Here is a 142,012-nt window from a genome sequence, read left to right as displayed (position 1 = left end):
CAAAGGATTCTGGGTAACAGAACCTGGTCCCAGCCACACAAGTCACCCCATCTTGGATTCCCCTAGGTCTCTAGTTTTCAGAAATGCACAGGTTTGGTAGGTTTCCCTAGGTGGCGGCTGAGCTACAGGCCAAAATCTACAGGTAGGCACTTTGCAAAAAACACCTCTGTTTTCCTTCAAAAATTTGGCTGTGTCCACGTTGCGCTTTGGGCCGTTTCCTGTCGCGGGCGCTAGGCCTACCCACACAAGTGAAGTATCATTTTTATCGGGAGACTTGGGGGAACGCTGGGTGGAAGGACATTTGTGGCTCCTCTCAGATTCCAGAACTTTCTGCCACAGAAATGTGAGGAACATGTGTTTTTTTAGCCAAATTTTGAGGTTTGCAAAGGATTCTGGGTAACAGAACCTGGTCCCAGCCACACAAGTCACCCCATCTTGGATTCCCCTAGGTCTCTAGTTTTCAGAAATGCACAGGTTTGGTAGGTTTCCCTAGGTGGCGGCTGAGCTACAGGCCAAAATCTACAGGTAGGCACTTTGCAAAAAGCCCCTCTGTTTTCCTTAAAAAATGTGGCTGTGTCCACGTTGCGCTTTGGGGCGTTTCCTGTCGCGGGCGCTAGGCCTACCCACACAAGTGAGGTTTCATTTTTATCGGGAGTCGTGGGGGAACGCTGGGTGGAAGGACATTTGTGGCTCCTCTCAGATTCCAGAACTTTCTGCCACAGAAATGTGAGGAACATGTGTTTTTTTAGCCAAATTTTGAGGTTTGCAAAGGATTCTGGGTAACAGAACCTGGTCCCAGCCACACAAGTCACCCCATCTTGGATTCCCCTAGGTCTCTAGTTTTCAGAAATGCACAGGTTTGGTAGGTTTCCCTAGGTGGCGGCTGAGCTACAGGCCAAAATCTACAGGTAGGCACTTTGCAAAAAGCCCCTCTGTTTTCCTTCAAAAATGTGGCTGTGTCCACGTTGCGCTTTGGGGCGTTTCCTGTCGCGGGCGCTAGGCCTACCCACACAAGTGAGGTTTCATTTTTATCGGGAGACGTGGGGGAACGCTGGGTGGAAGGAAATTTGTGGCTCCTCTCAGATTCCAGAACTTTCTGCCACAGAAATGTGAGGAACATGTGTTTTTTTAGCCAAATCTTGAGGTTTGCAAAGGATTCTGGGTAACAGAACCTGGTCCCAGCCACACAAGTCACCCCATCTTGGATTCCCCTAGGTCTCTAGTTTTCAGAAATGCACAGGTTTGGTAGGTTTCCCTAGGTGGCGGCTGAGCTACAGGCCAAAATCTACAGGTAGGCACTTTGCAAAAAACACCTCTGCTTCCCTTCAAAAATTTGGCTGTGTCCACGTTGCGCTTTGGGGCGTTACCTGTCGCGGGCGCTAGGACTACCCACATAAGTGAGGTATCATTTTTATCGGGAGACGTGGGGGAACGCTGGGTGGAAGGAAATTTGTGGCTCCTCTCAGATTCTAGAACTTTCTGCCACAGAAATGTGAGGAACATGTGTTTTTTTAGCCAAATTTTGAGGTTTGCAAAGGATTCTGGGTAACAGAACCTGGTCCCAGCCACACAAGTCACCCCATCTTGGATTCCCCTAGGTCTCTAGTTTTCAGAAATGCACAGGTTTGGTAGGTTTCCCTAGGTGGCGGCTGAGCTACAGGCCAAAATCTACAGGTAGGCACTTTGCAAAAAACACCTCTGTTTTCCTTCAAAAATTTGGCTGTGTCCACGTTGCGCTTTGGGCCGTTTCCTGTCGCGGGCGCTAGGCCTACCCACACAAGTGAAGTATCATTTTTATCGGGAGACTTGGGGGAACGCTGGGTGGAAGGACATTTGTGGCTCCTCTCAGATTCCAGAACTTTCTGCCACAGAAATGTGAGGAACATGTGTTTTTTTAGCCAAATTTTGAGGTTTGCAAAGGATTCTGGGTAACAGAACCTGGTCCCACCCACACAAGTCACCCCATCTTGGATTCCCCTAGGTCTCTAGTTTTCAGAAATGCACAGGTTTGGTAGGTTTCCCTAGGTGGCGGCTGAGCTACAGGCCAAAATCTACAGGTAGGCACTTTGCAAAAAGCCCCTCTGTTTTCCTTCAAAAATGTGGCTGTGTCCACGTTGCGCTTTGGGGCGTTTCCTGTCGCGGGCGCTAGGCCTACCCACACAAGTGAGGTTTCATTTTTATCGGGAGACGTGGGGGAACGCTGGGTGGAAGGAAATTTGTGGCTCCTCTCAGATTCCAGAACTTTCTGCCACAGAAATGTGAGGAACATGTGTTTTTTTAGCCAAATTTTGAGGTTTGCAAAGGATTCTGGGTAACAGAACCTGGTCCCAGCCACACAAGTCACCCCATCTTGGATTCCCCTAGGTCTCTAGTTTTCAGAAATGCACAGGTTTGGTAGGTTTCCCTAGGTGGCGGTTGAGCTACAGGCCAAAATCTACAGGTAGGCACTTTGCAAAAACCACCTCTGTTTTCCTTCAAAAATGTGGCTGTGTCCACGTTGCGCTTTGGGGCGTTTCCTGTCGCGGGCGCTAGGCCTACCCACACAAGTGAGGTTTCATTTTTATCGGGAGACGTGGGGGAACGCTGGGTGGAAGGAAATTTGTGGCTCCTCTCAGATTCTAGAACTTTCTGCCACAGAAAAGTGAGGAACATGTGTTTTTTTAGCCAAATTTTGAGGTTTGCAAAGGATTCTGGGTAACAGAACCTGGTCCCAGCCACACAAGTCACCCCATCTTGGATTCCCCTAGGTCTCTAGTTTTCAGAAATGCACAGCTTTGGTAGGTTTCCCTAGGTGGCGGTTGAGCTACAGGCCAAAATCTACAGGTAGGCACTTTGCAAAAACCACCTCTGTTTTCCTTCAAAAATTTGGCTGTGTCCACGTTGCGCTTTGGGGCGTTTCCTGTCGCGGGCGCTAGGCCTACCCACACAAGTGAAGTATCATTTTTATCGGGAGACTTGGGGGAACGCTGGGTGGAAGGAAATTTGTGGCTCCTCTCAGATTCCAGAACTTTCTGCCACAGAAATGTGAGGAACATGTGTTTTTTTAGCCAAATTTTGAGGTTTGCAAAGGATTCTGGGTAACAGAACTTGGTCCCAGCCACACAAGTGACCCCATCTTGGATTCCCCTAGGTCTCTAGTTTTCAGAAATGCACAGATTTGGTAGGTTTCCCTAGGTGGCGGCTGAGCTACAGGCCAAAATCTACAGGTAGGCACTTTGCAAAAAACACCTCTGCTTTCCTTCAAAAATTTGGCTGTGTCCACGTTGCGCTTTGGGGCGTTTCCTGTCGCGGGCGCTAGGACTACCCACATAAGTGAGGTATCATTTTTATCGGGAGACGTGGGGGAAAGCTGGTTGGAAGGAAATTTGTGGCTCCTCTCAGATTCTAGAACTTTCTGCCACAGAAATGTGAGGAACATGTGTTTTTTTAGCCAAATTTTGAGGTTTGCAAAGGATTCTGGGTAACAGAACCTGGTCCCAGCCACACAAGTCACCCCATCTTGGATTCCCCTAGGTCTCTAGTTTTCAGAAATGCACAGGTTTGGTAGGTTTCCCTAGGCGGCGGTTGAGCTACAGGCCAAAATCTACAGGTAGGCACTTTGCAAAAAACACCTCTGTTTTCCTTCAAAAATTTGGCTGTGTCCACGTAGCGCTTTGGGGCGTTTACTGTCGTGGGCGCTAGGCCTACCCACACAAGTGAAGTATCATTTTTACCGGGAGACTTGGGGGAACGCTGGGTGGAAGGAAATTTGTGGCTCCTCTCAGATTCCAGAACTTTCTGCCACAGAAATGTGAGGAACATGTGTTTTTTTAGCCAAATTTTGAGGTTTGCAAAGGATTCTGGGTAACAGAACCTGGTCCCAGCCACACAAGTCACCCCATCTTGGATTCCCCTAGGTCTCTAGTTTTCAGAAATGCACAGGTTTGGTAGGTTTCCCTAGGTGGCGGCTGAGCTACAGGCCAAAATCTACAGATAGGCACTTTGCAAAAAACACCTCTGTTTTCCTTCAAAAATTTGGCTGTGTCCACGTTGCGCTTTGGGGCATTTCCTGTTGCGGGCGCTAGGCCTATCCACACAAGTGAGGTATCATTTTTATCGGGAGTCGTGGGGGAACGCTGGGTGGAAGGAAATTTGTGGCTCCTCTCAGATTCTAGAACTTTCTGCCACAGAAATGTGAGGAACATGTGTTTTTTTAGCCAAATTTTGAGGTTTGCGAAGGATTCTGGGTAACAGAACCTGGTCCCAGTCACCCCATCTTGGATTCCCCTAGGTCTCTAGTTTTCAGAAATGCACAGGTTTGGTAGGTTTCCCTAGGTGGCGGCTGAGCTACAGGCCAAAATCTACAGGTAGGCACTTTGCAAAAAACACCTCTGTTTTCCTTAAAAATTTTGGCTGTGTCCACGTTGCGCTTTGGGGCGTTTCCTGTCGCGGGCGCTAGGCCTACCCACACAAGTGAGGTATCATTTTTATCGGGAGACGTGGGGGAACGCTGGGTGGAAGGAAATTTGTGGCTCCTCTCAGATTCCAGAACTTTCTGCCACAGAAATGTGAGGAACATGTGTTTTTTTAGCCAAATTTTGAGGTGTGCAAAGGATTCTGGGTAACAGAACCTGGTCCCAGCCACACAAGTCACCCCATCTTGGATTCCCCTAGGTTTCTAGTTTTCAGAAATGCATAGGTTTGGTAGGTTTCCCTAGGTGGCGGTTGAGCTACAGGCCAAAATCTACAGGTAGGCACTTTGCAAAAAACACCTCTGTTTTCCTTCAAAAATTTGGCTGTGTCCACGTTGCGCTTTGGGGCATTTCCTGTCACGGGCGCTAGGCCTACCCACACAAGTGAAGTATCATTTTTATCGGGAGACTTGGGGGAACGCTGGGTGGAAGGAAATTTGTGGCTCCTCTCAGATTCCAGAACTTTCTGTCACAGAAATTTGAGGAACATGTGTTTTTTTAGCCAAATTTTGAGGTTTGCAAAGGATTCTGGGTAACAGAACCTGGTCCCAGCCACACAAGTCACCCCATCTTGGATTCCCCTAGGTCTCTAGTTTTCAGAAATGCACAGGTTTGGTAGGTTTCCATAGGTGGCGGCTGAGCTACAGGCCAAAATCTACAGGTAGGCACTTTGCATAAAACACCTCTGCTTTCCTTCAAAAATTTGGCTGTGTCCACGTTGCGCTTTGGGGCGTTTCCTGTCGCGGGCGCTAGGACTACCCACATAAGTGAGGTATCATTTTTATCGGGAGACGTGGGGGAACGCTGGGTGGAAGGAAATTTGTGGCTCCTCTCAGATTCTAGAACTTTCTGCCACAGAAATGTGAGGAACATGTGTTTTTTTAGCCAAATTTTGAGGTTTGCAAAGGATTCTGGGTAACAGAACCTGGTCCCAGTCACCCCATCTTGGATTCCCCTAGGTCTCTAGTTTTCAGAAATGCACAGGTTTGGTAGGTTTCCCTAGGTGGCGGCTGAGCTACAGGCCAAAATCTACAGGTAGGCACTTTGCAAAAAACACCTCTGTTTTCCTTAAAAAATTTGGCTGTGTCCACGTTGCGCTTTGGGGCGTTTCCTGTCGCGGGCGCTAGGCCTACCCACACAAGTGAGGTATCATTTTTATCGGGAGACGTGGGGGAACGCTGGGTGGAAGGAAATTTGTGGCTCCTCTCAGATTCCAGAACTTTCTGCCACAGAAATGTGAGGAACATGTGTTTTTTTAGCCAAATTTTGAGGTGTGCAAAGGATTCTGGGTAACAGAACCTGGTCCCAGCCACACAAGTCACCCCATCTTGGATTCCCCTAGGTTTCTAGTTTTCAGAAATGCATAAGTTTGGTAGGTTTCCCTAGGTGGCGGTTGAGCTACAGGCCAAAATCTACAGGAAGGCACTTTGCAAAAAACACCTCTGTTTTCCTTAAAAAATTTGGCTGTGTCCACGTTGCGCTTTGGGGCGTTTTCTGTCGCGGGCGCTAGGCCTACCCACACAAGTGAGGTATCATTTTTATCGGGAGACGTGGGGGAACGCTGTGTGGAAGGAAATTTGTGGCTCCTCTCAGATTCCAGAACTTTCTGCCACAGAAATGTGAGGAACATGTGTTTTTTTAGCCAAATTTTGAGGTTTGCAAAGGATTCTGGGTAAAAGAACCTGGTCCCAGCCACACAAGTCACCCCATCTTGGATTCCCCTAGGTCTCTAGTTTTCAGAAATGCACAGGTTTGGTAGGTTTCCCTAGGTGGCGGCTGAGCTACAGGCCAAAATCTACAGGTAGGCACTTTGCAAAAAACACCTCTGTTTTCCTTCAAAAATGTGGCTGTGTCCACGTTGCGCTTTGGGGCGTTTCCTGTCGCAGGCGCTAGGCCTACCCACTCAAGTGAGGTATCATTTTTATCGGGAGACGTGGGGGAACGCTGGGTGGCAGGAAATTTGTGGCTCCTCTCAGATTCCAGAACTTCCTGCCACAGAAATGTGAGGAACATGTGTTTTTTTAGCCAAATTTTGAGGTTTGCAAAGGATTCTGGGTAACAGAACCTGGTCCCAGCCACACAAGTCACCCCATCTTGGATTCCCCTAGGTATCTAGTTTTCAGAAATGCACAGGTTTGGTAGGTTTCCCTAGGTGGCGGCTGAGCTACAGGCCAAAATCTACAGGTAGGCACTTTGCAAAAAGCCCCTCTGTTTTCCTTCAAAAATGTGGCTGTGTCCACGTTGCGCTTTGGGGCGTTTCCTGTCGCGGGCGCTAGGCCTACCCACACAAGTGAGGTATCATTTTTATCGGGAGACGTGGGGGAACGCTGGGTGGAAGGAAATTTGTGGCTCCTCTCAGATTCCAGAACTTTCTGCCACAGAAATGTGAGGAACATGTGTTTTTTTAGCCAAATTTTGAGGTTTGCAAAGGATTCTGGGTAACAGAACCTGGTCCGAGCCACACAAGTCACCCCATCTTGGATTCCCCTAGGTCTCTAGCTTTCAGAAATGCACAGGTTTGGTAGGTTTCCCTAGGTGGCGGCTGAGCTACAGGCCAAAATCTACAGGTAGGCACTTTGCAAAAAACACCTCTGTTTTCCTTCAAAAATTTGGCTGTGTCCACGTTGCGCTTTGGGGCATTTCCTGTCACGGGCGCTAGGCCTACCCACACAAGTGAAGTATCATTTTTATCGGGAGACTTGGGGGAACGCTGGGTGGAAGGAAATTTGTGGCTCCTCTCAGATTCCAGAACTTTCTGCCACAGAAATTTGAGGAACATGTGTTTTTTTAGCCAAATTTTGAGGTTTGCAAAGGATTCTGGGTAACAGAACCTGGTCCCAGCCACACAAGTCACCCCATCTTGGATTCCCCTAGGTCTCTAGTTTTCAGAAATGCACAGGTTTGGTAGGTTTCCCTAGGTGGCGGCTGAGCTACAGGCCAAAATCTACAGGTAGGCACTTTGCAAAAAACACCTCTGCTTTCCTTCAAAAATTTGGCTGTGTCCACGTTGCGCTTTGGGGCGTTTCCTGTCGCGGGCGCTAGGACTACCCACATAAGTGAGGTATCATTTTTATCGGGAGACGTGGGGGAACGCTGGGTGGAAGGAAATTTGTGGCTCCTCTCAGATTCTAGAACTTTCTGCCACAGAAATGTGAGGAACATGTGTTTTTTTAGCCAAATTTTGAGGTTTGCAAAGGATTCTGGGTAACAGAACCTGGTCCGAGCCACACAAGTCACCCCATCTTGGATTCCCCTAGGTCTCTAGTTTTCAGAAAAGCACAGGTTTGGTAGGTTTCCCTAGGTGGCGGCTGAGCTACAGGCCAAAATCTACAGGAAGGCACTTTGCAAAAAACACCTCTGTTTTCCTTAAAAAATTTGGCTGTGTCCACGTTGCGCTTTGGGGCGTTTTCTGTCGCGGGCGCTAGGCCTACCCACACAAGTGAGGTATCATTTTTATCGGGAGACGTGGGGGAACGCTGTGTGGAAGGAAATTTGTGGCTCCTCTCAGATTCCAGAACTTTCTGCCACAGAAATGTGAGGAACATGTGTTTTTTTAGCCAAATTTTGAGGTTTGCAAAGGATTATGGGTAAAAGAACCTGGTCCCAGCCACACAAGTCACCCCATCTTGGATTCCCCTAGGTCTCTAGTTTTCAGAAATGCACAGGTTTGTTAGGTTTCCCTAGGTGGCGGCTGAGCTACAGGCCAAAATCTACAGGTAGGCACTTTGCAAAAAACACCTCTGTTTTCCTTCAAAAATGTGGCTGTGTCCACGTTGCTCTTTGGGGCGTTTCCTGTCGCAGGCGCTAGGCCTACCCACTCAAGTGAGGTATCATTTTTATCGGGAGACGTGGGGGAACGCTGGGTGGAAGGAAATTTGTGGCTCCTCTCAGATTCCAGAACTTCCTGCCACAGAAATGTGAGGAACATGTGTTTTTTTAGCCAAATTTTGAGGTTTGCAAAGGATTCTGGGTAACAGAACCTGGTCCCAGCCACACAAGTCACCCCATCTTGGATTCCCCTAGGTATCTAGTTTTCAGAAATGCACAGGTTTGGTAGGTTTCCCTAGGTGGCGGCTGAGCTACAGGCCAAAATCTACAGGTAGGCACTTTGCAAAAAGCCCCTCTGTTTTCCTTCAAAAATGTGGCTGTGTCCACGTTGCGCTTTGGGGCGTTTCCTGTCGCGGGCGCTAGGCCTACCCACACAAGTGAGGTATCATTTTTATCGGGAGACGTGGGGGAACGCTGGGTGGTAGGAAATTTGTGGCTCCTCTCAGATTCCAGAACTTTCAGCCACAGAAATGTGAGGAACATGTGTTTTTTTAGCCAAATTTTGAGGTTTGCAAAGGATTCTGGGTAACAGAACCTGGTCCGAGCCACACAAGTCACCCCATCTTGGATTCCCCTAGGTCTCTAGCTTTCAGAAATACACAGGTTTGGTAGGTTTCCCTAGGTGGCGGCTGAGCTACAGGCCAAAATCTACAGGTAGGCACTTTGCAAAAAACACCTCTGTTTTCCTTCAAAGATTTGGCTGTGTCCACGTTGCGCTTTGGGGCATTTCCTGTCGCGGGCGCTAGGTCTACCCACACAAGTGAGGTATCATTTTTATCGGGAGACGTGGGGGAACGCTGGGTGGAAGGAAATTTGTGGCTCCTCTCAGATTCTAGAACTTTCTGCCACAGAAATGTGAGGAACATGTGTTTTTTTAGCCAAATTTTGAGGTTTGCGAAGGATTCTGGGTAACAGAACCTGGTCCCAGCCACACAAGTCACCCCATCTTGGATTCCCCTAGGTCTCTAGTTTTCAGAAATGCACAGGTTTGGTAGGTTTCCCTAGGTGGCGGTTGAGCTACAGGCCAAAATCTACAGGTAGGCACTTTGCAAAAAACACCTCTGTTTTCCTTAAAAAATTTGGCTGTGTCCACGTTGCGCTTTGGGCCGTTTCCTGTCGCGGGCGCTAGGCCTACCCACACAAGTGAAGTATCATTTTTATCGGGAGACTTGGGGGAACGCTGGGTGGAAGGACATTTGTGGCTCCTCTCAGATTCCAGAACTTTCTGCCACAGAAATGTGAGGAACATGTGTTTTTTTAGCCAAATTTTGAGGTTGCAAAGGATTCTGGGTAACAGAACCTGGTCCCAGCCACACAAGTCACCCCATCTTGGATTCCCCTAGGTCTCTAGTTTTCAGAAATGCACAGGTTTGGTAGGTTTCCCTAGGTGGCGGCTGAGCTACAGGCCAAAATCTACAGGTAGGCACTTTGCAAAAAACACCTCTGCTTTCCTTCAAAAATTTGGCTGTGTCCACGTTGCGCTTTGGGGCGTTTCCTGTCGCGGGCGCTAGGACTACCCACATATGTGAGGTATCATTTTTATCGGGAGACGTGGGGGAACGCTGGGTGGAAGGAAATTTGTGGCTCCTCTCAGATTCTAGAAATTTCTGCCACAGAAATGTGAGGAACATGTGTTTTTTTAGCCAAATTTTGAGGTTTGCAAAGGATTCTGGGTAACAAAACCTGGTCCGAGCCACACAAGTCACACCATCTTGGATTCCCCTAGGTCTCTAGTTTTCAGAAATGCACAGGTTTGGTAGGTTTCCCTAGGTGGCGGCTGAGCTACAGGCCAAAATCTCCAGGTAGGCACTTTGCAAAAAACACCTCTGTTTTCCTTCAAAAATTTGGCTGTGTCCACGTTGCGCTTTGGGGCGTTTCCTGTCGCGGGCGCTAGGCCTACCCACACAAGTGAGGTATCATTTTTATCGGGAGACGTGGGGGAACGCTGTGTGGAAGGAAATTTGTGGCTCCTCTCAGATTCCAGAACTTTCTGCCACAGAAATGTGAGGAACATGTGTTTTTTTAGCCAAATTTTGAGGTTTGCAAAGGATTCTGGGTAACAGAACCTGGTCCCAGCCACACAATTCACCCCATATTGGATTCCCCTAGGTCTCTAGTTTTCAGAAATGCACAGGTTTGGTAGGTTTCCCTAGGTGGCGGCTGAGCTACAGGCCAAAATCTACAGGTAGGCACTTTGCAAAAAACACCTCTGTTTTCCTTAAAAAATTTGGCTGTGTCCACGTTGCGCTTTGGGGCGTTTCCTGTCGTGGGCGCTAGGCCTACCCACACAAGTGAAGTATCATTTTTATCGGGAGACTTGGGGGAACGCTGGGTGGAAGGAAATTTGTGGCTCCTCTCAGATTCCAGAACTTTCTGCCACAGAAATGTGAGGAACATGTGTTTTTTTAGCCAAATTTTGAGGTTTGCAAAGGATTCTGGGTAACAGAACCTGGTCCCAGCCACACAAGTCACCCCATCTTGGATTCCCCTAGGTCTCTAGTTTTCAGAAATGCACAGGTTTGGTAGGTTTCCCTAGGTGGCGGCTGAGCTACAGGCCAAAATCTACAGGTAGGCACTTTGCAAAAAACACCTCTGCTTTCCTTCAAAAATTTGGCTGTGTCCACGTTGCGCTTTGGGGCGTTTCCTGTCGCGGGCGCTAGGACTACCCACATAAGTGAGGTATCATTTTTATCGGGAGACGTGGGGGAACGCTGGGTGGAAGGAAATTTGTGGCTCCTCTCAGATTCCAGAACTTTCTGCCACAGAAATGTGAGGAACATGTATTTTTTTAGCCAAATTTTGAGGTTTGCAAAGGATTCTGGGTAACAGAACCTGGTCCCAGCCACACAAGTCACCCCATCTTGGATTCCCCTAGGTTTCTAGTTTTCAGAAATGCATAGGTTTGGTAGGTTTCCCTAGGTGGCGGTTGAGTTACAGGCCAAAATCTACAGGTAGGCACTTTGCAAAAAACACCTCTGTTTTCCTTCAAAAATTTGGCTGTGTCCACGCTGCGCTTTGGGGCATTTCCTGTCACGGGCGCTAGGCCTACCCACACAAGTGAAGTATCATTTTTATCTGGAGACTTGGGGGAACGCTGGGTGGAAGGAAATTTGTGGCTCCTCTCAGATTCCAGAACTTTCTGCCACAGAAATGTGAGGAACATGTGTTTTTTTAGCCAAATTTTGAGGTTTGCAAAGGATTCTGTGTAACAGAACCTGGTCCCAGCCACACAAGTCACCCCATCTTGGATTCCCCTAGGTCTCTAGTTTTCAGAAATGCACAGGTTTGGTAGGTTTCCTTAGGTGGCGGCTGAGCTACAGGCCAAAATCTACAGGTAGGCACTTTGCAAAAAACACCTCTGCTTTCCTTCAAAAATTTGGCTGTGTCCACGTTGCGCTTTGGGGCGTTTCCTGTCGCGGGCGCTAGGACTACCCACATAAGTGAGGTATCATTTTTATCGGGAGACGTGGGGGAACGCTGGGTGGAAGGAAATTTGTGGCTCCTCTCAGATTCTAGAACTTTCTGCCACAGAAATGTGAGGAACATGTGTTTCTTTAGCCAAATTTTGAGGTTTGCAAAGGATTCTGGGTAACAGAACCTGGTCCGAGCCACACAAGTCACCCCATCTTGGATTCCCCCTAGGTCTCTAGTTTTCAGAAAAGCACAGGTTTGGTAGGTTTCCCTAGGTGGCGGCTGAGCTACAGGCCAAAATCTACAGGAAGGCACTTTGCAAAAAACACCTCTGTTTTCCTTAAAAAATTTGGCTGTGTCCACGTTGCGCTTTGGGGCGTTTCCTGTCGCGGGCGCTAGGCCTACCCACACAAGTGAGGTATCTTTTTTATCGGGAGACGTGGGGGAACGCTGTGTGGAAGGAAATTTGTGGCTCCTCCCAGATTCCAGAACTTTCTGCCACAGAAATGTGAGGAACATGTGTTTTTTTAGCCAAATTTTGAGGTTTGCAAAGGATTCTGGGTAAAAGAACCTGGTCCCAGCCACACAAGTCACCCCATCTTGGATTCCCCTAGGTCTCTAGTTTTCAGAAATGCACAGGTTTGGTAGGTTTCCCTAGGTGGCGGCTGAGCTACAGGCCAAAATCTACAGGTAGGCACTTTGCAAAAAACACCTCTGTTTTCCTTCAAAGATTTGGCTGTGCCCACGTTGCGCTTTGGGGCATTTCCTGTCGCGGGCGCTAGGCCTACCCACACAAGTGAGGTATCATTTTTATCGGGAGACGTGGGGGAACGCTGGGTGGAAGGAAATTTGTGGCTCCTCTCAGATTCTAGAACTTTCTGCCACAGAAATGTGAGGAACATGTGTTTTTTTAGCCAAATTTTGAGGTTTGCAAAGGATTCTGGGTAACAGAACCTGGTCCCAGCCACACAAGTCACCCCATCTTGGATTCCCCTAGGTCTCTAGTTTTCAGAAATGCACAGGTTTGGTAGGTTTCCCTAGGTGGCGGCTGAGCTACAGGCCAAAATCTACAGGTAGGCACTTTGCAAAAAACACCTCTGCTTTCCTTCAAAAATTTGGCTGTGTCCACGTTGCGCTTTGGGGCGTTTCCTGTCGCGGGCGCTAGGACTACCCACATAAGTGAGGTATCATTTTTATCGGGAGACGTGGGGGAACGCTGGGTGGAAGGAAATTTGTGGCTCCTCTCAGATTCCAGAACTTTCTGCCACAGAAATGTGAGGAACATGTGTTTTTTTAGCCAAATTTTGAGGTTTGCAAAGGATTCTGGGTAACAGAACCTGGTCCGAGCCACACAAGTCACCCCATCTTGGATTCCCCTAGGTCTCTAGTTTTCAGAAATGCACAGGTTTGGTAGGTTTCCCTAGGTGGCGGCTGAGCTACAGGCCAAAATCTACAGGTAGGCACTTTGCAAAAAACACCTCTGTTTTCCTTCAAAAATTTGGCTGTGTCCACGTTGCGCTTTGGGGCATTTCCTGTCACGGGCGCTAGGCCTACCCAAACAAGTGAGGTATCATTTTTATCGGGAGTCGTGGGGGAACGCTGGGTGGAAGGAAATTTGTGGCTCCTCTCAGATTCCAGAACTTTCTGCCACAGAAATGTGAGGAACATGTGTTTTTTTAGCCAAATTTTGAGGTTTGCAAAGGATTCTGGGTAACAGAACCTGGTCCGAGCCACACAAGTCACCCCATCTTGGATTCCCCTAGGTCTCTAGTTTTCAGAAAAGCACAGGTTTGGTAGGTTTCCCTAGGTGGCGGCTGAGCTACAGGCCAAAATCTACAGGTAGGCACTTTGCAAAAAACACCTCTGTTTTCCTTCAAAAATTTGGCTGTGTCCACGTTGCGCTTTGGGGCATTTCCTGTCGCGGGCGCTAGGCCTACCCACACAAGTGAGGTATCATTTTTATCGGGAGTCGTGGGGGAACGCTGGGTGGAAGGAAATTTGTGGCTCCTCTCAGATTCTAGAACTTTCTGCCACAGAAATGTGAGGAACATGTGTTTTTTTAGCCAAATTTTGAGGTTTGCGAAGGATTCTGGGTAACAGAACCTGGTCCCAGCCACACAAGTCACCCCATCTTGGATTCCCCTAGGTCTCTAGTTTTCAGAAATGCACAGGTTTGGTAGGTTTCCCTAGGTGGCGGCTGAGCTACAGGCCAACATCTACAGGTAGGCACTTTGCAAAAAACACCTCTGTTTTCCTTCAAAAAATTGGCTGTGTCCACGTTGCGCTTTGGGGCATTTCCTGTCGCGGGCGCTAGGCCTACCCACACAAGTGAGGTATCATTTTTATCGGGAGTCGTGGGGGAACGCTGGGTGGAAGGACATTTGTGGCTCCTCTCAGATTCCAGAACTTTCTGCCACAGAAATGTGAGGAACATGTGTTTTTTTAGCCAAATTTTGAGGTTTGCAAAGGATTCTGGGTAACAGAACCTGGTCCCAGCCACACAAGTCACCCCATCTTGGATTCCCCTAGGTCTCTAGTTTTCAGAAATGCACAGGTTTGGTAGGTTTCCCTAGGTGGCGGCTGAGCTACAGGCCAAAATCTACAGGTAGGCACTTTGCAAAAAGCCCCTCTGTTTTCCTTCAAAAATGTGGCTGTGTCCACGTTGCGCTTTGGGGCGTTTCCTGTCGCGGGCGCTAGGCCTACCCACACAAGTGAGGTTTCATTTTTATCGGGAGACGTGGGGGAACGCTGGGTGGAAGGAAATTTGTGGCTCCTCTCAGATTCCAGAACTTTCTGCCACAGAAATGTGAGGAACATGTGTTTTTTTAGCCAAATCTTGAGGTTTGCAAAGGATTCTGGGTAACAGAACCTGGTCCCAGCCACACAAGTCACCCCATCTTGGATTCCCCTAGGTCTCTAGTTTTCAGAAATGCACAGGTTTGGTAGGTTTCCCTAGGTGGCGGCTGAGCTACAGGCCAAAATCTACAGGTAGGCACTTTGCAAAAAACACCTCTGCTTCCCTTCAAAAATTTGGCTGTGTCCACGTTGCGCTTTGGGGCGTTACCTGTCGCGGGCGCTAGGACTACCCACATAAGTGAGGTATCATTTTTATCGGGAGACGTGGGGGAACGCTGGGTGGAAGGAAATTTGTGGCTCCTCTCAGATTCTAGAACTTTCTGCCACAGAAATGTGAGGAACATGTGTTTTTTTAGCCAAATTTTGAGGTTTGCAAAGGATTCTGGGTAACAGAACCTGGTCCCAGCCACACAAGTCACCCCATCTTGGATTCCCCTAGGTCTCTAGTTTTCAGAAATGCACAGGTTTGGTAGGTTTCCCTAGGTGGCGGCTGAGCTACAGGCCAAAATCTACAGGTAGGCACTTTGCAAAAAACACCTCTGTTTTCCTTCAAAAATTTGGCTGTGTCCACGTTGCGCTTTGGGCCGTTTCCTGTCGCGGGCGCTAGGCCTACCCACACAAGTGAAGTATCATTTTTATCGGGAGACTTGGGGGAACGCTGGGTGGAAGGACATTTGTGGCTCCTCTCAGATTCCAGAACTTTCTGCCACAGAAATGTGAGGAACATGTGTTTTTTTAGCCAAATTTTGAGGTTTGCAAAGGATTCTGGGTAACAGAACCTGGTCCCAGCCACACAAGTCACCCCATCTTGGATTCCCCTAGGTCTCTAGTTTTCAGAAATGCACAGGTTTGGTAGGTTTCCCTAGGTGGCGGCTGAGCTACAGGCCAAAATCTACAGGTAGGCACTTTGCAAAAAGCCCCTCTGTTTTCCTTCAAAAATGTGGCTGTGTCCACGTTGCGCTTTGGGGCGTTTCCTGTCGCGGGCGCTAGGCCTACCCACACAAGTGAGGTTTCATTTTTATCGGGAGTCGTGGGGGAACGCTGGGTGGAAGGACATTTGTGGCTCCTCTCAGATTCCAGAACTTTCTGCCACAGAAATGTGAGGAACATGTGTTTTTTTAGCCAAATTTTGAGGTTTGCAAAGGATTCTGGGTAACAGAACCTGGTCCCAGCCACACAAGTCACCCCATCTTGGATTCCCCTAGGTCTCTAGTTTTCAGAAATGCACAGGTTTGGTAGGTTTCCCTAGGTGGCGGCTGAGCTACAGGCCAAAATCTACAGGTAGGCACTTTGCAAAAAGCCCCTCTGTTTTCCTTCAAAAATGTGGCTGTGTCCACGTTGCGCTTTGGGGCGTTTCCTGTCGCGGGCGCTAGGCCTACCCACACAAGTGAGGTTTCATTTTTATCGGGAGACGTGGGGGAACGCTGGGTGGAAGGAAATTTGTGGCTCCTCTCAGATTCCAGAACTTTCTGCCACAGAAATGTGAGGAACATGTGTTTTTTTAGCCAAATCTTGAGGTTTGCAAAGGATTCTGGGTAACAGAACCTGGTCCCAGCCACACAAGTCACCCCATCTTGGATTCCCCTAGGTCTCTAGTTTTCAGAAATGCACAGGTTTGGTAGGTTTCCCTAGGTGGCGGCTGAGCTACAGGCCAAAATCTACAGGTAGGCACTTTGCAAAAAACACCTCTGCTTCCCTTCAAAAATTTGGCTGTGTCCACGTTGCGCTTTGGGGCGTTACCTGTCGCGGGCGCTAGGACTACCCACATAAGTGAGGTATCATTTTTATCGGGAGACGTGGGGGAACGCTGGGTGGAAGGAAATTTGTGGCTCCTCTCAGATTCTAGAACTTTCTGCCACAGAAATGTGAGGAACATGTGTTTTTTTAGCCAAATTTTGAGGTTTGCAAAGGATTCTGGGTAACAGAACCTGGTCCCAGCCACACAAGTCACCCCATCTTGGATTCCCCTAGGTCTCTAGTTTTCAGAAATGCACAGGTTTGGTAGGTTTCCCTAGGTGGCGGCTGAGCTACAGGCCAAAATCTACAGGTAGGCACTTTGCAAAAAACACCTCTGTTTTCCTTCAAAAATTTGGCTGTGTCCACGTTGCGCTTTGGGCCGTTTCCTGTCGCGGGCGCTAGGCCTACCCACACAAGTGAAGTATCATTTTTATCGGGAGACTTGGGGGAACGCTGGGTGGAAGGACATTTGTGGCTCCTCTCAGATTCCAGAACTTTCTGCCACAGAAATGTGAGGAACATGTGTTTTTTTAGCCAAATTTTGAGGTTTGCAAAGGATTCTGGGTAACAGAACCTGGTCCCAGCCACACAAGTCACCCCATCTTGGATTCCCCTAGGTCTCTAGTTTTCAGAAATGCACAGGTTTGGTAGGTTTCCCTAGGTGGCGGCTGAGCTACAGGCCAAAATCTACAGGTAGGCACTTTGCAAAAAGCCCCTCTGTTTTCCTTCAAAAATGTGGCTGTGTCCACGTTGCGCTTTGGGGCGTTTCCTGTCGCGGGCGCTAGGCCTACCCACACAAGTGAGGTTTCATTTTTATCGGGAGACGTGGGGGAACGCTGGGTGGAAGGAAATTTGTGGCTCCTCTCAGATTCCAGAACTTTCTGCCACAGAAATGTGAGGAACATGTGTTTTTTTAGCCAAATTTTGAGGTTTGCAAAGGATTCTGGGTAACAGAACCTGGTCCCAGCCACACAAGTCACCCCATCTTGGATTCCCCTAGGTCTCTAGTTTTCAGAAATGCACAGGTTTGGTAGGTTTCCCTAGGTGGCGGTTGAGCTACAGGCCAAAATCTACAGGTAGGCACTTTGCAAAAACCACCTCTGTTTTCCTTCAAAAATGTGGCTGTGTCCACGTTGCGCTTTGGGGCGTTTCCTGTCGCGGGCGCTAGGCCTACCCACACAAGTGAGGTTTCATTTTTATCGGGAGACGTGGGGGAACGCTGGGTGGAAGGAAATTTGTGGCTCCTCTCAGATTCTAGAACTTTCTGCCACAGAAATGTGAGGAACATGTGTTTTTTTAGCCAAATTTTGAGGTTTGCAAAGGATTCTGGGTAACAGAACCTGGTCCCAGCCACACAAGTCACCCCATCTTGGATTCCCCTAGGTCTCTAGTTTTCAGAAATGCACAGCTTTGGTAGGTTTCCCTAGGTGGCGGTTGAGCTACAGGCCAAAATCTACAGGTAGGCACTTTGCAAAAACCACCTCTGTTTTCCTTCAAAAATTTGGCTGTGTCCACGTTGCGCTTTGGGGCGTTTCCTGTCGCGGGCGCTAGGCCTACCCACACAAGTGAAGTATCATTTTTATCGGGAGACTTGGGGGAACGCTGGGTGGAAGGAAATTTGTGGCTCCTCTCAGATTCCAGAACTTTCTGCCACAGAAATGTGAGGAACATGTGTTTTTTTAGCCAAATTTTGAGGTTTGCAAAGGATTCTGGGTAACAGAACTTGGTCCCAGCCACACAAGTGACCCCATCTTGGATTCCCCTAGGTCTCTAGTTTTCAGAAATGCACAGATTTGGTAGGTTTCCCTAGGTGGCGGCTGAGCTACAGGCCAAAATCTACAGGTAGGCACTTTGCAAAAAACACCTCTGCTTTCCTTCAAAAATTTGGCTGTGTCCACGTTGCGCTTTGGGGCGTTTCCTGTCGCGGGCGCTAGGACTACCCACATAAGTGAGGTATCATTTTTATCGGGAGACGTGGGGGAAAGCTGGTTGGAAGGAAATTTGTGGCTCCTCTCAGATTCTAGAACTTTCTGCCACAGAAATGTGAGGAACATGTGTTTTTTTAGCCAAATTTTGAGGTTTGCAAAGGATTCTGGGTAACAGAACCTGGTCCCAGCCACACAAGTCACCCCATCTTGGATTCCCCTAGGTCTCTAGTTTTCAGAAATGCACAGGTTTGGTAGGTTTCCCTAGGCGGCGGTTGAGCTACAGGCCAAAATCTACAGGTAGGCACTTTGCAAAAAACACCTCTGTTTTCCTTCAAAAATTTGGCTGTGTCCACGTAGCGCTTTGGGGCGTTTACTGTCGTGGGCGCTAGGCCTACCCACACAAGTGAAGTATCATTTTTACCGGGAGACTTGGGGGAACGCTGGGTGGAAGGAAATTTGTGGCTCCTCTCAGATTCCAGAACTTTCTGCCACAGAAATGTGAGGAACATGTGTTTTTTTAGCCAAATTTTGAGGTTTGCAAAGGATTCTGGGTAACAGAACCTGGTCCCAGCCACACAAGTCACCCCATCTTGGATTCCCCTAGGTCTCTAGTTTTCAGAAATGCACAGGTTTGGTAGGTTTCCCTAGGTGGCGGCTGAGCTACAGGCCAAAATCTACAGATAGGCACTTTGCAAAAAACACCTCTGTTTTCCTTCAAAAATTTGGCTGTGTCCACGTTGCGCTTTGGGGCATTTCCTGTTGCGGGCGCTAGGCCTATCCACACAAGTGAGGTATCATTTTTATCGGGAGTCGTGGGGGAACGCTGGGTGGAAGGAAATTTGTGGCTCCTCTCAGATTCTAGAACTTTCTGCCACAGAAATGTGAGGAACATGTGTTTTTTTAGCCAAATTTTGAGGTTTGCGAAGGATTCTGGGTAACAGAACCTGGTCCCAGTCACCCCATCTTGGATTCCCCTAGGTCTCTAGTTTTCAGAAATGCACAGGTTTGGTAGGTTTCCCTAGGTGGCGGCTGAGCTACAGGCCAAAATCTACAGGTAGGCACTTTGCAAAAAACACCTCTGTTTTCCTTAAAAATTTTGGCTGTGTCCACGTTGCGCTTTGGGGCGTTTCCTGTCGCGGGCGCTAGGCCTACCCACACAAGTGAGGTATCATTTTTATCGGGAGACGTGGGGGAACGCTGGGTGGAAGGAAATTTGTGGCTCCTCTCAGATTCCAGAACTTTCTGCCACAGAAATGTGAGGAACATGTGTTTTTTTAGCCAAATTTTGAGGTGTGCAAAGGATTCTGGGTAACAGAACCTGGTCCCAGCCACACAAGTCACCCCATCTTGGATTCCCCTAGGTTTCTAGTTTTCAGAAATGCATAGGTTTGGTAGGTTTCCCTAGGTGGCGGTTGAGCTACAGGCCAAAATCTACAGGTAGGCACTTTGCAAAAAACACCTCTGTTTTCCTTCAAAAATTTGGCTGTGTCCACGTTGCGCTTTGGGGCATTTCCTGTCGCGGGCGCTAGGCCTACCCACACAAGTGAAGTATCATTTTTATCGGGAGACTTGGGGGAACGCTGGGTGGAAGGAAATTTGTGGCTCCTCTCAGATTCCAGAACTTTCTGTCACAGAAATTTGAGGAACATGTGTTTTTTTAGCCAAATTTTGAGGTTTGCAAAGGATTCTGGGTAACAGAACCTGGTCCCAGCCACACAAGTCACCCCATCTTGGATTCCCCTAGGTCTCTAGTTTTCAGAAATGCACAGGTTTGGTAGGTTTCCATAGGTGGCGGCTGAGCTACAGGCCAAAATCTACAGGTAGGCACTTTGCATAAAACACCTCTGCTTTCCTTCAAAAATTTGGCTGTGTCCACGTTGCGCTTTGGGGCGTTTCCTGTCGTGGGCGCTAGGACTACCCACATAAGTGAGGTATCATTTTTATCGGGAGACGTGGGGGAACGCTGGGTGGAAGGAAATTTGTGGCTCCTCTCAGATTCTAGAACTTTCTGCCACAGAAATGTGAGGAACATGTGTTTTTTTAGCCAAATTTTGAGGTTTGCAAAGGATTCTGGGTAACAGAACCTGGTCCCAGTCACCCCATCTTGAATTCCCCTAGGTCTCTAGTTTTCAGAAATGCACAGGTTTGGTAGGTTTCCCTAGGTGGCGGCTGAGCTACAGGCCAAAATCTACAGGTAGGCACTTTGCAAAAAACACCTCTGTTTTCCTTAAAAAATTTGGCTGTGTCCACGTTGCGCTTTGGGGCGTTTCCTGTCGCGGGCGCTAGGCCTACCCACACAAGTGAGGTATCATTTTTATCGGGAGACGTGGGGGAACGCTGGGTGGAAGGAAATTTGTGGCTCCTCTCAGATTCCAGAACTTTCTGCCACAGAAATGTGAGGAACATGTGTTTTTTTAGCCAAATTTTGAGGTGTGCAAAGGATTCTGGGTAACAGAACCTGGTCCCAGCCACACAAGTCACCCCATCTTGGATTCCCCTAGGTTTCTAGTTTTCAGAAATGCATAAGTTTGGTAGGTTTCCCTAGGTGGCGGTTGAGCTACAGGCCAAAATCTACAGGAAGGCACTTTGCAAAAAACACCTCTGTTTTCCTTAAAAAATTTGGCTGTGTCCACGTTGCGCTTTGGGGCGTTTTCTGTCGCGGGCGCTAGGCCTACCCACACAAGTGAGGTATCATTTTTATCGGGAGACGTGGGGGAACGCTGTGTGGAAGGAAATTTGTGGCTCCTCTCAGATTCCAGAACTTTCTGCCACAGAAATGTGAGGAACATGTGTTTTTTTAGCCAAATTTTGAGGTTTGCAAAGGATTCTGGGTAAAAGAACCTGGTCCCAGCCACACAAGTCACCCCATCTTGGATTCCCCTAGGTCTCTAGTTTTCAGAAATGCACAGGTTTGGTAGGTTTCCCTAGGTGGCGGCTGAGCTACAGGCCAAAATCTACAGGTAGGCACTTTGCAAAAAACACCTCTGTTTTCCTTCAAAAATGTGGCTGTGTCCACGTTGCGCTTTGGGGCGTTTCCTGTCGCAGGCGCTAGGCCTACCCACTCAAGTGAGGTATCATTTTTATCGGGAGACGTGGGGGAACGCTGGGTGGCAGGAAATTTGTGGCTCCTCTCAGATTCCAGAACTTCCTGCCACAGAAATGTGAGGAACATGTGTTTTTTTAGCCAAATTTTGAGGTTTGCAAAGGATTCTGGGTAACAGAACCTGGTCCCAGCCACACAAGTCACCCCATCTTGGATTCCCCTAGGTATCTAGTTTTCAGAAATGCACAGGTTTGGTAGGTTTCCCTAGGTGGCGGCTGAGCTACAGGCCAAAATCTACAGGTAGGCACTTTGCAAAAAGCCCCTCTGTTTTCCTTCAAAAATGTGGCTGTGTCCACGTTGCGCTTTGGGGCGTTTCCTGTCGCGGGCGCTAGGCCTACCCACACAAGTGAGGTATCATTTTTATCGGGAGACGTGGGGGAACGCTGGGTGGAAGGAAATTTGTGGCTCCTCTCAGATTCCAGAACTTTCTGCCACAGAAATGTGAGGAACATGTGTTTTTTTAGCCAAATTTTGAGGTTTGCAAAGGATTCTGGGTAACAGAACCTGGTCCGAGCCACACAAGTCACCCCATCTTGGATTCCCCTAGGTCTCTAGCTTTCAGAAATGCACAGGTTTGGTAGGTTTCCCTAGGTGGCGGCTGAGCTACAGGCCAAAATCTACAGGTAGGCACTTTGCAAAAAACACCTCTGTTTTCCTTCAAAAATTTGGCTGTGTCCACGTTGCGCTTTGGGGCATTTCCTGTCACGGGCGCTAGGCCTACCCACACAAGTGAAGTATCATTTTTATCGGGAGACTTGGGGGAACGCTGGGTGGAAGGAAATTTGTGGCTCCTCTCAGATTCCAGAACTTTCTGCCACAGAAATTTGAGGAACATGTGTTTTTTTAGCCAAATTTTGAGGTTTGCAAAGGATTCTGGGTAACAGAACCTGGTCCCAGCCACACAAGTCACCCCATCTTGGATTCCCCTAGGTCTCTAGTTTTCAGAAATGCACAGGTTTGGTAGGTTTCCCTAGGTGGCGGCTGAGCTACAGGCCAAAATCTACAGGTAGGCACTTTGCAAAAAACACCTCTGCTTTCCTTCAAAAATTTGGCTGTGTCCACGTTGCGCTTTGGGGCGTTTCCTGTCGCGGGCGCTAGGACTACCCACATAAGTGAGGTATCATTTTTATCGGGAGACGTGGGGGAACGCTGGGTGGAAGGAAATTTGTGGCTCCTCTCAGATTCTAGAACTTTCTGCCACAGAAATGTGAGGAACATGTGTTTTTTTAGCCAAATTTTGAGGTTTGCAAAGGATTCTGGGTAACAGAACCTGGTCCGAGCCACACAAGTCACCCCATCTTGGATTCCCCTAGGTCTCTAGTTTTCAGAAAAGCACAGGTTTGGTAGGTTTCCCTAGGTGGCGGCTGAGCTACAGGCCAAAATCTACAGGAAGGCACTTTGCAAAAAACACCTCTGTTTTCCTTAAAAAATTTGGCTGTGTCCACGTTGCGCTTTGGGGCGTTTTCTGTCGCGGGCGCTAGGCCTACCCACACAAGTGAGGTATCATTTTTATCGGGAGACGTGGGGGAACGCTGTGTGGAAGGAAATTTGTGGCTCCTCTCAGATTCCAGAACTTTCTGCCACAGAAATGTGAGGAACATGTGTTTTTTTAGCCAAATTTTGAGGTTTGCAAAGGATTATGGGTAAAAGAACCTGGTCCCAGCCACACAAGTCACCCCATCTTGGATTCCCCTAGGTCTCTAGTTTTCAGAAATGCACAGGTTTGTTAGGTTTCCCTAGGTGGCGGCTGAGCTACAGGCCAAAATCTACAGGTAGGCACTTTGCAAAAAACACCTCTGTTTTCCTTCAAAAATGTGGCTGTGTCCACGTTGCTCTTTGGGGCGTTTCCTGTCGCAGGCGCTAGGCCTACCCACTCAAGTGAGGTATCATTTTTATCGGGAGACGTGGGGGAACGCTGGGTGGAAGGAAATTTGTGGCTCCTCTCAGATTCCAGAACTTCCTGCCACAGAAATGTGAGGAACATGTGTTTTTTTAGCCAAATTTTGAGGTTTGCAAAGGATTCTGGGTAACAGAACCTGGTCCCAGCCACACAAGTCACCCCATCTTGGATTCCCCTAGGTATCTAGTTTTCAGAAATGCACAGGTTTGGTAGGTTTCCCTAGGTGGCGGCTGAGCTACAGGCCAAAATCTACAGGTAGGCACTTTGCAAAAAGCCCCTCTGTTTTCCTTCAAAAATGTGGCTGTGTCCACGTTGCGCTTTGGGGCGTTTCCTGTCGCGGGCGCTAGGCCTACCCACACAAGTGAGGTATCATTTTTATCGGGAGACGTGGGGGAACGCTGGGTGGTAGGAAATTTGTGGCTCCTCTCAGATTCCAGAACTTTCAGCCACAGAAATGTGAGGAACATGTGTTTTTTTAGCCAAATTTTGAGGTTTGCAAAGGATTCTGGGTAACAGAACCTGGTCCGAGCCACACAAGTCACCCCATCTTGGATTCCCCTAGGTCTCTAGCTTTCAGAAATGCACAGGTTTGGTAGGTTTCCCTAGGTGGCGGCTGAGCTACAGGCCAAAATCTACAGGTAGGCACTTTGCAAAAAACACGTCTGTTTTCCTTCAAAGATTTGGCTGTGTCCACGTTGCGCTTTGGGGCATTTCCTGTCGCGGGCGCTAGGTCTACCCACACAAGTGAGGTATCATTTTTATCGGGAGACGTGGGGGAACGCTGGGTGGAAGGAAATTTGTGGCTCCTCTCAGATTCTAGAACTTTCTGCCACAGAAATGTGAGGAACATGTGTTTTTTTAGCCAAATTTTGAGGTTTGCGAAGGATTCTGGGTAACAGAACCTGGTCCCAGCCACACAAGTCACCCCATCTTGGATTCCCCTAGGTCTCTAGTTTTCAGAAATGCACAGGTTTGGTAGGTTTCCCTAGGTGGCGGTTGAGCTACAGGCCAAAATCTACAGGTAGGCACTTTGCAAAAAACACCTCTGTTTTCCTTAAAAAATTTGGCTGTGTCCACGTTGCGCTTTGGGCCGTTTCCTGTCGCGGGCGCTAGGCCTACCCACACAAGTGAAGTATCATTTTTATCGGGAGACTTGGGGGAACGCTGGGTGGAAGGACATTTGTGGCTCCTCTCAGATTCCAGAACTTTCTGCCACAGAAATGTGAGGAACATGTGTTTTTTTAGCCAAATTTTGAGGTTGCAAAGGATTCTGGGTAACAGAACCTGGTCCCAGCCACACAAGTCACCCCATCTTGGATTCCCCTAGGTCTCTAGTTTTCAGAAATGCACAGGTTTGGTAGGTTTCCCTAGGTGGCGGCTGAGCTACAGGCCAAAATCTACAGGTAGGCACTTTGCAAAAAACACCTCTGCTTTCCTTCAAAAATTTGGCTGTGTCCACGTTGCGCTTTGGGGCGTTTCCTGTCGCGGGCGCTAGGACTACCCACATATGTGAGGTATCATTTTTATCGGGAGACGTGGGGGAACGCTGGGTGGAAGGAAATTTGTGGCTCCTCTCAGATTCTAGAAATTTCTGCCACAGAAATGTGAGGAACATGTGTTTTTTTAGCCAAATTTTGAGGTTTGCAAAGGATTCTGGGTAACAAAACCTGGTCCGAGCCACACAAGTCACACCATCTTGGATTCCCCTAGGTCTCTAGTTTTCAGAAATGCACAGGTTTGGTAGGTTTCCCTAGGTGGCGGCTGAGCTACAGGCCAAAATCTCCAGGTAGGCACTTTGCAAAAAACACCTCTGTTTTCCTTCAAAAATTTGGCTGTGTCCACGTTGCGCTTTGGGGCGTTTCCTGTCGCGGGCGCTAGGCCTACCCACACAAGTGAGGTATCATTTTTATCGGGAGACGTGGGGGAACGCTGTGTGGAAGGAAATTTGTGGCTCCTCTCAGATTCCAGAACTTTCTGCCACAGAAATGTGAGGAACATGTGTTTTTTTAGCCAAATTTTGAGGTTTGCAAAGGATTCTGGGTAACAGAACCTGGTCCCAGCCACACAATTCACCCCATATTGGATTCCCCTAGGTCTCTAGTTTTCAGAAATGCACAGGTTTGGTAGGTTTCCCTAGGTGGCGGCTGAGCTACAGGCCAAAATCTACAGGTAGGCACTTTGCAAAAAACACCTCTGTTTTCCTTAAAAAATTTGGCTGTGTCCACGTTGCGCTTTGGGGCGTTTCCTGTCGTGGGCGCTAGGCCTACCCACACAAGTGAAGTATCATTTTTATCGGGAGACTTGGGGGAACGCTGGGTGGAAGGAAATTTGTGGCTCCTCTCAGATTCCAGAACTTTCTGCCACAGAAATGTGAGGAACATGTGTTTTTTTAGCCAAATTTTGAGGTTTGCAAAGGATTCTGGGTAACAGAACCTGGTCCCAGCCACACAAGTCACCCCATCTTGGATTCCCCTAGGTCTCTAGTTTTCAGAAATGCACAGGTTTGGTAGGTTTCCCTAGGTGGCGGCTGAGCTACAGGCCAAAATCTACAGGTAGGCACTTTGCAAAAAACACCTCTGCTTTCCTTCAAAAATTTGGCTGTGTCCACGTTGCGCTTTGGGGCGTTTCCTGTCGCGGGCGCTAGGACTACCCACATAAGTGAGGTATCATTTTTATCGGGAGACGTGGGGGAACGCTGGGTGGAAGGAAATTTGTGGCTCCTCTCAGATTCCAGAACTTTCTGCCACAGAAATGTGAGGAACATGTATTTTTTTAGCCAAATTTTGAGGTTTGCAAAGGATTCTGGGTAACAGAACCTGGTCCCAGCCACACAAGTCACCCCATCTTGGATTCCCCTAGGTTTCTAGTTTTCAGAAATGCATAGGTTTGGTAGGTTTCCCTAGGTGGCGGTTGAGTTACAGGCCAAAATCTACAGGTAGGCACTTTGCAAAAAACACCTCTGTTTTCCTTCAAAAATTTGGCTGTGTCCACGCTGCGCTTTGGGGCATTTCCTGTCACGGGCGCTAGGCCTACCCACACAAGTGAAGTATCATTTTTATCTGGAGACTTGGGGGAACGCTGGGTGGAAGGAAATTTGTGGCTCCTCTCAGATTCCAGAACTTTCTGCCACAGAAATGTGAGGAACATGTGTTTTTTTAGCCAAATTTTGAGGTTTGCAAAGGATTCTGTGTAACAGAACCTGGTCCCAGCCACACAAGTCACCCCATCTTGGATTCCCCTAGGTCTCTAGTTTTCAGAAATGCACAGGTTTGGTAGGTTTCCTTAGGTGGCGGCTGAGCTACAGGCCAAAATCTACAGGTAGGCACTTTGCAAAAAACACCTCTGCTTTCCTTCAAAAATTTGGCTGTGTCCACGTTGCGCTTTGGGGCGTTTCCTGTCGCGGGCGCTAGGACTACCCACATAAGTGAGGTATCATTTTTATCGGGAGACGTGGGGGAACGCTGGGTGGAAGGAAATTTGTGGCTCCTCTCAGATTCTAGAACTTTCTGCCACAGAAATGTGAGGAACATGTGTTTCTTTAGCCAAATTTTGAGGTTTGCAAAGGATTCTGGGTAACAGAACCTGGTCCGAGCCACACAAGTCACCCCATCTTGGATTCCCCCTAGGTCTCTAGTTTTCAGAAAAGCACAGGTTTGGTAGGTTTCCCTAGGTGGCGGCTGAGCTACAGGCCAAAATCTACAGGAAGGCACTTTGCAAAAAACACCTCTGTTTTCCTTAAAAAATTTGGCTGTGTCCACGTTGCGCTTTGGGGCGTTTCCTGTCGCGGGCGCTAGGCCTACCCACACAAGTGAGGTATCATTTTTATCGGGAGACGTGGGGGAACGCTGTGTGGAAGGAAATTTGTGGCTCCTCTCAGATTCCAGAACTTTCTGCCACAGAAATGTGAGGAACATGTGTTTTTTTAGCCAAATTTTGAGGTTTGCAAAGGATTCTGGGTAAAAGAACCTGGTCCCAGCCACACAAGTCACCCCATCTTGGATTCCCCTAGGTCTCTAGTTTTCAGAAATGCACAGGTTTGGTAGGTTTCCCTAGGTGGCGGCTGAGCTACAGGCCAAAATCTACAGGTAGGCACTTTGCAAAAAACACCTCTGTTTTCCTTCAAAGATTTGGCTGTGCCCACGTTGCGCTTTGGGGCATTTCCTGTCGCGGGCGCTAGGCCTACCCACACAAGTGAGGTATCATTTTTATCGGGAGACGTGGGGGAACGCTGGGTGGAAGGAAATTTGTGGCTCCTCTCAGATTCTAGAACTTTCTGCCACAGAAATGTGAGGAACATGTGTTTTTTTAGCCAAATTTTGAGGTTTGCAAAGGATTCTGGGTAACAGAACCTGGTCCCAGCCACACAAGTCACCCCATCTTGGATTCCCCTAGGTCTCTAGTTTTCAGAAATGCACAGGTTTGGTAGGTTTCCCTAGGTGGCGGCTGAGCTACAGGCCAAAATCTACAGGTAGGCACTTTGCAAAAAACACCTCTGCTTTCCTTCAAAAATTTGGCTGTGTCCACGTTGCGCTTTGGGGCGTTTCCTGTCGCGGGCGCTAGGACTACCCACATAAGTGAGGTATCATTTTTATCGGGAGACGTGGGGGAACGCTGGGTGGAAGGAAATTTGTGGCTCCTCTCAGATTCCAGAACTTTCTGCCACAGAAATGTGAGGAACATGTGTTTTTTTAGCCAAATTTTGAGGTTTGCAAAGGATTCTGGGTAACAGAACCTGGTCCGAGCCACACAAGTCACCCCATCTTGGATTCCCCTAGGTCTCTAGTTTTCAGAAATGCACAGGTTTGGTAGGTTTCCCTAGGTGGCGGCTGAGCTACAGGCCAAAATCTACAGGTAGGCACTTTGCAAAAAACACCTCTGTTTTCCTTCAAAAATTTGGCTGTGTCCACGTTGCGCTTTGGGGCATTTCCTGTCACGGGCGCTAGGCCTACCCAAACAAGTGAGGTATCATTTTTATCGGGAGTCGTGGGGGAACGCTGGGTGGAAGGAAATTTGTGGCTCCTCTCAGATTCCAGAACTTTCTGCCACAGAAATGTGAGGAACATGTGTTTTTTTAGCCAAATTTTGAGGTTTGCAAAGGATTCTGGGTAACAGAACCTGGTCCGAGCCACACAAGTCACCCCATCTTGGATTCCCCTAGGTCTCTAGTTTTCAGAAAAGCACAGGTTTGGTAGGTTTCCCTAGGTGGCGGCTGAGCTACAGGCCAAAATCTACAGGTAGGCTCTTTGCAAAAAACACCTCTGTTTTCCTTCAAAAATTTGGCTGTGTCCACGTTGCGCTTTGGGGCATTTCCTGTCGCGGGCGCTAGGCCTACCCACACAAGTGAGGTATCATTTTTATCGGGAGTCGTGGGGGAACGCTGGGTGGAAGGAAATTTGTTGCTCCTCTCAGATTCCAGAACTTTCTGCCACAGAAATGTGAGGAACATGTGTTTTTTTAGCCAAATTTTGAGGTTTGCAAAGGATTCTGGGTAACAGAACCTGGTCCCAGCCACACAAGTCACCCCATCTTGGATTCCCCTAGGTCTCTAGTTTTCAGAAATGCACAGGTTTGGTAGGTTTCCCTAGGTGGCGGTTGAGCTACAGGCCAAAATCTACAGGTAGGCACTTTGCAAAAAACACCTCTGTTTTCCTTCAAAAATTTGGCTGTGTCCACGTTGCGCTTTGGGGCGTTTCCTGTCGCGGGCGCTAGGCCTACCCACACAAGTGAAGTATCATTTTTATCGGGAGACTTGGGGGAACGCTGGGTGGAAGGAAATTTGTGGCTCCTCTCAGATTCCAGAACTTTCTGCCACAGAAATGTGAGGAACATGTGTTTTTTTAGCCAAATTTTGAGGTTTGCAAAGGATTCTGGGTAACAGAACCTGGTCCCAGCCACACAAGTCACCCCATCTTGGATTCCCCTAGGTCTCTAGTTTTCAGAAATGCACAGGTTTGGTAGGTTTCCCTAGGTGGCAGCTGAGCTACAGGCCAAAATCTACAGGTAGGCACTTTGCAAAAAACACCTCTGCTTTCCTTCAAAAATTTGGCTGTGTCCACGTTGCGCTTTGGGGCGTTTCCTGTCGCGGGCGCTAGGACTACCCACATAAGTGAGGTATCATTTTTATCGGGAGACGTGGGGGAACGCTGGGTGGAAGGAAATTTGTGGCTCCTCTCAGATTCCAGAACTTTCTGCCACAGAAATGTGAGGAACATGTATTTTTTTAGCCAAATTTTGAGGTTTGCAAAGGATTCTGGGTAACAGAACCTGGTCCCAGCCACACAAGTCACCCCATCTTGGATTCCCCTAGGTTTCTAGTTTTCAGAAATGCATAGGTTTGGTAGGTTTCCCTAGGTGGCGGTTGAGTTACAGGCCAAAATCTACAGGTAGGCACTTTGCAAAAAACACCTCTGTTTTCCTCCAAAAATTTGGCTGTGTCCACGCTGCGCTTTGGGGCATTTCCTGTCACGGGCGCTAGGCCTACCCACACAAGTGAAGTATCATTTTTATCTGGAGACTTGGGGGAACGCTGGGTGGAAGGAAATTTGTGGCTCCTCTCAGATTCTAGAACTTTCTGCCACAGAAATGTGAGGAACATGTGTTTCTTTAGCCAAATTTTGAGGTTTGCAAAGGATTCTGGGTAACAGAACCTGGTCCGAGCCACACAAGTCACCCCATCTTGGATTCCCCCTAGGTCTCTAGTTTTCAGAAAAGCACAGGTTTGGTAGGTTTCCCTAGGTGGCGGCTGAGCTACAGGCCAAAATCTACAGGAAGGCACTTTGCAAAAAACACCTCTGTTTTCCTTAAAAAATTTGGCTGTGTCCACGTTGCGCTTTGGGGCGTTTCCTGTCGCGGGCGCTAGGCCTACCCACACAAGTGAGGTATCATTTTTATCGGGAGACGTGGGGGAACGCTGTGTGGAAGGAAATTTGTGGCTCCTCTCAGATTCCAGAACTTTCTGCCACAGAAATGTGAGGAACATGTGTTTTTTTAGCCAAATTTTGAGGTTTGCAAAGGATTCTGGGTAAAAGAACCTGGTCCCAGCCACACAAGTCACCCCATCTTGGATTCCCCTAGGTCTCTAGTTTTCAGAAATGCACAGGTTTGGTAGGTTTCCCTAGGTGGCGGCTGAGCTACAGGCCAAAATCTACAGGTAGGCACTTTGCAAAAAACACCTCTGTTTTCCTTCAAAGATTTGGCTGTGCCCACGTTGCGCTTTGGGGCATTTCCTGTCGCGGGCGCTAGGCCTACCCACACAAGTGAGGTATCATTTTTATCGGGAGACGTGGGGGAACGCTGGGTGGCAGGAAATTTGTGGCTCCTCTCAGATTCTAGAACTTTCTGCCACAGAAATGTGAGGAACATGTGTTTTTTTAGCCAAATTTTGAGGTTTGCAAAGGATTCTGGGTAACAGAACCTGGTCCCAGCCACACAAGTCACCCCATCTTGGATTCCCCTAGGTCTCTAGTTTTCAGAAATGCACAGGTTTGGTAGGTTTCCCTAGGTGGCGGCTGAGCTACAGGCCAAAATCTACAGGTAGGCACTTTGCAAAAAACACCTCTGCTTTCCTTCAAAAATTTGGCTGTGTCCACGTTGCGCTTTGGGGCGTTTCCTGTCGCGGGCGCTAGGACTACCCACATAAGTGAGGTATCATTTTTATCGGGAGACGTGGGGGAACGCTGGGTGGAAGGAAATTTGTGGCTCCTCTCAGATTCCAGAACTTTCTGCCACAGAAATGTGAGGAACATGTGTTTTTTTAGCCAAATTTTGAGGTTTGCAAAGGATTCTGGGTAACAGAACCTGGTCCGAGCCACACAAGTCACCCCATCTTGGATTCCCCTAGGTCTCTAGTTTTCAGAAATGCACAGGTTTGGTAGGTTTCCCTAGGTGGCGGCTGAGCTACAGGCCAAAATCTACAGGTAGGCACTTTGCAAAAAACACCTCTGTTTTCCTTCAAAAATTTGGCTGTGTCCACGTTGCGCTTTGGGGCATTTCCTGTCGCGGGCGCTAGGCCTACCCAAACAAGTGAGGTATCATTTTTATCGGGAGTCGTGGGGGAACGCTGGGTGGAAGGAAATTTGTGGCTCCTCTCAGATTCCAGAACTTTCTGCCACAGAAATGTGAGGAACATGTGTTTTTTTAGCCAAATTTTGAGGTTTGCAAAGGATTCTGGGTAACAGAACCTGGTCCGAGCCACACAAGTCACCCCATCTTGGATTCCCCTAGGTCTCTAGTTTTCAGAAAAGCACAGGTTTGGTAGGTTTCCCTAGGTGGCGGCTGAGCTACAGGCCAAAATCTACAGGTAGGCACTTTGCAAAAAACACCTCTGTTTTCCTTCAAAAATTTGGCTGTGTCCACGTTGCGCTTTGGGGCATTTCCTGTCACGGGCGCTAGGCCTACCCACACAAGTGAAGTATCATTTTTATCGGGAGACTTGGGGGAACGCTGGGTGGAAGGAAATTTGTGGCTCCTCTCAGATTCCAGAACTTTCTGCCACAGAAATTTGAGGAACATGTGTTTTTTTAGCCAAATTATGAGGTTTGCAAAGGATTCTGGGTAACAGAACCTGGTCCCAGCCACACAAGTCACCCCATCTTGGATTCCCCTAGGTCTCTAGTTTTCAGAAATGCACAGGTTTGGTAGGTTTCCCTAGGTGGCGGCTGAGCTACAGGCCAAAATCTACAGGTAGGCACTTTGCAAAAAACACCTCTGCTTTCCTTCACAAATTTGGCTGTGTCCACGTTGCGCTTTGGGGCGTTTCCTGTCGCGGGCGCTAGGACTACCCACATAAGTGAGGTATCATTTTTATCGGGAGACGTGGGGGAACGCTGGGTGGAAGGAAATTTGTGGCTCCTCTCAGATTCTAGAACTTTCTGCCACAGAAATGTGAGGAACATGTGTTTTTTTAGCCAAATTTTGAGGTTTGCAAAGGATTCTGGGTAAAAGAACCTGGTCCCAGCCACACAAGTCACCCCATCTTGGATTCCCCTAGGTCTCTAGTTTTCAGAAATGCACAGGTTTGGTAGGTTTCCCTAGGTGGCGGCTGAGCTACAGGCCAAAATCTACAGGTAGGCACTTTGCCAAAAACACCTTTGTTTTCCTTCAAAAATGTGGCTGTGTCCACGTTGCGCTTTGGGGCGTTTCCTGTCGCAGGCGCTAGGCCTACACACTCAAGTGAGGTATCATTTTTATCGGGAGACGTGGGGGAACGCTGGGTGGAAGGAAATTTGTGGCTCCTCTCAGATTCCAGAACTTCCTGCCACAGAAATGTGAGGAACATGTGTTTTTTTAGGCAAATTTTGAGGTTTGCAAAGGATTCTGGGTAACAGAACCTGGTCCCAGCCACACAAGTCACCCCATCTTGGATTCCCCTAGGTATCTAGTTTTCAGAAATGCACAGGTTTGGTAGGTTTCCCTAGGTGGCGGCTGAGCTACAGGCCAAAATCTACAGGTAGGCACTTTGCAAAAAGCCCCTCTGTTTTCCTTCAAAAATGTGGCTGTGTCCACGTTGCGCTTTGGGGCGTTTCCTGTCGCGGGCGCTAGGCCTACCCACACAAGTGAGGTATCATTTTTATCGGGAGACGTGGGGGAACGCTGGGTGGAAGGAAATTTGTGGCTCCTCTCAGATTCCAGAACTTTCTGCCACAGAAATGTGAGGAACATGTGTTTTTTTAGCCAAATTTTGAGGTTTGCAAAGGATTCTGGGTAACAGAACCTGGTCCGAGCCACACAAGTCACCCCATCTTGGATTCCCCTAGGTCTCTAGCTTTCAGAAATGCACAGGTTTGGTAGGTTTCCCTAGGTGGCGGCTGAGCTACAGGCCAAAATCTACAGGTAGGCACTTTGCAAAAAACACCTCTGTTTTCCTTCAAAGATTTGGCTGTGTCCACGTTGCGCTTTGGGGCATTTCCTGTCGCGGGCGCTAGGTCTACCCACACAAGTGAGGTATCATTTTTATCGGGAGACGTGGGGGAACGCTGGGTGGAAGGAAATTTGTGGCTCCTCTCAGATTCTAGAACTTTCTGCCACAGAAATGTGAGGAACATGTGTTTTTTTAGCCAAATTTTGAGGTTTGCGAAGGATTCTGGGTAACAGAACCTGGTCCCAGCCACACAAGTCACCCCATCTTGGATTCCCCTAGGTCTCTAGTTTTCAGAAATGCACAGGTTTGGTAGGTTTCCCTAGGTGGCGGCTGAGCTACAGGCCAAAATCTACAGGTAGGCACTTTGCAAAAAACACCTCTGTTTTCCTTCAAAAATTTGGCTGTGTCCACGTTGCGCTTTGGGGCATTTCCTGTCGCGGGCGCTAGGCCTACCCACACAAGTGAGGTATCATTTTTATCGGGAGTCGTGGGGGAACGCTGGGTGGAAGGAAATTTGTGGCTCCTCTCAGATTCCAGAACTTTCTGCCACAGAAATATGAGGAACATGTGTTTTTTTAGCCAAATTTTGAGGTTTGCAAAGGATTCTGGGTAACAGAACCTGGTCCCAGCCACACAAGTCACCCCATCTTGGATTCCCCTAGGTCTCTAGTTTTCAGAAATGCACAGGTTTGGTAGGTTTCCCTAGGTGGCGGTTGAGCTACAGGCCAAAATCTACAGGTAGGCACTTTGCAAAAAACACCTCTATTTTCCTTAAAAAATTTGGCTGTGTCCACGTTGCGCTTTGGGCCGTTTCCTGTCGCGGGCGCTAGGCCTACCCACACAAGTGAAGTATCATTTTTATCGGGAGACTTGGGGGAACGCTGGGTGGAAGGACATTTGTGGCTCCTCTCAGATTCCAGAACTTTCTGCCACAGAAATGTGAGGAACATGTGTTTTTTTAGCAAAATTTTGAGGTTTGCAAAGGATTCTGGGTAACAGAACCTGGTCCCAGCCACACAAGTCACCCCATCTTGGATTCCCCTAGGTCTCTAGTTTTCAGAAATGCACAGGTTTGGTAGGTTTCCCTAGGTGGCGGCTGAGCTACAGGCCAAAATCTACAGGTAGGCACTTTGCAAAAAACACCTCTGCTTTCCTTCAAAAATTTGGCTGTGTCCACGTTGCGCTTTGGGGCGTTTCCTGTCGCAGGCGCTAGGACTACCCACATAAGTGAGGTATCATTTTTATCGGGAGACGTGGGGGAACGCTGGGTGGAAGGAAATTTGTGGCTCCTCTCAGATTCTAGAAATTTCTGCCACAGAAATGTGAGGAACATGTGTTTTTTTAGCCAAATTTTGAGGTTTGCAAAGGATTCTGGGTAACAAAACCTGGTCCGAGCCACACAAGTCACACCATCTTGGATTCCCCTAGGTCTCTAGTTTTCAGAAATGCACAGGTTTGGTAGGTTTCCCTAGGTGGCGGCTGAGCTACAGGCCAAAATCTCCAGGTAGGCACTTTGCAAAAAACACCTCTGTTTTCCTTCAAAAATTTGGCTGTGTCCACGTTGCGCTTTGGGGCGTTTCCTGTCGCGGGCGCTAGGCCTACCCACACAAGTGAGGTATCATTTTTATCGGGAGACGTGGGGAAAGCTGTGTGGAAGGAAATTTGTGGCTCCTCTCAGATTCCAGAACTTTCTGCCACAGAAATGTGAGGAACATGTGTTTTTTTAGCCAAATTTTGAGGTTTGCAAAGGATTCTGGGTAACAGAACCTGGTCCCAGCCACACAATTCACCCCATATTGGATTCCCCTAGGTCTCTAGTTTTCAGAAATGCACAGGTTTGGTAGGTTTCCCTAGGTGGCGGCTGAGCTACAGGCCAAAATCTACAGGTAGGCCTTTTGCAAAAAACACCTCTGTTTTCCTTAAAAAATTTGGCTGTGTCCACGTTGCGCTTTGGGGCATTTCCTGTCGCGGGCGCTAGGCCTACCCACACAAGTGAGGTATCATTTTTATCGGGAGACGTGGGGGAACACTGGGTGGAAGGAAATTTGTGGCTCCTCTCAGATTCTAGAACTTTCTGCCACAGAAATGTGAGGAACATGTGTTTTTTTAGCCAAATTTTGAGGTTTGCGAAGGATTCTGGGTAACAGAACCTGGTCCCAGCCACACAAGTCACCCCATCTTGGATTCCCCTAGGTCTCTAGTTTTCAGAAATGCACAGGTTTGGTAGGTTTCCCTAGGTGGCGGCTGAGCTACAGGCCAAAATCTACAGGTAGGCACTTTGCAAAAAACACCTCTGTTTTCCTTCAAAAATTTGGCTGTGTCCACGTTGCGCTTTGGGGCATTTCCTGTCGCGGGCGCTAGGCCTACCCACACAAGTGAGGTATCATTTTTATTGGGAGTCGTGGGGGAACGCTGGGTGGAAGGAAATTTGTGGCTCCTCTCAGATTCCAGAACTTTCTGCCACAGAAATATGAGGAACATGTGTTTTTTTAGCCAAATTTTGAGGTTTGCAAAGGATTCTGGGTAACAGAACCTGGTCCCAGCCACACAAGTCACCCCATCTTGGATTCCCCTAGGTCTCTAGTTTTCAGAAATGCACAGGTTTGGTAGGTTTCCCTAGGTGGCGGCTGAGCTACAGGCCAAAATCTACAGGTAGGCACTTTGCAAAAAACACCTCTGCTTTCCTTCAAAAATTTGGCTGTGTCCACGTTGCGCTTTGGGGCGTTTCCTGTCGCAGGCGCTAGGACTACCCACATAAGTGAGGTATCATTTTTATCGGGAGACGTGGGGGAACGCTGGGTGGAAGGAAATTTGTGGCTCCTCTCAGATTCTAGAAATTTCTGCCACAGAAATGTGAGGAACATGTGTTTTTTTAGCCAAATTTTGAGGTTTGCAAAGGATTCTGGGTAACAAAACCTGGTCCGAGCCACACAAGTCACACCATCTTGGATTCCCCTAGGTCTCTAGTTTTCAGAAATGCACAGGTTTGGTAGGTTTCCCTAGGTGGCGGCTGAGCTACAGGCCAAAATCTCCAGGTAGGCACTTTGCAAAAAACACCTCTGTTTTCCTTCAAAAATTTGGCTGTGTCCACGTTGCGCTTTGGGGCGTTTCCTGTCGCGGGCGCTAGGCCTACCCACACAAGTGAGGTATCATTTTTATCGGGAGACGTGGGGGAACGCTGTGTGGAAGGAAATTTGTGGCTCCTCTCAGATTCCAGAACTTTCTGCCACAGAAATGTGAGGAACATGTGTTTTTTTAGCCAAATTTTGAGGTTTGCAAAGGATTCTGGGTAACAGAACCTGGTCCCAGCCACACAATTCACCCCATATTGGATTCCCCTACGTCTCTAGTTTTCAGAAATGCACAGGTTTGGTAGGTTTCCCTAGGTGGCGGCTGAGCTACAGGCCAAAATCTACAGGTAGGCACTTTGCAAAAAACACCTCTGTTTTCCTTAAAAAATTTGGCTGTGTCCACGTTGCGCTTTGGGGCATTTCCTGTCGCGGGCGCTAGGCCTACCCACACAAGTGAGGTATCATTTTTATCGGGAGTCGTGGGGGAACACTGGGTGGAAGGAAATTTGTGGCTCCTCTCAGATTCTAGAACTTTGTGCCACAGAAATGTGAGGAACATGTGTTTATTTAGCCAAATGTTGAGGTTTGCGAAGGATTCTGGGTAACAGAACCTGGTCCCAGCCACACAAGTCACCCCATCTTGGATTCCCCTAGGTCTCTAGTTTTCAGAAATGCACAGGTTTGGTAGGTTTCCCTAGGTGGCGGCTGAGCTACAGGCCAAAATCTACAGGTAGGCACTTTGCAAAAAACACCTCTGTTTTCCTTAAAAAATTTGGCTGTGTCCACGTTGCGCTTTGGGGCGTTTCCTGTCGCGGGCGCTAGGACTACCCACATAAGTGAGGTATCATTTTTATCGGGAGACGTGGGGGAACGCTGGGTGGAAGGAAATTTGTGGCTCCTCTCAGATTCTAGAAATTTCTGCCACAGAAATGTGAGGAACATGTGTTTTTTTAGCCAAATTTTGAGGTTTGCAAAGGATTCTGGGTAACAAAACCTGGTCCGAGCCACACAAGTCACACCATCTTGGATTCCCCTAGGTCTCTAGTTTTCAGAAATGCACACGTTTGGTAGGTTTCCCTAGGTGGCGGCTGAGCTACAGGCCAAAATCTCCAGGTAGGCACTTTGCAAAAAACACCTCTGTTTTCCTTCAAAAATTTGGCTGTGTCCACGTTGCGCTTTGGGGCGTTTCCTGTCGCGGGCGCTAGGCCTACCCACACAAGTGAGGTATCATTTTTATCGGGAGACGTGGGGAAAGCTGTGTGGAAGGAAATTTGTGGCTCCTCTCAGATTCCAGAACTTTCTGCCACAGAAATGTGAGGAACATGTGTTTTTTTAGCCAAATTTTGAGGTTTGCAAAGGATTCTGGGTAACAGAACCTGGTCCCAGCCACACAATTCACCCCATATTGGATTCCCCTAGGTCTCTAGTTTTCAGAAATGCACAGGTTTGGTAGGTTTCCCTAGGTGGCGGCTGAGCTACAGGCCAAAATCTACAGGTAGGCCTTTTGCAAAAAACACCTCTGTTTTCCTTAAAAAATTTGGCTGTGTCCACGTTGCGCTTTGGGGCATTTCCTGTCGCGGGCGCTAGGCCTACCCACACAAGTGAGGTATAATTTTTATCGGGAGTCGTGGGGGAACACTGGGTGGAAGGAAATTTGTGGCTCCTCTCAGATTCTAGAACTTTCTGCCACAGAAATGTGAGGAACATGTGTTTTTTTAGCCAAATTTTGAGGTTTGCGAAGGATTCTGGGTAACAGAACCTGGTCCGAGCCACACAAGTCACCCCATCTTGAATTCCCCTAGGTCTCTAGTTTTCAGAAATGCACAGGTTTGGTAGGTTTCCCTAGGTGGCGGTTGAGCTACAGGCCAAAATCTACAGGTAGGCACTTTGCAAAAAACACCTCTGTTTTCCTTCAAAAATTTGGCTGTGTCCACGTTGCGCTTTGGGGCGTTTCCTGTCGCGGGCGCTAGGCCTACCCACACAAGTGAAGTATCATTTTTATCTGGAGACTTGGGGGAACGCTGGGTGGAAGGAAATTTGTGGCTCCTCTCAGATTCCAGAACTTTCTGCCACAGAAATGTGAGGAACATGTGTTTTTTTAGCCAAATTTTGAGGTTTGCAAAGGATTCTGGGTAACAGAACCTGGTCCGAGCCACACAAGTCACCCCATCTTGGATTCCCCTAGGTCTCTAGCTTTCAGAAATGCACAGGTTTGGTAGGTTTCCCTAGGTGGCGGCTGAGCTACAGGCCAAAATCTACAGGTAGGCACTTTGCAAAAAACACCTCTGTTTTCCTTCAAAGATTTGGCTGTGTCCACGTTGCGCTTTGGGGCATTTCCTGTCGCGGGCGCTAGGTCTACCCACACAAGTGAGGTATCATTTTTATCGGGAGACGTGGGGGAACGCTGGGTGGAAGGAAATTTGTGGCTCCTCTCAGATTCCAGAACTTTCTGCCACAGAAATATGAGGAACATGTGTTTTTTTAGCCAAATTTTGAGGTTTGCAAAGGATTCTGGGTAACAGAACCTGGTCCCAGCCACACAAGTCACCCCATCTTGGATTCCCCTAGGTCTCTAGTTTTCAGAAATGCACAGGTTTGGTAGGTTTCCCTAGGTGGCGGTTGAGCTACAGGCCAAAATCTACAGGTAGGCACTTTGCAAAAAACACCTCTATTTTCCTTCAAAAATTTGGCTGTGTCCACGTTGCGCTTTGGGCCGTTTCCTGTCGCGGGCGCTAGGCCTACCCACACAAGTGAAGTATCATTTTTATCGGGAGACTTGGGGGAACGCTGGGTGGAAGGACATTTGTGGCTCCTCTCAGATTCCAGAACTTTCTGCCACAGAAATGTGAGGAACATGTGTTTTTTTAGCCAAATTTTGAGGTTTGCAAAGGATTCTGGGTAACAGAACCTGGTCCCAGCCACACAAGTCACCCCATCTTGGATTCCCCTAGGTCTCTAGTTTTCAGAAATGCACAGGTTTGGTAGGTTTCCCTAGGTGGCGGCTGAGCTACAGGCCAAAATCTACAGGTAGGCACTTTGCAAAAAACACCTCTGCTTTCCTTCAAAAATTTGGCTGTGTCCACGTTGCGCTTTGGGGCGTTTCCTGTCGCAGGCGCTAGGACTACCCACATAAGTGAGGTATCATTTTTATCGGGAGACGTGGGGGAACGCTGGGTGGAAGGAAATTTGTGGCTCCTCTCAGATTCTAGAAATTTCTGCCACAGAAATGTGAGGAACATGTGTTTTTTTAGCCAAATTTTGAGGTTTGCAAAGGATTCTGGGTAACAAAACCTGGTCCGAGCCACACAAGTCACACCATCTTGGATTACCCTAGGTCTCTAGTTTTCAGAAATGCACAGGTTTGGTAGGTTTCCCTAGGTGGCGGCTGAGCTACAGGCCAAAATCTCCAGGTAGGCACTTTGCAAAAAACACCTCTGTTTTCCTTCAAAAATTTGGCTGTGTCCACGTTGCGCTTTGGGGCGTTTCCTGTCGCGGGCGCTAGGCCTACCCACACAAGTGAGGTATCATTTTTATCGGGAGACGTGGGGGAACGCTGTGTGGAAGGAAATTTGTGGCTCCTCTCAGATTCCAGAACTTTCTGCCACAGAAATGTGAGGAACATGTGTTTTTTTAGCCAAATTTTGAGGTTTGCAAAGGATTCTGGGTAACAGAACCTGGTCCCAGCCACACAATTCACCCCATATTGGATTCCCCTACGTCTCTAGTTTTCAGAAATGCACAGGTTTGGTAGGTTTCCCTAGGTGGCGGCTGAGCTACAGGCCAAAATCTACAGGTAGGCACTTTGCAAAAAACACCTCTGTTTTCCTTAAAAAATTTGGCTGTGTCCACGTTGCGCTTTGGGGCATTTCCTGTCGCGGGCGCTAGGCCTACCCACACAAGTGAGGTATCATTTTTATCGGGAGTCGTGGGGGAACACTGGGTGGAAGGAAATTTGTGGCTCCTCTCAGATTCTAGAACTTTGTGCCACAGAAATGTGAGGAACATGTGTTTATTTAGCCAAATGTTGAGGTTTGCGAAGGATTCTGGGTAACAGAACCTGGTCCCAGCCACACAAGTCACCCCATCTTGGATTCCCCTAGGTCTCTAGTTTTCAGAAATGCACAGGTTTGGTAGGTTTCCCTAGGTGGCGGCTGAGCTACAGGCCAAAATCTACAGGTAGGCACTTTGCAAAAAACACCTCTGTTTTCCTTAAAAAATTTGGCTGTGTCCACGTTGCGCTTTGGGGCGTTTCCTGTCGCGGGCGCTAGGACTACCCACATAAGTGAGGTATCATTTTTATCGGGAGACGTGGGGGAACGCTGGGTGGAAGGAAATTTGTGGCTCCTCTCAGATTCTAGAAATTTCTGCCACAGAAATGTGAGGAACATGTGTTTTTTTAGCCAAATTTTGAGGTTTGCAAAGGATTCTGGGTAACAAAACCTGGTCCGAGCCACACAAGTCACACCATCTTGGATTCCCCTAGGTCTCTAGTTTTCAGAAATGCACACGTTTGGTAGGTTTCCCTAGGTGGCGGCTGAGCTACAGGCCAAAATCTCCAGGTAGGCACTTTGCAAAAAACACCTCTGTTTTCCTTCAAAAATTTGGCTGTGTCCACGTTGCGCTTTGGGGCGTTTCCTGTCGCGGGCGCTAGGCCTACCCACACAAGTGAGGTATCATTTTTATCGGGAGACGTGGGGAAAGCTGTGTGGAAGGAAATTTGTGGCTCCTCTCAGATTCCAGAACTTTCTGCCACAGAAATGTGAGGAACATGTGTTTTTTTAGCCAAATTTTGAGGTTTGCAAAGGATTCTGGGTAACAGAACCTGGTCCCAGCCACACAATTCACCCCATATTGGATTCCCCTAGGTCTCTAGTTTTCAGAAATGCACAGGTTTGGTAGGTTTCCCTAGGTGGCGGCTGAGCTACAGGCCAAAATCTACAGGTAGGCCTTTTGCAAAAAACACCTCTGTTTTCCTTAAAAAATTTGGCTGTGTCCACGTTGCGCTTTGGGGCATTTCCTGTCGCGGGCGCTAGGCCTACCCACACAAGTGAGGTATCATTTTTATCGGGAGTCGTGGGGGAACACTGGGTGGAAGGAAATTTGTGGCTCCTCTCAGATTCTAGAACTTTCTGCCACAGAAATGTGAGGAACATGTGTTTTTTTAGCCAAATTTTGAGGTTTGCGAAGGATTCTGGGTAACAGAACCTGGTCCGAGCCACACAAGTCACCCCATCTTGAATTCCCCTAGGTCTCTAGTTTTCAGAAATGCACAGGTTTGGTAGGTTTCCCTAGGTGGCGGTTGAGCTACAGGCCAAAATCTACAGGTAGGCACTTTGCAAAAAACACCTCTGTTTTCCTTCAAAAATTTGGCTGTGTCCACGTTGCGCTTTGGGGCGTTTCCTGTCGCGGGCGCTAGGCCTACCCACACAAGTGAAGTATCATTTTTATCTGGAGACTTGGGGGAACGCTGGGTGGAAGGAAATTTGTGGCTCCTCTCAGATTCCAGAACTTTCTGCCACAGAAATGTGAGGAACATGTGTTTTTTTAGCCAAATTTTGAGGTTTGCAAAGGATTCTGGGTAACAGAACCTGGTCCCAGCCACACAAGTGACCCCATCTTGGATTCCCCTAGGTCTCTAGTTTTCAGAAATGCACAGGTTTGGTAGGTTTCCCTAGTTGGCGGCTGAGCTACAGGCCAAAATCTACAGGTAGGCACTTTGCGAAAAAAACCTCTGCTTTCCTTCAAAAATTTGGCTGTGTCCACGTTGCGCTTTGGGGCGTTTCCTGTCGCGGGCGCTAGGACTACCCACATAAGTGAGGTATCATTTTTATCGGGAGACGTGGGGGAAAGCTGGGTGGAAGGAAATTTGTGGCTCCTCTCAGATTCTAGAACTTTCTGCCACAGAAATGTGAGGAACATGTGTTTTTTTAGCCATATTTTGAGGTTTGCAAAGGATTCTGGGTAACAGAACCTGGTCCCAGCCACACAAGTCACCCCATCTTGGATTCCCCTAGGTCTCTAGTTTTCAGAAATGCACAGGTTTGGTAGGTTTCCCTAGGTGGCGGTTGAGCTACAGGCCAAAATCTACAGGTAGGCACTTTGCAAAAAACACCTCTGTTTTCCTTCAAAAATTTGGCTGTGTCCACGTTGCGCTTTGGGGCGTTTCCTGTCGCGGGCGCTAGGCCTACCCACACAAGTGAGGTATCATTTTTATCGGGAGACGTGGGGAAAGCTGTGTGGAAGGAAATTTGTGGCTCCTCTCAGATTCCAGAACTTTCTGCCACAGAAATGTGAGGAACATGTGTTTTTTTAGCCAAATTTTGAGGTTTGCAAAGGAATCTGGGTAACAGAACCTGGTCCCAGCCACACAATTCACCCCATATTGGATTCCCCTAGGTCTCTAGTTTTCAGAAATGCACAGGTTTGGTAGGTTTCCCTAGGTGGCGGCTGAGCTACAGGCCAAAATCTACAGGTAGGCCTTTTGCAAAAAACACCTCTGTTTTCCTTAAAAAATTTGGCTGTGTCCACGTTGCGCTTTGGGGCATTTCCTGTCGCGGGCGCTAGGCCTACCCTCACAAGTGAGGTATCATTTTTATCGGGAGTCGTGGGGGAACACTGGGTGGAAGGAAATTTGTGGCTCCTCTCAGATTCTAGAACTTTCTGCCACAGAAATGTGAGGAACATGTGTTTTTTTAGCCAAATTTTGAGGTTTGCGAAGGATTCTGGGTAACAGAACCTGGTCCGAGCCACACAAGTCACCCCATCTTGAATTCCCCTAGGTCTCTAGTTTTCAGAAATGCACAGGTTTGGTAGGTTTCCCTAGGTGGCGGTTGAGCTACAGGCCAAAATCTACAGGTAGGCACTTTGCAAAAAACACCTCTGTTTTCCTTCAAAAATTTGGCTGTGTCCACGTTGCGCTTTGGGGCGTTTCCTGTCGCGGGCGCTAGGCCTACCCACACAAGTGAAGTATCATTTTTATCTGGAGACTTGGGGGAACGCTGGGTGGAAGGAAATTTGTGGCTCCTCTCAGATTCCAGAACTTTCTGCCACAGAAATGTGAGGAACATGTGTTTTTTTAGCCAAATTTTGAGGTTTGCAAAGGATTCTGGGTAACAGAACCTGGTCCCAGCCACACAAGTGACCCCATCTTGGATTCCCCTAGGTCTCTAGTTTTCAGAAATGCACAGGTTTGGTAGGTTTCCCTAGTTGGCGGCTGAGCTACAGGCCAAAATCTACAGGTAGGCACTTTGCGAAAAAAACCTCTGCTTTCCTTCAAAAATTTGGCTGTGTCCACGTTGCGCTTTGGGGCGTTTCCTGTCGCGGGCGCTAGGACTACCCACATAAGTGAGGTATCATTTTTATCGGGAGACGTGGGGGAAAGCTGGGTGGAAGGAAATTTGTGGCTCCTCTCAGATTCTAGAACTTTCTGCCACAGAAATGTGAGGAACATGTGTTTTTTTAGCCATATTTTGAGGTTTGCAAAGGATTCTGGGTAACAGAACCTGGTCCCAGCCACACAAGTCACCCCATCTTGGATTCCCCTAGGTCTCTAGTTTTCAGAAATGCACAGGTTTGGTAGGTTTCCCTAGGTGGCGGTTGAGCTACAGGCCAAAATCTACAGGTAGGCACTTTGCAAAAAACACCTCTGTTTTCCTTCAAAAATTTGGCTGTGTCCACGTTGCGCTTTGGGGCGTTTCCTGTCGCGGGCGCTAGGCCTACCCACACAAGTGAAGTATCATTTTTATCGGGAGACTTGGGGGAACGCTGGGTGGAAGGAAATTTGTGGCTCCTCTCAGATTCCAGAACTTTCTGCCACAGAAATGTGAGGAACATGTGTTTTTTTAGCCAAATTTTGAGGTTTGCAAAGGATTCTGGGTAACAGAACCTGGTCCCAGCCACACAAGTCACCCCATCTTGGATTCCCCTAGGTCTCTAGTTTTCAGAAATGCACAGGTTTGGTAGGTTTCCCTAGGTGGCGGCTGAGCTACAGGCCAAAATCTACAGGTAGGCACTTTGCAAAAAACACCTCTGTTTTCCTTCAAAATTTTGGCTGTGTCCACGTTGCGCTTTGGGGCATTTCCTGTTGCGGGCGCTAGGCCTACCCACACAAGTGAGGTATCACTTTTATCGGGATTGGTGGGGGAACGCTGGGTGGAAGGAAATTTGTGCCTCCTCTCAGATTCCAGAACTTTCTGCCACAGAAATGTGAGGAACATGTGTTTTTTTAGCCAAATTATGAGGTTTGCAAAGGATTCTGGGTAACAGAACCTGGTCCCAGCCACACAAGTCACCCCATCTTGGATTCCCCTAGGTCTCTAGTTTTCAGAAATGCACAGGTTTGGTAGGTTTCCCTAGGTGGCGGCTGAGCTACAGGCCAAAATCTACAGGTAGGCACTTTGCAAAAAACACCTCTGTTTTCCTTCAAAAATTTGGCTGAGTCCACGTTGCGCTTTGGGGCGTTTCCTGTCGCGGGCGCTAAGCCTACCCACACAAGTGAGGTATCATTTTTATCGGGAGACGTGGGGGAACGCTGGGTGGAAGGAAATTTGTGGCTCCTCTCAGATTCCAGAACTTTCTGCCACAGAAATGTGAGGAACATGTGTTTTTTTAGCCAAATTTTGAGGTTTGCAAAGGATTCTGGGTAACAGAACCTGGTCCCAGCCACACAAGTCACCCCATCTTGGATTCCCCTAGGTTTCTAGTTTTCAGAAATGCATAGGTTTGGTAGGTTTCCCTAGGTGGCGGTTGAGTTACAGGCCAAAATCTACAGGTAGGCACTTTGCAAAAAACACCTCTGCTTTCCTTCAAAAATTTGGCTGTGTCCACGTTGCGCTTTGGGGCGTTTCCTGTCGCGGGCGCTAGGACTACCCACATAAGTGAGGTATCATTTTTATCGGGAGACGTGGGGGAACGCTGGGTGGAAGGAAATTTGTGGCTCCTCTCAGATTCTAGAACTTCCTGCCACAGAAATGTGAGGAACATGTGTTTCTTTAGCCAAATTTTGAGGTTTGCAAAGGATTCTGGGTAACAGAACCTGGTCCGAGCCACACAAGTCACCCCATCTTGGATTCCAATAGGTCTCTAGTTTTCAGAAAAGCACAGGTTTGGTAGGTTTCCCTAGGTGGCGGCTGAGCTACAGGCCAAAATCTACAGGAAGGCACTTTGCAAAAAACACCTCTGTTTTCCTTAAAAAATTTGGCTGTGTCCACGTTGCGCTTTGGGGCGTTTCCTGTCGCGGGCGCTAGGCCTACCCACACAAGTGAGGTATCATTTTTATCGGGAGACGTGGGGGAACGCTGTGTGGAAGGAAATTTGTGGCTCCTCTCAGATTCCAGAACTTTCTGCCACAGAAATGTGAGGAACATGTGTTTTTTGAGCCAAATTTTGAGGTTTGCAAAGGATTCTGGGTAAAAGAACCTGGTCCCAGCCACACAAGTCACCCCATCTTGGATTCCCCTAGGTCTCTAGTTTTCAGAAATGCACAGGTTTGGTAGGTTTCCCTAGGTGGCGGCTGAGCTACAGGCCAAAATCTACAGGTAGGCACTTTGCAAAAAACACCTCTGTTTTCCTTCAAAGATTTGGCTGTGCCCACGTTGCGCTTTGGGGCATTTCCTGTCGCGGGCGCTAGGCCTACCCACACAAGTGAGGTATCATTTTTATCGGGAGACGTGGGGGAACGCTGGGTGGAAGGAAATTTGTGGCTCCTCTCAGATTCTAGAACTTTCTGCCACAGAAATGTGAGGAACATGTGTTTTTTTAGCCAAATTTTGAGGTTTGCGAAGGATTCTGGGTAACAGAACCTGGTCCGAGCCACACAAGTCACCCCATCTTGAATTCCCCTAGGTCTCTAGTTTTCAGAAATGCACAGGTTTGGTAGGTTTCCCTAGGTGGCGGTTGAGCTACAGGCCAAAATCTACAGGTAGGCACTTTGCAAAAAACACCTCTGTTTTCCTTCAAAAATTTAGCTGTGTCCACGTTGCGCTTTGGGGCGTTTCCTGTCGCGGGCGCTAGGCCTACCCACACAAGTGAAGTATCATTTTTATCTGGAGACTTGGGGGAACGCTGGGTGGAAGGAAATTTGTGGCTCCTCTCAGATTCCAGAACTTTCTGCCACAGAAATGTGAGGAACATGTGTTTTTTTAGCCAAATTTTGAGGTTTGCAAAGGATTCTGGGTAACAGAACCTGGTCCCAGCCACACAAGTGACCCCATCTTGGATTCCCCTAGGTCTCTAGTTTTCAGAAATGCACAGGTTTGGTAGGTTTCCCTAGTTGGCGGCTGAGCTACAGGCCAAAATCTACAGGTAGGCACTTTGCGAAAAAAACCTCTGCTTTCCTTCAAAAATTTGGCTGTGTCCACGTTGCGCTTTGGGGCGTTTCCTGTCGCGGGCGCTAGGACTACCCACATAAGTGAGGTATCATTTTTATCGGGAGACGTGGGGGAAAGCTGGGTGGAAGGAAATTTGTGGCTCCTCTCAGATTCTAGAACTTTCTGCCACAGAAATGTGAGGAACATGTGTTTTTTTAGCCATATTTTGAGGTTTGCAAAGGATTCTGGGTAACAGAACCTGGTCCCAGCCACACAAGTCACCCCATCTTGGATTCCCCTAGGTCTCTAGTTTTCAGAAATGCACAGGTTTGGTAGGTTTCCCTAGGTGGCGGTTGAGCTACAGGCCAAAATCTACAGGTAGGCACTTTGCAAAAAACACCTCTGTTTTCCTTCAAAAATTTGGCTGTGTCCACGTTGCGCTTTGGGGCGTTTCCTGTCGCGGGCGCTAGGCCTACCCACACAAGTGAGGTATCATTTTTATCGGGAGACGTGGGGAAAGCTGTGTGGAAGGAAATTTGTGGCTCCTCTCAGATTCCAGAACTTTCTGCCACAGAAATGTGAGGAACATGTGTTTTTTTAGCCAAATTTTGAGGTTTGCAAAGGAATCTGGGTAACAGAACCTGGTCCCAGCCACACAATTCACCCAATATTGGATTCCCCTAGGTCTCTAGTTTTCAGAAATGCACAGGTTTGGTAGGTTTCCCTAGGTGGCGGTTGAGCTACAGGCCAAAATCTACTTGTAGGCACTTTGCAAAAAACACCTCTGTTTTCCTTCAAAAATTTGGCTGTGTCCACGTTGCGCTTTGGGGCGTTTCCTGTCGCGGGCGCTAGGCCTACCCACACAAGTGAAGTATCATTTTTATCTGGAGACTTGGGGGAACGCTGGGTGGAAGGAAATTTGTGGCTCCTCTCAGATTCTAGAACTTTCTGCCACAGAAATGTGAGGAACATGTGTTTTTTTAGCCAAATTTTGAGGTTTGCGAAGGATTCTGGGTAACAGAACCTGGTCCGAGCCACACAAGTCACCCCATCTTGAATTCCCCTAGGTCTCTAGTTTTCAGAAATGCACAGGTTTGGTAGGTTTCCCTAGGTGGCGGTTGAGCTACAGGCCAAAATCTACAGGTAGGCACTTTGCAAAAAACACCTCTGTTTTCCTTCAAAAATTTGGCTGTGTCCACGTTGCGCTTTGGGGCGTTTCCTGTCGCGGGCGCTAGGCCTACCCACACAAGTGAAGTATCATTTTTATCTGGAGACTTGGGGGAACGCTGGGTGGAAGGAAATTTGTGGCTCCTCTCAGATTCCAGAACTTTCTGCCACAGAAATGTGAGGAACATGTGTTTTTTTAGCCAAATTTTGAGGTTTGCAAAGGATTCTGGGTAACAGAACCTGGTCCCAGCCACACAAGTCACCCCATCTTGGATTCCCCTAGGTCTCTAGTTTTCAGAAATGCACAGGTTTGGTAGGTTTCCCTAGGTGGCGGTTGAGCTACAGGCCAAAATCTACAGGTAGGCACTTTGCAAAAAACACCTCTGTTTTCCTTCAAAAATTTGGCTGTGTCCACGTTGCGCTTTGGGGCGTTTCCTGTCGCGGGCGCTAGGCCTACCCACACAAGTGAAGTATCATTTTTATCGGGAGACTTGGGGGAACGCTGGGTGGAAGCTAATTTGTGGCTCCTCTCAGATTCCAGAACTTTCTGCCACAGAAATGTGAGGAACATGTGTTTTTTTAGCCAAATTTTGAGGTTTGCAAAGGATTCTGGGTAACAGAACCTGGTCCCAGCCACACAAGTCACCCCATCTTGGATTCCCCTAGGTCTCTAGTTTTCAGAAATGCACAGGTTTGGTAGGTTTCCCTAGGTGGCGGCTGAGCTACAGGCCAAAATCTACAGGTAGGCACTTTGCAAAAAACACCTCTGTTTTCCTTCAAAAATTTGGCTGTGTGCACGTTGCGCTTTGGGGCATTTCCTGTTGCGGGCGCTAGGCCTACCCACACAAGTGAGGTATCACTTTTATCGGGATTCGTGGGGGAACGCTGGGTGGAAGGAAATTTGTGCCTCCTCTCAGATTCCAGAACTTGCTGCCACAGAAATGTGAGGAACATGTGTTTTTTTAGCCAAATTATGAGGTTTGCAAAGGATTCTGGGTAACAGAACCTGGTCCCAGCCACACAAGTCACCCCATCTTGGATTCCCCTAGGTCTCTAGTTTTCAGAAATGCACAGGTTTGGTAGGTTTCCCTAGGTGGCGGCTGAGCTACAGGCCAAAATCTACAGGTAGGCACTTTGCAAAAAACACCTCTGTTTTCCTTCAAAAATTTGGCTGTGTCCACGTTGCGCTTTGGGGCGTTTCCTGTCGCGGGCGCTAGGCCTACCCACACAAGTGAGGTATCATTTTTATCGGGAGACGTGGGGGAACGCTGGGTGAAAGGAAATTTGTGGCTCCTCTCAGATTCCAGAACTTTCTGCCACAGAAATGTGAGGAACATGTGTTTTTTTAGCCAAATTTTGAGGTTTGCAAAGGATTCTGGGTAACAGAACCTGGTCCCAGCCACACAAGTCACCCCATCTTGGATTCCCCTAGGTTTCTAGTTTTCAGAAATGCATAGGTTTGGTAGGTTTCCCTAGGTGGCGGTTGAGTTACAGGCCAAAATCTACAGGTAGGCACTTTGCAAAAAACACCTCTGCTTTCCTTCAATAATTTGGCTGTGTCCACGTTGCGCTTTGGGGCGTTTCCTGTCACGGGCGCTAGGACTACCCACATAAGTGAGGTATCATTTTTATCGGGAGACGTGGGGGAACGCTGGGTGGAAGGAAATTTGTGGCTCCTCTCAGATTCTAGAACTTTCTGCCACAGAAATGTGAGGAACATGTGTTTCTTTAGCCAAATTTTGAGGTTTGCAAAGGATTCTGGGTAACAGAACCTGGTCCGAGCCACACAAGTCACCCCATCTTGGATTCCCCTAGGTCTCTAGTTTTCAGAAAAGCACAGGTTTGGTAGGTTTCCCTAGGTGGCGGCTGAGCTACAGGCCAAAATCTACAGGAAGGCACTTTGCAAAAAACACCTCTGTTTTCCTTAAAAAATTTGGCTGTGTCCACGTTGCGCTTTGGGGCGTTTCCTGTCGCGGGCGCTAGGCCTACCCACACAAGTGAGGTATCATTTTTATCGGGAGACGTGGGGGAACGCTGTGTGGAAGGAAATTTGTGGCTCCTCTCAGATTCCAGAACTTTCTGCCACAGAAATGTGAGGAACATGTGTTTTTTGAGCCAAATTTTGAGGTTTGCAAAGGATTCTGGGTAAAAGAACCTGGTCCCAGCCACACAAGTCACCCCATCTTGGATTCCCCTAGGTCTCTAGTTTTCAGAAATGCACAGGTTTGGTAGGTTTCCCTAGGTGGCGGCTGAGCTACAGGCCAAAATCTACAGGTAGGCACTTTGCAAAAAACACCTCTGTTTTCCTTCAAAGATTTGGCTGTGCCCACGTTGCGCTTTGGGGCATTTCCTGTCGCGGGCGCTAGGCCTACCCACACAAGTGAGGTATCATTTTTATCGGGAGACGTGGGGGAACGCTGGGTGGAAGGAAATTTGTGGCTCCTCTCAGATTCTAGAACTTTCTGCCACAGAAATGTGAGGAACATGTGTTTTTTTAGCCAAATTTTGAGGTTTGCGAAGGATTCTGGGTAACAGAACCTGGTCCCAGCCACACAAGTCACCCCATCTTGGATTCCCCTAGGTCTCTAGTTTTCAGAAATGCACAGGTTTGGTAGGTTTCCCTAGGTGGCGGCTGAGCTACATGCCAAAATCTACAGGAATTCACTTTGCAAAAAACACCTCTGTTTTCCTTAAAAAATTTGGCTGTGTCCACGTTGCGCTTTGGGGCGTTTCCTGTCGCAGGCGCTAGGCCTACCCACACAAGTGAGGTATCATTTTTATCGGGAGACGTGGGGGAACGCTGTGTGGAAGGAAATTTGTGGCTCCTCTCAGATTCCAGAACTTTCTGCCACAGAAATGTGAGAAACATGTGTTTTTTTAGCCAAATTTTGAGGTTTGCAAAGGATTCTGGGTAACAGAACCTGGTCCCAGCCACACAAGTCACCCCATATTGGATTCTCCTAGGTCTCTAGTTTTCAGAAATGCACAGGTTTGGTAGGTTTCCCTAGGTGGCGGCTGAGCTACAGGCCAAAATCTACAGGTAGGCTCTTTGCAAAAAACACCTCTGTTTTCCTTCAAAAATTTGGCTGTGTCCACGTTGCGCTTTGGGGCATTTCCTGTCGCGGGCGCTAGGCCTACCCACACAAGTGAGGTATCATTTTTATCGGGAGTCGTGGGGGAACGCTGGGTGGAAGGAAATTTGTGGCTCCTCTCAGATTCCAGAACTTTCTGCCACAGAAATGTGAGGAACATGTGTTTTTTTAGCCAAATTTTGAGGTTTGCAAAGGATTCTGGGTAACAGAACCTGGTCCGAGCCACACAAGTCACCCCATCTTGGATTCCCCTAGGTCTCTAGTTTTCAGAAAAGCACAGGTTTGGTAGGTTTCCCTAGGTGGCGGCTGAGCTACAGGCCAAAATCTACAGGAAGGCACTTTACAAAAAACACCTCTGTTTTCCTTAAAAAATTTGTCTGTGTCCACGTTGCGCTTTGGGGCGTTTCCTGTCGCGGGCGCTAGGCCTACCCACACAAGTGAGGTATCATTTTTATCGGGAGACGTGGGGGAACGCTGTGTGGAAGGAAATTTGTGGCTCCTCTCAGATTCCAGAACTTTCTGCCACAGAAATGTGAGGAACATGTGTTTTTTTAGCCAAATTTTGAGGTTTGCAAAGGATTCTGGTTAAAAGAACCTGGTCCCAGCCACACAAGTCACCCCATCTTGGATTCCCCTAGGTCTCTAGTTTTCAGAAATGCACAGGTTTGGTAGGTTTCCCTAGGTGGCGGCTGAGCTACAGGCCAAAATCTACAGGTAGGCACTTTGCAAAAAACACCTCTGTTTTCCTTCAAAAATTTGGCTGTGTCCACGTTGCGCTTTGTGGCATTTCCTGTCGCGGGCGCTAGGCCTACACACACAAGTGAGGTATCATTTTTATCGGGAGTCGTGGGGGAACGCTGGGTGGAAGGAAATTTGTGGCTCCTCTCAGATTCTAGAACTTTCTGCCACAGAAATGTGAGGAACATGTGTTTTTTTAGCTAAATTTTGAGGTTTGCAAAGGATTCTGGGTAACAGAACCTGGTCCGAGCCACACAAGTCACCCCATCTTGGATTCCAATAGGTCTCTAGTTTTCAGAAAAGCACAGGTTTGGTAGGTTTCCCTAGGTGGCGGCTGAGCTACAGGCCAAAATCTACAGGAAGGCACTTTGCAAAAAACACCTCTGTTTTCCTTAAAAAATTTGGCTGTGTCCACGTTGCGCTTTGGGGCGTTTCCTGTCGCGGGCGCTAGGCCTACCCACACAAGTGAGGTATCATTTTTATCGGGAGACGTGGGGGAACGCTGTGTGGAAGGAAATTTGTGGCTCCTCTCAGATTCCAGAACTTTCTGCCACAGAAATGTGAGGAACATGTGTTTTTTGAGCCAAATTTTGAGGTTTGCAAAGGATTCTGGGTAAAAGAACCTGGTCCCAGCCACACAAGTCACCCCATCTTGGATTCCCCTAGGTCTCTAGTTTTCAGAAATGCACAGGTTTGGTAGGTTTCCCTAGGTGGCGGCTGAGCTACAGGCCAAAATCTACAGGTAGGCACTTTGCAAAAAACACCTCTGTTTTCCTTCAAAGATTTGGCTGTGCCCACGTTGCGCTTTGGGGCATTTCCTGTCGCGGGCGCTAGGCCTACCCACACAAGTGAGGTATCATTTTTATCGGGAGACGTGGGGGAACGCTGGGTGGAAGGAAATTTGTGGCTCCTCTCAGATTCTAGAACTTTCTGCCACAGAAATGTGAGGAACATGTGTTTTTTTAGCCAAATTTTGAGGTTTGCGAAGGATTCTGGGTAACAGAACCTGGTCCGAGCCACACAAGTCACCCCATCTTGAATTCCCCTAGGTCTCTAGTTTTCAGAAATGCACAGGTTTGGTAGGTTTCCCTAGGTGGCGGTTGAGCTACAGGCCAAAATCTACAGGTAGGCACTTTGCAAAAAACACCTCTGTTTTCCTTCAAAAATTTGGCTGTGTCCACGTTGCGCTTTGGGGCGTTTCCTGTCGCGGGCGCTAGGCCTACCCACACAAGTGAAGTATCATTTTTATCTGGAGACTTGGGGGAACGCTGGGTGGAAGGAAATTTGTGGCTCCTCTCAGATTCCAGAACTTTCTGCCACAGAAATGTGAGGAACATGTGTTTTTTTAGCCAAATTTTGAGGTTTGCAAAGGATTCTGGGTAACAGAACCTGGTCCCAGCCACACAAGTGACCCCATCTTGGATTCCCCTAGGTCTCTAGTTTTCAGAAATGCACAGGTTTGGTAGGTTTCCCTAGTTGGCGGCTGAGCTACAGGCCAAAATCTACAGGTAGGCACTTTGCGAAAAAAACCTCTGCTTTCCTTCAAAAATTTGGCTGTGTCCACGTTGCGCTTTGGGGCGTTTCCTGTCGCGGGCGCTAGGACTACCCACATAAGTGAGGTATCATTTTTATCGGGAGACGTGGGGGAAAGCTGGGTGGAAGGAAATTTGTGGCTCCTCTCAGATTCTAGAACTTTCTGCCACAGAAATGTGAGGAACATGTGTTTTTTTAGCCATATTTTGAGGTTTGCAAAGGATTCTGGGTAACAGAACCTGGTCCCAGCCACACAAGTCACCCCATCTTGGATTCCCCTAGGTCTCTAGTTTTCAGAAATGCACAGGTTTGGTAGGTTTCCCTAGGTGGCGGTTGAGCTACAGGCCAAAATCTACAGGTAGGCACTTTGCAAAAAACACCTCTGTTTTCCTTCAAAAATTTGGCTGTGTCCACGTTGCGCTTTGGGGCGTTTCCTGTCGCGGGCGCTAGGCCTACCCACACAAGTGAGGTATCATTTTTATCGGGAGACGTGGGGAAAGCTGTGTGGAAGGAAATTTGTGGCTCCTCTCAGATTCCAGAACTTTCTGCCACAGAAATGTGAGGAACATGTGTTTTTTTAGCCAAATTTTGAGGTTTGCAAAGGAATCTGGGTAACAGAACCTGGTCCCAGCCACACAATTCACCCAATATTGGATTCCCCTAGGTCTCTAGTTTTCAGAAATGCACAGGTTTGGTAGGTTTCCCTAGGTGGCGGTTGAGCTACAGGCCAAAATCTACAGGTAGGCACTTTGCAAAAAACACCTCTGTTTTCCTTCAAAAATTTGGCTGTGTCCACGTTGCGCTTTGGGGCGTTTCCTGTCGCGGGCGCTAGGCCTACCCACACAAGTGAAGTATCATTTTTATCTGGAGACTTGGGGGAACGCTGGGTGGAAGGAAATTTGTGGCTCCTCTCAGATTCTAGAACTTTCTGCCACAGAAATGTGAGGAACATGTGTTTTTTTAGCCAAATTTTGAGGTTTGCGAAGGATTCTGGGTAACAGAACCTGGTCCGAGCCACACAAGTCACCCCATCTTGAATTCCCCTAGGTCTCTAGTTTTCAGAAATGCACAGGTTTGGTAGGTTTCCCTAGGTGGCGGTTGAGCTACAGGCCAAAATCTACAGGTAGGCACTTTGCAAAAAACACCTCTGTTTTCCTTCAAAAATTTGGCTGTGTCCACGTTGCGCTTTGGGGCGTTTCCTGTCGCGGGCGCTAGGCCTACCCACACAAGTGAAGTATCATTTTTATCTGGAGACTTGGGGGAACGCTGGGTGGAAGGAAATTTGTGGCTCCTCTCAGATTCCAGAACTTTCTGCCACAGAAATGTGAGGAACATGTGTTTTTTTAGCCAAATTTTGAGGTTTGCAAAGGATTCTGGGTAACAGAACCTGGTCCCAGCCACACAAGTCACCCCATCTTGGATTCCCCTAGGTCTCTAGTTTTCAGAAATGCACAGGTTTGGTAGGTTTCCCTAGGTGGCGGTTGAGCTACAGGCCAAAATCTACAGGTAGGCACTTTGCAAAAAACACCTCTGTTTTCCTTCAAAAATTTGGCTGTGTCCACGTTGCGCTTTGGGGCGTTTCCTGTCGCGGGCGCTAGGCCTACCCACACAAGTGAAGTATCATTTTTATCGGGAGACTTGGGGGAACGCTGGGTGGAAGCTAATTTGTGGCTCCTCTCAGATTCCAGAACTTTCTGCCACAGAAATGTGAGGAACATGTGTTTTTTTAGCCAAATTTTGAGGTTTGCAAAGGATTCTGGGTAACAGAACCTGGTCCCAGCCACACAAGTCACCCCATCTTGGATTCCCCTAGGTCTCTAGTTTTCAGAAATGCACAGGTTTGGTAGGTTTCCCTAGGTGGCGGCTGAGCTACAGGCCAAAATCTACAGGTAGGCACTTTGCAAAAAACACCTCTGTTTTCCTTCAAAAATTTGGCTGTGTGCACGTTGCGCTTTGGGGCATTTCCTGTTGCGGGCGCTAGGCCTACCCACACAAGTGAGGTATCACTTTTATCGGGATTCGTGGGGGAACGCTGGGTGGAAGGAAATTTGTGCCTCCTCTCAGATTCCAGAACTTGCTGCCACAGAAATGTGAGGAACATGTGTTTTTTTAGCCAAATTATGAGGTTTGCAAAGGATTCTGGGTAACAGAACCTGGTCCCAGCCACACAAGTCACCCCATCTTGGATTCCCCTAGGTCTCTAGTTTTCAGAAATGCACAGGTTTGGTAGGTTTCCCTAGGTGGCGGCTGAGCTACAGGCCAAAATCTACAGGTAGGCACTTTGCAAAAAACACCTCTGTTTTCCTTCAAAAATTTGGCTGTGTCCACGTTGCGCTTTGGGGCGTTTCCTGTCGCGGGCGCTAGGCCTACCCACACAAGTGAGGTATCATTTTTATCGGGAGACGTGGGGGAACGCTGGGTGAAAGGAAATTTGTGGCTCCTCTCAGATTCCAGAACTTTCTGCCACAGAAATGTGAGGAACATGTGTTTTTTTAGCCAAATTTTGAGGTTTGCAAAGGATTCTGGGTAACAGAACCTGGTCCCAGCCACACAAGTCACCCCATCTTGGATTCCCCTAGGTTTCTAGTTTTCAGAAATGCATAGGTTTGGTAGGTTTCCCTAGGTGGCGGTTGAGTTACAGGCCAAAATCTACAGGTAGGCACTTTGCAAAAAACACCTCTGCTTTCCTTCAATAATTTGGCTGTGTCCACGTTGCGCTTTGGGGCGTTTCCTGTCACGGGCGCTAGGACTACCCACATAAGTGAGGTATCATTTTTATCGGGAGACGTGGGGGAACGCTGGGTGGAAGGAAATTTGTGGCTCCTCTCAGATTCTAGAACTTTCTGCCACAGAAATGTGAGGAACATGTGTTTCTTTAGCCAAATTTTGAGGTTTGCAAAGGATTCTGGGTAACAGAACCTGGTCCGAGCCACACAAGTCACCCCATCTTGGATTCCCCTAGGTCTCTAGTTTTCAGAAAAGCACAGGTTTGGTAGGTTTCCCTAGGTGGCGGCTGAGCTACAGGCCAAAATCTACAGGAAGGCACTTTGCAAAAAACACCTCTGTTTTCCTTAAAAAATTTGGCTGTGTCCACGTTGCGCTTTGGGGCGTTTCCTGTCGCGGGCGCTAGGCCTACCCACACAAGTGAGGTATCATTTTTATCGGGAGACGTGGGGGAACGCTGTGTGGAAGGAAATTTGTGGCTCCTCTCAGATTCCAGAACTTTCTGCCACAGAAATGTGAGGAACATGTGTTTTTTGAGCCAAATTTTGAGGTTTGCAAAGGATTCTGGGTAAAAGAACCTGGTCCCAGCCACACAAGTCACCCCATCTTGGATTCCCCTAGGTCTCTAGTTTTCAGAAATGCACAGGTTTGGTAGGTTTCCCTAGGTGGCGGCTGAGCTACAGGCCAAAATCTACAGGTAGGCACTTTGCAAAAAACACCTCTGTTTTCCTTCAAAGATTTGGCTGTGCCCACGTTGCGCTTTGGGGCATTTCCTGTCGCGGGCGCTAGGCCTACCCACACAAGTGAGGTATCATTTTTATCGGGAGACGTGGGGGAACGCTGGGTGGAAGGAAATTTGTGGCTCCTCTCAGATTCTAGAACTTTCTGCCACAGAAATGTGAGGAACATGTGTTTTTTTAGCCAAATTTTGAGGTTTGCGAAGGATTCTGGGTAACAGAACCTGGTCCCAGCCACACAAGTCACCCCATCTTGGATTCCCCTAGGTCTCTAGTTTTCAGAAATGCACAGGTTTGGTAGGTTTCCCTAGGTGGCGGCTGAGCTACATGCCAAAATCTACAGGAATTCACTTTGCAAAAAACACCTCTGTTTTCCTTAAAAAATTTGGCTGTGTCCACGTTGCGCTTTGGGGCGTTTCCTGTCGCAGGCGCTAGGCCTACCCACACAAGTGAGGTATCATTTTTATCGGGAGACGTGGGGGAACGCTGTGTGGAAGGAAATTTGTGGCTCCTCTCAGATTCCAGAACTTTCTGCCACAGAAATGTGAGAAACATGTGTTTTTTTAGCCAAATTTTGAGGTTTGCAAAGGATTCTGGGTAACAGAACCTGGTCCCAGCCACACAAGTCACCCCATATTGGATTCCCCTAGGTCTCTAGTTTTCAGAAATGCACAGGTTTGGTAGGTTTCCCTAGGTGGCGGCTGAGCTACAGGCCAAAATCTACAGGTAGGCTCTTTGCAAAAAACACCTCTGTTTTCCTTCAAAAATTTGGCTGTGTCCACGTTGCGCTTTGGGGCATTTCCTGTCGCGGGCGCTAGGCCTACCCACACAAGTGAGGTATCATTTTTATCGGGAGTCGTGGGGGAACGCTGGGTGGAAGGAAATTTGTGGCTCCTCTCAGATTCCAGAACTTTCTGCCACAGAAATGTGAGGAACATGTGTTTTTTTAGCCAAATTTTGAGGTTTGCAAAGGATTCTGGGTAACAGAACCTGGTCCGAGCCACACAAGTCACCCCATCTTGGATTCCCCTAGGTCTCTAGTTTTCAGAAAAGCACAGGTTTGGTAGGTTTCCCTAGGTGGCGGCTGAGCTACAGGCCAAAATCTACAGGAAGGCACTTTACAAAAAACACCTCTGTTTTCCTTAAAAAATTTGTCTGTGTCCACGTTGCGCTTTGGGGCGTTTCCTGTCGCGGGCGCTAGGCCTACCCACACAAGTGAGGTATCATTTTTATCGGGAGACGTGGGGGAACGCTGTGTGGAAGGAAATTTGTGGCTCCTCTCAGATTCCAGAACTTTCTGCCACAGAAATGTGAGGAACATGTGTTTTTTTAGCCAAATTTTGAGGTTTGCAAAGGATTCTGGTTAAAAGAACCTGGTCCCAGCCACACAAGTCACCCCATCTTGGATTCCCCTAGGTCTCTAGTTTTCAGAAATGCACAGGTTTGGTAGGTTTCCCTAGGTGGCGGCTGAGCTACAGGCCAAAATCTACAGGTAGGCACTTTGCAAAAAACACCTCTGTTTTCCTTCAAAAATTTGGCTGTGTCCACGTTGCGCTTTGTGGCATTTCCTGTCGCGGGCGCTAGGCCTACACACACAAGTGAGGTATCATTTTTATCGGGAGTCGTGGGGGAACGCTGGGTGGAAGGAAATTTGTGGCTCCTCTCAGATTCTAGAACTTTCTGCCACAGAAATGTGAGGAACATGTGTTTTTTTAGCTAAATTTTGAGGTTTGCAAAGGATTCTGGGTAACAGAACCTGGTCCCAGCCACACAAGTCACCCCATCTTGGATTCCCCTAGGTTTCTAGTTTTCAGAAATGCACAGCTTTGGTAGGTTTCCCTAGGTGGCGGTTGAGCTACAGGCCAAAATCTACAGATAGGCACTTTGCAAAAACCACCTCTGTTTTCCTTCAAAAATTTGGCTGTGTCCACGTTGCGCTTTGGGGCGTTTCCTGTCGCGGGCGCTAGGCCTACCCACACAAGTGAAGTATCATTTTTATCGGGAGACTTGGGGGAACGCTGGGTGGAAGGAAATTTGTTGCTCCTCTCAGATTCCAGAACTTTCTGCCACAGAAATGTGAGGAACATGTGTTTTCTTAGCCAAATTTTGAGGTTTGCAAAGGATTCTGGGTAACAGAACCTGGTCCCAGCCACACAAGTCACCCCATCTTGGATTCCCCTAGGTCTCTAGTTTTCAGAAATGCACAGGTTTGGTAGGTTTCCCTAGGTGGCGGCTGAGCTACAGGCCAAAATCTACAGGTAGGCACTTTGCAAAAAACACCTCTGCTTTCCTTCAAAAATTTGGCTGTGTCCACGTTGCGCTTTGGGGCGTTTCCTGTCGCGGGCGCTAGGACTACCCACATAAGTGAGGTATCATTTTTATCGGGAGACGTGGGGGAACGCTGGGTGGAAGGAAATTTGTGGCTCCTCTCAGTTTCTAGAACTTTCTGCCACAGAAATGTGAGGAACATGTGTTTTTTTAGCCAAATTTTGAGGTTTGCAAAGGATTCTGGGTAACAGAACCTGGTCCCAGCCACACAAGTCACCCCATCTTGGATTCCCCTAGGTCTCTAGTTTTCAGAAATGCACAGGTTTGGTAGGTTTCCCTAGGTGGCGGCTGAGCTACAGGCCAAAATCTACAGATAGGCACTTTGCAAAAAACACCTCTGTTTTCCTTCAAAAATTTGGCTGTGTCCACGTTGCGCGTTGGGGCGTTTCCTGTCGCGGGCGCTAGGCCTACCCACACAAGTGAGGTATCATTTTTATCGGGAGTCGTGGGGGAACGCTGGGTGGAAGGAAATTTGTGGCTCCTCTCAGATACCAGAACTTTCTGCCACAGAAATGTGAGGAACATGTGTTTTTTTAGCCAAATTTTGAGGTTTGCAAAGGATTCTGGGTAACAGAACCTGGTCCCAGCCACACAAGTCACCCCATCTTGGATTCCCCTAGGTCTCTAGTTTTCAGAAATGCACAGGTTTGGTAGGTTTCCCTAGGTGGCGGCTGAGCTACAGGCCAAAATCTACAGGTAGGCACTTTGCAAAAAACACCTCTGTTTTCCTTCAAAAATTTGGCTGTGTCCACGTTGCGCTTTGGGGCATTTCCTGTTGCGGGCGCTAGGCCTACCCACACAAGTGAGGTATCATTTTTATCGGGATTCGTGGGGGAACGCTGGGTGGAAGGAAATTTGTGCCTCCTCTCAGATTCCAGAACTTTCTGCCACAGAAATGTGAGGAACATGTGTTTTTTTTTGCCAAATTATGAGGTTTGCAAAGGATTCTGGGTAACAGAACCTGGTCTCAGCCACACAAGTCACCCCATCTTGGATTCCCCTAGGTCTCTAGTTTTCAGAAATGCACAGGTTTGGTAGGTTTCCCTAGGTGGCGGCTGAGCTACAGGCCAAAATCTACAGGTAGGCACTTTGCAAAAAACACCTCTGTTTTCCTTCAAAAATTTGGCTGTGTCCACGTTGCGCTTTGGGGCGTTTCCTGTCGCGGGCGCTAGGCCTACCCACACAAGTGAAGTATCATTTTTATCGGGAGACTTGGGGGAACGCTGGGTGGAAGGAAATTTGTGGCTCCTCTCAGATTCCAGAACTTTCTGCCACAGAAATGTGAGGAACATGTGTTTTTTTAGCCAAATTTTGAGATTTGCAAAGGATTCTGGGTAACAGAACCTGGTCCCAGCCACACAAGTCACCCCATCTTGGATTCCCCTAGGTCTCTAGTTTTCAGAAATGCACAGGTTTGGTAGGTTTCCCTAGGTGGCGGCTGAGCTACAGGCCAAAATCTACAGGTAGGCACTTTGCAAAAAACACCTCTGTTTTCCTTCAAAAATTTGGCTGTGTCCACGTTGCGCTTTGGGGCATTTCCTGTTGCGGGCGCTAGGCCTACCCACACAAGTGAGGTATCATTTTTATCGGGATTCGTGGGGGAACGCTGGGTGGAAGGAAATTTGTGCCTCCTCTCAGATTCTAGAACTTTCTGCCACAGAAATGTGAGGAACATGTGTTTCTTTAGCCAAATTTTGAGGTTTGCAAAGGATTCTGGGTAACAGAACCTGGTCCGAGCCACACAAGTCACCCCATCTTGGATTCCCCTAGGTCTCTAGTTTTCAGAAATGCACAGGTTTGGTAGGTTTACCTAGGTGGCGGCTGAGCTACAGGCCAAAATCTACAGGTAGGCACTTTGCAAAAAACACCTCTGTTTTCCTTCAAAAATTTGGCTGTGTCCACGTTGCACTTTGGGGCGTTTCCTGTCGCGGGCGCTAGGCCTACCCACACAAGTGAGGTATCATTTTTTATCGGGAGACGTGGGGGAACGCTGGGTGGAAGGAAATTTGTGGCTCCTCTCAGATTCTAGAACTTTCTGCCACAGAAATGTGAGGAACATGTGTTTTTTTAGCCAAATTTTGAGGTTTGCAAAGGATTCTGGGTAACAGAACCTGGTCCCAGCCACACAAGTCACCCCATCTTGGATTCCCCTAGGTTTCTAGTTTTCAGAAATGCATAGGTTTGGTAGGTTTCCCTAGGTGGCGGTTGAGTTACAGGCCAAAATCTACAGGTAGGCACTTTGCAAAAAACACCTCTGTTTTCCTTCAAAAATTTGGCTGTGTCCACCCTGCGCTTTGGGGCATTTCCTGTCACGGGCGCTAGGCCTACCCACACAAGTGAAGTATCATTTTTATCGGGAGACTTGGGGGAACGCTGGGTGGAAGGAAATTTGTGGCTCCTCTCAGATTCCAGAACTTTCTGCCACAGAAATGTGAGGAACATGTGTTTTTTTAGCCAAATTTTGAGGTTTGCAAAGGATTCTGGGTAACAGAACCTGGTCCCAGCCACACAAGTCACCCCATCTTGGATTCCCCTAGGTCTCTAGTTTTCAGAAATGCACAGGTTTGGTAGGTTTCCCTAGGTGGCGGCTGAGCTACAGGTCAAAATCTACAGGTAGGCACTTTGCAAAAAACACCTCTGCTTTCCTTCAAAAATTTGGCTGTGTCCACGTTGCGCTTTGGGGCGTTTCCTGTCGCGGGCGCTAGGACTACCCACATAAGTGAGGTATCATTTTTATCGGGAGACGTGGGGGAACGCTGGGTGGAAGGAAATTTGTGGCTCCTCTCAGATTCTAGAACTTTCTGCCACAGAAATGTGAGGAACATGTGTTTCTTTAGCCAAATTTTGAGGTTTGCAAAGGATTCTGGGTAACAGAACCTGGTCCGAGCCACACAAGTCACCCCATCTTGGATTCCCCTAGGTCTCTAGTTTTCAGAAAAGCACAGGTTTGGTAGGTTTCCCTAGGTGGCGGCTGAGCTACAGGCCAAAATCTACAGGTAGGCACTTTGCAAAAAACACCTCAGTTTTCCTTCAAAGATTTGGCTGTGTCCACGTTGCGCTTTGGGGCGTTTCCTGTCGCGGGCGCTAGGCCTACCCACACAAGTGAGGTATCATTTTTATCGGGAGACGTGGGGGAACGCTGGGTGGAAGGAAATTTGTGGCTCCTCTCAGATTCTAGAACTTTCTGCCACAGAAATGTGAGGAACATGTGTTTTTTTAGCCAAATTTTGAGGTTTGCGAAGGATTCTGGTTAACAGAACCTGGTCCCAGCCACACAAGTCACCCCATCTTGGATTCCCCTAGGTCTCTAGTTTTCAGAAATGCACAGGTTTGGTAGGTTTCCCTAGGTGGCGGCTGAGCTACATGCCAAAATCTACAGGTAGGCACTTTGCAAAAAACACCTCTGTTTTCCTTAAAAAATTTGGCTGTGTCCACGTTGCGCTTTGGGGCGTTTCCTGTCGCAGGCGCTAGGCCTACCCACACAAGTGAGGTATCATTTTTATCGGGAGACGTGGGGGAACGCTGTGTGGAAGGAAATTTGTGGCTCCTCTCAGATTCCAGAACTTTCTGCCACAGAAATGTGAGGAACATGTGTCTTTTTAGCCAAATTTTGAGGTTTGCAAAGGATTCTGGGTAACAGAACCTGGTCCCAGCCACACAAGTCACCCCATCTTGGATTCCCCTAGGTCTCTAGTTTTCAGAAATGCACAGGTTTGGTAGGTTTCCCTAGGTGGCGGTTGAGCTACAGGCCAAAATCTACAGGTAGGCACTTTGCAAAAAACACCTCTGTTTTCCTTCAAAAATTTGGCTGTGTCCACGTTGCGCTTTGGGGCGTTTCCTGTCGCGGGCGCTAGGCCTACCCACACAAGTGAAGTATCATTTTTATCGGGAGACTTGGGGGAACGCTGGGTGGAAGGAAATTTGTGGCTCCTCTCAGATTCCAGAACTTTCTGCCACAGAAATGTGAGGAACATGTGTTTTTTTAGCCAAATTTTGAGGTTTGCAAAGGATTCTGGGTAACAGAACCTGGTCCCAGCCACACAAGTCACCCCATCTTGGATTCCCCTAGGTCTCTAGTTTTCAGAAATGCACAGGTTTGGTAGGTTTCCCTAGGTGGCGGCTGAGCTACAGGCCAAAATCTACAGGTAGGCACTTTGCAAAAAACACCTCTGTTTTCCTTCAAAAATTTGGCTGTGTCCACGTTGCGCTTTGGGGCATTTCCTGTTGCGGGCGCTAGGCCTACCCACACAAGTGAGGTATCATTTTTATCGGGATTCGTGGGGGAACGCTGGGTGGAAGGAAATTTGTGCCTCCTCTCAGATTCCAGAACTTTCTGCCACAGAAATGTGAGGAACATGTGTTTTTTTTTGCCAAATTATGAGGTTTGCAAAGGATTCTGGGTAACAGAACCTGGTCTCAGCCACACAAGTCACCCCATCTTGGATTCCCCTAGGTCTCTAGTTTTCAGAAATGCACAGGTTTGGTAGGTTTCCCTAGGTGGCGGCTGAGCTACAGGCCAAAATCTACAGGTAGGCACTTTGCAAAAAACACCTCTGTTTTCCTTCAAAAATTTGGCTGTGTCCACGTTGCGCTTTGGGGCGTTTCCTGTCGCGGGCGCTAGGCCTACCCACACAAGTGAGGTATCATTTTTTATCGGGAGACGTGGGGGAACGCTGGGTGGAAGGAAATTTGTGGCTCCTCTCAGATTCTAGAACTTTCTGCCACAGAAATGTGAGGAACATGTGTTTTTTTAGCCAAATTTTGAGGTTTGCAAAGGATTCTGGGTAACAGAACCTGGTCCCAGCCACACAAGTCACCCCATCTTGGATTCCCCTAGGTTTCTAGTTTTCAGAAATGCATAGGTTTGGTAGGTTTCCCTAGGTGGTGGTTGAGTTACAGGCCAAAATCTACAGGTAGGCACTTTGCAAAAAACACCTCTGTTTTCCTTCAAAAATTTGGCTGTGTCCACGCTGCGCTTTGGGGCATTTCCTGTCACGGGCGCTAGGCCTACCCACACAAGTGAAGTATCATTTTTATCGGGAGACTTGGGGGAACGCTGGGTGGAAGGAAATTTGTGGCTCCTCTCAGATTCCAGAACTTTCTGCCACAGAAATGTGAGGAACATGTGTTTTTTTAGCCAAATTTTGAGGTTTGCAAAGGATTCTGGGTAACAGAACCTGGTCCCAGCCACACAAGTCACCCCATCTTGGATTCCCCTAGGTCTCTAGTTTTCAGAAATGCACAGGTTTGGTAGGTTTCCCTAGGTGGCGGCTGAGCTACAGGTCAAAATCTACAGGTAGGCACTTTGCAAAAAACACCTCTGCTTTCCTTCAAAAATTTGGCTGTGTCCACGTTGCGCTTTGGGGCGTTTCCTGTCGCGGGCGCTAGGACTACCCACATAAGTGAGGTATCATTTTTATCGGGAGACGTGGGGGAACGCTGGGTGGAAGGAAATTTGTGGCTCCTCTCAGATTCTAGAACTTTCTGCCACAGAAATGTGAGGAACATGTGTTTCTTTAGCCAAATTTTGAGGTTTGCAAAGGATTCTGGGTAACAGAACCTGGTCCGAGCCACACAAGTCACCCCATCTTGGATTCCCCTAGGTCTCTAGTTTTCAGAAAAGCACAGGTTTGGTAGGTTTCCCTAGGTGGCGGCTGAGCTACAGGCCAAAATCTACAGGTAGGCACTTTGCAAAAAACACCTCAGTTTTCCTTCAAAGATTTGGCTGTGTCCACGTTGCGCTTTGGGGCGTTTCCTGTCGCGGGCGCTAGGCCTACCCACACAAGTGAGGTATCATTTTTATCGGGAGTCGTGGGGGAACGCTGGGTGGAAGGAAATTTGTGGCTCCTCTCAGATTCCAGAACTTTCTGCCACAGAAATGTGAGGAACATGTGTTTTTTTAGCCAAATTTTGAGGTTTGCAAAGGATTCTGGGTAAAAGAACCTGGTCCCAGCCACACAAGTCACCCCATCTTGGATTCCCCTAGGTTTCTAGTTTTCAGAAATGCACAGCTTTGGTAGGTTTCCCTAGGTGGCGGCTGAGCTACAGGCCAAAATCTACAGGAAGGCACTTTACAAAAAACACCTCTGTTTTCCTTCCAAAATTTGGCTGTGTCCACGTTGCGCTTTGGGGCGTTTCCTGTCACGGGCGCTAGGCCTACCCACACAAGTGAGGTATCATTTTTATCGGGAGTCGTGGGGGAACGCTGGGTGGAAGGAAATTTGTGGCTCCTCTCAGATTCCAGAACTTTCTGCCACAGAAATGTGAGGAACATGTGTTTTTTTAGCCAAATTTTGAGGTTTGCAAAGGATTCTGGGTAAAAGAACCTGGTCCCAGCCACACAAGTCACCCCATCTTGGATTCCCCTAGGTTTCTAGTTTTCAGAAATGCACAGCTTTGGTAGGTTTCCCTAGGTGGCGGTTGAGCTACAGGCCAAAATCTACAGGTAGGCACTTTGCAAAAAACACCTCTGTTTTCCTTCCAAAATTTGGCTGTGTCCACGTTGCGCTTTGTGGCATTTCCTGTCGCGGGCGCTAGGCCTACACACACAAGTGAGGTATCATTTTTATCGGGAGTCGTGGGGGAACGCTGGGTGGAAGGAAATTTGTGGCTCCTCTCAGATTCTAGAACTTTCTGCCACAGAAATGTGAGGAACATGTGTTTTTTTAGCCAAATTTTGAGGTTTGCAAAGGATTCTGGGTAACAGAACCTGGTCCCAGCCACACAAGTCACCCCATCTTGGATTCCCCTAGGTCTCTAGTTTTCAGAAATGCACAGGTTTGGTAGGTTTCCCTAGGTGGCGGCTGAGCTACAGGCCAAAATCTACAGGTAGGCACTTTGCAAAAAACACCTCTGCTTTCCTTCAAAAATTTGGCTGTGTCCACGTTGCGCTTTGGGGCGTTTCCTGTCGCGGGCGCTAGGCCTACCCACACAAGTGAAGTATCATTTTTATCGGGAGACTTGGGGGAACGCTGGGTGGAAGGAAATTTGTGGCTCCTCTCAGATTCCAGAACTTTCTGCACAGAAATGTGAGGAACATGTGTTTTCTTAGCCAAATTTTGAGGTTTGCAAAGGATTCTGGGTAACAGAACCTGGTCCCAGCCACACAAGTCACCCCATCTTGGATTCCCCTAGGTCTCTAGTTTTCAGAAATGCACAGGTTTGGTAGGTTTCCCTAGGTGGCGGCTGAGCTACAGGCCAAAATCTACAGGTAGGCACTTTGCAAAAAACACCTCTGCTTTCCTTCAAAAATTTGGCTGTGTCCACGTTGCGCTTTGGGGCGTTTCCTGTCGCGGGCGCTAGGACTACCCACATAAGTGAGGTATCATTTTTATCGGGAGACGTGGGGGAACGCTGGGTGGAAGGAAATTTGTGGCTCCTCTCAGATTCTAGAACTTTCTGCCACAGAAATGTGAGGAACATGTGTTTTTTTAGCCAAATTTTGAGGTTTGCAAAGGATTCTGGGTAACAGAACCTGGTCCCAGCCACACAAGTCACCCCATCTTGGATTCCCCTAGGTCTCTAGTTTTCAGAAATGCACAGGTTTGGTAGGTTTCCCTAGGTGGCGGCTGAGCTACAGGCCAAAATCTACAGGAAGGCACTTTACAAAAAACACCTCTGTTTTCCTTCCAAAATTTGGCTGTGTCCACGTTGCGCTTTGGGGCGTTTCCTGTCGCGGGCGCTAGGCCTACCCACACAAGTGAGGTATCATTTTTATCGGGAGTCGTGGGGGAACGCTGGGTGGAAGGAAATTTGTGGCTCCTCTCAGATTCCAGAACTTTCTGCCACAGAAATGTGAGGAACATGTGTTTTTTAGCCAAATTTTGAGGTTTGCAAAGGATTCTGGGTAACAGAACCTGGTCCCAGCCACACAAGTAACCCCATATTGGATTCCCCTAGGTCTCTAGTTTTCAGAAATGCACAGGTTTGGTAGGTTTCCCTAGGTGGCGGCTGAGCTACAGGCCAAAATCTACAGGTAGGCACTTTGCAAAAAACACCTCTGTTTTCCTTCAAAAATTTGGCTGTGTCCACGTTGCGCTTTGGGGCATTTCCTGTCGCGGGCACTAGGCCTACCCACACAAGTGAGGTATCATTTTTATCGGGAGTCGTGGGGGAACGCTGGGTGGAAGGAAATTTGTGGCTCCTCTCAGATACCAGAACTTTCTGCCACAGAAATGTGAGGAACATGTGTTTTTTTGGCCATATTTTGAGGTTTGCAAAGGATTCTGGGTAACAGAACCTGGTCCCAGCCACACAAGTCACCCCATCTTGGATTCCCCTAGGTCTCTAGTTTTCAGAAATGCACAGGTTTGGTAGGTTTCCCTAGGTGGCGGCTGAGCTACAGGCCAAAATCTACAGGTAGGCACTTTGCAAAAAACACCTCTGCTTTCCTTCAAAAATTTGGCTGTGTCCACGTTGCGCTTTGGGGCGTTTCCTGTCACGGGCGCTAGGACTACCCACATAAGTGAGGTATCATTTTTATCGGGAGACGTGGGGGAACGCTGGGTGGAAGGAAATTTGTGGCTTCTCTCAGATTCTAGAACTTTCTGCCACAGAAATGTGAGGAACATGTGTTTTTTTAGCCAAATTTTGAGGTTTGCAAAGGATTCTGGGTCACAGAACCTGGTCCGAGCCACACAAGTCACCCCATCTTGGATTCCCCTAGGTCTCTAGTTTTCAGAAATGCACAGGTTTGGTAGGTTTCCCTAGGTGGCGGCTGAGCTACAGGCCAAAATCTACAGGTAGGCACTTTGCAAAAAACACCTCTGTTTTCCTTCAAAAATTTGGCTGTGTCCACGTTGCGCTTTGGGTGCGTTTCCTGTCGCGGGCGCTAGGCCTACCCACATAAGTGAGGTATCATTTTTATCAGGAGACGTGGGGGAAAGCTGGGTGGAAGGAAATTTGTGGCTCCTCTCAGATTCTAGAACTTTCTGCCACAGAAATGTGAGGAACATGTGTTTTTTTAGCCAAATTTTGAGGTTTGCAAAGGATTCTGGGTAACAGAACCTGGTCCCAGCCACACAAGTCACCCCATCTTGGATTCCCCTAGGTCTCTAGTTTTCAGAAATGCACAGGTTTGGTAGGTTTCCCTAGGTGGCGGCTGAGCTACAGGCCAAAATCTACAGGTAGGCACTTTGCAAAAAACACCTCTGTTTTCCTTCAAAAATTTGGCTGTGTCCACGTTGCGCTTTGGGGCATTTCCTGTCGCGGGCGCTAGGCCTACCCACACAAGTGAGGTATCATTTTTATCGGGAGTCGTGGGGGAACGCTGGGTGGAAGGAAATTTGTGGCTCCTCTCAGATTCCAGAACTTTCTGCCACAGAAATGTGAGGAACATGTGTTTTTTTAGCCAAATTTTGAGGATTGCAAAGGATTCTGGGTAACAGAACCTGGTCCCAGCCACACAAGTCACCCCATCTTGGATTCCCCTAGGTCTCTAGTTTTCAGAAATGCACAGGTTTGGTAGGTTTCCCTAGGTGGCGGTTGAGCTACAGGCCAAAATCTACAGGTAGGCACTTTGCAAAAAACACCTCTGTTTTCCTTCAAAAATTTGGCTGTGTCCACGTTGCGCTTTGGGGCGTTTCTTGTCGCGGGCGCTAGGCCTACCCACACAAGTGAAGTATCATTTTTATCGGGAGACTTGGGGGAACGCTGGGTGGAAGGAAATTTGTGGCTCCTCTCAGATTCCAGAACTTTCTGCCACAGAAATGTGAGGAACATGTGTTTTTTTAGCCAAATTTTGAGGTTTGCAAAGGATTCTGGGTAACAGAACCTGGTCCCAGCCACACAAGTCACCCCATCTTGGATTCCCCTAGGTCTCTAGTTTTCAGAAATGCACAGCTTTGGTAGGTTTCCCTAGGTGGCGGCTGAGCTACAGGCCAAAATCTACAGGTAGGCACTTTGCAAAAAACACCTCTTTTTTCCTTCAAAAATTTGGCTGTGTCCACGTTGCGCTTTGGGGCATTTCCTGTTGCGGGCGCTAGGCCTACCCACACAAGTGAGGTATCATTTTTATCGGGATTCGTGGGGGAACGCTGGGTGGAAGGAAATTTGTGCCTCCTCTCAGATTCCAGAACTTTCTGCCACAGAAATGTGAGGAACATGTGTTTTTTTAGCCAAATTATGAGGTTTGCAAAGGATTCTGGGTAACAGAACCTGGTCCCAGCCACACAAGTCACCCCATCTTGGATTCCCCTAGGTCTCTAGTTTTCAGAAATGCACAGGTTTGGTAGGTTTCCCTAGGTGGCGGCTGAGCTACAGGCCAAAATCTACAGGTAGGCACTTTGCAAAAAACACCTCTGTTTTCCTTCAAAAATTTGGCTGTGTCCACGTTGCGCTTTGGGGCGTTTCCTGTCGCGTGCGCTAGGCCTACCCACACAAGTGAGGTATCATTTTTATCGGGAGACGTGGGGGAACGCTGGGTGGAAGGAAATTTGTGGCTCCTCTCAGATTCCAGAACTTTCTGCCACAGAAATGTGAGGAACATGTGTTTTTTTAGCCAAATTTTGAGGTTTGCAAAGGATTCTGGGTAACAGAACCTGGTCCCAGCCACACAAGTCACCCCATCTTGGATTCCCCTAGGTCTCTAGTTTTCAGAAATGCATAGGTTTGGTAGGTTTCCCTAGGTGGCGGTTGAGTTACAGGCCAAAATCTACAGGTAGGCACTTTGCAAAAAACACCTCTGTTTTCCTTCAAAAATTTGGCTGTGTCCACGCTGCGCTTTGGGGCATTTCCTCTCACGGGCGCTAGGCCTACCCACACAAGTGAAGTATCATTTTTATCGGGAGACTTGGGGGAACGCTGGGTGGAAGGAAATTTGTGGCTCCTCTCAGATTCCAGAACTTTCTGCCACAGAAATGTGAGGAACATGTGTTTTTTTAGCCAAATTTTGAGGTTTGCAAAGGATTCTGGGTAACAGAACCTGGTCCCAGCCACACAAGTCACCCCATCTTGGATTCCCCTAGGTCTCTAGTTTTCAGAAATGCACAGGTTTGGTAGGTTTCCCTAGGTGGCGGCTGAGCTACAGGCCAAAATCTACAGGTAGGCACTTTGCAAAAAACACCTCTGCTTTCCTTCAAAAATTTGGCTGTGTCCACGTTGCGCTTTGGGGCGTTTCCTGTCGCGGGCGCTAGGACTACCCACATAAGTGAGGTATCATTTTTATCGGGAGACGTGGGGGAACGCTGGGTGGAAGGAAATTTGTGGCTCCTCTCAGATTCTAGAACTTTCTGCCACAGAAATGTGAGGAACATGTGTTTCTTTAGCCAAATTTTGAGGTTTGCAAAGGATTCTGGGTAACAGAACCTGGTCCGAGCCACACAAGTCACCCCATCTTGGATTCCCCTAGGTCTCTAGTTTTCAGAAAAGCACAGGTTTGGTAGGTTTCCCTAGGTGGCGGCTGAGCTACAGGCCAAAATCTACAGGTAGGCACTTTGCAAAAAACACCTCTGTTTTCCTTCAAAGATTTGGCTGTGTCCACGTTGCGCTTTGGGGCGTTTCCTGTCGCGGGCGCTAGGCCTACCCACACAAGTGAGGTATCATTTTTATCGGGAGACGTGGGGGAACGCTGGGTGGAAGGAAATTTGTGGCTCCTCTCAGATTCTAGAACTTTCTGCCACAGAAATGTGAGGAACATGTGTTTTTTTAGCCAAATTTTGAGGTTTGCGAAGGATTCTGGGTAACAGAACCTGGTCCCAGCCACAAAAGTCACCCCATCTTGGATTCCCCTTGGTCTCTAGTTTTCAGAAATGCACAGGTTTGGTAGGTTTCCCTAGGTGGCGGCTGAGCTACAGGCCGAAATCTACAGGTAGGCACTTTGCAAAAAACACCTCTGTTTTCCTTAAAAAATTTGGCTGTGTCCACGTTGCGCTTTGGGGCGTTTCCTGTCGCAGGCGCTAGGCCTACCCACACAAGTGAGGTATCATTTTTATCGGGAGACGTGGGGGAACGCTCTGTGGAAGGAAATTTGTGGCTCCTCTCAGATTCCAGAACTTTCTGCAACAGAAATGTGAGGAACATGTGTTTTTTTAGCCAAATTTTGAGGTTTGCAAAGGATTCTGGGTAACAGAACCTGGTCCGAGCCACACAAGTCACCCCATCTTGGATTCCCCTAGGTCTCTAGTTTTCAGAAAAGCACAGGTTTGGTAGGTTTCCCTAGGTGGCGGCTGAGCTACAGGCCAAAATCTACAGGAAGGCACTTTACAAAAAACACCTCTGTTTTCCTTAAAAAATGTGTCTGTGTCCACGTTGCGCTTTGGGGCGTTTCCTGTCGCGGGCGCTAGGCCTACCCACACAAGTGAGGTATCATTTTTATCGGGAGACGTGGGGGAACGCTGTGTGGAAGGAAATTTGTGGCTCCTCTCAGATTCCAGAACTTTCTGCCACAGAAATGTGAGGAACATGTGTTTTTTTAGCCAAATTTTGAGGATTGCAAAGGATTCTGGGTAACAGAACCTGGTCCCAGCCACACAAGTCACCCCATCTTGGATTCCCCTAGGTCTCTAGTTTTCAGAAATGCACAGGTTTGGTAGGTTTCCCTAGGTGGCGGTTGAGCTACAGGCCAAAATCTACAGGTAGGCACTTTGCAAAAAACACCTCTGTTTTCCTTCAAAAATTTGGCTGTGTCCACGTTGCGCTTTGGGGCGTTTCTTGTCGCGGGCGCTAGGCCTACCCACACAAGTGAAGTATCATTTTTATCGGGAGACTTGGGGGAACGCTGGGTGGAAGGAAATTTGTGGCTCCTCTCAGATTCCAGAACTTTCTGCCACAGAAATGTGAGGAACATGTGTTTTTTTAGCCAAATTTTGAGGTTTGCAAAGGATTCTGGGTAACAGAACCTGGTCCCAGCCACACAAGTCACCCCATCTTGGATTCCCCTAGGTCTCTAGTTTTCAGAAATGCACAGCTTTGGTAGGTTTCCCTAGGTGGCGGCTGAGCTACAGGCCAAAATCTACAGGTAGGCACTTTGCAAAAAACACCTCTTTTTTCCTTCAAAAATTTGGCTGTGTCCACGTTGCGCTTTGGGGCATTTCCTGTTGCGGGCGCTAGGCCTACCCACACAAGTGAGGTATCATTTTTATCGGGATTCGTGGGGGAACGCTGGGTGGAAGGAAATTTGTGCCTCCTCTCAGATTCCAGAACTTTCTGCCACAGAAATGTGAGGAACATGTGTTTTTTTAGCCAAATTATGAGGTTTGCAAAGGATTCTGGGTAACAGAACCTGGTCCCAGCCACACAAGTCACCCCATCTTGGATTCCCCTAGGTCTCTAGTTTTCAGAAATGCACAGCTTTGGTAGGTTTCCCTAGGTGGCGGCTGAGCTACAGGCCAAAATCTACAGGTAGGCACTTTGCAAAAAACACCTCTGTTTTCCTTCAAAAATTTGGCTGTGTCCACGTTGCGCTTTGGGGCGTTTCCTGTCGCGTGCGCTAGGCCTACCCACACAAGTGAGGTATCATTTTTATCGGGAGACGTGGGGGAACGCTGGGTGGAAGGAAATTTGTGGCTCCTCTCAGATTCCAGAACTTTCTGCCACAGAAATGTGAGGAACATGTGTTTTTTTAGCCAAATTTTGAGGTTTGCAAAGGATTCTGGGTAACAGAACCTGGTCCCAGCCACACAAGTCACCCCATCTTGGATTCCCCTAGGTCTCTAGTTTTCAGAAATGCATAGGTTTGGTAGGTTTCCCTAGGTGGCGGTTGAGTTACAGGCCAAAATCTACAGGTAGGCACTTTGCAAAAAACACCTCTGTTTTCCTTCAAAAATTTGGCTGTGTCCACGCTGCGCTTTGGGGCATTTCCTCTCACGGGCGCTAGGCCTACCCACACAAGTGAAGTATCATTTTTATCGGGAGACTTGGGGGAACGCTGGGTGGAAGGAAATTTGTGGCTCCTCTCAGATTCCAGAACTTTCTGCCACAGAAATGTGAGGAACATGTGGTTTTTTAGCCAAATTTTGAGGTTTGCAAAGGATTCTGGGTAACAGAACCTGGTCCCAGCCACACAAGTCACCCCATCTTGGATTCCCCTAGGTCTCTAGTTTTCAGAAATGCACAGGTTTGGTAGGTTTCCCTAGGTGGCGGCTGAGCTACAGGCCAAAATCTACAGGTAGGCACTTTGCAAAAAACACCTCTGCTTTCCTTCAAAAATTTGGCTGTGTCCACGTTGCGCTTTGGGGCGTTTCCTGTCGCGGGCGCTAGGACTACCCACATAAGTGAGGTATCATTTTTATCGGGAGACGTGGGGGAACGCTGGGTGGAAGGAAATTTGTGGCTCCTCTCAGATTCTAGAACTTTCTGCCACAGAAATGTGAGGAACATGTGTTTCTTTAGCCAAATTTTGAGGTTTGCAAAGGATTCTGGGTAACAGAACCTGGTCCGAGCCACACAAGTCACCCCATCTTGGATTCCCCTAGGTCTCTAGTTTTCAGAAAAGCACAGGTTTGGTAGGTTTCCCTAGGTGGCGGCTGAGCTACAGGCCAAAATCTACAGGTAGGCACTTTGCAAAAAACACCTCTGTTTTCCTTCAAAGATTTGGCTGTGTCCACGTTGCGCTTTGGGGCGTTTCCTGTCGCGGGCGCTAGGCCTACCCACACAAGTGAGGTATCATTTTTATCGGGAGACGTGGGGGAACGCTGGGTGGAAGGAAATTTGTGGCTCCTCTCAGATTCTAGAACTTTCTGCCACAGAAATGTGAGGAACATGTGTTTTTTTAGCCAAATTTTGAGGTTTGCGAAGGATTCTGGGTAACAGAACCTGGTCCCAGCCACAAAAGTCACCCCATCTTGGATTCCCCTTGGTCTCTAGTTTTCAGAAATGCACAGGTTTGGTAGGTTTCCCTAGGTGGCGGCTGAGCTACAGGCCGAAATCTACAGGTAGGCACTTTGCAAAAAACACCTCTGTTTTCCTTAAAAAATTTGGCTGTGTCCACGTTGCGCTTTGGGGCGTTTCCTGTCGCAGGCGCTAGGCCTACCCACACAAGTGAGGTATCATTTTTATCGGGAGACGTGGGGGAACGCTCTGTGGAAGGAAATTTGTGGCTCCTCTCAGATTCCAGAACTTTCTGCCACAGAAATGTGAGGAACATGTGTTTTTTTAGCCAAATTTTGAGGTTTGCAAAGGATTCTGGGTAACAGAACCTGGTCCGAGCCACACAAGTCACCCCATCTTGGATTCCCCTAGGTCTCTAGTTTTCAGAAAAGCACAGGTTTGGTAGGTTTCCCTAGGTGGCGGCTGAGCTACAGGCCAAAATCTACAGGAAGGCACTTTACAAAAAACACCTCTGTTTTCCTTAAAAAATTTGTCTGTGTCCACGTTGCGCTTTGGGGCGTTTCCTGTCGCGGGCGCTAGGCCTACCCACACAAGTGAGGTATCATTTTTATCGGGAGACGTGGGGGAACGCTGTGTGGAAGGAAATTTGTGGCTCCTCTCAGATTCCAGAACTTTCTGCCACAGAAATGTGAGGAACATGTGTTTTTTTAGCCAAATTTTGAGGTTTGCAAAGGATTCTGGGTAACAGAACCTGGTCCCAGCCACACAAGTCACCCCATCTTGGATTCCCCTAGGTCTCTAGTTTTCAGAAATGCACAGGTTTGGTAGGTTTCCCTAGGTGGCGGTTGAGCTACAGGCCAAAATCTACAGGTAGGCACTTTGCAAAAAACACCTCTGTTTTCCTTCAAAAATTTGGCTGTGTCCACGTTGCGCTTTGGGGCGTTTCCTGTCGCGGGCGCTAGGCCTACCCACACAAGTGAAGTATCATTTTTATCGGGAGACTTGGGGGAACGCTGGGTGGAAGGAAATTTGTGGCTCCTCTCAGATTCCAGAACTTTCTGCCACAGAAATGTGAGGAACATGTGTTTTTTTAGCCAAATTTTGAGGTTTGCAAAGGATTCTGGGTAACAGAACCTGGTCCCAGCCACACAAGTCACCCCATCTTGGATTCCCCTAGGTCTCTAGTTTTCAGAAATGCACAGGTTTGGTAGGTTTCCCTAGGTGGCGGCTGAGCTACAGGCCAAAATCTACAGGTAGGCACTTTGCAAAAAACACCTCTGTTTTCCTTCAAAAATTTGGCTGTGTCCACGTTGCGCTTTGGGGCATTTCCTGTTGCGGGCGCTAGGCCTACCCACACAAGTGAGGTATCATTTTTATCGGGATTCGTGGGGGAACGCTGGGTGGAAGGAAATTTGTGCCTCCTCTCAGATTCCAGAACTTTCTGCCACAGAAATGTGAGGAACATGTGTTTTTTTTTGCCAAATTATGAGGTTTGCAAAGGATTCTGGGTAACAGAACCTGGTCTCAGCCACACAAGTCACCCCATCTTGGATTCCCCTAGGTCTCTAGTTTTCAGAAATGCACAGGTTTGGTAGGTTTCCCTAGGTGGCGGCTGAGCTACAGGCCAAAATCTACAGGTAGGCACTTTGCAAAAAACACCTCTGTTTTCCTTCAAAAATTTGGCTGTGTCCACGTTGCGCTTTGGGGCGTTTCCTGTCGCGGGCGCTAGGCCTACCCACACAAGTGAGGTATCATTTTTTATCGGGAGACGTGGGGGAACGCTGGGTGGAAGGAAATTTGTGGCTCCTCTCAGATTCTAGAACTTTCTGCCACAGAAATGTGAGGAACATGTGTTTTTTTAGCCAAATTTTGAGGTTTGCAAAGGATTCTGGGTAACAGAACCTGGTCCCAGCCACACAAGTCACCCCATCTTGGATTCCCCTAGGTTTCTAGTTTTCAGAAATGCATAGGTTTGGTAGGTTTCCCTAGGTGGTGGTTGAGTTACAGGCCAAAATCTACAGGTAGGCACTTTGCAAAAAACACCTCTGTTTTCCTTCAAAAATTTGGCTGTGTCCACGCTGCGCTTTGGGGCATTTCCTGTCACGGGCGCTAGGCCTTCCCACACAAGTGAAGTATCATTTTTATCGGGAGACTTGGGGGAACGCTGGGTGGAAGGAAATTTGTGGCTCCTCTCAGATTCCAGAACTTTCTGCCACAGAAATGTGAGGAACATGTGTTTTTTTAGCCACATTTTGAGGTTTGCAAAGGATTCTGGGTAACAGAACCTGGTCCCAGCCACACAAGTCACCCCATCTTGGATTCCCCTAGGTCTCTAGTTTTCAGAAATGCACAGCTTTGGTAGGTTTCCCTAGGTGGCGGCTGAGCTACAGGCCAAAATCTACAGGTAGGCACTTTGCAAAAAACACCTCTTTTTTCCTTCAAAAATTTGGCTGTGTCCACGTTGCGCTTTGGGGCGTTTCCTGTCGCGGGCGCTAGGACTACCCACATAAGTGAGGTATCATTTTTATCGGGAGACGTGGGGGAACGCTGGGTGGAAGGAAATTTGTGGCTCCTCTCAGATTCTAGAACTTTCTGCCACAGAAATGTGAGGAACATGTGTTTCTTTAGCCAAATTTTGAGGTTTGCAAAGGATTCTGGGTAACAGAACCTGGTCCGAGCCACACAAGTCACCCCATCTTGGATTCCCCTAGGTCTCTAGTTTTCAGAAAAGCACAGGTTTGGTAGGTTTCCCTAGGTGGCGGCTGAGCTACAGGCCAAAATCTACAGGTAGGCACTTTGCAAAAAACACCTCTGTTTTCCTTCAAAGATTTGGCTGTGTCCACGTTGCGCTTTGGGGCGTTTCCTGTCGCGGGCGCTAGGCCTACCCACACAAGTGAGGTATCATTTTTATCGGGAGACGTGGGGGAACGCTGGGTGGAAGGAAATTTGTGGCTCCTCTCAGATTCTAGAACTTTCTGCCACAGAAATGTGAGGAACATGTGTTTTTTTAGCCAAATTTTGAGGTTTGCGAAGGATTCTGGGTAACAGAACCTGGTCCCAGCCACAAAAGTCACCCCATCTTGGATTCCCCTTGGTCTCTAGTTTTCAGAAATGCACAGGTTTGGTAGGTTTCCCTAGGTGGCGGCTGAGCTACAGGCCGAAATCTACAGGTAGGCACTTTGCAAAAAACACCTCTGTTTTCCTTAAAAAATTTGGCTGTGTCCACGTTGCGCTTTGGGGCGTTTCCTGTCGCAGGCGCTAGGCCTACCCACACAAGTGAGGTATCATTTTTATCGGGAGACGTGGGGGAACGCTCTGTGGAAGGAAATTTGTGGCTCCTCTCAGATTCCAGAACTTTCTGCCACAGAAATGTGAGGAACATGTGTTTTTTTAGCCAAATTTTGAGGTTTGCAAAGGATTCTGGGTAACAGAACCTGGTCCGAGCCACACAAGTCACCCCATCTTGGATTCCCCTAGGTCTCTAGTTTTCAGAAAAGCACAGGTTTGGTAGGTTTCCCTAGGTGGCGGCTGAGCTACAGGCCAAAATCTACAGGAAGGCACTTTACAAAAAACACCTCTGTTTTCCTTAAAAAATTTGTCTGTGTCCACGTTGCGCTTTGGGGCGTTTCCTGTCGCGGGCGCTAGGCCTACCCACACAAGTGAGGTATCATTTTTATCGGGAGACGTGGGGGAACGCTGTGTGGAAGGAAATTTGTGGCTCCTCTCAGATTCCAGAACTTTCTGCCACAGAAATGTGAGGAACATGTGTTTTTTTAGCCAAATTTTGAGGTTTGCAAAGGATTCTGGGTAACAGAACCTGGTCCCAGCCACACAAGTCACCCCATCTTGGATTCCCCTAGGTCTCTAGTTTTCAGAAATGCACAGGTTTGGTAGGTTTCCCTAGGTGGCGGTTGAGCTACAGGCCAAAATCTACAGGTAGGCACTTTGCAAAAAACACCTCTGTTTTCCTTCAAAAATTTGGCTGTGTCCACGTTGCGCTTTGGGGCGTTTCCTGTCGCGGGCGCTAGGCCTACCCACACAAGTGAAGTATCATTTTTATCGGGAGACTTGGGGGAACGCTGGGTGGAAGGAAATTTGTGGCTCCTCTCAGATTCCAGAACTTTCTGCCACAGAAATGTGAGGAACATGTGTTTTTTTAGCCAAATTTTGAGGTTTGCAAAGGATTCTGGGTAACAGAACCTGGTCCCAGCCACACAAGTCACCCCATCTTGGATTCCCCTAGGTCTCTAGTTTTCAGAAATGCACAGGTTTGGTAGGTTTCCCTAGGTGGCGGCTGAGCTACAGGCCAAAATCTACAGGTAGGCACTTTGCAAAAAACACCTCTGTTTTCCTTCAAAAATTTGGCTGTGTCCACGTTGCGCTTTGGGGCATTTCCTGTTGCGGGCGCTAGGCCTACCCACACAAGTGAGGTATCATTTTTATCGGGATTCGTGGGGGAACGCTGGGTGGAAGGAAATTTGTGCCTCCTCTCAGATTCCAGAACTTTCTGCCACAGAAATGTGAGGAACATGTGTTTTTTTTTGCCAAATTATGAGGTTTGCAAAGGATTCTGGGTAACAGAACCTGGTCTCAGCCACACAAGTCACCCCATCTTGGATTCCCCTAGGTCTCTAGTTTTCAGAAATGCACAGGTTTGGTAGGTTTCCCTAGGTGGCGGCTGAGCTACAGGCCAAAATCTACAGGTAGGCACTTTGCAAAAAACACCTCTGTTTTCCTTCAAAAATTTGGCTGTGTCCACGTTGCGCTTTGGGGCGTTTCCTGTCGCGGGCGCTAGGCCTACCCACACAAGTGAGGTATCATTTTTTATCGGGAGACGTGGGGGAACGCTGGGTGGAAGGAAATTTGTGGCTCCTCTCAGATTCTAGAACTTTCTGCCACAGAAATGTGAGGAACATGTGTTTTTTTAGCCAAATTTTGAGGTTTGCAAAGGATTCTGGGTAACAGAACCTGGTCCCAGCCACACAAGTCACCCCATCTTGGATTCCCCTAGGTTTCTAGTTTTCAGAAATGCATAGGTTTGGTAGGTTTCCCTAGGTGGTGGTTGAGTTACAGGCCAAAATCTACAGGTAGGCACTTTGCAAAAAACACCTCTGTTTTCCTTCAAAAATTTGGCTGTGTCCACGCTGCGCTTTGGGGCATTTCCTGTCACGGGCGCTAGGCCTACCCACACAAGTGAAGTATCATTTTTATCGGGAGACTTGGGGGAACGCTGGGTGGAAGGAAATTTGTGGCTCCTCTCAGATTCCAGAACTTTCTGCCACAGAAATGTGAGGAACATGTGTTTTTTTAGCCAAATTTTGAGGTTTGCAAAGGATTCTGGGTAACAGAACCTGGTCCCAGCCACACAAGTCACCCCATCTTGGATTCCCCTAGGTCTCTAGTTTTCAGAAATGCACAGGTTTGGTAGGTTTCCCTAGGTGGCGGCTGAGCTACAGGTCAAAATCTACAGGTAGGCACTTTGCAAAAAACACCTCTGCTTTCCTTCAAAAATTTGGCTGTGTCCACGTTGCGCTTTGGGGCGTTTCCTGTCGCGGGCGCTAGGACTACCCACATAAGTGAGGTATCATTTTTATCGGGAGACGTGGGGGAACGCTGGGTGGAAGGAAATTTGTGGCTCCTCTCAGATTCTAGAACTTTCTGCCACAGAAATGTGAGGAACATGTGTTTCTTTAGCCAAATTTTGAGGTTTGCAAAGGATTCTGGGTAACAGAACCTGGTCCGAGCCACACAAGTCACCCCATCTTGGATTCCCCTAGGTCTCTAGTTTTCAGAAAAGCACAGGTTTGGTAGGTTTCCCTAGGTGGCGGCTGAGCTACAGGCCAAAATCTACAGGTAGGCACTTTGCAAAAAACACCTCAGTTTTCCTTCAAAGATTTGGCTGTGTCCACGTTGCGCTTTGGGGCGTTTCCTGTCGCGGGCGCTAGGCCTACCCACACAAGTGAGGTATCATTTTTATCGGGAGACGTGGGGGAACGCTGGGTGGAAGGAAATTTGTGGCTCCTCTCAGATTCTAGAACTTTCTGCCACAGAAATGTGAGGAACATGTGTTTTTTTAGCCAAATTTTGAGGTTTGCGAAGGATTCTGGGTAACAGAACCTGGTCCCAGCCACACAAGTCACCCCATCTTGGATTCCCCTAGGTCTCTAGTTTTCAGAAATGCACAGGTTTGGTAGGTTTCCCTAGGTGGCGGCTGAGCTACATGCCAAAATCTACAGGTAGGCACTTTGCAAAAAACACCTCTGTTTTCCTTAAAAAATTTGGCTGTGTCCACGTTGCGCTTTGGGGCGTTTCCTGTCGCAGGCGCTAGGCCTACCCACACAAGTGAGGTATCATTTTTATCGGGAGACGTGGGGGAACGCTGGGTGGAAGGAAATTTGTGGCTCCTCTCAGATTCCAGAACTTTCTGCCACAGAAATGTGAGGAACATGTGTTTTTTTAGCCAAATTTTGAGGTTTGCAAAGGATTCTGGGTAACAGAACCTGGTCCGAGCCACACAAGTCACCCCATCTTGGATTCCCCTAGGTCTCTAGTTTTCAGAAATGCATAGGTTTGGTAGGTTTCCCTAGGTGGTGGTTGAGTTACAGGCCAAAATCTACAGGTAGGCACTTTGCAAAAAACACCTCTGTTTTCCTTCAAAAATTTGGCTGTGTCCACGCTGCGCTTTGGGGCATTTCCTGTCACGGGCGCTAGGCCTACCCACACAAGTGAAGTATCATTTTTATCGGGAGACTTGGGGGAACGCTGGGTGGAAGGAAATTTGTGGCTCCTCTCAGATTCCAGAACTTTCTGCCACAGAAATGTGAGGAACATGTGTTTTTTTAGCCAAATTTTGAGGTTTGCAAAGGATTCTGGGTAACAGAACCTGGTCCCAGCCACACAAGTCACCCCATCTTGGATTCCCCTAGGTCTCTAGTTTTCAGAAATGCACAGGTTTGGTAGGTTTCCCTAGGTGGCGGCTGAGCTACAGGTCAAAATCTACAGGTAGGCACTTTGCAAAAAACACCTCTGCTTTCCTTCAAAAATTTGGCTGTGTCCACGTTGCGCTTTGGGGCGTTTCCTGTCGCGGGCGCTAGGACTACCCACATAAGTGAGGTATCATTTTTATCGGGAGACGTGGGGGAACGCTGGGTGGAAGGAAATTTGTGGCTCCTCTCAGATTCTAGAACTTTCTGCCACAGAAATGTGAGGAACATGTGTTTCTTTAGCCAAATTTTGAGGTTTGCAAAGGATTCTGGGTAACAGAACCTGGTCCGAGCCACACAAGTCACCCCATCTTGGATTCCCCTAGGTCTCTAGTTTTCAGAAAAGCACAGGTTTGGTAGGTTTCCCTAGGTGGCGGCTGAGCTACAGGCCAAAATCTACAGGTAGGCACTTTGCAAAAAACACCTCAGTTTTCCTTCAAAGATTTGGCTGTGTCCACGTTGCGCTTTGGGGCGTTTCCTGTCGCGGGCGCTAGGCCTACCCACACAAGTGAGGTATCATTTTTATCGGGAGACGTGGGGGAACGCTGGGTGGAAGGAAATTTGTGGCTCCTCTCAGATTCTAGAACTTTCTGCCACAGAAATGTGAGGAACATGTGTTTTTTTAGCCAAATTTTGAGGTTTGCGAAGGATTCTGGGTAACAGAACCTGGTCCCAGCCACACAAGTCACCCCATCTTGGATTCCCCTAGGTCTCTAGTTTTCAGAAATGCACAGGTTTGGTAGGTTTCCCTAGGTGGCGGCTGAGCTACATGCCAAAATCTACAGGTAGGCACTTTGCAAAAAACACCTCTGTTTTCCTTAAAAAATTTGGCTGTGTCCACGTTGCGCTTTGGGGCGTTTCCTGTCGCAGGCGCTAGGCCTACCCACACAAGTGAGGTATCATTTTTATCGGGAGACGTGGGGGAACGCTGTGTGGAAGGAAATTTGTGGCTCCTCTCAGATTCCAGAACTTTCTGCCACAGAAATGTGAGGAACATGTGTTTTTTTAGCCAAATTTTGAGGTTTGCAAAGGATTCTGGGTAACAGAACCTGGTCCGAGCCACACAAGTCACCCCATCTTGGATTCCCCTAGGTCTCTAGTTTTCAGAAAAGCACAGGTTTGGTAGGTTTCCCTAGGTGGCGGCTGAGCTACAGGCCAAAATCTACAGGTAGGCACTTTGCAAAAAACACCTCTGTTTTCCTTAAAAAATTTGTCTGTGTCCACGTTGCGCTTTGGGGCGTTTCCTGTCGCGGGCGCTAGGCCTACCCACACAAGTGAGGTATCATTTTTATCGGGAGTCATGGGGGAACGCTGGGTGGAAGGAAATTTGTGGCTCCTCTCAGATTCCAGAACTTTCTGCCACAGAAATGTGAGGAACATGTGTTTTTTTAGCCAAATTTTGAGGTTTGCAAAGGATTCTGGGTAACAGAACCTGGTCCGAGCCACACAAGTCACCCCATCTTGGATTCCCCTAGGTCTCTAGTTTTCAGAAATGCACAGGTTTGGTAGGTTTCCCTAGGTGGCGGCTGAGCTACAGGCCAAAATCTACAGGAAGGCACTTTACAAAAAACACCTCTGTTTTCCTTATAAAATTTGGCTGTGTCCACGTTGCGCTTTGGGGCGTTTCCTGTCGCGGGCGCTAGGCCTACCCACACAAGTGAGGTATCATTTTTATCGGGAGTCGTGGGGGAACGCTGTGTGGAAGGAAATTTGTGGCTCCTCTCAGATTCCAGAACTTTCTGCCACAGAAATGTGAGGAACATGTGCTTTTTTAGCCAAATTTTGAGGTTTGCAAAGGATTCTGGGTAAAAGAACCTGGTCCCAGCCACACAAGTCACCCCATATTGGATTCCCCTAGGTCTCTAGTTTTCAGAAATGCACAGGTTTGGTAGGTTTCCCTAGGTGGCGGCTGAGCTACAGGCCAAAATCTACAGGAAGGCACTTTACAAAAAACACCTCTGTTTTCCTTCCAAAATTTGGCTGTGTCCACGTTGCGCTTTGGGGCGTTTCCTGTCACGGGCGCTAGGCCTACCCACACAAGTGAGGTATCATTTTTATCGGGAGTCGTGGGGGAACGCTGGGTGGAAGGAAATTTGTGGCTCCTCTCAGATTCCAGAACTTTCTGCCACAGAAATGTGAGGAACATGTGTTTTTTTAGCCAAATTTTGAGGTTTGCAAAGGATTCTGGGTAAAATAACCTGGTCCCAGCCACACAAGTCACCCCATCTTGGATTCCCCTAGGTTTCTAGTTTTCAGAAATGCACAGCTTTGGTAGGTTTCCCTAGGTGGCGGTTGAGCTACAGGCCAAAATCTACAGGTAGGCACTTTGCAAAAAACACCTCTGTTTTCCTTCCAAAATTTGGCTGTGTCCACGTTGCGCTTTGTGGCATTTCCTGTTGCGGGCGCTAGGCCTACACACACAAGTGAGGTATCATTTTTATCGGGAGTCGTGGGGGAACGCTGGGTGGAAGGAAATTTGTGGCTCCTCTCAGATTCTAGAACTTTCTGCCACAGAAATGTGAGGAACATGTGTTTTTTTAGCCAAATTTTGAGGTTTGCAAAGGATTCTGGGTAACAGAACCTGGTCCCAGCCACACAAGTCATCCCATCTTGGATTCCCCTAGGTCTCTAGTTTTCAGAAATGCACAGGTTTGGTAGGTTTCCCTAGGTGGCGGCTGAGCTACAGGCCAAAATCTACAGGTAGGCACTTTGCAAAAAACACCTCTGCTTTCCTTCAAAAATTTGGCTGTGTCCACGTTGCGCTTTGGGGCGTTTCCTGTCGCGGGCGCTAGGCCTACCCACACAAGTGAAGTATCATTTTTATCGGGAGACTTGGGGGAACGCTGGGTGGAAGGAAATTTGTGGCTCCTCTCAGATTCCAGAACTTTCTGCCACAGAAATGTGAGGAACATGTGTTTTCTTAGCCAAATTTTGAGGTTTGCAAAGGATTCTGGGTAACAGAACCTGGTCCCAGCCACACAAGTCACCCCATCTTGGATTCCCCTAGGTCTCTAGTTTTCAGAAATGCACAGGTTTGGTAGGTTTCCCTAGGTGGCGGCTGAGCTACAGGCCAAAATCTACAGGTAGGCACTTTGCAAAAAACACCTCTGCTTTCCTTCAAAAATTTGGCTGTGTCCACGTTGCGCTTTGGGGCGTTTCCTGTCGCGGGCGCTAGGACTACCCACATAAGTGAGGTATCATTTTTATCGGGAGACGTGGGGGAACGCTGGGTGGAAGGAAATTTGTGGCTCCTCTCAGATTCTAGAACTTTCTGCCACAGAAATGTGAGGAACATGTGTTTTTTTAGCCAAATTTTGAGGTTTGCAAAGGATTCTGGGTAACAGAACCTGGTCCCAGCCACACAAGTCACCCCATCTTGGATTCCCCTAGGTCTCTAGTTTTCAGAAATGCACAGGTTTGGTAGGTTTCCCTAGGTGGCGGCTGAGCTACAGGCCAAAATCTACAGGAAGGCACTTTACAAAAAACACCTCTGTTTTCCTTCCAAAATTTGGCTGTGTCCACGTTGCGCTTTGGGGCGTTTCCTGTCGCGGGCGCTAGGCCTACCCACACAAGTGAGGTATCATTTTTATCGGGAGTCGTGGGGGAACGCTGGGTGGAAGGAAATTTGTGGCTCCTCTCAGATTCCAGAACTTTCTGCCACAGAAATGTGAGGAACATGTGTTTTTTAGCCAAATTTTGAGGTTTGCAAAGGATTCTGGGTAACAGAACCTGGTCCCAGCCACACAAGTCACCCCATATTGGATTCCCCTAGGTCTCTAGTTTTCAGAAATGCACAGGTTTGGTAGGTTTCCCTAGGTGGCGGCTGAGCTACAGGCCAAAATCTACAGGTAGGCACTTTGCAAAAAACACCTCTGTTTTCCTTCAAAAATTTGGCTGTGTCCACGTTGCGCTTTGGGGCATTTCCTGTCGCGGGCACTAGGCCTACCCACACAAGTGAGGTATCATTTTTATCGGGAGTCGTGGGGGAACGCTGGGTGGAAGGAAATTTGTGGCTCCTCTCAGATACCAGAACTTTCTGCCACAGAAATGTGAGGAACATGTGTTTTTTTGGCCATATTTTGAGGTTTGCAAAGGATTCTGGGTAACAGAACCTGGTCCCAGCCACACAAGTCACCCCATCTTGGATTCCCCTAGGTCTCTAGTTTTCAGAAATGCACAGGTTTGGTAGGTTTCCCTAGGTGGCGGCTGAGCTACAGGCCAAAATCTACAGGTAGGCACTTTGCAAAAAACACCTCTGCTTTCCTTCAAAAATTTGGCTGTGTCCACGTTGCGCTTTGGGGCGTTTCCTGTCACGGGCGCTAGGACTACCCACATAAGTGAGGTATCATTTTTATCGGGAGACGTGGGGGAACGCTGGGTGGAAGGAAATTTGTGGCTTCTCTCAGATTCTAGAACTTTCTGCCACAGAAATGTGAGGAACATGTGTTTTTTTAGCCAAATTTTGAGGTTTGCAAAGGATTCTGGGTAACAGAACCTGGTCCCAGCCACACAAGTCACCCCATCTTGGATTCCCCTAGGTCTCTAGTTTTCAGAAATGCACAGGTTTGGTAGGTTTCCCTAGGTGGCGGCTGAGCTACAGGTCAAAATCTACAGGTAGGCACTTTGCAAAAAACACCTCTGCTTTCCTTCAAAAATTTGGCTGTGTCCACGTTGCGCTTTGGGGCGTTTCCTGTCGCGGGCGCTAGGACTACCCACATAAGTGAGGTATCATTTTTATCGGGAGACGTGGGGGAACGCTGGGTGGAAGGAAATTTGTGGCTCCTCTCAGATTCTAGAACTTTCTGCCACAGAAATGTGAGGAACATGTGTTTCTTTAGCCAAATTTTGAGGTTTGCAAAGGATTCTGGGTAACAGAACCTGGTCCGAGCCACACAAGTCACCCCATCTTGGATTCCCCTAGGTCTCTAGTTTTCAGAAAAGCACAGGTTTGGTAGGTTTCCCTAGGTGGCGGCTGAGCTACAGGCCAAAATCTACAGGTAGGCACTTTGCAAAAAACACCTCAGTTTTCCTTCAAAGATTTGGCTGTGTCCACGTTGCGCTTTGGGGCGTTTCCTGTCGCGGGCGCTAGGCCTACCCACACAAGTGAGGTATCATTTTTATCGGGAGACGTGGGGGAACGCTGGGTGGAAGGAAATTTGTGGCTCCTCTCAGATTCTAGAACTTTCTGCCACAGAAATGTGAGGAACATGTGTTTTTTTAGCCAAATTTTGAGGTTTGCGAAGGATTCTGGGTAACAGAACCTGGTCCCAGCCACACAAGTCACCCCATCTTGGATTCCCCTAGGTCTCTAGTTTTCAGAAATGCACAGGTTTGGTAGGTTTCCCTAGGTGGCGGCTGAGCTACATGCCAAAATCTACAGGTAGGCACTTTGCAAAAAACACCTCTGTTTTCCTTAAAAAATTTGGCTGTGTCCACGTTGCGCTTTGGGGCGTTTCCTGTCGCAGGCGCTAGGCCTACCCACACAAGTGAGGTATCATTTTTATCGGGAGACGTGGGGGAACGCTGTGTGGAAGGAAATTTGTGGCTCCTCTCAGATTCCAGAACTTTCTGCCACAGAAATGTGAGGAACATGTGTTTTTTTAGCCAAATTTTGAGGTTTGCAAAGGATTCTGGGTAACAGAACCTGGTCCGAGCCACACAAGTCACCCCATCTTGGATTCCCCTAGGTCTCTAGTTTTCAGAAAAGCACAGGTTTGGTAGGTTTCCCTAGGTGGCGGCTGAGCTACAGGCCAAAATCTACAGGTAGGCACTTTGCAAAAAACACCTCTGTTTTCCTTAAAAAATTTGTCTGTGTCCACGTTGCGCTTTGGGGCGTTTCCTGTCGCGGGCGCTAGGCCTACCCACACAAGTGAGGTATCATTTTTATCGGGAGTCATGGGGGAACGCTGGGTGGAAGGAAATTTGTGGCTCCTCTCAGATTCCAGAACTTTCTGCCACAGAAATGTGAGGAACATGTGTTTTTTTAGCCAAATTTTGAGGTTTGCAAAGGATTCTGGGTAACAGAACCTGGTCCCAGCCACACAAGTCACCCCATCTTGGATTCCCCTAGGTCTCTAGTTTTCAGAAATGCACAGGTTTGGTAGGTTTCCCTAGGTGGCGGCTGAGCTACAGGCCAAAATCTACAGGAAGGCACTTTACAAAAAACACCTCTGTTTTCCTTAAAAAATTTGGCTGTGTCCACGTTGCGCTTTGGGGCGTTTCCTGTCGCGGGCGCTAGGCCTACCCACACAAGTGAGGTATCATTTTTATCGGGAGTCGTGGGGGAACGCTGTGTGGAAGGAAATTTGTGGCTCCTCTCAGATTCCAGAACTTTCTGCCACAGAAATGTGAGGAACATGTGTTTTTTTAGCCAAATTTTGAGGTTTGCAAAGGATTCTGGGTAAAAGAACCTGGTCCCAGCCACACAAGTCACCCCATATTGGATTCCCCTAGGTCTCTAGTTTTCAGAAATGCACAGGTTTGGTAGGTTTCCCTAGGTGGCGGCTGAGCTACAGGCCAAAATCTACAGGAAGGCACTTTACAAAAAACACCTCTGTTTTCCTTCCAAAATTTGGCTGTGTCCACGTTGCGCTTTGGGGCGTTTCCTGTCACGGGCGCTAGGCCTACCCACACAAGTGAGGTATCATTTTTATCGGGAGTCGTGGGGGAACGCTGGGTGGAAGGAAATTTGTGGCTCCTCTCAGATTCCAGAACTTTCTGCCACAGAAATGTGAGGAACATGTGTTTTTTTAGCCAAATTTTGAGGTTTGCAAAGGATTCTGGGTAAAATAACCTGGTCCCAGCCACACAAGTCACCCCATCTTGGATTCCCCTAGGTTTCTAGTTTTCAGAAATGCACAGCTTTGGTAGGTTTCCCTAGGTGGCGGTTGAGCTACAGGCCAAAATCTACAGGTAGGCACTTTGCAAAAAACACCTCTGTTTTCCTTCCAAAATTTGGCTGTGTCCACGTTGCGCTTTGTGGCATTTCCTGTCGCGGGCGCTAGGCCTACACACACAAGTGAGGTATCATTTTTATCGGGAGTCGTGGGGGAACGCTGGGTGGAAGGAAATTTGTGGCTCCTCTCAGATTCTAGAACTTTCTGCCACAGAAATGTGAGGAACATGTGTTTTTTTAGCCAAATTTTGAGGTTTGCAAAGGATTCTGGGTAACAGAACCTGGTCCCAGCCACACAAGTCACCCCATCTTGGATTCCCCTAGGTCTCTAGTTTTCAGAAATGCACAGGTTTGGTAGGTTTCCCTAGGTGGCGGCTGAGCTACAGGCCAAAATCTACAGGTAGGCACTTTGCAAAAAACACCTCTGCTTTCCTTCAAAAATTTGGCTGTGTCCACGTTGCGCTTTGGGGCGTTTCCTGTCGCGGGCGCTAGGCCTACCCACACAAGTGAAGTATCATTTTTATCGGGAGACTTGGGGGAACGCTGGGTGGAAGGAAATTTGTGGCTCCTCTCAGATTCCAGAACTTTCTGCCACAGAAATGTGAGGAACATGTGTTTTCTTAGCCAAATTTTGAGGTTTGCAAAGGATTCTGGGTAACAGAACCTGGTCCCAGCCACACAAGTCACCCCATCTTGGATTCCCCTAAGTCTCTAGTTTTCAGAAATGCACAGGTTTGGTAGGTTTCCCTAGGTGGCGGCTGAGCTACAGGCCAAAATCTACAGGTAGGCACTTTGCAAAAAACACCTCTGCTTTCCTTCAAAAATTTGGCTGTGTCCACGTTGCGCTTTGGGGCGTTTCCTGTCGCGGGCGCTAGGACTACCCACATAAGTGAGGTATCATTTTTATCGGGAGACGTGGGGGAACGCTGGGTGGAAGGAAATTTGTGGCTCCTCTCAGATTCTAGAACTTTCTGCCACAGAAATGTGAGGAACATGTGTTTTTTTAGCCAAATTTTGAGGTTTGCAAAGGATTCTGGGTAACAGAACCTGGTCCCAGCCACACAAGTCACCCCATCTTGGATTCCCCTAGGTCTCTAGTTTTCAGAAATGCACAGGTTTGGTAGGTTTCCCTAGGTGGCGGCTGAGCTACAGGCCGAAATCTACAGGTAGGCACTTTGCAAAAAACACCTCTGTTTTCCTTAAAAAATTTGGCTGTGTCCACGTTGCGCTTTGGGGCGTTTCCTGTCGCAGGCGCTAGGCCTACCCACACAAGTGAGGTATCATTTTTATCGGGAGACGTGGGGGAACGCTCTGTGGAAGGAAATTTGTGGCTCCTCTCAGATTCCAGAACTTTCTGCCACAGAAATGTGAGGAACATGTGTTTTTTTAGCCAAATTTTGAGGTTTGCAAAGGATTCTGGGTAACAGAACCTGGTCCGAGCCACACAAGTCACCCCATCTTGGATTCCCCTAGGTCTCTAGTTTTCAGAAAAGCACAGGTTTGGTAGGTTTCCCTAGGTGGCGGCTGAGCTACAGGCCAAAATCTACAGGAAGGCACTTTACAAAAAACACCTCTGTTTTCCTTAAAAAATTTGTCTGTGTCCACGTTGCGCTTTGGGGCGTTTCCTGTCGCGGGCGCTAGGCCTACCCACACAAGTGAGGTATCATTTTTATCGGGAGACGTGGGGGAACGCTGTGTGGAAGGAAATTTGTGGCTCCTCTCAGATTCCAGAACTTTCTGCCACAGAAATGTGAGGAACATGTGTTTTTTTAGCCAAATTTTGAGGTTTGCAAAGGATTCTGGGTAACAGAACCTGGTCCCAGCCACACAAGTCACCCCATCTTGGATTCCCCTAGGTCTCTAGTTTTCAGAAATGCACAGGTTTGGTAGGTTTCCCTAGGTGGCGGTTGAGCTACAGGCCAAAATCTACAGGTAGGCACTTTGCAAAAAACACCTCTGTTTTCCTTCAAAAATTTGGCTGTGTCCACGTTGCGCTTTGGGGCGTTTCCTGTCGCGGGCGCTAGGCCTACCCACACAAGTGAAGTATCATTTTTATCGGGAGACTTGGGGGAACGCTGGGTGGAAGGAAATTTGTGGCTCCTCTCAGATTCCAGAACTTTCTGCCACAGAAATGTGAGGAACATGTGTTTTTTTAGCCAAATTTTGAGGTTTGCAAAGGATTCTGGGTAACAGAACCTGGTCCCAGCCACACAAGTCACCCCATCTTGGATTCCCCTAGGTCTCTAGTTTTCAGAAATGCACAGGTTTGGTAGGTTTCCCTAGGTGGCGGCTGAGCTACAGGCCAAAATCTACAGGTAGGCACTTTGCAAAAAACACCTCTGTTTTCCTTCAAAAATTTGGCTGTGTCCACGTTGCGCTTTGGGGCATTTCCTGTTGCGGGCGCTAGGCCTACCCACACAAGTGAGGTATCATTTTTATCGGGATTCGTGGGGGAACGCTGGGTGGAAGGAAATTTGTGCCTCCTCTCAGATTCCAGAACTTTCTGCCACAGAAATGTGAGGAACATGTGTTTTTTTTTGCCAAATTATGAGGTTTGCAAAGGATTCTGGGTAACAGAACCTGGTCTCAGCCACACAAGTCACCCCATCTTGGATTCCCCTAGGTCTCTAGTTTTCAGAAATGCACAGGTTTGGTAGGTTTCCCTAGGTGGCGGCTGAGCTACAGGCCAAAATCTACAGGTAGGCACTTTGCAAAAAACACCTCTGTTTTCCTTCAAAAATTTGGCTGTGTCCACGTTGCGCTTTGGGGCGTTTCCTGTCGCGGGCGCTAGGCCTACCCACACAAGTGAGGTATCATTTTTTATCGGGAGACGTGGGGGAACGCTGGGTGGAAGGAAATTTGTGGCTCCTCTCAGATTCTAGAACTTTCTGCCACAGAAATGTGAGGAACATGTGTTTTTTTAGCCAAATTTTGAGGTTTGCAAAGGATTCTGGGTAACAGAACCTGGTCCCAGCCACACAAGTCACCCCATCTTGGATTCCCCTAGGTTTCTAGTTTTCAGAAATGCATAGGTTTGGTAGGTTTCCCTAGGTGGTGGTTGAGTTACAGGCCAAAATCTACAGGTAGGCACTTTGCAAAAAACACCTCTGTTTTCCTTCAAAAATTTGGCTGTGTCCACGCTGCGCTTTGGGGCATTTCCTGTCACGGGCGCTAGGCCTTCCCACACAAGTGAAGTATCATTTTTATCGGGAGACTTGGGGGAACGCTGGGTGGAAGGAAATTTGTGGCTCCTCTCAGATTCCAGAACTTTCTGCCACAGAAATGTGAGGAACATGTGTTTTTTTAGCCAAATTTTGAGGTTTGCAAAGGATTCTGGGTAACAGAACCTGGTCCCAGCCACACAAGTCACCCCATCTTGGATTCCCCTAGGTCTCTAGTTTTCAGAAATGCACAGCTTTGGTAGGTTTCCCTAGGTGGCGGCTGAGCTACAGGCCAAAATCTACAGGTAGGCACTTTGCAAAAAACACCTCTTTTTTCCTTCAAAAATTTGGCTGTGTCCACGTTGCGCTTTGGGGCGTTTCCTGTCGCGGGCGCTAGGACTACCCACATAAGTGAGGTATCATTTTTATCGGGAGACGTGGGGGAACGCTGGGTGGAAGGAAATTTGTGGCTCCTCTCAGATTCTAGAACTTTCTGCCACAGAAATGTGAGGAACATGTGTTTCTTTAGCCAAATTTTGAGGTTTGCAAAGGATTCTGGGTAACAGAACCTGGTCCGAGCCACACAAGTCACCCCATCTTGGATTCCCCTAGGTCTCTAGTTTTCAGAAAAGCACAGGTTTGGTAGGTTTCCCTAGGTGGCGGCTGAGCTACAGGCCAAAATCTACAGGTAGGCACTTTGCAAAAAACACCTCTGTTTTCCTTCAAAGATTTGGCTGTGTCCACGTTGCGCTTTGGGGCGTTTCCTGTCGCGGGCGCTAGGCCTACCCACACAAGTGAGGTATCATTTTTATCGGGAGACGTGGGGGAACGCTGGGTGGAAGGAAATTTGTGGCTCCTCTCAGATTCTAGAACTTTCTGCCACAGAAATGTGAGGAACATGTGTTTTTTTAGCCAAATTTTGAGGTTTGCGAAGGATTCTGGGTAACAGAACCTGGTCCCAGCCACAAAAGTCACCCCATCTTGGATTCCCCTTGGTCTCTAGTTTTCAGAAATGCACAGGTTTGGTAGGTTTCCCTAGGTGGCGGCTGAGCTACAGGCCGAAATCTACAGGTAGGCACTTTGCAAAAAACACCTCTGTTTTCCTTAAAAAATTTGGCTGTGTCCACGTTGCGCTTTGGGGCGTTTCCTGTCGCAGGCGCTAGGCCTACCCACACAAGTGAGGTATCATTTTTATCGGGAGACGTGGGGGAACGCTCTGTGGAAGGAAATTTGTGGCTCCTCTCAGATTCCAGAACTTTCTGCCACAGAAATGTGAGGAACATGTGTTTTTTTAGCCAAATTTTGAGGTTTGCAAAGGATTCTGGGTAACAGAACCTGGTCCGAGCCACACAAGTCACCCCATCTTGGATTCCCCTAGGTCTCTAGTTTTCAGAAAAGCACAGGTTTGGTAGGTTTCCCTAGGTGGCGGCTGAGCTACAGGCCAAAATCTACAGGAAGGCACTTTACAAAAAACACCTCTGTTTTCCTTAAAAAATTTGTCTGTGTCCACGTTGCGCTTTGGGGCGTTTCCTGTCGCGGGCGCTAGGCCTACCCACACAAGTGAGGTATCATTTTTATCGGGAGACGTGGGGGAACGCTGTGTGGAAGGAAATTTGTGGCTCCTCTCAGATTCCAGAACTTTCTGCCACAGAAATGTGAGGAACATGTGTTTTTTTAGCCAAATTTTGAGGTTTGCAAAGGATTCTGGGTAACAGAACCTGGTCCCAGCCACACAAGTCACCCCATCTTGGATTCCCCTAGGTCTCTAGTTTTCAGAAATGCACAGGTTTGGTAGGTTTCCCTAGGTGGCGGTTGAGCTACAGGCCAAAATCTACAGGTAGGCACTTTGCAAAAAACACCTCTGTTTTCCTTCAAAAATTTGGCTGTGTCCACGTTGCGCTTTGGGGCGTTTCCTGTCGCGGGCGCTAGGCCTACCCACACAAGTGAAGTATCATTTTTATCGGGAGACTTGGGGGAACGCTGGGTGGAAGGAAATTTGTGGCTCCTCTCAGATTCCAGAACTTTCTGCCACAGAAATGTGAGGAACATGTGTTTTTTTAGCCAAATTTTGAGGTTTGCAAAGGATTCTGGGTAACAGAACCTGGTCCCAGCCACACAAGTCACCCCATCTTGGATTCCCCTAGGTCTCTAGTTTTCAGAAATGCACAGGTTTGGTAGGTTTCCCTAGGTGGCGGCTGAGCTACAGGCCAAAATCTACAGGTAGGCACTTTGCAAAAAACACCTCTGTTTTCCTTCAAAAATTTGGCTGTGTCCACGTTGCGCTTTGGGGCATTTCCTGTTGCGGGCGCTAGGCCTACCCACACAAGTGAGGTATCATTTTTATCGGGATTCGTGGGGGAACGCTGGGTGGAAGGAAATTTGTGCCTCCTCTCAGATTCCAGAACTTTCTGCCACAGAAATGTGAGGAACATGTGTTTTTTTTTGCCAAATTATGAGGTTTGCAAAGGATTCTGGGTAACAGAACCTGGTCTCAGCCACACAAGTCACCCCATCTTGGATTCCCCTAGGTCTCTAGTTTTCAGAAATGCACAGGTTTGGTAGGTTTCCCTAGGTGGCGGCTGAGCTACAGGCCAAAATCTACAGGTAGGCACTTTGCAAAAAACACCTCTGTTTTCCTTCAAAAATTTGGCTGTGTCCACGTTGCGCTTTGGGGCGTTTCCTGTCGCGGGCGCTAGGCCTACCCACACAAGTGAGGTATCATTTTTTATCGGGAGACGTGGGGGAACGCTGGGTGGAAGGAAATTTGTGGCTCCTCTCAGATTCTAGAACTTTCTGCCACAGAAATGTGAGGAACATGTGTTTTTTTAGCCAAATTTTGAGGTTTGCAAAGGATTCTGGGTAACAGAACCTGGTCCCAGCCACACAAGTCACCCCATCTTGGATTCCCCTAGGTTTCTAGTTTTCAGAAATGCATAGGTTTGGTAGGTTTCCCTAGGTGGTGGTTGAGTTACAGGCCAAAATCTACAGGTAGGCACTTTGCAAAAAACACCTCTGTTTTCCTTCAAAAATTTGGCTGTGTCCACGCTGCGCTTTGGGGCATTTCCTGTCACGGGCGCTAGGCCTACCCACACAAGTGAAGTATCATTTTTATCGGGAGACTTGGGGGAACGCTGGGTGGAAGGAAATTTGTGGCTCCTCTCAGATTCCAGAACTTTCTGCCACAGAAATGTGAGGAACATGTGTTTTTTTAGCCAAATTTTGAGGTTTGCAAAGGATTCTGGGTAACAGAACCTGGTCCCAGCCACACAAGTCACCCCATCTTGGATTCCCCTAGGTCTCTAGTTTTCAGAAATGCACAGGTTTGGTAGGTTTCCCTAGGTGGCGGCTGAGCTACAGGTCAAAATCTACAGGTAGGCACTTTGCAAAAAACACCTCTGCTTTCCTTCAAAAATTTGGCTGTGTCCACGTTGCGCTTTGGGGCGTTTCCTGTCGCGGGCGCTAGGACTACCCACATAAGTGAGGTATCATTTTTATCGGGAGACGTGGGGGAACGCTGGGTGGAAGGAAATTTGTGGCTCCTCTCAGATTCTAGAACTTTCTGCCACAGAAATGTGAGGAACATGTGTTTCTTTAGCCAAATTTTGAGGTTTGCAAAGGATTCTGGGTAACAGAACCTGGTCCGAGCCACACAAGTCACCCCATCTTGGATTCCCCTAGGTCTCTAGTTTTCAGAAAAGCACAGGTTTGGTAGGTTTCCCTAGGTGGCGGCTGAGCTACAGGCCAAAATCTACAGGTAGGCACTTTGCAAAAAACACCTCAGTTTTCCTTCAAAGATTTGGCTGTGTCCACGTTGCGCTTTGGGGCGTTTCCTGTCGCGGGCGCTAGGCCTACCCACACAAGTGAGGTATCATTTTTATCGGGAGACGTGGGGGAACGCTGGGTGGAAGGAAATTTGTGGCTCCTCTCAGATTCTAGAACTTTCTGCCACAGAAATGTGAGGAACATGTGTTTTTTTAGCCAAATTTTGAGGTTTGCGAAGGATTCTGGGTAACAGAACCTGGTCCCAGCCACACAAGTCACCCCATCTTGGATTCCCCTAGGTCTCTAGTTTTCAGAAATGCACAGGTTTGGTAGGTTTCCCTAGGTGGCGGCTGAGCTACATGCCAAAATCTACAGGTAGGCACTTTGCAAAAAACACCTCTGTTTTCCTTAAAAAATTTGGCTGTGTCCACGTTGCGCTTTGGGGCGTTTCCTGTCGCAGGCGCTAGGCCTACCCACACAAGTGAGGTATCATTTTTATCGGGAGACGTGGGGGAACGCTGGGTGGAAGGAAATTTGTGGCTCCTCTCAGATTCCAGAACTTTCTGCCACAGAAATGTGAGGAACATGTGTTTTTTTAGCCAAATTTTGAGGTTTGCAAAGGATTCTGGGTAACAGAACCTGGTCCGAGCCACACAAGTCACCCCATCTTGGATTCCCCTAGGTCTCTAGTTTTCAGAAATGCATAGGTTTGGTAGGTTTCCCTAGGTGGTGGTTGAGTTACAGGCCAAAATCTACAGGTAGGCACTTTGCAAAAAACACCTCTGTTTTCCTTCAAAAATTTGGCTGTGTCCACGCTGCGCTTTGGGGCATTTCCTGTCACGGGCGCTAGGCCTACCCACACAAGTGAAGTATCATTTTTATCGGGAGACTTGGGGGAACGCTGGGTGGAAGGAAATTTGTGGCTCCTCTCAGATTCCAGAACTTTCTGCCACAGAAATGTGAGGAACATGTGTTTTTTTAGCCAAATTTTGAGGTTTGCAAAGGATTCTGGGTAACAGAACCTGGTCCCAGCCACACAAGTCACCCCATCTTGGATTCCCCTAGGTCTCTAGTTTTCAGAAATGCACAGGTTTGGTAGGTTTCCCTAGGTGGCGGCTGAGCTACAGGTCAAAATCTACAGGTAGGCACTTTGCAAAAAACACCTCTGCTTTCCTTCAAAAATTTGGCTGTGTCCACGTTGCGCTTTGGGGCGTTTCCTGTCGCGGGCGCTAGGACTACCCACATAAGTGAGGTATCATTTTTATCGGGAGACGTGGGGGAACGCTGGGTGGAAGGAAATTTGTGGCTCCTCTCAGATTCTAGAACTTTCTGCCACAGAAATGTGAGGAACATGTGTTTCTTTAGCCAAATTTTGAGGTTTGCAAAGGATTCTGGGTAACAGAACCTGGTCCGAGCCACACAAGTCACCCCATCTTGGATTCCCCTAGGTCTCTAGTTTTCAGAAAAGCACAGGTTTGGTAGGTTTCCCTAGGTGGCGGCTGAGCTACAGGCCAAAATCTACAGGTAGGCACTTTGCAAAAAACACCTCAGTTTTCCTTCAAAGATTTGGCTGTGTCCACGTTGCGCTTTGGGGCGTTTCCTGTCGCGGGCGCTAGGCCTACCCACACAAGTGAGGTATCATTTTTATCGGGAGACGTGGGGGAACGCTGGGTGGAAGGAAATTTGTGGCTCCTCTCAGATTCTAGAACTTTCTGCCACAGAAATGTGAGGAACATGTGTTTTTTTAGCCAAATTTTGAGGTTTGCGAAGGATTCTGGGTAACAGAACCTGGTCCCAGCCACACAAGTCACCCCATCTTGGATTCCCCTAGGTCTCTAGTTTTCAGAAATGCACAGGTTTGGTAGGTTTCCCTAGGTGGCGGCTGAGCTACATGCCAAAATCTACAGGTAGGCACTTTGCAAAAAACACCTCTGTTTTCCTTAAAAAATTTGGCTGTGTCCACGTTGCGCTTTGGGGCGTTTCCTGTCGCAGGCGCTAGGCCTACCCACACAAGTGAGGTATCATTTTTATCGGGAGACGTGGGGGAACGCTGTGTGGAAGGAAATTTGTGGCTCCTCTCAGATTCCAGAACTTTCTGCCACAGAAATGTGAGGAACATGTGTTTTTTTAGCCAAATTTTGAGGTTTGCAAAGGATTCTGGGTAACAGAACCTGGTCCGAGCCACACAAGTCACCCCATCTTGGATTCCCCTAGGTCTCTAGTTTTCAGAAAAGCACAGGTTTGGTAGGTTTCCCTAGGTGGCGGCTGAGCTACAGGCCAAAATCTACAGGTAGGCACTTTGCAAAAAACACCTCTGTTTTCCTTAAAAAATTTGTCTGTGTCCACGTTGCGCTTTGGGGCGTTTCCTGTCGCGGGCGCTAGGCCTACCCACACAAGTGAGGTATCATTTTTATCGGGAGTCATGGGGGAACGCTGGGTGGAAGGAAATTTGTGGCTCCTCTCAGATTCCAGAACTTTCTGCCACAGAAATGTGAGGAACATGTGTTTTTTTAGCCAAATTTTGAGGTTTGCAAAGGATTCTGGGTAACAGAACCTGGTCCGAGCCACACAAGTCACCCCATCTTGGATTCCCCTAGGTCTCTAGTTTTCAGAAATGCACAGGTTTGGTAGGTTTCCCTAGGTGGCGGCTGAGCTACAGGCCAAAATCTACAGGAAGGCACTTTACAAAAAACACCTCTGTTTTCCTTATAAAATTTGGCTGTGTCCACGTTGCGCTTTGGGGCGTTTCCTGTCGCGGGCGCTAGGCCTACCCACACAAGTGAGGTATCATTTTTATCGGGAGTCGTGGGGGAACGCTGTGTGGAAGGAAATTTGTGGCTCCTCTCAGATTCCAGAACTTTCTGCCACAGAAATGTGAGGAACATGTGCTTTTTTAGCCAAATTTTGAGGTTTGCAAAGGATTCTGGGTAAAAGAACCTGGTCCCAGCCACACAAGTCACCCCATATTGGATTCCCCTAGGTCTCTAGTTTTCAGAAATGCACAGGTTTGGTAGGTTTCCCTAGGTGGCGGCTGAGCTACAGGCCAAAATCTACAGGAAGGCACTTTACAAAAAACACCTCTGTTTTCCTTCCAAAATTTGGCTGTGTCCACGTTGCGCTTTGGGGCGTTTCCTGTCACGGGCGCTAGGCCTACCCACACAAGTGAGGTATCATTTTTATCGGGAGTCGTGGGGGAACGCTGGGTGGAAGGAAATTTGTGGCTCCTCTCAGATTCCAGAACTTTCTGCCACAGAAATGTGAGGAACATGTGTTTTTTTAGCCAAATTTTGAGGTTTGCAAAGGATTCTGGGTAAAATAACCTGGTCCCAGCCACACAAGTCACCCCATCTTGGATTCCCCTAGGTTTCTAGTTTTCAGAAATGCACAGCTTTGGTAGGTTTCCCTAGGTGGCGGTTGAGCTACAGGCCAAAATCTACAGGTAGGCACTTTGCAAAAAACACCTCTGTTTTCCTTCCAAAATTTGGCTGTGTCCACGTTGCGCTTTGTGGCATTTCCTGTTGCGGGCGCTAGGCCTACACACACAAGTGAGGTATCATTTTTATCGGGAGTCGTGGGGGAACGCTGGGTGGAAGGAAATTTGTGGCTCCTCTCAGATTCTAGAACTTTCTGCCACAGAAATGTGAGGAACATGTGTTTTTTTAGCCAAATTTTGAGGTTTGCAAAGGATTCTGGGTAACAGAACCTGGTCCCAGCCACACAAGTCATCCCATCTTGGATTCCCCTAGGTCTCTAGTTTTCAGAAATGCACAGGTTTGGTAGGTTTCCCTAGGTGGCGGCTGAGCTACAGGCCAAAATCTACAGGTAGGCACTTTGCAAAAAACACCTCTGCTTTCCTTCAAAAATTTGGCTGTGTCCACGTTGCGCTTTGGGGCGTTTCCTGTCGCGGGCGCTAGGCCTACCCACACAAGTGAAGTATCATTTTTATCGGGAGACTTGGGGGAACGCTGGGTGGAAGGAAATTTGTGGCTCCTCTCAGATTCCAGAACTTTCTGCCACAGAAATGTGAGGAACATGTGTTTTCTTAGCCAAATTTTGAGGTTTGCAAAGGATTCTGGGTAACAGAACCTGGTCCCAGCCACACAAGTCACCCCATCTTGGATTCCCCTAGGTCTCTAGTTTTCAGAAATGCACAGGTTTGGTAGGTTTCCCTAGGTGGCGGCTGAGCTACAGGCCAAAATCTACAGGTAGGCACTTTGCAAAAAACACCTCTGCTTTCCTTCAAAAATTTGGCTGTGTCCACGTTGCGCTTTGGGGCGTTTCCTGTCGCGGGCGCTAGGACTACCCACATAAGTGAGGTATCATTTTTATCGGGAGACGTGGGGGAACGCTGGGTGGAAGGAAATTTGTGGCTCCTCTCAGATTCTAGAACTTTCTGCCACAGAAATGTGAGGAACATGTGTTTTTTTAGCCAAATTTTGAGGTTTGCAAAGGATTCTGGGTAACAGAACCTGGTCCCAGCCACACAAGTCACCCCATCTTGGATTCCCCTAGGTCTCTAGTTTTCAGAAATGCACAGGTTTGGTAGGTTTCCCTAGGTGGCGGCTGAGCTACAGGCCAAAATCTACAGGAAGGCACTTTACAAAAAACACCTCTGTTTTCCTTCCAAAATTTGGCTGTGTCCACGTTGCGCTTTGGGGCGTTTCCTGTCGCGGGCGCTAGGCCTACCCACACAAGTGAGGTATCATTTTTATCGGGAGTCGTGGGGGAACGCTGGGTGGAAGGAAATTTGTGGCTCCTCTCAGATTCCAGAACTTTCTGCCACAGAAATGTGAGGAACATGTGTTTTTTAGCCAAATTTTGAGGTTTGCAAAGGATTCTGGGTAACAGAACCTGGTCCCAGCCACACAAGTCACCCCATATTGGATTCCCCTAGGTCTCTAGTTTTCAGAAATGCACAGGTTTGGTAGGTTTCCCTAGGTGGCGGCTGAGCTACAGGCCAAAATCTACAGGTAGGCACTTTGCAAAAAACACCTCTGTTTTCCTTCAAAAATTTGGCTGTGTCCACGTTGCGCTTTGGGGCATTTCCTGTCGCGGGCACTAGGCCTACCCACACAAGTGAGGTATCATTTTTATCGGGAGTCGTGGGGGAACGCTGGGTGGAAGGAAATTTGTGGCTCCTCTCAGATACCAGAACTTTCTGCCACAGAAATGTGAGGAACATGTGTTTTTTTGGCCATATTTTGAGGTTTGCAAAGGATTCTGGGTAACAGAACCTGGTCCCAGCCACACAAGTCACCCCATCTTGGATTCCCCTAGGTCTCTAGTTTTCAGAAATGCACAGGTTTGGTAGGTTTCCCTAGGTGGCGGCTGAGCTACAGGCCAAAATCTACAGGTAGGCACTTTGCAAAAAACACCTCTGCTTTCCTTCAAAAATTTGGCTGTGTCCACGTTGCGCTTTGGGGCGTTTCCTGTCACGGGCGCTAGGACTACCCACATAAGTGAGGTATCATTTTTATCGGGAGACGTGGGGGAACGCTGGGTGGAAGGAAATTTGTGGCTTCTCTCAGATTCTAGAACTTTCTGCCACAGAAATGTGAGGAACATGTGTTTTTTTAGCCAAATTTTGAGGTTTGCAAAGGATTCTGGGTAACAGAACCTGGTCCCAGCCACACAAGTCACCCCATCTTGGATTCCCCTAGGTCTCTAGTTTTCAGAAATGCACAGGTTTGGTAGGTTTCCCTAGGTGGCGGCTGAGCTACAGGTCAAAATCTACAGGTAGGCACTTTGCAAAAAACACCTCTGCTTTCCTTCAAAAATTTGGCTGTGTCCACGTTGCGCTTTGGGGCGTTTCCTGTCGCGGGCGCTAGGACTACCCACATAAGTGAGGTATCATTTTTATCGGGAGACGTGGGGGAACGCTGGGTGGAAGGAAATTTGTGGCTCCTCTCAGATTCTAGAACTTTCTGCCACAGAAATGTGAGGAACATGTGTTTCTTTAGCCAAATTTTGAGGTTTGCAAAGGATTCTGGGTAACAGAACCTGGTCCGAGCCACACAAGTCACCCCATCTTGGATTCCCCTAGGTCTCTAGTTTTCAGAAAAGCACAGGTTTGGTAGGTTTCCCTAGGTGGCGGCTGAGCTACAGGCCAAAATCTACAGGTAGGCACTTTGCAAAAAACACCTCAGTTTTCCTTCAAAGATTTGGCTGTGTCCACGTTGCGCTTTGGGGCGTTTCCTGTCGCGGGCGCTAGGCCTACCCACACAAGTGAGGTATCATTTTTATCGGGAGACGTGGGGGAACGCTGGGTGGAAGGAAATTTGTGGCTCCTCTCAGATTCTAGAACTTTCTGCCACAGAAATGTGAGGAACATGTGTTTTTTTAGCCAAATTTTGAGGTTTGCGAAGGATTCTGGGTAACAGAACCTGGTCCCAGCCACACAAGTCACCCCATCTTGGATTCCCCTAGGTCTCTAGTTTTCAGAAATGCACAGGTTTGGTAGGTTTCCCTAGGTGGCGGCTGAGCTACATGCCAAAATCTACAGGTAGGCACTTTGCAAAAAACACCTCTGTTTTCCTTAAAAAATTTGGCTGTGTCCACGTTGCGCTTTGGGGCGTTTCCTGTCGCAGGCGCTAGGCCTACCCACACAAGTGAGGTATCATTTTTATCGGGAGACGTGGGGGAACGCTGTGTGGAAGGAAATTTGTGGCTCCTCTCAGATTCCAGAACTTTCTGCCACAGAAATGTGAGGAACATGTGTTTTTTTAGCCAAATTTTGAGGTTTGCAAAGGATTCTGGGTAACAGAACCTGGTCCGAGCCACACAAGTCACCCCATCTTGGATTCCCCTAGGTCTCTAGTTTTCAGAAAAGCACAGGTTTGGTAGGTTTCCCTAGGTGGCGGCTGAGCTACAGGCCAAAATCTACAGGTAGGCACTTTGCAAAAAACACCTCTGTTTTCCTTAAAAAATTTGTCTGTGTCCACGTTGCGCTTTGGGGCGTTTCCTGTCGCGGGCGCTAGGCCTACCCACACAAGTGAGGTATCATTTTTATCGGGAGTCATGGGGGAACGCTGGGTGGAAGGAAATTTGTGGCTCCTCTCAGATTCCAGAACTTTCTGCCACAGAAATGTGAGGAACATGTGTTTTTTTAGCCAAATTTTGAGGTTTGCAAAGGATTCTGGGTAACAGAACCTGGTCCCAGCCACACAAGTCACCCCATCTTGGATTCCCCTAGGTCTCTAGTTTTCAGAAATGCACAGGTTTGGTAGGTTTCCCTAGGTGGCGGCTGAGCTACAGGCCAAAATCTACAGGAAGGCACTTTACAAAAAACACCTCTGTTTTCCTTAAAAAATTTGGCTGTGTCCACGTTGCGCTTTGGGGCGTTTCCTGTCGCGGGCGCTAGGCCTACCCACACAAGTGAGGTATCATTTTTATCGGGAGTCGTGGGGGAACGCTGTGTGGAAGGAAATTTGTGGCTCCTCTCAGATTCCAGAACTTTCTGCCACAGAAATGTGAGGAACATGTGTTTTTTTAGCCAAATTTTGAGGTTTGCAAAGGATTCTGGGTAAAAGAACCTGGTCCCAGCCACACAAGTCACCCCATATTGGATTCCCCTAGGTCTCTAGTTTTCAGAAATGCACAGGTTTGGTAGGTTTCCCTAGGTGGCGGCTGAGCTACAGGCCAAAATCTACAGGAAGGCACTTTACAAAAAACACCTCTGTTTTCCTTCCAAAATTTGGCTGTGTCCACGTTGCGCTTTGGGGCGTTTCCTGTCACGGGCGCTAGGCCTACCCACACAAGTGAGGTATCATTTTTATCGGGAGTCGTGGGGGAACGCTGGGTGGAAGGAAATTTGTGGCTCCTCTCAGATTCCAGAACTTTCTGCCACAGAAATGTGAGGAACATGTGTTTTTTTAGCCAAATTTTGAGGTTTGCAAAGGATTCTGGGTAAAATAACCTGGTCCCAGCCACACAAGTCACCCCATCTTGGATTCCCCTAGGTTTCTAGTTTTCAGAAATGCACAGCTTTGGTAGGTTTCCCTAGGTGGCGGTTGAGCTACAGGCCAAAATCTACAGGTAGGCACTTTGCAAAAAACACCTCTGTTTTCCTTCCAAAATTTGGCTGTGTCCACGTTGCGCTTTGTGGCATTTCCTGTCGCGGGCGCTAGGCCTACACACACAAGTGAGGTATCATTTTTATCGGGAGTCGTGGGGGAACGCTGGGTGGAAGGAAATTTGTGGCTCCTCTCAGATTCTAGAACTTTCTGCCACAGAAATGTGAGGAACATGTGTTTTTTTAGCCAAATTTTGAGGTTTGCAAAGGATTCTGGGTAACAGAACCTGGTCCCAGCCACACAAGTCACCCCATCTTGGATTCCCCTAGGTCTCTAGTTTTCAGAAATGCACAGGTTTGGTAGGTTTCCCTAGGTGGCGGCTGAGCTACAGGCCAAAATCTACAGGTAGGCACTTTGCAAAAAACACCTCTGCTTTCCTTCAAAAATTTGGCTGTGTCCACGTTGCGCTTTGGGGCGTTTCCTGTCGCGGGCGCTAGGCCTACCCACACAAGTGAAGTATCATTTTTATCGGGAGACTTGGGGGAACGCTGGGTGGAAGGAAATTTGTGGCTCCTCTCAGATTCCAGAACTTTCTGCCACAGAAATGTGAGGAACATGTGTTTTCTTAGCCAAATTTTGAGGTTTGCAAAGGATTCTGGGTAACAGAACCTGGTCCCAGCCACACAAGTCACCCCATCTTGGATTCCCCTAAGTCTCTAGTTTTCAGAAATGCACAGGTTTGGTAGGTTTCCCTAGGTGGCGGCTGAGCTACAGGCCAAAATCTACAGGTAGGCACTTTGCAAAAAACACCTCTGCTTTCCTTCAAAAATTTGGCTGTGTCCACGTTGCGCTTTGGGGCGTTTCCTGTCGCGGGCGCTAGGACTACCCACATAAGTGAGGTATCATTTTTATCGGGAGACGTGGGGGAACGCTGGGTGGAAGGAAATTTGTGGCTCCTCTCAGATTCTAGAACTTTCTGCCACAGAAATGTGAGGAACATGTGTTTTTTTAGCCAAATTTTGAGGTTTGCAAAGGATTCTGGGTAACAGAACCTGGTCCCAGCCACACAAGTCACCCCATCTTGGATTCCCCTAGGTCTCTAGTTTTCAGAAATGCACAGGTTTGGTAGGTTTCCCTAGGTGGCGGCTGAGCTACAGGCCAAAATCTACAGGAAGGCACTTTACAAAAAACACCTCTGTTTTCCTTCCAAAATTTGGCTGTGTCCACGTTGCGCTTTGGGGCGTTTCCTGTCGCGGGCGCTAGGCTTACCCACACAAGTGAGGTATCATTTTTATCGGGAGTCGTGGGGGAACGCTGGGTGGAAGGAAATTTGTGGCTCCTCTCAGATTCCAGAACTTTCTGCCACAGAAATGTGAGGAACATGTGTTTTTTAGCCAAATTTTGAGGTTTGCAAAGGATTCTGGGTAACAGAACCTGGTCCCAGCCACACAAGTCACCCCATATTGGATTCCCCTAGGTCTCTAGTTTTCAGAAATGCACAGGTTTGGTAGGTTTCCCTAGGTGGCGGCTGAGCTACAGGCCAAAATCTACAGGTAGGCACTTTGCAAAAAACACCTCTGTTTTCCTTCAAAAATTTGGCTGTGTCCACGTTGCGCTTTGGGGCATTTCCTGTCGCGGGCACTAGGCCTACCCACACAAGTGAGGTATCATTTTTATCGGGAGTCGTGGGGGAACGCTGGGTGGAAGGAAATTTGTGGCTCCTCTCAGATACCAGAACTTTCTGCCACAGAAATGTGAGGAACATGTGTTTTTTTGGCCATATTTTGAGGTTTGCAAAGGATTCTGGGTAACAGAACCTGGTCCCAGCCACACAAGTCACCCCATCTTGGATTCCCCTAGGTCTCTAGTTTTCAGAAATGCACAGGTTTGGTAGGTTTCCCTAGGTGGCGGCTGAGCTACAGGCCAAAATCTACAGGTAGGCACTTTGCAAAAAACACCTCTGCTTTCCTTCAAAAATTTGGCTGTGTCCACGTTGCGCTTTGGGGCGTTTCCTGTCACGGGCGCTAGGACTACCCACATAAGTGAGGTATCATTTTTATCGGGAGACGTGGGGGAACGCTGGGTGGAAGGAAATTTGTGGCTTCTCTCAGATTCTAGAACTTTCTGCCACAGAAATGTGAGGAACATGTGTTTTTTTAGCCAAATTTTGAGGTTTGCAAAGGATTCTGGGTCACAGAACCTGGTCCGAGCCACACAAGTCACCCCATCTTGGATTCCCCTAGGTCTCTAGTTTTCAGAAATGCACAGGTTTGGTAGGTTTCCCTAGGTGGCGGCTGAGCTACAGGCCAAAATCTACAGGTAGGCACTTTGCAAAAAACACCTCTGTTTTCCTTCAAAAATTTGGCTGTGTCCACGTTGCGCTTTGGGTGCGTTTCCTGTCGCGGGCGCTAGGCCTACCCACATAAGTGAGGTATCATTTTTATCGGGAGACGTGGGGGAAAGCTGGGTGGAAGGAAATTTGTGGCTCCTCTCAGATTCTAGAACTTTCTGCCACAGAAATGTGAGGAACATGTGTTTTTTTAGCCAAATTTTGAGGTTTGCAAAGGATTCTGGGTAACAGAACCTGGTCCCAGCCACACAAGTCACCCCATCTTGGATTCCCCTAGGTCTCTAGTTTTCAGAAATGCACAGGTTTGGTAGGTTTCCCTAGGTGGCGGCTGAGCTACAGGCCAAAATCTACAGGTAGGCACTTTGCAAAAAACACCTCTGTTTTCCTTCAAAAATTTGGCTGTGTCCACGTTGCGCTTTGGGGCATTTCCTGTCGCGGGCGCTAGGCCTACCCACACAAGTGAGGTATCATTTTTATCGGGAGTCGTGGGGGAACGCTGGGTGGAAGGAAATTTGTGGCTCCTCTCAGATTCCAGAACTTTCTGCCACAGAAATGTGAGGAACATGTGTTTTTTTAGCCAAATTTTGAGGATTGCAAAGGATTCTGGGTAACAGAACCTGGTCCCAGCCACACAAGTCACCCCATCTTGGATTCCCCTAGGTCTCTAGTTTTCAGAAATGCACAGGTTTGGTAGGTTTCCCTAGGTGGCGGTTGAGCTACAGGCCAAAATCTACAGGTAGGCACTTTGCAAAAAACACCTCTGTTTTCCTTCAAAAATTTGGCTGTGTCCACGTTGCGCTTTGGGGCGTTTCTTGTCGCGGGCGCTAGGCCTACCCACACAAGTGAAGTATCATTTTTATCGGGAGACTTGGGGGAACGCTGGGTGGAAGGAAATTTGTGGCTCCTCTCAGATTCCAGAACTTTCTGCCACAGAAATGTGAGGAACATGTGTTTTTTTAGCCAAATTTTGAGGTTTGCAAAGGATTCTGGGTAACAGAACCTGGTCCCAGCCACACAAGTCACCCCATCTTGGATTCCCCTAGGTCTCTAGTTTTCAGAAATGCACAGCTTTGGTAGGTTTCCCTAGGTGGCGGCTGAGCTACAGGCCAAAATCTACAGGTAGGCACTTTGCAAAAAACACCTCTTTTTTCCTTCAAAAATTTGGCTGTGTCCACGTTGCGCTTTGGGGCATTTCCTGTTGCGGGCGCTAGGCCTACCCACACAAGTGAGGTATCATTTTTATCGGGATTCGTGGGGGAACGCTGGGTGGAAGGAAATTTGTGCCTCCTCTCAGATTCCAGAACTTTCTGCCACAGAAATGTGAGGAACATGTGTTTTTTTAGCCAAATTATGAGGTTTGCAAAGGATTCTGGGTAACAGAACCTGGTCCCAGCCACACAAGTCACCCCATCTTGGATTCCCCTAGGTCTCTAGTTTTCAGAAATGCACAGGTTTGGTAGGTTTCCCTAGGTGGCGGCTGAGCTACAGGCCAAAATCTACAGGTAGGCACTTTGCAAAAAACACCTCTGTTTTCCTTCAAAAATTTGGCTGTGTCCACGTTGCGCTTTGGGGCGTTTCCTGTCGCGTGCGCTAGGCCTACCCACACAAGTGAGGTATCATTTTTATCGGGAGACGTGGGGGAACGCTGGGTGGAAGGAAATTTGTGGCTCCTCTCAGATTCCAGAACTTTCTGCCACAGAAATGTGAGGAACATGTGTTTTTTTAGCCAAATTTTGAGGTTTGCAAAGGATTCTGGGTAACAGAACCTGGTCCCAGCCACACAAGTCACCCCATCTTGGATTCCCCTAGGTCTCTAGTTTTCAGAAATGCATAGGTTTGGTAGGTTTCCCTAGGTGGCGGTTGAGTTACAGGCCAAAATCTACAGGTAGGCACTTTGCAAAAAACACCTCTGTTTTCCTTCAAAAATTTGGCTGTGTCCACGCTGCGCTTTGGGGCATTTCCTCTCACGGGCGCTAGGCCTACCCACACAAGTGAAGTATCATTTTTATCGGGAGACTTGGGGGAACGCTGGGTGGAAGGAAATTTGTGGCTCCTCTCAGATTCCAGAACTTTCTGCCACAGAAATGTGAGGAACATGTGTTTTTTTAGCCAAATTTTGAGGTTTGCAAAGGATTCTGGGTAACAGAACCTGGTCCCAGCCACACAAGTCACCCCATCTTGGATTCCCCTAGGTCTCTAGTTTTCAGAAATGCACAGGTTTGGTAGGTTTCCCTAGGTGGCGGCTGAGCTACAGGCCAAAATCTACAGGTAGGCACTTTGCAAAAAACACCTCTGCTTTCCTTCAAAAATTTGGCTGTGTCCACGTTGCGCTTTGGGGCGTTTCCTGTCGCGGGCGCTAGGACTACCCACATAAGTGAGGTATCATTTTTATCGGGAGACGTGGGGGAACGCTGGGTGGAAGGAAATTTGTGGCTCCTCTCAGATTCTAGAACTTTCTGCCACAGAAATGTGAGGAACATGTGTTTCTTTAGCCAAATTTTGAGGTTTGCAAAGGATTCTGGGTAACAGAACCTGGTCCGAGCCACACAAGTCACCCCATCTTGGATTCCCCTAGGTCTCTAGTTTTCAGAAAAGCACAGGTTTGGTAGGTTTCCCTAGGTGGCGGCTGAGCTACAGGCCAAAATCTACAGGTAGGCACTTTGCAAAAAACACCTCTGTTTTCCTTCAAAGATTTGGCTGTGTCCACGTTGCGCTTTGGGGCGTTTCCTGTCGCGGGCGCTAGGCCTACCCACACAAGTGAGGTATCATTTTTATCGGGAGACGTGGGGGAACGCTGGGTGGAAGGAAATTTGTGGCTCCTCTCAGATTCTAGAACTTTCTGCCACAGAAATGTGAGGAACATGTGTTTTTTTAGCCAAATTTTGAGGTTTGCGAAGGATTCTGGGTAACAGAACCTGGTCCCAGCCACAAAAGTCACCCCATCTTGGATTCCCCTTGGTCTCTAGTTTTCAGAAATGCACAGGTTTGGTAGGTTTCCCTAGGTGGCGGCTGAGCTACAGGCCGAAATCTACAGGTAGGCACTTTGCAAAAAACACCTCTGTTTTCCTTAAAAAATTTGGCTGTGTCCACGTTGCGCTTTGGGGCGTTTCCTGTCGCAGGCGCTAGGCCTACCCACACAAGTGAGGTATCATTTTTATCGGGAGACGTGGGGGAACGCTCTGTGGAAGGAAATTTGTGGCTCCTCTCAGATTCCAGAACTTTCTGCCACAGAAATGTGAGGAACATGTGTTTTTTTAGCCAAATTTTGAGGTTTGCAAAGGATTCTGGGTAACAGAACCTGGTCCGAGCCACACAAGTCACCCCATCTTGGATTCCCCTAGGTCTCTAGTTTTCAGAAAAGCACAGGTTTGGTAGGTTTCCCTAGGTGGCGGCTGAGCTACAGGCCAAAATCTACAGGAAGGCACTTTACAAAAAACACCTCTGTTTTCCTTAAAAAATTTGTCTGTGTCCACGTTGCGCTTTGGGGCGTTTCCTGTCGCGGGCGCTAGGCCTACCCACACAAGTGAGGTATCATTTTTATCGGGAGACGTGGGGGAACGCTGTGTGGAAGGAAATTTGTGGCTCCTCTCAGATTCCAGAACTTTCTGCCACAGAAATGTGAGGAACATGTGTTTTTTTAGCCAAATTTTGAGGTTTGCAAAGGATTCTGGGTAAAAGAACCTGGTCCCAGCCACACAAGTCACCCCATCTTGGATTCCCCTAGGTCTCTAGTTTTCAGAAATGCACAAGTTTGGTAGGTTTCCCTAGGTGGCGGCTGAGCTACAGGCCAAAATCTACAGGTAGGCACTTTGCAAAAAACACCTCTGTTTTCCTTCCAAAATTTGGCTGTGTCCACGTTGCGCTTTGTGGCATTTTCTGTCGCGGGCGCTAGGCCTACACACACAAGTGAGGTATCATTTTTATCGGGAGTCGTGGGGGAACGCTGGGTGGAAGGAAATTTGTGGCTCCTCTCAGATTCTAGAACTTTCTGCCACAGAAATGTGAGGAACATGTGTTTTTTTAGCCAAATTTTGAGGTTTGCAAAGGATTCTGGGTAACAGAACCTGGTCCCAGCCACACAAGTCACCCCATCTTGGATTCCCCTAGGTTTCTAGTTTTCAGAAATGCACAGCTTTGGTAGGTTTCCCTAGGTGGCGGTTGAGCTACAGGCCAAAATCTACAGATAGGCACTTTGCAAAAACCACCTCTGTTTTCCTTCAAAAATGTGGCTGTGTCCACGTTGCGCTTTGGGGCGTTTCCTGTCGCGGGCGCTAGGCCTACCCACACAAGTGAAGTATCATTTTTATCGGGAGACTTGGGGGAACGCTGGGTGGAAGGAAATTTGTGGCTCCTCTCAGATTCCAGAACTTTCTGCCACAGAAAAGTGAGGAACATGTGTTTTCTTAGCCAAATTTTGAGGTTTGCAAAGGATTCTGGGTAACAGAACCTGGTCCCAGCCACACAAGTCACCCCATCTTGGATTCCCCTAGGTCTCTAGTTTTCAGAAATGCACAGGTTTGGTAGGTTTCCCTAGGTGGCGGCTGAGCTACAGGCCAAAATCTACAGGTAGGCACTTTGCAAAAAACACCTCTGCTTTCCTTCAAAAATTTGGCTGTGTCCACGTTGCGCTTTGGGGCGTTTCCTGTCGCGGGCGCTAGGACTACCCACATAAGTGAGGTATCATTTTTATCGGGAGACGTGGGGGAACGCTGGGTGGAAGGAAATTTGTGGCTCCTCTCAGATTCTAGAACTTTCTGCCACAGAAATGTGAGGAACATGTGTTTTTTTAGCCAAATTTTGAGGTTTGCAAAGGATTCTGGGTAACAGAACCTGGTCCCAGCCACACAAGTCACCCCATCTTGGATTCCCCTAGGTCTCTAGTTTTCAGAAATGCACAGGTTTGGTAGGTTTCCCTAGGTGGCGGCTGAGCTACAGGCCAAAATCTACAGGTAGGCACTTTGCAAAAAACACCTCTGTTTTCCTTCAAAAATTTGGCTGTGTCCACGTTGCGCGTTGGGACGTTTCCTGTCGCGGGCGCTAGGCCTACCCACACAAGTGAGGTATCATTTTTATCGGGCGACGTGGGGGAACGCTGTGTGGTAGGAAATTTGTGGCTCCTCTCAGATTCCAGAACTTTCTGCCACAGAAATGTGAGGAACATGTGTTTTTTAGCCAAATTTTGAGGTTTGCAAAGGATTCTGGGTAACAGAACCTGGTCCCAGCCACACAAGTCACCCCATATTGGATTCCCCTAGGTCTCTAGTTTTCAGAAATGCACAGGTTTGGTAGGTTTCCCTAGGTGGCGGCTGAGCTACAGGCCAAAATCTACAGGTAGGCACTTTGCAAAAAACACCTCTGTTTTCCTTCAAAAATTTGGCTGTGTCCACGTTGCGCTTTGGGGCATTTCCTGTCACGGGCACTAGGCCTACCCACACAAGTGAGGTATCATTTTTATCGGGAGTCGTGGGGGAACGCTGGGTGGAAGGAAATTTGTGGCTCCTCTCAGATACCAGAACTTTCTGCCACAGAAATGTGAGGAACATGTGTTTTTTTAGCCAAATTTTGAGGTTTGCAAAGGATTCTGGGTAACAGAACCTGGTCCCAGCCACACAAGTCACCCCATCTTGGATTCCCCTAGGTCTCTAGTTTTCAGAAATGCACAGGTTTGGTAGGTTTCCCTAGGTGGCGGCTGAGCTACAGGCCAAAATCTACAGGTAGGCACTTTGCAAAAAACACCTCTGCTTTCCTTCAAAAATTTGGCTGTGTCCACGTTGCGCTTTGGGGCGTTTCCTGTCGCGGGCGCTAGGACTACCCACATAAGTGAGGTATCATTTTTATCGGGAGACGTGGGGGAACGCTGGGTGGAAGGAAATTTGTGGCTCCTCTCAGATTCTAGAACTTTCTGCCACAGAAATGTGAGGAACATGTGTTTTTTTAGCCAAATTTTGAGGTTTGCAAAGGATTCTGGGTAACAAAACCTGGTCCCAGCCACACAAGTCACCCCATCTTGGATTCCCCTAGGTCTCTAGTTTTCAGAAATGCACAGGTTTGGTAGGTTTCCCTAGGTGGCGGCTGAGCTACAGGCTAAAATCTACAGGTAGGCACTTTGCAAAAAACACCTCTGTTTTCCTTCAAAAATTTGGCTGTGTCCACGTTGCGCTTTGGGGCGTTTCCTGTCGCGGGCGCTAGGCCTACACACACAAGTGAGGTATCATTTTTATCGGGAGTCGTGGGGGAACGCTGGGTGGAAGGAAATTTGTGGCTCCTCTCAGATTCTAGAACTTTCTGCCACAGAAATGTGAGGAACATGTGTTTTTTTAGCCAAATTTTGAGGTTTGCAAAGGATTCTGGGTAACAGAACCTGGTCCCAGCCACACAAGTCACCCCATCTTGGATTCCCCTAGGTTTCTAGTTTTCAGAAATGCACAGCTTTGGTAGGTTTCCCTAGGTGGCGGTTGAGCTACAGGCCAAAATCTACAGATAGGCACTTTGCAAAAACCACCTCTGTTTTCCTTCAAAAATTTGGCTGTGTCCACGTTGCGCTTTGGGGCGTTTCCTGTCGCGGGCGCCAGGCCTACCCACACAAGTGAAGTATCATTTTTATCGGGAGACTTGGGGGAACGCTGGGTGGAAGGAAATTTGTGGCTCCTCTCAGATTCCAGAACTTTCTGCCACAGAAATGTGAGGAACATGTGTTTTCTTAGCCAAATTTTGAGGTTTGCAAAGGATTCTGGGTAACAGAACCTGGTCCCAGCCACACAAGTCACCCCATCTTGGATTCCCCTAGGTCTCTAGTTTTCAGAAATGGACAGGTTTGGTAGGTTTCCCTAGGTGGCGGCTGAGCTACAGGCCAAAATCTACAGGTAGGCACTTTGCAAAAAACACCTCTGCTTTCCTTCAAAAATGTGGCTGTGTCCACGTTGCGCTTTGGGGCGTTTCCTGTCGCGGGCGCTAGGACTACCCACATAAGTGAGGTATCATTTTTATCGGGAGACGTGGGGGAACGCTGGGTGGAAGGAAATTTGTGGCTCCTCTCAGATTCTAGAACTTTCTGCCACAGAAATGTGAGGAACATGTGTTTTTTTAGCCAAATTTTGAGGTTTGCAAAGTATTCTGGGTAACAGAACCTGGTCCCAGCCACACAAGTCACACCATCTTAGATTCCCCTAGGTCTCTAGTTTTCAGAAATGCACAGGTTTGGTAGGTTTCCCTAGGTGGCGGCTGAGCTACAGGCCAAAATCTACAGGTAGGCACTTTGCAAAAAACACCTCTGTTTTCCTTCAAAAATTTGGCTGTGTCCACGTTGCGCGTTGGGGCGTTTCCTGTCGCGGGCGCTAGGCCTACCCACACAAGTGAGGTATCATTTTTATCGGGCGACGTGGGGGAACGCTGTGTGGTAGGAAATTTGTGGCTCCTCTCAGATTCCAGAACTTTCTGCCACAGAAATGTGAGGAACATGTGTTTTTTAGCCAAATTTTGAGGTTTGCAAAGGATTCTGGGTAACAGAACCTGGTCCCAGCCACACAAGTCACCCCATATTGGATTCCCCTAGGTCTCTAGTTTTCAGAAATGCACAGGTTTGGTAGGTTTCCCTAGGTGGCGGCTGAGCTACAGGCCAAAATCTACAGGTAGGCACTTTGCAAAAAACACCTCTGTTTTCCTTCAAAAATTTGGCTGTGTCCACGTTGCGCTTTGGGGCATTTCCTGTCGCGGGCACTAGGCCTACCCACACAAGTGAGGTATCATTTTTATCGGGAGTCGTGGGGGAACGCTGGGTGGAAGGAAATTTGTGGCTCCTCTCAGATACCAGAACTTTCTGCCACAGAAATGTGAGGAACATGTGTTTTTTTAGCCAAATTTTGAGGTTTGCAAAGGATTCTGGGTAACAGAACCTGGTCCCAGCCACACAAATCACCCCATCTTGGATTCCCCTAGGTCTCTAGTTTTCAGAAATGCACAGGTTTGGTAGGTTTCCCTAGGTGGCGGCTGAGCTACAGGCCAAAATCTACAGGTAGGCACTTTGCAAAAAACACCTCTGCTTTCCTTCAAAAATTTGGCTGTGTCCACGTTGCGCTTTGGGGCGTTTCCTGTCGCGGGCGCTAGGACTACCCACATAAGTGAGGTATCATTTTTATCGGGAGACGTGGGGGAACGCTGGGTGGAAGGAAATTTGTGGCTCCTCTCAGATTCTAGAACTTTCTGCCACAGAAATGTGAGGAACATGTGTTTTTTTAGCCAAATTTTGAGGTTTGCAAAGGATTCTGGGTAACAAAACCTGGTCCCAGCCACACAAGTCACCCCATCTTGGATTCCCCTAGGTCTCTAGTTTTCAGAAATGCACAGGTTTGGTAGGTTTCCCTAGGTGGCGGCTGAGCTACAGGCCAAAATCTACAGGTAGGCACTTTGCAAAAAACACCTCTGTTTTCCTTCAAAAATGTGGCTGTGTCCACGTTGCGCTTTGGGGCGTTTCCTGTCGCGGGCGCTAGGCCTACCCACATAAGTGAGGTATCATTTTTATCGGGAGACATGGGGGAACGCTGGGTGGAAGGAAATGTGTGGCTCCTCTCAGATTCTAGAACTTTCTGCCACAGAAATGTGAGGAAAATGTGTTTTTTTAGCCAAATTTTGAGGTTTGCAAAGGATTCTGGGTAACAGAACCTGGTCCGAGCCACACAAGTCACCCCATCTTGGATTCCCCTAGGTCTCTAGTTTTCAGAAAAGCACAGGTTTGGTAGGTTTCCCTAGGTGGCGGCTGATCTACAGGCCAAAATCTACAGGAAGGCACTTTACAAAAAACACCTCTGTTTTCCTTAAAAAATTTGTCTGTGTCCACGTTGCGCTTTGGGGCGTTTCCTGTCGCGGGCGCTAGGCCTACCCACACAAGTGAGGTATCATTTTTATCGGGAGACGTGGGGGAACGCTGTGTGGAAGGAAATTTGTGGCTCCTCTCAGATTCCAGAACTTTCTGCCACAGAAATGTGAGGAACATGTGTTTTTTTAGCCAAATTTTGAGGTTTGCAAAGGATTCTGGGTAAAAGAACCTGGTCCCAGCCACACAAGTCACCCCATCTTGGATTCCCCTAGGTCTCTAGTTTTCAGAAATGCACAGGTTTGGTAGGTTTCCCTAGGTGGCGGCTGAGCTACAGGCCAAAATCTACAGGTAGGCACTTTGCAAAAAACACCTCTGCTTTCCTTCAAAAATTTGGCTGTGTCCACGTTGCGCTTTGGGGCGTTTCCTGTCGCGGGCGCTATGACTACCCACATAAGTGAGGTATCATTTTTATCGGGAGACGTGGGGGAACGCTGGGTGGAAGGAAATTTGTGGCTCCTTTCAGATTCTAGAACTTTCTGCCACAGAAAAGTGAGGAACATGTGTTTTCTTAGCCAAATTTTGAGGTTTGCAAAGGATTCTGGGTAACAGAACCTGGTCCCAGCCACACAAGTCACCCCATCTTGGATTCCCCTAGGTCTCTAGTTTTCAGAAATGCACAGGTTTGGTAGGTTTCCCTAGGTGGCGGCTGAGCTACAGGCCAAAATCTACAGGTAGGCACTTTGCAAAAAACACCTCTGCTTTCCTTCAAAAATTTGGCTGTGTCCACGTTGCGCTTTGGGGCGTTTCCTGTCGCGGGCGCTAGGACTACCCACATAAGTGAGGTATCATTTTTATCGGGAGACGTGGGGGAACGCTGGGTGGAAGGAAATTTGTGGCTCCTCTCAGATTCTAGAACTTTCTGCCACAGAAATGTGAGGAACATGTGTTTTTTTAGCCAAATTTTGAGGTTTGCAAAGGATTCTGGGTAACAGAACCTGGTCCCAGCCACACAAGTCACCCCATCTTGGATTCCCCTAGGTCTCTAGTTTTCAGAAATGCACAGGTTTGGTAGGTTTCCCTAGGTGGCGGCTGAGCTACAGGCCAAAATCTACAGGTAGGCACTTTGCAAAAAACACCTCTGTTTTCCTTCAAAAATTTGGCTGTGTCCACGTTGCGCGTTGGGGCGTTTCCTGTCGCGGGCGCTAGGCCTACCCACACAAGTGAGGTATCATTTTTATCGGGCGACGTGGGGGAACGCTGTGTGGTAGGAAATTTGTGGCTCCTCTCAGATTCCAGAACTTTCTGCCACAGAAATGTGAGGAACATGTGTTTTTTAGCCAAATTTTGAGGTTTGCAAAGGATTCTGGGTAACAGAACCTGGTCCCAGCCACACAAGTCACCCCATATTGGATTCCCCTAGGTCTCTAGTTTTCAGAAATGCACAGGTTTGGTAGGTTTCCCTAGGTGGCGGCTGAGCTACAGGCCAAAATCTACAGGTAGGCACTTTGCAAAAAACACCTCTGTTTTCCTTCAAAAATTTGGCTGTGTCCACGTTGCGCTTTGGGGCATTTCCTGTCACGGGCACTAGGCCTACCCACACAAGTGAGGTATCATTTTTATTGGGAGTCGTGGGGGAACGCTGGGTGGAAGGAAATTTGTGGCTCCTCTCAGATACCAGAACTTTCTGCCACAGAAATGTGAGGAACATGTGTTTTTTTAGCCAAATTTTGAGGTTTGCAAAGGATTCTGGGTAACAGAACCTGGTCCCAGCCACACAAGTCACCCCATCTTGGATTCCCCTAGGTCTCTAGTTTTCGGAAATGCACAGGTTTGGTAGGTTTCCCTAGGTGGCGGCTGAGCTACAGGCCAAAATCTACAGGTAGGCACTTTGCAAAAAACACCTCTGCTTTCCTTCAAAAATTTGGCTGTGTCCACGTTGCGCTTTGGGGCGTTTCCTGTCGCGGGCGCTAGGACTACCCACATAAGTGAGGTATCATTTTTATCGGGAGACGTGGGGGAACGCTGGGTGGAAGGAAATTTGTGGCTCCTCTCAGATTCTAGAACTTTCTGCCACAGAAATGTGAGGAACATGTGTTTTTTTAGCCAAATTTTGAGGTTTGCAAAGGATTCTGGGTAACAAAACCTGGTCCCAGCCACACAAGTCACCCCATCTTGGATTCCCCTAGGTCTCTAGTTTTCAGAAATGCACAGGTTTGGTAGGTTTCCCTAGGTGGCGGCTGAGCTACAGGCCAAAATCTACAGGTAGGCACTTTGCAAAAAACACCTCTGTTTTCCTTCAAAAATTTGGCTGTGTCCACGTTGCGCTTTGGGGCGTTTCCTGTCGCGGGCGCTAGGCCTACACACACAAGTGAGGTATCATTTTTATCGGGAGTCGTGGGGGAACGCTGGGTGGAAGGAAATTTGTGGCTCCTCTCAGATTCTAGAACTTTCTGCCACAGAAATGTGAGGAACATGTGTTTTTTTAGCCAAATTTTGAGGTTTGCAAAGGATTCTGGGTAACAGAACCTGGTCCCAGCCACACAAGTCACCCCATCTTGGATTCCCCTAGGTTTCTAGTTTTCAGAAATGCACAGCTTTGGTAGGTTTCCCTAGGTGGCGGTTGAGCTACAGGCCAAAATCTACAGATAGGCACTTTGCAAAAACCACCTCTGTTTTCCTTCAAAAATTTGGCTGTGTCCACGTTGCGCTTTGGGGCGTTTCCTGTCGCGGGCGCCAGGCCTACCCACACAAGTGAAGTATCATTTTTATCGGGAGACTTGGGGGAACGCTGGGTGGAAGGAAATTTGTGGCTCCTCTCAGATTCCAGAACTTTCTGCCACAGAAATGTGAGGAACATGTGTTTTCTTAGCCAAATTTTGAGGTTTGCAAAGGATTCTGGGTAACAGAACCTGGTCCCAGCCACACAAGTCACCCCATCTTGGATTCCCCTAGGTCTCTAGTTTTCAGAAATGCACAGGTTTGGTAGGTTTCCCTAGGTGGCGGCTGAGCTACAGGCCAAAATCTACAGGTAGGCACTTTGCAAAAAACACCTCTGCTTTCCTTCAAAAATGTGGCTGTGTCCACGTTGCGCTTTGGGGCGTTTCCTGTCGCGGGCGCTAGGACTACCCACATAAGTGAGGTATCATTTTTATCGGGAGACGTGGGGGAACGCTGGGTGGAAGGAAATTTGTGGCTCCTCTCAGATTCTAGAACTTTCTGCCACAGAAATGTGAGGAACATGTGTTTTTTTAGCCAAATTTTGAGGTTTGCAAAGGATTCTGGGTAACAGAACCTGGTCCCAGCCACACAAGTCACACCATCTTAGATTCCCCTAGGTCTCTAGTTTTCAGAAATGCACAGGTTTGGTAGGTTTCCCTAGGTGGCGGCTGAGCTACAGGCCAAAATCTACAGGTAGGCACTTTGCAAAAAACACCTCTGTTTTCCTTCAAAAATTTGGCTGTGTCCACGTTGCGCGTTGGGGCGTTTCCTGTCGCGGGCGCTAGGCCTACCCACTCAAGTGAGGTATCATTTTTATCGGGCGACGTGGGGGAACGCTGTGTGGTAGGAAATTTGTGGCTCCTCTCAGATTCCAGAACTTTCTGCCACAGAAATGTGAGGAACATGTGTTTTTTAGCCAAATTTTGAGGTTTGCAAAGGATTCTGGGTAACAGAACCTGGTCCCAGCCACACAAGTCACCCCATATTGGATTCCCCTAGGTCTCTAGTTTTCAGAAATGCACAGGTTTGGTAGGTTTCCCTAGGTGGCGGCTGAGCTACAGGCCAAAATCTACAGGTAGGCACTTTGCAAAAAACACCTCTGTTTTCCTTCAAAAATTTGGCTGTGTCCACGTTGCGCTTTGGGGCATTTCCTGTCGCGGGCACTAGGCCTACCCACACAAGTGAGGTATCATTTTTATCGGGAGTCGTGGGGGAACGCTGGGTGGAAGGAAATTTGTGGCTCCTCTCAGATACCAGAACTTTCTGCCACAGAAATGTGAGGAACATGTGTTTTTTTAGCCAAATTTTGAGGTTTGCAAAGGATTCTGGGTAACAGAACCTGGTCCCAGCCACACAAGTCACCCCATCTTGGATTCCCCTAGGTCTCTAGTTTTCAGAAATGCACAGGTTTGGTAGGTTTCCCTAGGTGGCGGCTGAGCTACAGGCCAAAATCTACAGGTAGGCACTTTGCAAAAAACACCTCTGCTTTCCTTCAAAAATTTGGCTGTGTCCACGTTGCGCTTTGGGGCGTTTCCTGTCGCGGGCGCTAGGACTACCCACATAAGTGAGGTATCATTTTTATCGGGAGACGTGGGGGAACGCTGGGTGGAAGGAAATTTGTGGCTCCTCTCAGATTCTAGAACTTTCTGCCACAGAAATGTGAGGAACATGTGTTTTTTTAGCCAAATTTTGAGGTTTGCAAAGGATTCTGGGTAACAAAACCTGGTCCCAGCCACACAAGTCACCCCATCTTGGATTCCCCTAGGTCTCTAGTTTTCAGAAATGCACAGGTTTGGTAGGTTTCCCTAGGTGGCGGCTGAGCTACAGGCCAAAATCTACAGGTAGGCACTTTGCAAAAAACACCTCTGTTTTCCTTAAAAAATTTGTCTGTGTCCAGGTTGCGCTTTGGGGCGTTTCCTGTAGCGGGCGCTAGGCCTACCCACACAAGTGAGGTATCATTTTTATCGGGAGACGTGGGGGAACGCTGTGTGGAAGGAAATTTGTGGCTCCTCTCAGATTCCAGAACTTTCTGCCACAGAAATGTGAGGAACATGTGTTTTTTTAGCCAAATTTTGAGGTTTGCAAAGGATTCTGGGTAAAAGAACCTGGTCCCAGCCACACAAGTCACCCCATCTTGGATTCCCCTAGGTCTCTAGTTTTCAGAAATGCACAGGTTTGGTAGGTTTCCCTAGGTGGCGGCTGAGCTACAGGCCAAAATCTACAGGTAGGCACTTTGCAAAAAACACCTCTGTTTTCCTTCAAATATTTGGCTGTGTCCACGTTGCGGTTTGGGGCGTTTCCTGTCGCGGGAGCTAGGCCTACCCACATAAGTGAGGTAACATTTTTATCGGGAGACGTGGGGGAACGCTGGGTGGAAGGAAATTTGTGGCTCCTCTCGGATTCCAGAACTTTCTGCCACAGAAATGTGAGGAACATGTGTTTTTTTAGCCAAATTTTGAGGTTTGCAAAGGATTCTGGGTAACAGAACCTGGTCCCAGCCACACAAGTCACCCCATCTTGGATTCCCCTAGGTCTCTAGTTTTCAGAAATGCACAGGTTTGGTAGGTTTCCCTAGGTGGCGGTTGAGCTACAGGCCAAAATCTACAGGTAGGCACTTTGCAAAAAACACCTCTGTTTTCCTTCAAAAATTTGGCTGTGTCCACGTTGCGCTTTGGGGCGTTTCCTGTCGCGGGCGCTAGGCCTACCCACACAAGTGAAGTATCATTTTTATCGGGAGACTTGGGGGAACGCTGGGTGGAAGGACATTTGTGGCTCCTCTCAGATTCCAGAACTTTCTGCCACAGAAATGTGAGGAACATGTGTTTTTTTAGCCAAATTTTGAGGTTTGCAAAGGATTCTGGGTAACAGAACCTGGTCCCAGCCACACAAGTCACCCCATCTTGGATTCCCCTAGGTCTCTAGTTTTCAGAAATGCACAGGTTTGGTAGGTTTCCCTAGGTGGCGGCTGAGCTACAGGCCAAAATCTACAGGTAGGCACTTTGCAAAAAACACCTCTGCTTTCCTTCAAAAATTTGGCTGTGTCCACGTTGCGCTTTGGGGCGTTTCCTGTCGCGGGCGCTAGGACTACCCACATAAGTGAGGTATCATTTTTATCGGGAGACGTGGGGGAACGCTGGGTGGAAGGAAATTTGTGGCTCCTCTCAGATTCTAGAAATTTCTGCCACAGAAATGTGAGGAACATGTGTTTTTTTAGCCAAATTTTGAGGTTTGCAAAGGATTCTGGGTAACAAAACCTGGTCCGAGCCACACAAGTCACACCATCTTGGATTCCCCTAGGTCTCTAGTTTTCAGAAATGCACAGGTTTGGTAGGTTTCCCTAGGTGGCGGCTGAGCTACAGGCCAAAATCTACAGGTAGGCACTTTGCAAAAAACACCTCTGTTTTCCTTCAAAAATTTGGCTGTGTCCACGTTGCGCTTTGGGGCGTTTCCTGCCGCGGGCGCTAGGCCTACCCACACAAGTGAGGTATCATTTTTATCGGGAGACGTGGGGGAACGCTGTGTGGAAGGAAATTTGTGGCTCCTCTCAGATTCCAGAACTTTCTGCCACAGAAATGTGAGGAACATGTGTTTTTTTAGCCAAATTTTGAGGTTTGCAAAGGATTCTGGGTAATAGAACCTGGTCCCAGCCACACAAGTCACCCCATCTTGGATTCCCCTAGGTTTCTAGTTTTCAGAAATGTATAGGTTTGGTAGGTTTGGTAGGTTTCCCTAGGTGGCGGTTGAGCTACAGGCCAAAATCTACAGGTAGGCACTTTGCAAAAAACACCTCTGTTTTCCTTCAAAAATTTGGCTGTGTCCACGTTGCGCTTTGGGGCGTTTCCTGTCGCGGGCGCTAGGCCTACCCACACAAGTGAAGTATCATTTTTATCGGGAGACTTGGGGGAACGCTGGGTGGAAGGACATTTGTGGCTCCTCTCAGATTCCAGAACTTTCTGCCACAGAAATGTGAGGAACATGTGTTTTTTTAGCCAAATTTTGAGGTTTGCAAAGGATTCTGGGTAACAGAACCTGGTCCCAGCCACACAAGTCACCCCATCTTGGATTCCCCTAGGTCTCTAGTTTTCAGAAATGCACAGGTTTGGTAGGTTTCCCTAGGTGGCGGCTGAGCTACAGGCCAAAATCTACAGGTAGGCACTTTGCAAAAAACACCTCTGCTTTCCTTCAAAAATTTGGCTGTGTCCACGTTGCGCTTTGGGGCGTTTCCTGTCGCGGGCGCTAGGACTACCCACATAAGTGAGGTATCATTTTTATCGGGAGACGTGGGGGAACGCTGGGTGGAAGGAAATTTGTGGCTCCTCTCAGATTCTAGAAATTTCTGCCACAGAAATGTGAGGAACATGTGTTTTTTTAGCCAAATTTTGAGGTTTGCAAAGGATTCTGGGTAACAAAACCTGGTCCGAGCCACACAAGTCACACCATCTTGGATTCCCCTAGGTCTCTAGTTTTCAGAAATGCACAGGTTTGGTAGGTTTCCCTAGGTGGCGGCTGAGCTACAGGCCAAAATCTACAGGTAGGCACTTTGCAAAAAACACCTCTGTTTTCCTTCAAAAATTTGGCTGTGTCCACGTTGCGCTTTGGGGCGTTTCCTGTCGCGGGCGCTAGGCCTACCCACACAAGTGAGGTATCATTTTTATCGGGAGACGTGGGGGAACGCTGTGTGGAAGGAAATTTGTGGCTCCTCTCAGATTCCAGAACTTTCTGCCACAGAAATGTGAGGAACATGTGTTTTTTTAGCCAAATTTTGAGGTTTGCAAAGGATTCTGGGTAACAGAACCTGGTCCCAGCCACACAATTCACCTCATATTGGATTCCCCTAGGTCTCTAGTTTTCAGAAATGCACAGGTTTGGTAGGTTTCCCTAGGTGGCGGCTGAGCTACAGGCCAAAATCTACAGGTAGGCACTTTGCAAAAAACACCTCTGTTTTCCATAAAAAATTTGTCTGTGTCCACGTTGCGCTTTGGGGCATTTCCTGTCGCGGGCGCTAGGCCTACCCACACAAGTGAGGTATCATTTTTATCGGGAGTCGTGGGGGAACACTGGGTGGAAGGAAATTTGTGGCTCCTCTCAGATTCTAGAACTTTCTGCCACAGAAATGTGAGGAACATGTGTTTTTTTAGCCAAATTTTGAGGTTTGCGAAGGATTCTGGGTAACAGAACCTGGTCCGAGCCACACAAGTCACCCCATCTTGGATTCCCCTAGGTCTCTAGTTTTCAGAAATCCACAGGTTTGGTAGGTTTCCCTAGGTGGCGGCTGATCTACAGGCCAATATCTACAGGTAGGCACTTTGCAAAAAACACCTCTGTTTTCCTTCAAAGATTTGGCTGTGTGCACGTTGCGCTTTGGGGTGTTTCCTGTCGTGGGCGCTAGGCCTACCCACATAAGTGAGGTATCATTTTTATCGGGAGACGTGGGGGAACGCTGGGTGGAAGGAAAATTGTGGCTCCTCTCAGATTCTAGAACTTTCTGCCACAGAAATGTGAGGAACATGTGTTTTTTTAGCCAAATTTTGAGGTTTGCAAAGGATCCTGTGTCACAGAACCTGGTCCGAGCCACACAAGTCAGCCCATCTTGGATTCCCCTAGGTCTCTAGTTTTCAGAAATGCACAGGTTTGGTAGGTTTCCCTAGGTGGCGGCTGAGCTACAGGCCAAAATCTACAGGTAGGCACTTTGCAAAAAACACCTCTGTTTTCCTTCAAAAATTTGGCTGTGTCCACGTTGCGCTTTGGGGCGTTTCCTGTCGCGGGCGCTAGGCCTAATCACACAAGTGAGGTATCATTTTTATCGGGAGACGTGGGGGAACGCTGGGTGGAAGGAAATTTGTGGCTCCTCTCAGATTCCAGAACTTTCTGCCACAGAAATGTGAGGAACATGTGTTTTTTTAGCCAAATTTTGAGGTTTGCAAAGGATTCTGGGTAACAGAACCTGGTCCCAGCCACACAAGTCACCCCATCTTGGATTCCCCTAGATCTCTAGTTTTCAGAAATGCACAGGTTTGGTAGGTTTCCCTAGGTGGCGGCTGATCTACAGGCCAATATCTACAGGTAGGCACTTTGCAAAAAACACCTCTGTTTTCCTTCAAAAATTTGGCTGTGTCCACGTTGCGCTTTGGGGCGTTTCCTGTCGCGGGCGCTAGGCCTACCCACACAAGTGAGGTATCATTTTTATCGGGAGACGTGGGGGAACGCTGGGTGGAAGGAAATTTGTGGCTCCTCTCAGATTCCAGAACTTTCTGCCACAGAAATGTGAGGAACATGTGTTTTTTTAGCCAAATTATGAGGTTTGCAAAGGATTCTGGGTAACAGAACCTGGTCCCAGCCACACAAGTCACCCCATCTTGGATTCCCCTAGGTCTCTAGTTTTCAGAAATGCACAGGTTTGGTAGGTTTCCCTAGGTGGCGGCTGAGCTACAGGCCAAAATCTACAGATAGGCACTTTGCAAAAAAACACCTCTGTTTTCCTTCAAAAATTTGGCTGTGTCCACGTTGCGCTTTGGGGCGTTTCCTGTCGCGGGCGCTAGGCCTACCCACACAAGTGAGGTATCATTTTTATCGGGAGACGTGGGGGAACGCTGGGTGGAAGGAAATTTGTGGCTCCTCTCAGATTCCAGAACTTTCTGCCACAGAAATGTGAGGAACATGTGTTTTTTTAGCCAAATTTTGAGGTTTGCAAAGGATTCTGGGTAACAGAACCTGGTCCCAGCCACACAAGTCACCCCATCTTGGATTCCCCTAGGTTTCTAGTTTTCAGAAATGCATAGGTTTGGTAGGTTTGGTAGGTTTCCCTAGGTGGCGGTTGAGCTACAGGCCAAAATCTACAGGTAGGCACTTTGCAAAAAACACCTCTGTTTTCCTTCAAAAATTTGGCTGTGTCCACGTTGCGCTTTGGGGCATTTCCTGTCACGGGCGCTAGGCCTACCTACACAAGTGAAGTATCATTTTTATCGGGAGACTTGGTGGAACGCTGGGTGGAAGGAAATTTGTGGCTCCTCTCAGATTCCAGAACTTTCTGCCACAGAAATGTGAGGAACATGTGTTTTTTTAGCCAAATTTTGAGGTTTGCAAAGGATTCTGGGTAACAGAACCTGGTCCCAGCCACACAAGTCACCCCATCTTGGATTCCCCTAGGTCTCTAGTTTTCAGAAATGCACAGGTTTGGTAGGTTTCCCTAGGTGGCGGCTGAGCTACAGGCCAAAATCTACAGGTAGGCACTTTGCAAAAAACACCTCTGCTTTCCTTCAAAAATTTGGCTGTGTCCACGTTGCGCTTTGGGGCGTTTCCTGTCGCGGGCGCTAGGACTACCCACATAAGTGAGGTATCATTTTTATCGGGAGACGTGGGGGAACGCTGGGTGGAAGGAAATTTGTGGCTCCTCTCAGATTCTAGAACTTTCTGCCACAGAAATGTGAGGAACATGTGTTTTTTTAGCCAAATTTTGAGGTTTGCAAAGGATTCTGGGTAACAGAACCTGGTCCCAGCCACACAAGTCACCCCATCTTGGATTCCCCTAGGTCTCTAGTTTTCAGAAAAGCACAGGTTTGGTAGGTTTCCCTAGGTGGCGGCTGAGCTACAGGCCAAAATCTACAGGAAGGCACTTTGCAAAAAACACCTCTGTTTTCCTTAAAAAATTTGTCTGTGTCCACGTTGCGCTTTGGGGCGTTTCCTGTCGCGGGCGCTAGGCCTACCCACACAAGTGAGGTATCATTTTTATCGGGAGACGTGGGGGAACGCTGTGTGGAAGGAAATTTGTGGCTCCTCTCAGATTCCAGAACTTTCTGCCACAGAAATGTGAGGAACATGTGTTTTTTTAGCCAAATTTTGAGGTTTGCAAAGGATTCTGGGTAAAAGAACCTGGTCCCAGCCAAACAAGTCACCCCATCTTGGATTCCCCTAGGTCTCTAGTTTTCAGAAATGCACAGGTTTGGTAGGTTTCCCTAGGTGGCGGCTGAGCTACAGGCCAAAATCTACAGGTAGGCACTTTGCAAAAAACACCTCTGTTTTCCTTCCAAAATTTGGCTGTGTCCACGTTGCGCTTTGTGGCATTTCCTGTCGCGGGCGCTAGGCCTACACACACAAGTGAGGTATCATTTTTATCGGGAGTCGTGGGGGAACGCTGGGTGGAAGGAAATTTGTGGCTCCTCTCAGATTCTAGAACTTTCTGCCACAGAAATGTGAGGAACATGTGTTTTTTTAGCCAAATTTTGAGGTTTGCAAAGGATTCTGGGTAACAGAACCTGGTCCCAGCCACACAAGTCACCCCCTCTTGGATTCCCCTAGGTTTCTAGTTTTCAGAAATGCACAGCTTTGGTAGGTTTCCCTAGGTGGCGGCTGAGCTACAGGCCAAAATCTACAGGTAGGCACTTTGCAAAAAACACCTCTGCTTTCCTTCAAAAATTTGGCTGTGTCCACGTTGCGCTTTGGGGCGTTTCCTGTCGCGGGCGCTAGGACTACCCACATAAGTGAGGTATCATTTTTATCGGGAGACGTGGGGAAACGCTGGGTGGAAGGAAATTTGTGGCTCCTCTCAGATTCTAGAACTTTCTGCCACAGAAATGTGAGGAACATGTGTTTTTTTAGCCAAATTTTGAGGTTTGCAAAGGATTCTGGGTAACAGAACCTGGTCCCAGCCACACAAGTCACCCCATCTTGGATTCCCCTAGGTCTCTAGTTTTCAGAAATGCACAGGTTTGGTAGGTTTCCCTAGGTGGCGGCTGAGCTACAGGCCAAAATCTACAGGTAGGCACTTTGCAAAAAACACCTCTGTTTTCCTTCAAAAATTTGGTTGTGTCCACGTTGCGCGTTGGGGCGTTTCCTGTCGCGGGCGCTAGGCCTACCCACACAAGTGAGGTATCATTTTTATTGGGAGACGTGGGGGAACGCTGTGTGGTAGGAAATTTGTGGCTCCTCTCAGATTCCAGAACTTTCTGCCACAGAAATGTGAGGAACATGTGTTTTTTAGCCAAATTTTGAGGTTTGCAAAGGATTCTGGGTAACAGAACCTGGTCCCAGCCACACAAGTCACCTCATATTGGACTCCCCTAGGTCTCTAGTTTTCAGAAATGCACAGGTTTGGTAGGTTTCCCTAGGTGGCGGCTGAGCTACAGGCCAAAATCTACAGGTAGGCACTTTGCAAAAAACACCTCTGTTTTCCTTCAAAAATGTGGCTGTGTCCACGTTGCGCTTTGGGGCATTTCCTGTCGCGGGCACTAGGCCTACCCACACAAGTGAGGTATCATTTTTATCGGGAGTCGTGGGGGAACGCTGGGTGGAAGGAAATTTGTGGCTCCTCTCAGATTCTAGAACTTTCTGCCACAGAAATGTGAGGAACATGTGTTTTTTTAGCCAAATTTTGAGGTTTGCAAAGGATTCTGGGTAACAAAACCTGGTCCCAGCCACACAAGTCACCCCATCTTGGATTCCCCTAGGTCTCTAGTTTTCAGAAATGCACAGGTTTGGTAGGTTTCCCTAGGTGGCGGCTGAGCTACAGGCCAAAATCTACAGGTAGGCACTTTGCAAAAAACACCTCTGTTTTCCTTCAAAAATTTGGCTGTGTCCACGTTGCGCTTTGGGGCGTTTCCTGTCGCGGGCGCTAGGCCTACCCACACAAGTGAAGTATCATTTTTATCGGGAGACTTGGGGGAACGCTGGGTGGAAGGAAATTTGTGGCTCCTCTCAGATTCCAGAACTTTCTGCCACAGAAATGTGAGGAACATGTGTTTTTTTAGCCAAATTTTGAGGTTTGCAAAGGATTCTGGGTAACAGAACCTGGTCCCAGCCACACAAGTCACCCCATCTTGGATTCCCCTAGGTCTCTAGTTTTCAGAAATGCACAGGTTTGGTAGGTTTCCCTAGGTTGCGGCTGAGCTACAGGCCAAAATCTACAGGTAGGCACTTTGCAAAAAACACCTCTGCTTTCCTTCAAAAATTTGGCTGTGTCCACGTTGCGCTTTGGGGCGTTTCCTGTCGCGGGCGCTAGGACTACCCACATAAGTGAGGTATCATTTTTATCGGGAGACGTGGGGGAACGCTGGGTGGAAGGAAATTTGTGGCTCCTCTCAGATTCTAGAACTTTCTGCCACAGAAATGTGAGGAACATGTGTTTTTTTAGCCAAATTTTGAGGTTTGCAAAGGATTCTGGGTAACAGAACCTGGTCCGAGCCACACAAGTCACCCCATCTTGGATTCCTCTAGGTCTCTAGTTTTCAGAAAAGCACAGGTTTGGTAGGTTTCCCTAGGTGGCGGCTGAGCTACAGGCCAAAATCTACAGGAAGGCACTTTGCAAAAAACACCTCTGTTTTCCTTAAAAAATTTGTCTGTGTCCACGTTGCGCTTTGGGGCGTTTCCTGTCGCGGGCGCTAGGCCTTCCCACACAAGTGAGGTATCATTTTTATCGGGAGACGTGGGGGAACGCTGTGTGGAAGGAAATTTGTGGCTCCTCTCAGATTCCAGAACTTTCTGCCACAGAAATGTGAGGAACATGTGTTTTTTTAGCCAAATTTTGAGGTTTGCAAAGGATTCTGGGTAAAAGAACCTGGTCCCAGCCACACAAGTCACCCCATCTTGGATTCCCCTAGGTCTCTAGTTTTCAGAAATGCACAGGTTTGGTAGGTTTCCCTACGTGGCGGCTGAGCTACAGGCCAAAATCTACAGGTAGGCACTTTGCAAAAAACACCTCTGTTTTCCTTCCAAAATTTGGCTGTGTCCACGTTGCGCTTTGTGGCATTTCCTGTCGCGGACGCTAGGCCTACACACACAAGTGAGATATCATTTTTATCGGGAGTCGTGGGGGAACGCTGGGTGGAAGGAAATTTGTGGCTCCTCTCAGATTCTAGAACTTTCTGCCACAGAAATGTGAGGAACAAGTGTTTTTTTAGCCAAATTTTGAGGTTTGCAAAGGATTCTGGGTAACAGAACCTGGTCCCAGCCACACAAGTCACCCCATCTTGGATTCCCCTAGGTTTCTAGTTTTCAGAAATGCACAGCTTTGGTAGGTTTCCCTAGGTGGCGGTTGAGCTACAGGCCAAAATCTACAGATAGGCACTTTGCAAAAACCACCTCTGTTTTCCTTCAAAAATTTGGCTGTGTCCACGTTGCGCTTTGGGGCGTTTCCTGTCGCGGGCGCTAGGCCTACCCACACAAGTGAAGTATCATTTTTATCGGGAGACTTGGGGGAACGCTGGGTGGAAGGAAATTTGTGGCTCCTCTCAGATTCCAGAACTTTCTGCCACAGAAATGTGAGGAACATGTGTTTTTTTAGCCAAATTTTGAGGTTTGCAAAGGATTCTGGGTAACAGAACCTGGTCCCAGCCACACAAGTCACCCCATCTTGGATTCCCCTAGGTCTCTAGTTTTCAGAAATGCACAGGTTTGGTAGGTTTCCCTAGGTGGCGGCTGAGCTACAGGCCAAAATCTACAGGTAGGCACTTTGCAAAAAACACCTCTGCTTTCCTTCAAAAATGTGGCTGTGTCCACGTTGCGCTTTGGGGCGTTTCCTGTCGCGGGCGCTAGGACTACCCACATAAGTGAGGTATCATTTTTATCGGGAGATGTGGGGGAACGCTGGGTGGAAGGAAATTTGTGGCTCCTCTCAGATTCTAGAACTTTCTGCCACAAAAATATGAGGAACATGTGTTTTTTTAGCCAAATTTTGAGGTTTGCAAAGGATTCTGGGTAACAGAACCTGGTGCCAGCCACACAAGTCACCCCATCTTGGATTCCCCTAGGTCTCTAGTTTTCAGAAATGCACAGGTTTGGTAGGTTTCCCTAGGTGGCGGCTGAGCTACAGGCCAAAATCTACAGGTAGGCACTTTGCAAAAAACACCTCTGTTTTCCTTCAAAAATGTGGCTGTGTCCACGTTGCGCGTTGGGGCGTTTCATGTCGCGGGCGCTAGGCCTACCCACACAAGTGAGGTATCATTTTTATCGGGAGACGTGGGGGAACGCTGTGTGGTAGGAAATTTGTGGCTCCTCTCAGATTCCAGAACTTTCTGCCACAGAAATGTGAGGAACATGTGTTTTTTAGCCAAATTTTGAGGTTTGCAAAGGATTCTGGGTAACAGAACCTGGTCCCAGCCACACAATTCACCCCATATTGGATTCCCCTAGGTCTCTAGTTTTCAGAAATGCACAGGTTTGGTAGGTTTCCCTAGGTGGCGGCTGAGCTACAGGCCAAAATCTACAGGTAGGCACTTTGCAAAAAACACCTCTGTTTTCCTTCAAAAATTTGGCTGTGTCCACGTTGCGCTTTGGGGCATTTCCTGTCGCGGGCACTAGGCCTACCCACACAAGTGAGGTATCATTTTTATCGGGAGTCGTGGGGGAACGCTGGGTGGAAGGAAATTAGTGGCTCCTCTCAGATTCCAGAACTTTCTGCCACAGAAATGTGAGGAACATGTGTTTTTTTAGCCAAATTTTGAGGTTTGCAAAGGATTCTGGGTAACAGAACCTGGTCCCAGCCACACAAGTCACCCCATCTTGGATTCCCCTAGGTCTCTAGTTTTCAGAAATGCACAGCTTTGGTAGGTTTCCCTAGGTGGCGGTTGAGCTACAGGCCAAAATCTACAGATAGGCACTTTGCAAAAACCACCTCTGTTTTCCTTCAAAAATTTGGCTGTGTCCACGTTGCGCTTTGGGGCGTTTCCTGTCGCGGGCGCTAGGCCTACCCACACAAGTGAAGTATCATTTTTATCGGGAGACTTGGGGGAACGCTGTGTGGAAGGAAATTTGTGGCTCCTCTCAGATTCCAGAACTTTCTGCCACAGAAATGTGAGGAACATGTGTTTTTTTAGCCAAATTTTGAGGTTTGCAAAGGATTCTGGGTAACAGAACCTGGTCCCAGCCTCACAAGTCACCCCATCTTGGATTCCCCTAGGTCTCTAGTTTTCAGAAATGCACAGGTTTGGTAGGTTTCCCTAGGTGGCGGCTGAGCTACAGGCCAAAATCTACAGGTAGGCACTTTGCAAAAAACACCTCTGTTTTCCTTCCAAAATTTGGCTGTGTCCACGTTGCGCTTTGTGGCATTTCCTGTCGCGGGCGCTAGGCCTACACACACAAGTGAGGTATCATTTTTATCGGGAGTCGTGGGGGAACGCTGGGTGGAAGGAAATTTGTGGCTCCTCTCATATTCTAGAACTTTCTGCCACAGAAATGTGAGGAACATGTGTTTTTTTAGCCAAATTTTGAGGTTTGCAAAGGATTCTGGGTAACAGAACCTGGTCCCAGCCACACAAGTCACCCCCTCTTGGATTCCCCTAGGTTTCTAGTTTTCAGAAATGCACAGCTTTGGTAGGTTTCCCTAGGTGGCGGCTGAGCTACAGGCCAAAATCTACAGGTAGGCACTTTGCAAAAAACACCTCTGCTTTCCTTAAAAAATTTGGCTGTGTCCACGTTGCGCTTTGGGGCATTTCCTGTCGCGGGCGCTAGGACTACCCACATAAGTGAGGTATCATTTTTATCGGGAGACGTGGGGAAACGCTGGGTGGAAGGAAATTTGTGGCTCCTCTCAGATTCTAGAACTTTCTGCCACAGAAATGTGAGGAACATGTGTTTTTTTAGCCAAATTTTGAGGTTTGCAAAGGATTCTGGGTAACAGAACCTGGTCCCAGCCACACAAGTCACCCCATCTTGGATTCCCCTAGGTCTCTAGTTTTCAGAAATGCACAGGTTTGGTAGGTTTCCCTAGGTGGCGGCTGAGCTACAGGCCAAAATCTACAGGTAGGCACTTTGCAAAAAACACCTCTGTTTTCCTTCAAAAATTTGGTTGTGTCCACGTTGCGCGTTGGGGCGTTTCCTGTCGCGGGCGCTAGGCCTACCCACACAAGTGAGGTATCATTTTTATCGGGAGACGTGGGGGAACGCTGTGTGGTAGGAAATTTGTGGCTCCTCTCAGATTCCAGAACTTTCTGCCACAGAAATGTGAGGAACATGTGTTTTTTAGCCAAATTTTGAGGTTTGCAAAGGATTCTGGGTAACAGAACCTGGTCCCAGCCACACAAGTCACCTCATATTGGACTCCCCTAGGTCTCTAGTTTTCAGAAATGCACAGGTTTGGTAGGTTTCCCTAGGTGGCGGCTGAGCTACAGTCCAAAATCTACAGGTAGGCACTTTGCAAAAAACACCTCTGTTTTCCTTCAAAAATGTGGCTGTGTCCACGTTGCGCTTTGGGGCATTTCCTGTCGCGGGCACTAGGCCTACCCACACAAGTGAGGTATCATTTTTATCGGGAGTCGTGGGGGAACGCTGGGTGGAAGGAAATTTGTGGCTCCTCTCAGATTCTAGAACTTTCTGCCACAGAAATGTGAGGAACATGTGTTTTTTTAGCCAAATTTTGAGGTTTGCAAAGGATTCTGGGTAACAAAACCTGGTCCCAGCCACACAAGTCACCCCATCTTGGATTCCCCTAGGTCTCTAGTTTTCAGAAATGCACAGGTTTGGTAGGTTTCCCTAGGTGGCGGCTGAGCTACAGGCCAAAATCTACAGGTAGGCACTTTGCAAAAAACACCTCTGTTTTCCTTCAAAAATTTGGCTGTGTCCACGTTGCGCTTTGGGGCGTTTCCTGTCGCGGGCGCTAGGCCTACCCACACAAGTGAAGTATCATTTTTATCGGGAGACTTGGGGGAACGCTGGGTGGAAGGAAATTTGTGGCTCCTCTCAGATTCCAGAACTTTCTGCCACAGAAATGTGAGGAACATGTGTTTTTTTAGCCAAATTTTGAGGTTTGCAAAGGATTCTGGGTAACAGAACCTGGTCCCAGCCACACAAGTCACCCCATCTTGGATTCCCCTAGGTCTCTAGTTTTCAGAAATGCACAGGTTTGGTAGGTTTCCCTAGGTTGCGGCTGAGCTACAGGCCAAAATCTACAGGTAGGCACTTTGCAAAAAACACCTCTGCTTTCCTTCAAAAATTTGGCTGTGTCCACGTTGCGCTTTGGGGCGTTTCCTGTCGCGGGCGCTAGGACTACCCACATAAGTGAGGTATCATTTTTATCGGGAGACGTGGGGGAACGCTGGGTGGAAGGAAATTTGTGGCTCCTCTCAGATTCTAGAACTTTCTGCCACAGAAATGTGAGGAACATGTGTTTTTTTAGCCAAATTTTGAGGTTTGCAAAGGATTCTGGGTAACAGAACCTGGTCCGAGCCACACAAGTCACCCCATCTTGGATTCCTCTAGGTCTCTAGTTTTCAGAAAAGCACAGGTTTGGTAGGTTTCCCTAGGTGGCGGCTGAGCTACAGGCCAAAATCTACAGGAAGGCACTTTGCAAAAAACACCTCTGTTTTCCTTAAAAAATTTGTCTGTGTCCACGTTGCGCTTTGGGGCGTTTCCTGTCGCGGGCGCTAGGCCTTCCCACACAAGTGAGGTATCATTTTTATCGGGAGACGTGGGGGAACGCTGTGTGGAAGGAAATTTGTGGCTCCTCTCAGATTCCAGAACTTTCTGCCACAGAAATGTGAGGAACATGTGTTTTTTTAGCCAAATTTTGAGGTTTGCAAAGGATTCTGGGTAAAAGAACCTGGTCCCAGCCACACAAGTCACCCCATCTTGGATTCCCCTAGGTCTCTAGTTTTCAGAAATGCACAGGTTTGGTAGGTTTCCCTACGTGGCGGCTGAGCTACAGGCCAAAATCTACAGGTAGGCACTTTGCAAAAAACACCTCTGTTTTCCTTCCAAAATTTGGCTGTGTCCACGTTGCGCTTTGTGGCATTTCCTGTCGCGGACGCTAGGCCTACACACACAAGTGAGATATCATTTTTATCGGGAGTCGTGGGGGAACGCTGGGTGGAAGGAAATTTGTGGCTCCTCTCAGATTCTAGAACTTTCTGCCACAGAAATGTGAGGAACAAGTGTTTTTTTAGCCAAATTTTGAGGTTTGCAAAGGATTCTGGGTAACAGAACCTGGTCCCAGCCACACAAGTCACCCCATCTTGGATTCCCCTAGGTTTCTAGTTTTCAGAAATGCACAGCTTTGGTAGGTTTCCCTAGGTGGCGGTTGAGCTACAGGCCAAAATCTACAGATAGGCACTTTGCAAAAACCACCTCTGTTTTCCTTCAAAAATTTGGCTGTGTCCACGTTGCGCTTTGGGGCGTTTCCTGTCGCGGGCGCTAGGCCTACCCACACAAGTGAAGTATCATTTTTATCGGGAGACTTGGGGGAACGCTGGGTGGAAGGAAATTTGTGGCTCCTCTCAGATTCCAGAACTTTCTGCCACAGAAATGTGAGGAACATGTGTTTTTTTAGCCAAATTTTGAGGTTTGCAAAGGATTCTGGGTAACAGAACCTGGTCCCAGCCACACAAGTCACCCCATCTTGGATTCCCCTAGGTCTCTAGTTTTCAGAAATGCACAGGTTTGGTAGGTTTCCCTAGGTGGCGGCTGAGCTACAGGCCAAAATCTACAGGTAGGCACTTTGCAAAAAACACCTCTGCTTTCCTTCAAAAATGTGGCTGTGTCCACGTTGCGCTTTGGGGCGTTTCCTGTCGCGGGCGCTAGGACTACCCACATAAGTGAGGTATCATTTTTATCGGGAGATGTGGGGGAACGCTGGGTGGAAGGAAATTTGTGGCTCCTCTCAGATTCTAGAACTTTCTGCCACAAAAATATGAGGAACATGTGTTTTTTTAGCCAAATTTTGAGGTTTGCAAAGGATTCTGGGTAACAGAACCTGGTGCCAGCCACACAAGTCACCCCATCTTGGATTCCCCTAGGTCTCTAGTTTTCAGAAATGCACAGGTTTGGTAGGTTTCCCTAGGTGGCGGCTGAGCTACAGGCCAAAATCTACAGGTAGGCACTTTGCAAAAAACACCTCTGTTTTCCTTCAAAAATGTGGCTGTGTCCACGTTGCGCGTTGGGGCGTTTCATGTCGCGGGCGCTAGGCCTACCCACACAAGTGAGGTATCATTTTTATCGGGAGACGTGGGGGAACGCTGTGTGGTAGGAAATTTGTGGCTCCTCTCAGATTCCAGAACTTTCTGCCACAGAAATGTGAGGAACATGTGTTTTTTAGCCAAATTTTGAGGTTTGCAAAGGATTCTGGGTAACAGAACCTGGTCCCAGCCACACAATTCACCCCATATTGGATTCCCCTAGGTCTCTAGTTTTCAGAAATGCACAGGTTTGGTAGGTTTCCCTAGGTGGCGGCTGAGCTACAGGCCAAAATCTACAGGTAGGCACTTTGCAAAAAACACCTCTGTTTTCCTTCAAAAATTTGGCTGTGTCCACGTTGCGCTTTGGGGCATTTCCTGTCGCGGGCACTAGGCCTACCCACACAAGTGAGGTATCATTTTTATCGGGAGTCGTGGGGGAACGCTGGGTGGAAGGAAATTTGTGGCTCCTCTCAGATTCCAGAACTTTCTGCCACAGAAATGTGAGGAACATGTGTTTTTTTAGCCAAATTTTGAGGTTTGCAAAGGATTCTGGGTAACAGAACCTGGTCCCAGCCACACAAGTCACCCCATCTTGGATTCCCCTAGGTCTCTAGTTTTCAGAAATGCACAGCTTTGGTAGGTTTCCCTAGGTGGCGGTTGAGCTACAGGCCAAAATCTACAGATAGGCACTTTGCAAAAACCACCTCTGTTTTCCTTCAAAAATTTGGCTGTGTCCACGTTGCGCTTTGGGGCGTTTCCTGTCGCGGGCGCTAGGCCTACCCACACAAGTGAAGTATCATTTTTATCGGGAGACTTGGGGGAACGCTGTGTGGAAGGAAATTTGTGGCTCCTCTCAGATTCCAGAACTTTCTGCCACAGAAATGTGAGGAACATGTGTTTTTTTAGCCAAATTTTGAGGTTTGCAAAGGATTCTGGGTAACAGAACCTGGTCCCAGCCTCACAAGTCACCCCATCTTGGATTCCCCTAGGTCTCTAGTTTTCAGAAATGCACAGGTTTGGTAGGTTTCCCTAGGTGGCGGCTGAGCTACAGGCCAAAATCTACAGGTAGGCACTTTGCAAAAAACACCTCTGCTTTCCTTCAAAAATTTGGCTGTGTCCACGTTGCGCTTTGGGGCGTTTCCTGTCGCGGGCGCTAGGACTACCCACATAAGTGAGGTATCATTTTTATCGGGAGACGTGGGGGAACGCTGGGTGGAAGGAAATTTGTGGCTCCTCTCAGATTCTAGAACTTTCTGCCACAGAAATGTGAGGAACATGTGTTTTTTTAGCCAAATTTTGAGGTTTGCAAAGGATTCTGGGTAACAGAACCTGGTCCCAGCCACACAAGTCACCCCATCTTGGATTCCCCTAGGTCTCTAGTTTTCAGAAATGCACAGGTTTGGTAGGTTTCCCTAGGTGGCGGCGGAGCTACAGGCCAAAATCTACAGGTAGGCACTTTGCAAAAAACACCTCTGTTTTCCTTCAAAAATTTGGCTGTGTCCACGTTGCGCGTTGGGGCGTTTCCTGTCGCGGGCGCTAGGCCTACCCACACAAGTGAGGTATAATTTTTATCGGGAGACGTGGGGGAACGCTGTGTGGTAGGAAATTTGTGGCTCCTCTCAGATTCCAGAACTTTCTGCCACAGAAATGTGAGGAACATGTGTTTTTTAGCCAAATTTTGAGGTTTGCAAAGGATTCTGGGTAACAGAACCTGGTCCCAGCCACACAAGTCACCCCATATTGGATTCCCCTAGGTCTCTAGTTTTCAGAAATGCACAGGTTTGGTAGGTTTCCCTAGGTGGCGGCTGAGCTACAGGCCAAAATCTACAGGTAGGCACTTTGCAAAAAACACCTCTGTTTTCCTTCAAAAATTTGGCTGTGTCCACGTTGCGCTTTGGGGCATTTCCTGTCGCGGGCACTAGGCCTACCCACACAAGTGAGGTATCATTTTTATCGGGAGTCGTGGGGGAACGCTGGGTGGAAGGAAATTTGTGGCTCCTCTCAGATTCTAGAACTTTCTGCCACAGAAATGTGAGGAACATGTGTTTTTTTAGCCAAATTTTGAGGTTTGCAAAGGATTCTGGGTAACAGAACCTGGTCCCAGCCACACAAGTCACCCCATCTTGGATTCCCCTAGGTCTCTAGTTTTCAGAAATGCACAGCTTTGGTAGGTTTCCCTAGGTGGCGGTTGAGCTACAGGCCAAAATCTACAGATAGGCACTTTGCAAAAACCACCTCTGTTTTCCTTCAAAAATTTGGCTGTGTCCACGTTGCGCTTTGGGGCGTTTCCTGTCGCGGGCGCTAGGCCTACCCACACAAGTGAAGTATCATTTTTATCGGGAGACTTGGGGGAACGCTGTGTGGAAGGAAATTTGTGGCTCCTCTCAGATTCCAGAACTTTCTGCCACAGAAATGTGAGGAACATGTGTTTTTTTAGCCAAATTTTGAGGTTTGCAAAGGATTCTGGGTAACAGAACCTGGTCCCAGCCTCACAAGTCACCCCATCTTGGATTCCCCTAGGTCTCTAGTTTTCAGAAATGCACAGGTTTGGTAGGTTTCCCTAGGTGGCGGCTGAGCTACAGGCCAAAATCTACAGGTAGGCACTTTGCAAAAAACACCTCTGCTTTCCTTCAAAAATTTGGCTGTGTCCACGTTGCGCTTTGGGGCGTTTCCTGTCGCGGGCGCTAGGACTACCCACATAAGTGAGGTATCATTTTTATCGGGAGACGTGGGGGAACGCTGGGTGGAAGGAAATTTGTGGCTCCTCTCAGATTCTAGAACTTTCTGCCACAGAAATGTGAGGAACATGTGTTTTTTTAGCCAAATTTTGAGGTTTGCAAAGGATTCTGGGTAACAGAACCTGGTCCCAGCCACACAAGTCACCCCATCTTGGATTCCCCTAGGTCTCTAGTTTTCAGAAATGCACAGGTTTGGTAGGTTTCCCTAGGTGGCGGCGGAGCTACAGGCCAAAATCTACAGGTAGGCACTTTGCAAAAAACACCTCTGTTTTCCTTCAAAAATTTGGCTGTGTCCACGTTGCGCGTTGGGGCGTTTCCTGTCGCGGGCGCTAGGCCTACCCACACAAGTGAGGTATAATTTTTATCGGGAGACGTGGGGGAACGCTGTGTGGTAGGAAATTTGTGGCTCCTCTCAGATTCCAGAACTTTCTGCCACAGAAATGTGAGGAACATGTGTTTTTTAGCCAAATTTTGAGGTTTGCAAAGGATTCTGGGTAACAGAACCTGGTCCCAGCCACACAAGTCACCCCATATTGGATTCCCCTAGGTCTCTAGTTTTCAGAAATGCACAGGTTTGGTAGGTTTCCCTAGGTGGCGGCTGAGCTACAGGCCAAAATCTACAGGTAGGCACTTTGCAAAAAACACCTCTGTTTTCCTTCAAAAATTTGGCTGTGTCCACGTTGCGCTTTGGGGCATTTCCTGTCGCGGGCACTAGGCCTACCCACACAAGTGAGGTATCATTTGTATCGGGAGTCGTGGGGGAACGCTGGGTGGAAGGAAATTTGTGGCTCCTCTCAGATTCCAGAACTTTCTGCCACAGAAATGTGAGGAACATGTGTTTTTTTAGCCAAATTTTGAGGTTTGCAAAGGATTCTGGGTAACAGAACCTGGTCCCAGCCACACAAGTCACCCCATCTTGGATTCCCCTAGGTCTCTAGTTTTCAGAAATGCACAGCTTTGGTAGGTTTCCCTAGGTGGCGGTTGAGCTACAGGCCAAAATCTACAGATAGGCACTTTGCAAAAACCACCTCTGTTTTCCTTCAAAAATTTGGCTGTGTCCACGTTGCGCTTTGGGGCGTTTCCTGTCGCGGGAACTAGGACTACCCACATAAGTGAGGTATCATTTTTATCGGGAGACGTGGGGGAACGCTGGGTGGAAGGAAATTTGTGGCTCCTCTCAGATTCTAGAGCTTTCTGCCACAGAAATGTGAGGAACATGTGTTTTTTTTGCCAAATTTTGAGGTTTGCAAAGGATTCTGGGTAACAAAACCTGGTCCCAGCCACACAAGTCACCCCATCTTGGATTCCCCTAGGTCTCTAGTTTTCAGAAATGCACAGGTTTGGTAGGTTTCCCTAGGTGGCGGCTGAGCTACAGGCCAAAATCTACAGGTAGGCACTTTGCAAAAAACACCTCTGTTTTCCTTCAAAAATTTGGCTGTGTCCACGTTGCGCTTTGGGGCATTTCCTGTCGCGGGCGCTAGGCTTACCCACACAAGTGAAGTATCATTTTTATCGGGAGACTTGGGGGAACGCTGGGTGGAAGGAAATTTGTGGCTCCTCTCAGATTCCAGAACTTTCTGCCACAGAAATGTGAGGAACATGTGTTTTTTTAGCCAAATTTTGAGGTTTGCAAAGTATTCTGGGTAACAGAACCTGGTCCCAGCCACACAAGTCACCCCATCTTGGATTCCCCTAGGTCTCTAGTTTTCAGAAATGCACAGGTTTGGTAGGTTTCCCTAGGTGGCGGCTGAGCTACAGGCCAAAATCTACAGGTAGGCACTTTGCAAAAAACACCTCTGTTTTCCTTCAAAAATTTGGCTGTGTCCACGTTGCGCTTTGGGGCGTTTCCTGTCGCGGGCGCTAGGCCTACCCACACAAGTGAGGTATCATTTTTATCGGGAGACGTGGGGGAACGCTGTGTGGAAGGAAATTTGTGGCTCCTCTCAGATTCCAGAACTTTCTGCCACAGAAATGTGAGGAACATGTGTTTTTTTAGCCAAATTTTGAGGTTTGCAAAGGATTCTGGGTAACAGAACCTGGTCCCAGCCTCACAAGTCACCCCATCTTGGATTCCCCTAGGTCTCTAGTTTTCAGAAATGCACAGGTTTGGTAGGTTTCCCTAGGTGGCGGCTGAGCTACAGGCCAAAATCTACAGGTAGGCACTTTGCAAAAAACACCTCTGCTTTCCTTCAAAAATTTGGCTGTGTCCACGTTGCGCTTTGGGGCGTTTCCTGTCGCGGGCGCTAGGACTAACAACATAAGTGAGGTATAATTTTTATCGGGAGACGTGGGGGAACGCTGGGTGGAAGGAAATTTGTGGCTCCTCTCAGATTCTAGAACTTTCTGCCACAGAAATGTGAGGAACATGTGTTTTTTTAGCCAAATTTTGAGGTTTGCAAAGGATTCTGGGTAACAGAACCTGGTCCCAGCCACACAAGTCACCCCATCTTGGATTCCCCTAGGTCTCTAGTTTTCAGAAATGCACAGGTTTGGTAGGTTTCCCTAGGTGGCGGCGGAGCTACAGGCCAAAATCTACAGGTAGGCACTTTGCAAAAAACACCTCTGTTTTCCTTCAAAAATTTGGCTGTGTCCACGTTGCGCGTTGGGGCGTTTCCTGTCGCGGGCGCTAGGCCTACCCACACAAGTGAGGTATCATTTTTATCGGGAGACGTGGGGGAACGCTGTGTGGTAGGAAATTTGTGGCTCCTCTCAGATTCCAGAACTTTCTGCCACAGAAATGTGAGGAACATGTGTTTTTTTAGCCAAATTTTGAGGTTTGCAAAGGATTCTGGGTAAAAGAACCTGGTCCCAGCCAAACAAGTCACCCCATCTTGGATTCCCCTAGGTCTCTAGTTTTCAGAAATGCACAGGTTTGGTAGGTTTCCCTAGGTGGCGGCTGAGCTACAGGCCAAAATCTACAGGTAGGCACTTTGCAAAAAACACCTCTGTTTTCCTTCCAAAATTTGGCTGTGTCCACGTTGCGCTTTGTGGCATTTCCTGTCGCGGGCGCTAGGCCTACACACACAAGTGAGGTATCATTTTTATCGGGAGTCGTGGGGGAACGCTGGGTGGAAGGAAATTTGTGGCTCCTCTCAGATTCTAGAACTTTCTGCCACAGAAATGTGAGGAACATGTGTTTTTTTAGCCAAATTTTGAGGTTTGCAAAGGATTCTGGGTAACAGAACCTGGTCCCAGCCACACAAGTCACCCCCTCTTGGATTCCCCTAGGTTTCTAGTTTTCAGAAATGCACAGCTTTGGTAGGTTTCCCTAGGTGGCGGCTGAGCTACAGGCCAAAATCTACAGGTAGGCACTTTGCAAAAAACACCTCTGCTTTCCTTCAAAAATTTGGCTGTGTCCACGTTGCGCTTTGGGGCGTTTCCTGTCGCGGGCGCTAGGACTACCCACATAAGTGAGGTATCATTTTTATCGGGAGACGTGGGGAAACGCTGGGTGGAAGGAAATTTGTGGCTCCTCTCAGATTCTAGAACTTTCTGCCACAGAAATGTGAGGAACATGTGTTTTTTTAGCCAAATTTTGAGGTTTGCAAAGGATTCTGGGTAACAGAACCTGGTCCCAGCCACACAAGTCACCCCATCTTGGATTCCCCTAGGTCTCTAGTTTTCAGAAATGCACAGGTTTGGTAGGTTTCCCTAGGTGGCGGCTGAGCTACAGGCCAAAATCTACAGGTAGGCACTTTGCAAAAAACACCTCTGTTTTCCTTCAAAAATTTGGTTGTGTCCACGTTGCGCGTTGGGGCGTTTCCTGTCGCGGGCGCTAGGCCTACCCACACAAGTGAGGTATCATTTTTATTGGGAGACGTGGGGGAACGCTGTGTGGTAGGAAATTTGTGGCTCCTCTCAGATTCCAGAACTTTCTGCCACAGAAATGTGAGGAACATGTGTTTTTTAGCCAAATTTTGAGGTTTGCAAAGGATTCTGGGTAACAGAACCTGGTCCCAGCCACACAAGTCACCTCATATTGGACTCCCCTAGGTCTCTAGTTTTCAGAAATGCACAGGTTTGGTAGGTTTCCCTAGGTGGCGGCTGAGCTACAGGCCAAAATCTACAGGTAGGCACTTTGCAAAAAACACCTCTGTTTTCCTTCAAAAATGTGGCTGTGTCCACGTTGCGCTTTGGGGCATTTCCTGTCGCGGGCACTAGGCCTACCCACACAAGTGAGGTATCATTTTTATCGGGAGTCGTGGGGGAACGCTGGGTGGAAGGAAATTTGTGGCTCCTCTCAGATTCTAGAACTTTCTGCCACAGAAATGTGAGGAACATGTGTTTTTTTAGCCAAATTTTGAGGTTTGCAAAGGATTCTGGGTAACAAAACCTGGTCCCAGCCACACAAGTCACCCCATCTTGGATTCCCCTAGGTCTCTAGTTTTCAGAAATGCACAGGTTTGGTAGGTTTCCCTAGGTGGCGGCTGAGCTACAGGCCAAAATCTACAGGTAGGCACTTTGCAAAAAACACCTCTGTTTTCCTTCAAAAATTTGGCTGTGTCCACGTTGCGCTTTGGGGCGTTTCCTGTCGCGGGCGCTAGGCCTACCCACACAAGTGAAGTATCATTTTTATCGGGAGACTTGGGGGAACGCTGGGTGGAAGGAAATTTGTGGCTCCTCTCAGATTCCAGAACTTTCTGCCACAGAAATGTGAGGAACATGTGTTTTTTTAGCCAAATTTTGAGGTTTGCAAAGGATTCTGGGTAACAGAACCTGGTCCCAGCCACACAAGTCACCCCATCTTGGATTCCCCTAGGTCTCTAGTTTTCAGAAATGCACAGGTTTGGTAGGTTTCCCTAGGTTGCGGCTGAGCTACAGGCCAAAATCTACAGGTAGGCACTTTGCAAAAAACACCTCTGCTTTCCTTCAAAAATGTGGCTGTGTCCACGTTGCGCTTTGGGGCGTTTCCTGTCGCGGGCGCTAGGACTACCCACATAAGTGAGGTATCATTTTTATCGGGAGACGTGGGGGAACGCTGGGTGGAAGGAAATTTGTGGCTCCTCTCAGATTCTAGAACTTTCTGCCACAGAAATGTGAGGAACATGTGTTTTTTTAGCCAAATTTTGAGGTTTGCAAAGGATTCTGGGTAACAGAACCTGGTCCGAGCCACACAAGTCACCCCATCTTGGATTCCTCTAGGTCTCTAGTTTTCAGAAAAGCACAGGTTTGGTAGGTTTCCCTAGGTGGCGGCTGAGCTACAGGCCAAAATCTACAGGAAGGCACTTTGCAAAAAACACCTCTGTTTTCCTTAAAAAATTTGTCTGTGTCCACGTTGCGCTTTGGGGCGTTTCCTGTCGCGGGCGCTAGGCCTTCCCACACAAGTGAGGTATCATTTTTATCGGGAGACGTGGGGGAACGCTGTGTGGAAGGAAATTTGTGGCTCCTCTCAGATTCCAGAACTTTCTGCCACAGAAATGTGAGGAACATGTGTTTTTTTAGCCAAATTTTGAGGTTTGCAAAGGATTCTGGGTAAAAGAACCTGGTCCCAGCCACACAAGTCACCCCATCTTGGATTCCCCTAGGTCTCTAGTTTTCAGAAATGCACAGGTTTGGTAGGTTTCCCTACGTGGCGGCTGAGCTACAGGCCAAAATCTACAGGTAGGCACTTTGCAAAAAACACCTCTGTTTTCCTTCCAAAATTTGGCTGTGTCCACGTTGCGCTTTGTGGCATTTCCTGTCGCGGACGCTAGGCCTACACACACAAGTGAGATATCATTTTTATCGGGAGTCGTGGGGGAACGCTGGGTGGAAGGAAATTTGTGGCTCCTCTCAGATTCTAGAACTTTCTGCCACAGAAATGTGAGGAACAAGTGTTTTTTTAGCCAAATTTTGAGGTTTGCAAAGGATTCTGGGTAACAGAACCTGGTCCCAGCCACACAAGTCACCCCATCTTGGATTCCCCTAGGTTTCTAGTTTTCAGAAATGCACAGCTTTGGTAGGTTTCCCTAGGTGGCGGTTGAGCTACAGGCCAAAATCTACAGATAGGCACTTTGCAAAAACCACCTCTGTTTTCCTTCAAAAATTTGGCTGTGTCCACGTTGCGCTTTGGGGCGTTTCCTGTCGCGGGCGCTAGGCCTACCCACACAAGTGAAGTATCATTTTTATCGGGAGACTTGGGGGAACGCTGGGTGGAAGGAAATTTGTGGCTCCTCTCAGATTCCAGAA

The sequence above is a fragment of the Pleurodeles waltl genome, chromosome 1_2, assembly GCF_031143425.1.
Source record: "Pleurodeles waltl isolate 20211129_DDA chromosome 1_2, aPleWal1.hap1.20221129, whole genome shotgun sequence".
In the NCBI taxonomy this organism is placed as follows: Eukaryota; Metazoa; Chordata; class Amphibia; order Caudata; family Salamandridae; genus Pleurodeles; species Pleurodeles waltl.
Note: the sequence above shows the minus strand (reverse complement) of the source record.